This window comes from Amblyomma americanum, chromosome 7 (assembly GCF_052857255.1).
Source record: "Amblyomma americanum isolate KBUSLIRL-KWMA chromosome 7, ASM5285725v1, whole genome shotgun sequence".
NCBI lineage: Eukaryota > Metazoa > Arthropoda > Arachnida > Ixodida > Ixodidae > Amblyomma > Amblyomma americanum.
In genome coordinates this window covers 23,377,080-23,521,258 of record NC_135503.1, presented here as the reverse complement: position 1 = coordinate 23,521,258, position 144,179 = coordinate 23,377,080, and the positions used below count along the sequence as shown (strand labels likewise).

General features: G+C 46.6%; 1 protein-coding gene across 1 annotated transcript; it reads left to right on the top strand.

Annotated features, from left to right (window-relative positions):
- The first annotated feature begins 52,564 nt into the window (after positions 1-52,564).
- On the top strand, positions 52,565-141,625 carry LOC144097618 (CAAX prenyl protease 1 homolog). The gene is made up of 11 exons (XM_077630277.1): positions 52,565-52,619; positions 131,387-131,529; positions 131,615-131,761; positions 133,331-133,414; positions 133,510-133,626; positions 134,547-134,699; positions 135,035-135,176; positions 135,980-136,128; positions 136,858-136,983; positions 139,438-139,581; positions 141,381-141,625. Exons 1-11 carry the CDS (start codon positions 52,565-52,567, stop codon positions 141,597-141,599), a joined length of 1,479 nt encoding a protein of 492 aa, XP_077486403.1. The 3' UTR covers positions 141,600-141,625.
- Positions 141,626-144,179: the final 2,554 nt, after the last annotated feature.

Below are 144,179 nucleotides of genomic sequence, written 5' to 3'. Positions count from 1 at the left end.
TTTATGGAAGCGAAATGCTAGAGGCCCATGTACTGTGCAATGTCAGTGCACGTTAAAGAACCCCGGGTTATCGAAATCATCCAGAGCTCCACTCTACGGCGTTTCTCACAGCCAAAGCCGCTTCAGGACGTTAAACCCCATAAACTAAACCAAACCGAACCCCAATGTTTCATTCTGGTTGACAAATGGCCCAAAAGTCACCGGAACAACTGTTCGTGAAATGCGTGGTCGCTCCCAGTTTGCCTGTCTTTACGTCCTCACATCTTATGCGGCGCAACAAATGCGAGGTCACTCATAGCTTACCAGCCTTTACATCCTCACATTGTTAGCGGCGCAACAAGCTCCTCATCTTGCATCACGCCATGAAAGTTGAATATATCGGTACTGTGTCTCAGTAATTTTTTAACACACTGGAAAGTCTGCAGGCGGCGTCAGCTAATGAAATATAGATATCTGAAAGCCGCCTCGTTGGCGATCTTTATTCAGGGAATCATGGTTGCCCAAGTCACAATAGCGATTGCAGCAGAAAACGTTAATACGTGCGAGAATTTTTTTTGTTCCTTGAGTATTAATCCGCCCAATTTGTAGACGCCAGCGGAACAAGAGGGACGACTCGGCACCGCTCACCTTGTCGACATGTGTGGCGTGCGGAGGTACCAACACTCACACACGCAGCGGCAACAACAACAACAAACAAACAAAAGCACCATTCAAGACGGACAAGCGGCCTCCGGGCCAGCGTCTGTCAACGCGGCGGCGGCGCTGGCCAACACGCCGAGATGGGGCAGCCCTGGTCACTCTTCACCGTCGATTCGGTTTCAGCGCCCCCAGCGCCACTCATGGTGAAACCGACGGCGTGACGGAAAGGCAAGAGAGGAGGGCGAGAGGAGATAGAGAGAGAGAGAGAGAGAGAGAAGCTTTGTCGCTCAATAATTCACCGGACTCTAGCCGCAGAGTGTGCTGCTCGCTATGGTGCGAGGAAGAAGACGTGACATTCCTCGCCACTTGTGTAGTGCTGGCGCGCTGCCTCGGCGGGTGCCGTGTGGCGACATGTATCTGCACTCACTGGGCTCTACGACGGGCGGGCGCCGGTTACATATATGCGTAGAGGAATTCCTGCCAGCGGGACGAAGACGAAATGACGGCCAGGCTGGGCCGATATTGAGCAAGCATTCCTCTCCTGTCTATTCTATTCCGGTTTTTCTTTTTTTATCGTCCTCCAGATCCCGGATCCCTGCTATGCTGAGCATTAAAGTCCCTTAGACGAAGGACGAAGTGAATAAAGACAGAATTGATTATAGATAGACTCGTTAAATATAAAGCTTCCTACTGGCTCGTCCCAGCGGTGCCATACGCGCAATTTCCTTATTGGCTGCTTTCTGATAACTTAGTGATGCAGAGTCGTCTCAATGCGGACGTTTGAAACCGGTTAATGGCTAGCTGTTGTGTAATTTAGTGAGGGGCGAAGCGAAGGCGCAAGGAAAGCCACGGGTGCTTTTGAAATCTGGCGTCGAATTCACGAACAGTAAACTATAGGCTCATGGTCGAGGGATGTTCTTAAAAAAAGGTGACAGTAAATGTGCGAATCGCTAAATGATCAAGCAATGAAATGCCGAAGATACCTAAGGAAATATTCGCGCTTGCACCAACGCCTTCGCTGCCCTGTAGCATGCGTGCACAAGTCGTACCTATTAATAATAATAATAATAATAATAATAATAATAATAATAATAATAATAATAATAATAATAATATAATAATAATAATAATAATAATATTAATAATATTAATAATAATAATAATAATAGTTGGTTTTGGGGGGAAAGGAAATGGCGCAGTATCTGTCTCATATATCGTTGGACACCTGAACCGCGCCGTAAGGGAAGGGATAAAGGAGGGAATGAAAGAAGAAAGGAAGAAAGAGGTGGCGTAGGGGAGGGCTCCGGAATAATTTCGACCACCTGGGGATCTTTAACGTGCACTGACATCGAACAGCACACGGGCGCCTTAGCGTTTCTCTTCCATAAAAACGCAGCCGCCGCGGTCGGGTTCGAACCCGGGAACTCCGGATCAGTAGTCGAGTGCCCTAACCACTGAGCCACCGCGGCGGGTAAGTCGTAGTCGTACCTGCGTCCGCACATTCGATTTTAAGACTGCGTCGTATTGCGGGCTAGCATCTGCAGTTATGTGCTGACATAAATTTAATCGCACACTCGCAAAACCACAGGCGTGCGCAGCTACTTTTGTTTTTACTACAGTTTGTTTAAAACCTCTATCGCGCGTCGTTTACGTTCAAGGTGCTTTTGCGCCCATGTGTTACCATTCTCTTATTGCGATGGTCGGTGCTTTTTCGACGACTGCCATCCGCAGTTGCTTTCCATCGCGGAAACTAAAAGCCACTAAGGCGCCCTGATCCATAATAAAAGGTCGGCTCAACAGTTTGCACCTCTCAGAATCCGCTTAGGAGGCGGAAGACCTGTCGATGGCATTAGCGAGGCTCGGAAGATACACACATATCCCCACTCCGCACTCACTGAAACACCGCTTTCATCCTTGCTGAACACAGCCGAGCACTCGTCGAAAAGTCGGCGCGGCTACAGACACTAAAACATACGGAAACACTTAAGCCCACGCACAGCGAGGGCGTAGGGATGAGAGGATTTACACCGAGCCGGCCGACTTTCTCAACCACTCCGGCGCTCCGTTTTCCAACGTCGCTTGATCGGCTACACAAACTACCGAAAAAAAGGCATTATACGCGGAAAGGAAGCCAAGGTTAGAGAGGAAAAGGAAAGGAGCAGAGGCAGAAGTGTTATTTGCATTTAAATTGGGTGACTGAGCGCGGCCCGGCGATGAAGCGCTTAGCACTCAAACGCGTCTTTTTCCGGCGAGGAATGCCAGGACTGCGGGCGAACACGGGCCGCTCTATATAAACTCTCTCCGAACGCGCGGCTTGACAGTCGCGTTTTAAACCGCCCTCGCTACTCTCCCGTTAGTATGGGTCTGCCATGCCGTAGCCTCCGCCTGCTGTCAATAAATTCATTTACTTAGATTTTTTTTCGTTTAACGGCCGTCATTCGTTTCTCTCTCTCTTTCTCTGGTTTCCTCAATTCTTTCGACGAAGGTTGCGTCGTTCCTGGGGCTCGACGGACGGGCAACGTCGATTCTGCGTCACAAGTCGGATGAGGGCTTCCTCCGAGTGCGTCGTTATGAGCGCGGCGGTGGTCAGAGCCTTGAATTCGAGATGGGCATTTCGAGCACAACGCGCTCCTAATTGTTTTAATTCGTACTCCGCGTTGCGTGGGATTCGCATCACATTGGAGAGGGGCCGAGCCGTTGGCACTAGAGTGAAAGGAAAAGCTCGATGATAAAATAATAACAAAAAGCAGAGCAATTCTTAGACAAGAGGGCGAGAGAAGGGGAGAACCCAGGAACGTTAAGCAGTTCGGGGTGGCTCTCCGGCACTGGGGGGGAAAAAAAGAGGAGATCTAAAAGGAAAAGCGAAAGTTCTCAGAAGAAGGTTGTATTAAATGTCGCGAAGTCGATGGGGGGAAGCATAGACACAGCACACCATCTAAGCACTGATGGGCATTCTTCATGTCACCAAAAGACACAGGTAAGTGCAGGTTTCAATGGCGACAGCACGGTGGCTTGTTCCGTAGGTAGCAAGCCGTTGATAGGCGGCATACGACAGCCCGGTCTTCAAAAACAGTACTCTTGTACAAAGTGCCCAAGCAATCCACGGAAGCTACACAATTGTTTTATTAGACGGAGGTATTTAGAAAGGTACTAATTATTTTGCTTCTAATTCTTTTGCTTACTCCCCAGGTTATAACACGAGACAAAGGCATGCACTAACAATAACCCCTTTGAACGCACGAAATAACTGCTTTAAATATTATTTTTTTCCGGGGACAATTACTGAATGGAATAAACTTAATAGCGAGACTGTTAATCATAATTCTTTAGTGATGTTTGAAAAGTGCCTGCAAATGTTATGAATTTGAGTGTTTATATGCTTGTATTTTGTTTGTTTTTTCCCACCCCGCTATGATGTGTACTAGATCGCAGTATCTATAAATAAATAAATAAATAAATAAATAAATAAATAAATAAATAAATAAATAAATAAATAAATAAATAAATAAATAAATAAATAAAAAGGAACATATTCTTGAAGTCTTGAGTAAACGTCTTGATACGTGGAATCAGTTCACGCGTGAACCTAACACAGCATCGTCGTCGTCATGAGTATTCGCAATTACCGCATCATTTTCTAGCGGCTCACTACTCGCACATAGCAATATGAAGGTGGCGGTACGGCTATTTCCAATACTATTCGCAAGCGCGCCATAATTAATGTCCTCACGGTGCGCTCCCAACTCACGACAAATGGTCAGAGCTAAACGAATTCTGGGATACCGATGAGCTCATTCGACCGATACTGAAGTTCCTGCTCTCAAGCAGTAAAAATGATATGGCTTTATTTTGACAAGGAAGGCCATATTCTGCTCGAGCCATCTATCACTGCAATCAAACGCGTTCGTTAGGCAAGATATATGCCTATGGGACTGCGGTCACAGACACGACACACAAATCTAGGACTCATCCAGGAACGCAAGGAACTGGTGACACACCGTACTAAGCTAAAAAAGAGCTCATGTCTTGTCGCAAGAGCGCATGTCTTGTCATGTCTTGTATAGAGCTGTTTGACGTGGTAGTAGTCTCAGTTCACTCCGGAGAAAGCATGTCAGCCAGTTTACGTGGCAGACAACACCCCCTTCTGCTTCAAGACCACCGGGCGAAATCACTGAATGAGTGCGGATAGGCTAGGTCTAGGATAAACAAATAAGTTATCCGTGGCCAACGGGGCAGTGAAGGTGATAAGCCTGCAACGCATCGAAGATGAGGTCCTGACCTCGGGCTCACGCTAGAACGACTGGTCTTTCTTACATGTGACGTATGTTAGTATATACTGTTGTGGGGCACATAGACGAAGAGAAAGAAAAGGAAAGAAATAAGCTGTCCACCTCCAAAGCATTGGCCGCAAATCGTAACAGGTTTGCCTTAATATATACACAAAACAAAATGCGGACTTTATGCGGTAGAAAAGTTGCTCATCAGGCTAACAAGATTTTCTCGCGTCGTTAGAGAAAACGAAAAACACTAAGATAAAGCACACAGGTTTACAGCATAGTTACGCTCAGAAACATAAATGCAGACGTAAGAGGAAATAGGAGTTAAAGGATATTTGCGTTGTCATCGATTATGACGATTGGTATGCTTTTGACGTCGCCTTGAAAATGCAGAACGGGAAAGCAGCTGGTGGGGATCAGGTGGCAGCAGATCTGTTGAAGTACGGAGGGCGGATTGTACTAGAAAAATTTGCCACCCTGTATACGCATTGCCTTATGACCTGAACAGTACCAGGAGCTTAGAAGAACGTAAACATAATCTTAGTTCATAAGAAAGGAGACACCAAGGACTTGAAAAATTACAGGCCGATCAGCTTACTGTCCGTTGACTACAAGGTACTTACTGAGGTAATCGTCAATAGAGTCATGGCAACCTTAGACTTTAATCAACCAAATGATCAGGCAGGTTCACAGTAGGTGTTCGAGGCCTGTGGATTGGGAACAGTTAGGGATAAGAGTTAATGGAGAATACCTAAATAATCTGCGATTCGCTGATGACATTACCTTGCTGAATCACTCAGTAGGCGAACTGCCAATCATGATCAATGAGTTATGCAGGCAGAGCAGAAAGTTGGGTCTAAAAATAAATATGCAAAAAACAAAATAATGTTCAACAGTCTAGCTAGGGAACAGAAGTTCACAGTTGGCAGCGAGGTTCTGGATGTACTAAAAGAATACGTCTACTTAGGGCAGGTAGTGACCGCTGATCAGGATCATGAGAGAGAAATAACTTGAAGCATAAGAATGGGGTGGAGCGCATATGGCAGGTCAGCGTTAATCCTTCCTTTTTCACATAAGATTTACTACCCAACCAGGCTAGATTTCGCCAAACCTTAGATTTAAAAAACTGCTGCTGGTAGTATAACCTCACTGCATGCCTGCGATTTTTCCTTCATCAATCCGCCAAACCGGAACCCAGTGAACTCCCTGACCCCCTCCACCCCCCACCCCCCCCCCCCCCGCCCCGAAAAAAACGCATTCAAACCGGTTTACTGGGCCTCCAGCGCTTAGAGGAAAGATATCGATTTTGCAGCCCAATTATCCCTACCTACAAACTTTCAACCTGTTTACCTTGCTCTATACATGCCTAGTCACAACTACGCCTAGCTCAGCGACTGAAACTTGGATTGAACAAGCTCCCTCCACGTGCTCGTTAGCGGTGATGCGCGCACCGACGTGTTTTTCCACCCTTGCCTCGGTGAAAGGTTTCGGACCGTGTTTGAGATGAGTAATTTCAACGCTCCGGGTGGTTTGGGGCATCGGGCGCCCTGAATTCCAGTCACCGTGCTTTCTTTTCTACCGGTTATTATCGATCCGTTTACAAACACGTCAGAACTTCTGTGAGATGAAATTGATTCGAAAGACGGGTCAAAGGCGGACAGCAAAGGTGGAGATGCATGCCGGGCATCAGGTCATCAATAGGCACGCGGGTGAACCCGACCAAATATGTCGCCGATCAAATGTAGCCTATACTTCGAAGCGGACAGTATTGTACGAACCGCTTATGGAAGCGAAAAGTCAGGCGCTCACGTGCCGGACAACGATAACGCTATTCGAGGGGCTACGTGATTAATAATGGCGTGCACTACGTGAAGTGTAGAGTGCGCGCTCTTATGAAGCGAAAGGAAGGCAGAACGAGCTGGATTGAAATGAATTGAATTGAATTTTATTCGGAACATATTAAAGAAACAGTCTGGATTTTTTTTCTCCGTGAGAATGCGATCTAGGTGCGGCTGAGCTGTGAAAACGCGCCCTTCCGCCGCACAGGCAACAGGACGCTGCAGTCACCCTCTTTCCTAGGATGCTTCGATAAAGCGATCCTTTGGTAGGGCGGCGAAGCCCGTTGTCCAATCGGGAGACGCCATTTCGAATTACGTGGTTTTCGCCGGCCCCTAAACTGTACTGAAAACATCTAAAATTTAATTTCAAACAAGACTTCGATGTGCGGAGGGAATATTGGACGCTATCATGCGCCAAATACGCGAAAATGCTGCTTTATGCAAAAACAATTTTTGATTTCCCTTTATGAGTCCATGCTCCAAAATGGCGGAGGTGTCACCACCCTCCAAAGGAAGCGGCATGTCCTCCTCCTGCGTGACACAGCGAGCTAGATGCCGACCTACAAACCACACAGCAACATCAGCTCGCACCTCTGTGCAGAGCGCGAGAGCTCGTGCTACTAACAAAAGGTCCATGCTCTGTTCAGCACTTATTTGGTGGTAGTCGGCCAGCATTCTCGCCGCGTTGGCAGCGTACGAGGGTCCCCAGTCTGTGCCGTGCTTCAGGCCATAATCATTGCCTGCCAGAACATAGCCTCACCCTCATAACCCGGATCTCGGAAGACAGTGGGCCGTCCTTTGGGCCCCTTCGCTGGGTTTTTACGACGGGCCGCTCTCGCTGCACAATGGTCGGGAGCGGGATGTAGAAACGACGCGCGGTTTTCTCCGGCGTAGGCCACGCGAAGACAGACGCAGAAATACGGGTCGTCGGACAGAGGCGCCGTCTACTGGGCGCGGGAGTAAGCACAGGTCGTTTCGGCAGGAATATCGGCTGGAGGCCGCTTTATTCGCACGTTTGTCGACGTTTTATTATCGCACCTCTATAACTCCGGTAGATGCCTGCCGGTGCAAATTACGTCCTGATTTTATCAAGTTTGAGTCGCAAAATTCCACCATCAACGTAACATCGCACCACACAGAAGAGCACGGCTGAGATTCCGTATATATGTTCCGTGTTTTTAGGTGTACAGTGCGCACACTTTACCTGCCTAACTTTTCTAATATTTTACGCTGTGCATAATTTCAGGCTATAAACTATTTTTGCTTCGCAAAATGGCTGCCTTACTGGCCGATCTGGCTAATTTGAACACTTTTCTTAAACATGCATAAAAGGCTTTAACCAAGAAAGGGCCGTCGCGAATATAAACTCCATTTAAAATATTTAACAAATTTGTTTCTCGTGACTAAACAACTTAGGATGAGCAGAAAGGCCAGGAATAACTCAACAATATCGAGGCAAACAACGCACGCATGTCACCAGTACACTTTCATTCTACTTAAAAGGAATTGTCCTGCACTCAGAAGAACTTCATTCAGCTTCCTCGATTCCCAATTCAGCAGTTTTACAATGTCCTTAAGCGTTATAAACAATTTTTTTCATTCTCCTGCCAAACAAACTAACCTTTTCGTCACTAGGAAACACAATATTACGATAAAGGCAAGTCACAGCCTTGCGCATTATGATAAATCTCACTGTTTTATCATCACTGAGCTCTCGATTTATCATTACGCGTTCAACATTTAATTCGCAATCTAGATTTGTCATTATGTCGCTGTGAGGTTTTTCAGTGTGTTCACTTCTCTCCATTCATACCAGCATTCTGTCTGCTGCGACTTAACGAAACAATTGTTTCCAAGTTCGCCTGAAGAGGTGAGTCATCTATACCTATGTTCTCTCAAGGCGACTAGTCTGCGAATAATCGCGGCTGCTACAAACGACAGTGAATGTCTGAGAGATGCAGAGGTGTGAAAAAAAAAAGGTTTCCCCACAGGTGTGCAAGTCCGTCGCCTGAAATTTCTGAAGCTATGAGAGGACGTTCGCTCCATCAACAAATAGCAGTCCCCTGCGCTATAATTTTTTTTTCGATAACACTCTTCCAGTATTCATTTTCTGTCGATAGTACGTGTTATTCTGTAATGTTGCAGGCTTTTCTCAACGATAACTACCCCTTATCTCGACAGTGTCGAGTCATGCCTAAACCGGAGCCTGCAGATGCAGGCTGCACTCATCGTAGATTCAAAACTTCTCCAGGGAACCCGGTATTTCCAGAAGTTCCGCTAATTAAGAAGAGCGTAGTAGCAAGGCTACTTATGAAATTCCACGAGGACGCTCGTCTCCTGAAGCAGTGGTAGAAGTCAATTTTCTTAGTGCTCTAGCACTAATACCCCCTTTCACTGATTTCGGCATTGTCTGTCAGTCGACACGGGCAGACTCTTTTTTTTTTTTGCGACGCGGGTTGCTCGGGAAGAGAAACCCGGGGCCTTAAAATCCGCACCGGTGGCAGCACGTCCCTTCGTAGGCCAGTGGTGCTTTTCTTAACCACTGCATTATTGCATGAGTACTCGCAACAATCTATGGATGGGAAGCAGAGAATGACCAGTTCCACATCATCCTCATCATCATGATCATCATCATCAATAACAACAACAGCCTGACTACGCCCACTGCAGCGCAGAAGCCTCTCCCATGTTTCTCCAGTTAACCCTGTCCTTTCTCAGCTGCGGCCACTGTATCCCAAAAACGTTTTGATCTCATCTGCCCACCTAACTTTCTGCCGCCCCCTGCTACGCATGCCTTCTCTTGGAATCCACTAAGTTGCCCTTAAGGACCAGCGGATATCTTGCCTTCGCGTTACATGCCCGGCCCAAGCCCCTTTCTTCCTCTTGATTTCGACTAGGATGTCATTAACCCGCGTTTGTTCCCTCACCCACTCTGCCTGCTTCCGGTATCAACGTTACACCTACCATTTTCCTTTCCATCGCTCGCTGCGCTGCCTTAACTAGAGCTGAACCCTTTTCGTTAGCCTCCACGTTTCGGCCCCGTAGGTGAGTGGTGGTGAGTATCGTGTCGTACCCTTAAGGCGGTGCTTTGATGTCCTCTCTAGTTTTAGTGATTTCGCCGATCTTTGTCTGAAGCCACCTTGACCTCTAAAACCGAGCCCCGAACTGAAACCGAAAGCAAAGTGAAAGCCAAAGTGCTAGAGTGCCCTTGGCTTAGCCTTTGGCATAACCACGCTAAATCGTCTGATTTTGTTCACAACGCAGCTCTAATGCGCCCGTTCCTAGTTACGCGGCAGTCTGCGTAACCGGTTGTCCAAGTAGCAAGGCGAAACGCCACCATGAAGTTGGCTGCCACGCTAGAAAAGATCCCGTAGTGTGGCTAGCAGCGCAATGTGCCACTTTCCAGCAGTGGCAGTGGCATTTGAAGAGTGCGCTCATACCTCGCTTTACCTGTCATCTTAGTCGTCCGTCATAATTTTTTTGCATCAACTCAACCACACTGGTGGAGGAATCGCTGATATCTTCAGCATTGATGGAACACCGAGGAAGAATTTAAGCGCGCTTGTATGGACAGACAACGACATTCTATGGACAGAGACCACTCTCAACAAAATCGGAGCTTTTATAAGCTAGGAAAGAGTAAAAAAAAAACGCAATGCAAGTGGCGCATTGACGGGCGATTTTGCAACTAAAACTGCGTGCGTCAGCACAGAATTTCCGCGCGGATCCCAGAGGCTATGCTACAGTGCCATTCACTTCAAGACGGCGGCAACAAGTTCTACTTGGTGTAGGCGTCGCGAGTGTGACTCGAACGGCGGGTAAATTTGTTTGATTTTTTCAGCCTTAAATCGGTTTTTTTTCTGCGAATGAACAGATGCTAGCATGTTCAGAAAGAGAGCGAATCGAATTTGTCTATGGCCAATAACTGAATGGAGTTCTTATTGGTGTCCCTTTCAGACTAACGCCGTCTTGTCCTTAAGCAACCACCACCAGAGCCGAAGTACCTATATTTGTCTTTTTTACAGGTACAACTTCGACAAGCTGAAATTTGTGTTGAAAGTCTTCGCGTGCCTTTGTGCCTTCCTCCTGGTCGTCACCGCTGCAAAAACAAAAGACAAAAGCAAAAAGAAAGAAAAAGAGCAGCGAGCCTGCCAGTAGCGCTGTGCCTCGCGAGTCACTAAAAGTCTGCCCTTGCGCCGCTGCAAACGTCTGTGATTTATGACAGCGGGAGAGAAAGGTTGTTGCACACCCGAGAGTTGCCGACAGGCGGCACCACTAGTCGTCTTGGCAGGTGGCTGGGGCCCTTGTCGCAGCCATGGCGGCACGGTCTCCTCGTGGGTTATTGGAAACAAATACTTCGCCTCCTGAAAAAACCATTTATCACGGCACTACACCCCGACTCGACGCTTATATTAGCTCTGCTGTTTCTTGAAACATCCTCTCCTTCAACGTTTTCTCTGTTTCTTAAGCTCATTTTACTTACTGTGGGTGTAATCTACACGCGACATGACATGTCTAGCACTCGGTGTTCGGCTTTGCGTTCGCTTACAAACATTTCTTTAGACAGTCTATAGACTGTCCATAGACTTCCGTATATAAAGTCTATAGACTATCTCTGTACGCACCTTAGAGAACATTCTATAGGTAACAGAAATCATATAGACAGTCTATAGACAATCGGTAGATTAATGGCCATGCACATTTAGTAGGTTTTTTTTTCTATAGGCAGTCTATAGACTATGAATGGACAAAAATATCTATAGGAAGCCAATAGAGCCTATAAGAACTCTAAAGACTGTCTATAGACCATTTTTATAACGGTTGTTTTCTGTTGTTCGGTTTCAGTTGTATTTTGCGCTGAGATAATTTCGCTTGTGGAGCATGTTCCTGCGGTGACAAGCGAGACAAAGTTAATGCTGCTAACATTTAATATGCTGTAATTCAACCAAAGGTTTCCTTTTCACCACAGGCAGTAGTTTCTGTGCTTACAAGCAAATATGAGCGTGAAATCACAGCCCATCGTTAGTGGTTGTAGAAATAGTGGCTGTCACAGTTTCCCCAGTCCTTAAATATTGTTGTCAGCGTGAAGCAGCACTCAGATTGTCAAAAAAATTTCACGCGATGGTTTTAACATTAAGTGTTTCTTCTCCTACACCAACAGAAAAAATTTCTTATGATATAATTTGTCTGTAAATTATCTCATATCGTTAGAAAGTTTGCTTTTAAGCCAGCGTAATTTGGTGAAATATTCTATCGTCGGGTCTTGGCGCTCAGAACATATACAGTATAGAATAACCAGGGGCACTGTGTCCAGGCGCTAAGCGAATGAAATATCTCTCGGTTTTCAACGCATCCTGCGAATCATTAGCCATTCTTTCACGAGTTGAGTTCTGGACCACTGCTATTTGCTTAGTGCCAAACATGCTACATCCGTCTACATGCTGAAAGAAGCTCACGAAGCGTAACTTCAGCTCGAAGCGCTTAATAACTTTGGTGCTATCCGCAAAGCTTTTTTTACGACTACTTTATCTGCAGGTGTGCATGTTCGAATGAAAGAACCCAAAAGAAATGAATCTTTAATCTCTTTCGCTGGGGTCTTTCAAACCCTTAAATGGTAGTCATGACTGCTTACTGGCTCTTATCTGCTGCTAAAATTTAGGAAGAATAGTGCTCACAATGGTAGTCGTCGGGTGGGGGGGAATGGATCCAGCAATAACTTCTGTTCGTCGAACGTTTAGGTGAATCCATTAAGCTGGTAATATGGGAGTAATTACTCATTAGCACCCGCTCGAGCGCAGCCATATGGCTACAAAGGAAAGTTGTACAGCTATCCTATGTAGCCATATGGCTGCGCTTGTGTGGATGCTAATAAGTAATTACTCCCTTATTACTCGTTTTCTGTTCTGATACTACGAAGAAAAATAGCAGTTAATCTTACTTTGAAAATAATTAAGCACAATACGCAATGCCGGTTGAAGAAAGTAGAGAGAGATTTGTTCTCACCAACAAAACATCCGTACAAAAGCAGCGTCCGTCTGCCGACTCGAGCACAATGAATTTCTGGCCAGCTGTAAGATTGACCACCGGTTCCACGAAGTGCATGAGTTTCGATCGCAGATTGCACGAACCGTTCTGTAAAAAACTATATCAATAAACCTCGAGACATATTTATCTGTTTCTAATTTCCAACCCACGCCAATAATTTATCATAGGCATGGGTAGCTGCATGGGTAGCGCGGGTGCGGAAACCATCGTGGCAATCTAAGAAGTGATAGGCCATGAGCGAAACCTAAAGCCGATTTTTTTAGAAACTTCACCTTAAAAACGGCGCAGTACACCAGAAAATAAACAGGACAAATACTAAAGTGAAACACGTTTAAGGTTCCAGGCCCATGGAGTCCTTCTGCCAGCATATTGAGCACACTTCTCTGTCAGCCCTACAAATCCTTATGCCTCTCGTAGTATCGAACTAATTAGACGGCCCCAAAAGTTTATAGAGGCCATAGGGGTCTCGAAAAATACATTGTACAACCGAAGAAAAGCTGTCGCACACTTGACTTTAGAGCTGCACTGCTGCACGCCAAGGGATTTCACAGCACGCTCGTATCCTTGAACCCTAACTTTACGCGCTGAGAAGCATGGGTTATTCGTGAAAAAGAAAAGCTAAGGTGCGCATGAAAAACTGCTAAAGGAACGGAAGAACTGATCTCTCCTTACCTGAAACATTTCGATGCGTGTACTTGAATTTGAGCGCAGCTGACAGCAACCCTTGCAGGCGATAAACCCGTTTAAATATTCTGCTTCTTTCTGCAGAGTAACAGGGCCACCCACTATTATTAAAGTGGCTGCAAAGGACAAGCTGTTGAGCTAATGTATAGACAAGGAGGCAATCAAGATAGGCTTAGCCGTCTCGGCTTCGGGAACGATGCGACCCTCTTTTGAGATGACTCCGTACTGCACCTCCTCTCAATTTCTCTTTTATTCTTGCGAAACTAAATTAGAACAAAGCTGGAGACAAGCGCTGGCCAAGAAGTTGAAAGCCGACACTCAAGACACCGTGATAGAAGGCATGAGGGCACAGCCGATCTTGAATGCTTGGAACGGCTTCTCTCATATTGCACATGTAGGAAAAAATAGGAGCCTTGTTCTTATCGCGTATTGTTACTGTTTTTATCACGATCAGTACTACTCTTATTATTCAATAATATTATTGGTGGTGGTGTTGCAGTAGTTTGAGCATTAGCAGTAGCAACAGTAGTCGTAGTGGAACCGAACATAGGACAAAACATACTCAGAAATGCTGGACAAGCACTTTTTTTGGCAGCTGGAGGCTGCTTATAAACGAAATTTTTCGCACATCGTAAGACTGCACCGCAACCAGCAGTATTTCCGCAGATCCCTCCTCGGGATGCTTGTGGTTCTTTCTATTTATTGTAAAAATTTCACCCTTTTGGTTTTCTACGCCAGTACTAATGAGGTGGAATCACGGGGCAAATTTTAGTATGAAGATTTTGCTCATGGGAAGATTAGACCATTCCCATCAATATGTTCATGAAAGTATACTATAATATTCCACACTTTACTCACGATTATTGCCAAAAACGCACCACACTGCTTTAATATGGCAGCCTTAACTACTCTGTGCGAGCGCTGGACACACTTTAAAACCCAGATATTGCTACGCATTGGAAGGTTAGATAACTCCCATCGATATAGTAATAACAGTATCGAACAATATTTTACACCTGCCTCACAATTAAAATTGAACTCCACGAAAGCCGGACTTAATGGGATGTTAAATATGTTTAAGGGAATCTCCCAATCTGAAGAAGGTTTGTAATTAAGGAATAATTACTCATTTTCATCCCTCGGATACAGAGTAATTCAGTGGACGAAAAGAGGGCGCCTGGAGCGACCTTGCCTGGAAGCCATCACCAGGAAATGGTTATGAGAATAGGAAGAAGCCTATATATATATATATATATATATATATATATATATATATATATATATATATATATATATATATATATATATGTGTGTGTGTGTGTGTGTGTGTGTGTGTGTGTGTGTGTGTGTGTGTGTGTGTGTGTGTGTGTGTGTGTGTGTGTGTGTGTGTGTGTGTGTGTGTGTGTGTGTGTGTGTGTGTGTGTGTGTGTGTGTGTGTGTGTGTGTGTGTGTGTGTGTGTGTGTGTGTGTGTGTGTGTGTGTGTGTGTGTGTGTGTGTGTGTGTGTGTGTGTGTGTGTGTGTGTGTGTGTGTGTGTGTGTGTGTGTGTGTGTGTGTGTGTGTGTGTGTGTGTGTGTGTGTGTGTGTGTGTGTGTGTGTGTGTGTGTGTGTGTGTGTGTGTGTGTGTGTGTGTGTGTGTGTGTGTGTGTGTGTGTGTGTGTGTGTGTGTGTGTGTGTGTGTGTGTGTGTGTGTGTGTGTGTGTGTGTGTGTGTGTGTGTGTGTGTGTGTGTGTGTGTGTGTGTGTGTGTGTGTGTGTGTGTGTGTGTGTGTGTGTGTGTGTGTGTGTGTGTGTGTGTGTGTGTGTGTGTGTGTGTGTGTGTGTGTGTGTGTGTGTGTGTGTGTGTGTGTGTGTGTGTGTGTGTGTGTGTGTGTGTGTGTGTGTGTGTGTGTGTGTGTGTGTGTGCGGCGCGCGCGCGTGTGTGTGTGTGTGTGCGTAGCAAGAGAGTAGCAAAGATACAGGTTTTGGACATTCGCACGGCTTTACAGTTTTACAGTTGCTAAGTTTAACATTAGGTGATCTTGAGAGATAGCGAACGACGTGGATTAGAAAAGAAATTCTAATTAATATTATTCGGATTGAAGGTAACAGGCGAGCTGTAGCTCTAGTCTGTTTACGAAGGTGGCATGAATGAATACAAAAATGAGTTCGCATAGCAAAGCAGTCAACGAACATTTTTTTTATTAGTAGGTCGCGAAGAGCGACAACTAGGCGCTATAATTAGTAGTCTGCAAAGGCTGGTGGCAGGTTACTTTACGAAACAAGCGCGGAAAAAACGCTCTGTTGCGCAAATATAACAACTCGCTTACGCCAGTTAGCTTCACATACATCAGAAGGTTTTCCTAGATAAATAATACGAAACCGCCGATTGTAAGAGTTGAAAGCAAACAATAGAATCACTTCGTGTTCTTCTAAACGGCGGGGGGGGGGGGGGGGCAGCTATCAAAAGCAAATGCAAACTTTGATTTACGACATCACACACGAGATTCATTTCGAGTCCGGAGTTTCTCTGTCAAAACCCGTGGTGGAAGTTCAAGGCTCTGGAATGTATACCAATGCATCCACATATTATGTTCCTACATGTTGGTTCTCTCTGCGCCAAAACCAGACTGGTCAGCCTTGCAAAAGCGCCCACCATAGCCACCGGTACGAGGGGAGCACTTTGTCACATCAGCCGGCAGCAACTTCAATACATTTAATATAAAACATTTTTGTAGAAGAAAGGTCGTAGTGGAACAAAGAAGCAATAAATGCTAGCATCGAATTGAAACACGATGCTTTTGTTATAACGCACCGAACTGAGAAAGTTGATGAAGAGTTGTGCCGTCCGCTTAGGCAACTGAACACTCGCCCGCTTGAGCAGAATTTCCGATCATTATAAAGTCGTTCTCTTTTACTTTCCCTCTGTTCGCGGAGTCCTATTTCAAGACGAAAAAAAAAAGAAAACTGCTCTTTTTTCAGCAAAAACAAACGTTTAGTTCTTTTTCTTTCGCCGGATTTAATCTGCAACTCGCCGGCAGAAACGTTATATCTATTCTGACGCTTAAATTTTCGGAGAACTGCCGAAACTCTGCACCGAGGAGGATCACACACGAAAAAAGCACTTTTTACTTCTGGAAATTGTCAACATACGCAGCTATTAATTGCCGGTTATTTTTTCACAGTGGCTTTGAAACAAGTTTTTACAGGACAAAGCTATCATTGAACTTCACTCAAGTGTGTCTACTGCATTTAAGAATTGGTCGTAAAGAAATTCTGCCTCCAATTCACATCGCACCCAGAGCATGTAATATTGAGCGCGAGTCGTGTCGCCTTGGACACGTAACACTAAGAACACACTACCCGCTTACAAACCAATTTTTTGTAATTAAAATGGCGAGCTGAATTATAAACAAGAGAAGACAGGGATTAGACGTAATCGCCACACCAGCAGGACGATCGGATCTCGATACATCCGGGACGTCTTCGTCCCACCCCCCCTTTCCGTGTATGGGTTATAGGCTTTATATACTCGCGGTGCGTTAATGCGGGACAGAAGAAGAATCACACAGGGACTGAAAGACCTGATTATCTTCTGTTTGTTATTAAAGGTTGCTTTCTTCACAAAGGTTACAACAAAGAACAGGTTACTTTTTGATCGATAACCTAATAATGATTAGGTTATATTTCTTAGCAGCTCTGTCCTTTGATCACCCCTTCCAATAACACCGTATTAATTTCTCTTTGCACAGCGACTACGAAAAAGGCGAAAGACGGTCACTTTTGAAATAACGCGTTGATTTTAGGACCTTTTTAGTTCCCGCAACGAGCTGTGTGTCTGTTGCGCACTCAGTTTCTTTTAACTGCTCCAAGAGCGGATCAGACAACTCGCGCTTATTTCGTCGTGTGACGTACGCAGGGTCAGCTAACCCGTCGAATTATCTGAAAGCACAATAAACTTGGCCACTGATAAAATTATGCCACCCCGCGCAATTTTTAGCGCTTCCACACAAAGCTGAGATTTTCAGCCCTTCGGTTCGCAATGCGACATTGTTCCCCAAACGCTGCAAACCGTCGTGCTAACATTTCTTTATTGCTTCGATCAGGTCGCTTATGCGCTGTGAGAGGTCTATTCCGCGTTGTCACAATGCACAGGCTCTAAATCTGCCTCAGACACGGCTTACCGAAGCACCGCATAATCAGCCACTTTCACTGATTTCGACACTGCGGATCGTTAACCTTCGGTGCGATAAAACACAAAGAATCACAAAATGCCGAAAAGTCAGCCCTGCATATCACTGCTCTCCGCTTACCCTTTTCTATGCTTGTCAGATTGTTGACAATTAGGAAATGCCAGATAGTTTTGTATCCGCGTCGTGTCGTCGAATCATCTATTGTTTCCTTATTTCGTCCACTCCGACGATGCTTTGTTGTCGCATGAGCAAAGAAAGGGTAACGTTACACCAGGCAGAATTTCTTCGTTAGCCCTCATTATTCACGCGTAAAACAGCCCAAGGGATTCATTAAGCTCAGCTATCGTAGCCTTCTCGGAAAGAACGCGTCGTTCCGGAAAACTGATTACCCTCTATTGCCTGGTGTTGCAGTCACTGAGCGCGTATTCCGGTTCTTGCTTCCTGGCATTCGTCCTTGTGTTGTTGTGCTAGTGCGGCAGTAGTTGGCGTGGCTGTCGTTCAGAAGAATAAAAAAATTGACAGTGGCTTAACTTGGCTAACCCTGGAATTCACCGAAAAGCAAGGAGGCTTGCTAAGTGTCCGAGGCTCGTCTATGGCAGCTCCGCTACACGCTCGCGACAGCCGTTCTATATATACCCACACGACCACGTGGCTATGACGTGGTATCACATGGTCTTACGACACCCCCATCGGATGTCATCACGTGGCTTCACATCACCCCATCGTATGTTCTCAAGTTCAATTGTCAACACAACGGTCACTCAATGTCAAAGGTCAATTAAATGTCATAGGTCAAGGTCAGGGGTCAAGTGTTCGACACCATAACTGTGCCTCATATGGTCATACACTGCTAACGTGGTTGGGCTGAAGGTCGTTCAAGGTCATTCTCCGGCCTACGCGACGATTGCTTTACCTAGCGTAGTGAAGCTTTTCCCTTCAAGAACACACTGAATGCTTGATTTGTTTCGTCATAAGTTGATAAACATTGCTACGTGGAGGCATAATTGAGTCGAGTCTTTCAGAGCAAACAATTAACGGCAGATTCGAGGCGAACAGTCGTTTAAAGTCAAACAGTTTTGGTTCCCTTATGTTAACTGTACAAAACATACATCGACACCCAGCTTGGTGAGAAATATTTGGGAAGCGATTGTTCCTCGGAATGCTCGCACGTATTTACCGATATGCGTGTATTTACGTGTTCCCCGTCATTAGCGTTCACTTTCAACCATCTGCCTTCCATTTTTTATTTTTTTTATTTTGTGACATATGCAAGTTTCGTTCATGTTGTTGCGTGCCTGATTTTTTCGTTAGTTTTGAGTGCAGTACCCCAATATTAAAGGGCCCGGCAATAAGCCTGCAAGTACCAACACACTTAGCCTCTTTTGGCATGTATTTTCAAACCCGCATCAGCTCGCGGCTACCCGTGGCCTCTTGCCTCTCGCTGAACAGGGCACAGCCCCTACTACGCTTCGCGGCAGACAGCGAACTTTTGCTGCGCGACAGCGCCAGCCAGATTGCCTCCTTTACGCGCCAAAGAACGGGAATCCGCGTTTTGCGTAAAATTTCCGGCATTTCTCGAACGCGATTTCCGGACGACAACGTGCGCGCTACTTCCAGAATCACCGCTGGACCAACCGGCGTCCTTGTCGACGTTTGATGCGGCCGTGAAATAGCCTGTCTGCGACATTTTCGCTCAAGAGACTCAGCCTTCCGACTACAGCAACGCGTTTTTCTGATGCCCTGCATCCGGTTGTCAACTCGGAAAAAAAAAGTTTGAACGCTTGTCAGTCGATTTGACGCCCGGAAGGCTTACTTTTCACAAAGCGGAAATAGAACTACCTTCTTTCTAGTCATGCCCGTCATCGCGGACGTCTACATGACTTTTTCGTTACTGCGCATTTCAAGCATGTTTACGTGCGCGTTGTTGACATTTAGGCGTAAGTGAAATAACGATAATAATAATACTTTATTACGCGAAATGCAAACAAAATGTACCAACATCCGGCCTGCCAAAGCCTCATAAGACTTGAGCAGCCGAGCCCGACAGGCAGCGGAACCGCGCATAGATATACACAGAGCATGATAAGACATATAAACAAGAAAAGGCATCATATTATTAAAGTGAGCAACATAAATGGACCGAATACATTAAAGATAGCCCAGACAATTCATAAAATACTACAGCTCAATGAACCGCTTCCCCACAGTATCTTTATAACTCCTAAAAGGGAGACTATGGCTGCTAGTGCAAAACATTTCAACTTGCCCGCCTGTCACAATACTTACGGGCAAAGATTATTAGGATTCAATGGAGTTTTAATCTGGAATGGCATTCCTAATGAGGTTAAAACAGAAACAAATTTTGTACAATCCCTCAAAATGTTCCTGATGAATATGTGAAGTATATGGTATGAATTTTTACTTTTTGTCTCGAAGAGAAATATGTTTTTTGTGAGCGTTTTGTTTGTATTCCTGTATTTTTTCTCCGCAAATCTTATAACGTTCTAATTTTCATTTTAGGAATATAAATGTTCGTTTCCGCGTGCTGCAAATATGTTGTATTGTATTGTGTTGGACCCGAAACTAGCCCCTGGCTATGGGTCCAGTTATTATTGTACATATTGAATTGTGCTCAGTTTCATTTTCGAATAAAAAAAAACAGGTTTGAGACACGCAAAAAAAAAAATAGTATTGAATACGACTCCACTGAAAGGTCGTGCCGAAGAGGGACTAAAAAACGCGGGAGCTTGGGCGGTGAGGAGTCGGGTCCGTGTAGCGGCCACAACGACAGGCGCCAGGTACAGCATCAAATTGTATCGTACAATTAAGAAGTTCCCCGTAATGTATTTGCTTATTGAACTGAAAATTACCGCTTTCGCGTAAGGGTCGCACCCCGCCTAATCACGAGATGAAAGTGCGGCCATTAGTGGAATGTATGCGGTATTTCCTTCCAGTAACCACCGCGGACTAGGAGTTCAGAGGAAACGCCAATAGCCGCGCTGCAATAATTAACGATATATAGCACGTGCACAAAGAAAATTTGAAGAGAAAATCACAAGAATAAAACCGCAAAAAATTTAGCACTCAGTATTATCGCTGCTATCCACATCACGGTGAAACTTCAAATGGGTCCACCTGGTGCGGTTGTGTCGAGTTAAGTGAAGTTTTAAGCAAACTGTAAAATCAAAGAAAAAAGAGAAGGCGTAAAAAAAACTCAGCAATTGTTTTATTACCTCTCGCTCAGGAGCGGAAATCTTAAAAAATTATAAAAATTTAAAAAAAAAACAAGAAATGGCATAAGTGCATCTGGATTCCGCTGACTTCCTCTTCCAACAGGTTTTGATTCTAATACCCTCTAAAGACAAATATGCCTATATGGGAGTAAAAAAAAAGTAGGTTGTCCTCATATCGGACACCCTTTTATAAGAGGGTGTGCACTAGAGGGCAGCTCATACCCCCTTTTTACTCCTTCCTGTTTAGCATGATAGAGACGTTGTGAAGAATAGAAAGCGTCCCTTCAGTTTCCGGCTATCAGCAATTAATAGTGAAATTAAAATGCACCAGCTATGCTTAGTGAAAATAAACGAGCATTCCACGAAACGAAAGATTTGCGGGAAGACAAGAGATGTAAAAAGAGAGGTAAGCCCTGAGGGACAGCCAGCCCGGTGTGCGACGAGAGGCGAGCGAGGCGAAATGAAGCGCCGCCGCCTCAGCACTTGTGTCAGCCGGAGTTGCGCGATGACGCACGTCAGGCACGTTATTGAGCGTGATAACTCAAGCGCTGGGGCAGGGCTCCGGCCGTGATGGAGTGGCTGGCAAGCCTCTCGCGACACTGCCCCCCCCCCCCCCCCCGCAGAGAGAGATGGGAGAGAGAGCGAGATTGAGAGGGAGGGAGGGAGGGAGGGAGGGAGGGAGGGAGGGAGGGAGGGAGGGAGGGAGGGAGGGAGGGAGGACGGCGGATACGACGACGAGAGGCTGGAAAGAAAGGATGCAAGAGAGCAAGCAGTGAATGGGGACACGAAGGAGGGTGCGAGGGAGGAAAGGGAAGAAGAAGAAGGGCGGCCATTCCCTGCAGAGATGAGAGGACACAAGGGTCCTCCTGACGGAGTCGGTGCTTCGTGCGTCGTTTGTGACGCCTCGTCGAGTGGTGCTTTCTGGGACTGTGCTCGTTCTTGTTCGTTTCTGCATTAAGAGCGGCAGTTGCAGAAACTCCGCGAAGACAAGGATGGCATAAGAACGCCAAAACATGCGACGCTGAGTACCGGAAACGGCCTGGGGTGACTGCGAGTGTGAATGTGTGCTTCATATATGCAGTGGATTCTGAGTTGGGCTTAGCTAATTAAGAATGGGAAGGTTTTGCATTCCAGTTGCTAAGAAGCGACTGTCAAGAAGAGTTTAAGAGGAAGCCTTCCTTTTCTAACCTTGGGGTACTCACAGTCTACCGGACATAGATTGTCAATTTTAAAAGACATAGAACGTGATCCGCATTGCAACATCTCCAACCTTCAGCCTTCTTATAGTAAGCAGAAACAATAAGCGCCGTGTGGTAAAGAGCTTTTCTCTGGCACACGCCGAAGCTCAATCCTATTAACCACACAATCACGAGTAAGCCGCCGTGCACATGTGTACGGTAGGCTGCAAAAGTCGCATTAAAAATACAGCATTTTTGTGCGATACTAGGCAAAGTCCACTCTGGTTTGAACAATAGCGCACACGACCCACTTTTCAGAGGTGATTTGAGGCTTCCAGACGACTCGACAAACATGAAGGCGGTTTCCTGCATGCTGCTCTGTGCATTTTGTTTCGATCTGAGAGAAAACCAACAAAGCCAGTGACTGGGGAAAGTGTGCTACAGTCGTACGCCTTCCACAAATTTGTGTAATACCTTTTCAAAAGACGAGGCATAAAAGAGAAAGATGTATGTCGACTTGTGCAGGCTTTCGTGCTGAGCAGGATTGCCTACTCCCTCCGTTACCTGCAAGTGCAGCTCGCGGAAAGGAACAAGGCCGACGCGGAAAGGTTGCTGGCCCTTGGGGTACACAACACACTCTCAGAGCTGTGCGAGGAGCACCTCGTTTCCCAGCGTGGACGACTCACTCGTACGAGCGCGAGAAGGGCCATCCTATACATACTAAAGAAGTGTATGAGGCCTACTGTATCAAGAAGGATTCCGGCGCGGGTGTCAGCAAAACCTCGGTTAACCTGTCCGATAGAGAGTATTCATATCTAGATTGCATGATGTCTCGTACACGCCTGCGCACAAGTGTTACGTGATGATCGTTTGCCATGTTAACACGTGATTACGATGATTGTATAAATGTGACGCATTGTTTTAATAAACCAGTTGAAGTTCTGCGCTCTGTCCTGTTGGTTTCTTCTCGTCCCTTGTCTTTTTTGCGCGGTTTCAAGATCCACTCTACTACTAGTCATCAACTAGCCCGTCTCTCTCTATTATACTACAACTTCACTTCACTTTATTTACCTTAAAGACCCCCTTCAGGGGGTATTACATAAGGGGTGGGTTAATATGTTGATCAACAAGTACAAGTCATTTCGGGCTCCCGCTCAGTATACGTCCACGGAAAGGTTGCTGGCCCTTGGGGTACACAACACACTCCCGGAGCTATGCGAGGAGCACCTCTTTTCCCAGCGCGGACGACTCACTCGTACGAGCGCGGGAAGGGCCATCCTATACAGACTAAAGATGTGCGAACAGCTCTAAGATCAGGAAAGCTCTTTTTATTAAACCCCTACCCAAGAACATGCACCCCGGGCACCACGAAGGCCGACGCACAGAGAGGGCACGCGTCCTACACACCAAGTACGGTCGGAACGACAATGTGGCGTACGTGGACACAGCGGAATACCGACAAAACTAGAGAAAAGCGTTTGCACTTGTCGCGGTGAACGGGAACGGCGCCCCGTTTGCGGCCGCGTCGATGGAAACCACCTCCTCCGAGACGGCGGAAGAAGCGGCAATATAGCCTTCGCTTTAGCGAACACGCGTGCTGATATTATATTCAGCGACTCCAAAACAGCCATTCGCAATTTCGCGAGGGGCCGTATCACATCTACCTCACTCCGCATCCTTCAAAACACCCCCCTTCCGATTAGAGAAGTAGAATTGATCTGGGTCCCGGCCAACTCGTCTAATCTATGGAACGAGGCGGCTCACGCGCAAGCCCGAGGTTTCGTCGACCGGGCAGTGAGCGCGCCCGCCGACCGGAATTTCACGAGGGACGGGTTGATCTCATTTCATGACATCACTCATCACTTTAGGCTGGAAAGGCGCGCATATCCCCCACCCCACAAATCGTTAACGAAAGCGCAGGAAATTACCTGACGCCGACTGCAAACACGCTCCCTTCTGAATCCGGCAGTGCTTGCCCTCCTGTACCCTGGCCAGTACGACCCAAACTGCCATAAATGTGGTAAAAGGGCCACATACGACCACATTCTGTGGAATTGCGCAAATGATCCGCCTTCGGCGGAGTTGATACAGCTCCCTTCTCCCGAGCGCTGTGAGGCCGTGCTGGTCAGCTCAGACCCTAAGATTCAAGTACGGGCAATCGAGTGGGCCAATGAGGTCGCCACCAGCCATGGGCTAGCGGCCATCTAGTATGTGTCTCCTGGAGCCTGCTCTCGACGCAATAAATGTCTTACCATCCAATTCAAAGCCCAGCTTCGATGTCTGCCTGCTCGTGTAAGTGGAATGCCTAACTGGTTTTCGTTGGATATTCGTCTCTCTTAGCAAGATTCAAAGGCACCAAAATAAAGCAAAGCACCTCCAAAGTACCCGCAGTGGTGGCTCAGTAGTTAAGGCGCTCAGCTACTGAACCGGAGTACCCGAGTTCGAACCCGACCGCGGCGGCCGCGTTTCGATGGAGGCGAAGCGCAAAGGCGCCCGGTGCTGTGCGATGTCAGTGCACGTTAATGATCCCCAGGTGGTCGAAATTATTCCGGAGCCCTCCACTATGGCACCTCTTTCTTCCTTTCTTCTTGCACTCCCTCTTTTATCCCTTTCCGTATGGCGCAGTTCAGGTGTCCAACGATATATGAGACAGATACTGCGCTATTTCCTTTCCCCAAAAAAACAATTTTTATTTTCATTTTTCAAAGTAGACAACAAAATCAACTGCCGGCTACACTTTTGAAAAACAAAATTGGTTTTCTGTGTCGATAAAATTAGCTTCCACAATTAACTGCGATTCCACGACGTTGACCCGGAGAAGGTCAACTAGCTGCTTGGGGAGGCTGTCACAGGTAACGAACCGCACTCTGGATCTTTTGTTAGAAAACAATAGATACTTCTCAGGCAAACAGTGAGCTCTCCACGAAAATAATGCCGCAGCTGAATTGGCTTTAATGAAGTTAGATGTTTTCAATCAAATTATTCAGTGGAAACAGGGCCACAGCCACTCGCGGAAGGCTGCGAATCTGTGTCGTAGAAAATATTCTGCAGTCTGTCTCGTGGTGGACAGTAGGCGTAAGCCTGAAATGTATTGCAGAAAACGCGTAGCACATACTAAGACGACTCACAGTTGGTGGTAGCCACACACTGGTATAGGCCACGGCCTTTGTCTGCTGAACGTACGCTTCTGTTCTTCGAGCTAGGCAGCGCTCATGGTCTCCCTGGCTGCTTTCTCGACTTCAGCCACCTCCGCCATCAGCCGATTACCGTGCTTGACAGTCGGTTGAGCTTCAGCTTCCTACGCTGCTTTTGTTTCTTTATGCGTTTTCGCGTTCAGCCGTTTCTGTGTTTCGTTACGGGCAGCACACTCAGTGCCCCGCTCTGCTCACGCTGTTTGACGCGTCACAGCGCACGCACACTTTTTGTCGACTTTTGAGCCACGTTTCGCTGCCTTGGCCGCCCTCTCACCTTAGTGCGCTGATAGAGAATGACGGCACTCGCAACATAATTGGGTCTTGGTATCTCTTCACTGAACTGCCTTAATTGCACAGCCAAGGCGGAAGAACTACTGGCTCCAACCATTTGCAAGTGAAGAACGAAAAGATGAAAGCTGGTGAAGACGATGATTTACATCATGCAGCTCCAGAGGCGTTGTATTCGAATTTGCACAAAAACTCATTGTCCCGTCTTCGATCTTTCGCTTAACATGACTGCGTCGTCCTATCTGTCAGCATATACCCTATTACTACTCCTTCCCCTCTAAACACTCCTGTTCCCAGTAATTCACCGTCTGTGTCTTGGCCACTCCCCCGTAGTATGTGCCATCTTTTTTTGAGGCCAACCAATCAACTACCAGTGCGCGAGAGGCTGCGGAGAGGGTCGAATGATTTAAATCATTGGAAAACGAAGTTGCTTCATCTGCATAGGCGCAAGTTCGAATGCCGCTCGGGGCTATCAGTAGAGCAAAAGATTTTTTTTTCTTCTGCCTAACATTCTTACAGAGAAGCTCGGAGTGGTTTGGCCATTGTTCATTAATAGGTCCGCGGTGATTTATAGTTGACATTCGCCTTAAATCACCTGAGAATGGGCACTAAAAGTATTTCGGGCTTTAAGTGACCTTTCCCTCTCAAGCACGAGCTAGCTAAAATAAAATAAAGTTCACGTTCTTCTTCCCACCACCCTTCTGACACCACAGTCTCCTCCCGCTCAACGGGGCTTCCGCCTCATAGCGAAGGTTCCATTTAATCCCCGCCAATGATGAACGCTTTGCCCAGACGAAGACAAGTCCTCTAGTCGAAACGTTGGCTAAGCAGACTGAGGATCCCTTCTCAGTCCTTGTCCCTTTCCTTTGTGTTTGAGGGACCGCATCTTCCTCCCTCTCTCTACCACGTGCGCTAACCACCCCGTTCGTTTTGTTTAGACACTTGCAACAGGGGATACAGAGGGCTGACGGCTAAGGACTACTGTAAAACTGGGCTTTTGGACAGCTATATTATGGATACGTACCACGTCTTCACTGCGTCAAGTTTGTGGCGCGTCGAAAGCGATTACAGCAACGTTCTTTCATTTGTTCAAAGGCGCCAATTTTCCACGGCACCTGGAGTTATATATGAATAATGGGCCACATTTCCTCACGCCGACCTTTACTCGTTCTACTATTTTAGTTTTAGCACCCGCTTGTGGTTATCACCTTACGACCATAACTTAGGTCTTCGTGTGCCTAGTTTCCGGGACAGGCACAGAGGGTGAATGAAAAAAAAAATGTGATTTTTAACAAAGGTTCAGAAGCATTGTTTTCTTCTTCGTACTTGCTCTCTCTCCTTGACTCCTTCATGAACATAAATAAAAAAGCGGTGTAATTTTACTTCTCTTGTTTTAAGTGTTCCCGACTTTTATTCGTATCATTTAGCCATTACAACAGCCGAGACAAATATTCAGTTTGCGTCTCTTAGGCTAATTTAAATACGTTAGTTGCAGAATTTTGTCCTTAAATAACAATAAAAAGACTTACAGCTATTGATACCCGCCTTATCGCCTTTCGAACTTGCACAATACCGTACCAAGAGACTGCTGTAGTGTTTTTTATCCAGGTGCTATGACGCCTCCCATAACGACTAAATACATCAGGGGCATAAAACACCGAGCAAGCTGTCTAGATTTCCTTTTGTAATGCACTGTGTACGTTATGTGTCCCACTTACGCTGAAACATGAGTGCTTCCCTGGTGGACAGTGAAAAAACTTCACGTTTTGATAACCAGACATCAGCTTGCTGCGCGTACGTGTTCATTAGTGACGCACATAGCAGGCCATATAAGAGCCGCTTTGTTCGAGAGGGGAGAATGAAGCGTACGCGGAAGCAAGGAAACATTGTTGCGCTCATGCATCGCGTTGTTATAACTGAAAAAGAATGGATTAGGCTATCCATCCTCCATGTAATCGATATCGCCAGACAGGGCACCAGCGCTCTTCAGCATGGGCTATGCAAATTATTAAAGCATAAAGTGAACAAAATTTTTCATTTAACTCACATAACGTTATGAGATACATAAAAGTCAAAATGACGATAAGACCGAGCCGCAACGCTGCTCGAGCGACAGAAATCACCCATTAAATTATAAACAGATAACGACTAAACCAAGTGTGCGCGCCATTGTGTAGGGTGCTTACTTTTTACGCTGAGATCGCTGTACCTATTTTTGTCGCTAGTACAAGCCTTTCATCGAACCCGTGAAAACATCTGTCTTCATGAGTTTAGGAGTTGCTTTCATCAGTACAGCCTTGCAGGTCTTTCATCGAAGGTCATTCAGCGGGCGGCGCAAGCAGGACGGAAGCAAGACGATGGCGCTGGGATCATTGACTGCGCGCAAAGCGCAACAAGCCAAAAGAAGTCGACGGAACAAGAGAGACTTGTAATGGAGCGTGGTTAAAGAACAAGGTCGCAAACGAGAAGCAACGCAGGCTCGATTCAGTCGCTGCGACGAGACATTATCGAACGATTCTAGTTACGCATCGATCTCTGCTCTGGAATTCCGGCACGGCCGAACACACGTTTATAAGTACTCGTACTCGCATCCTTCGTTCGCGTAACGTTATGGCGGAGTAAAAATCACGAATATTGAGCAGCTATACAACTGAACTGCGTCTTTCACCAGGTCGAAAGTTCTTTTTATTTATGCGAAAGCTTTAAAAGCCTCATAGCGGAAAAATCGACCTTAAAATGACCCATTGGATGGAGGAAAATGTCCTCACCAAAACGGATAATTCCCGCTGGCTGGAGGGAAGTGACGTCATCATAATGACAGTGACGTCACATCCGCAAGTAAAGGCATGAGCGCCTTCTCACGCTATCCCACTGCTAACACATTACGTAAATAGGTGTTACTGTAAATTTTGCGGTATGGCAATTGCGACTCATACGACTTGAAATTACAGCCTCTACGCACTCACGAAACTCGATGTCAGGGGTATGGTTTAGCGGGTCGGATGAAATTTTTTTTTTCTGGTGTCCTTAACGCAGGCACCTAAGGCGCATGCATGGTGTCACGGAGAGCGCGACAAGTTCCGCGAATAACGCCGCCTACCAATATCACAATGAATAAATTGTCGCCATTGAAGAACAACGAGCAATACCGCTTAAACGTGAAAGGACCAAATAGGATGAATTTTGAATTTAAATTTGCTGTATGAAATCTTTATCGCTTGGCAAAAACTAAAAAGAAGGGGGTACTTAAAAGCATTTGTTGAGCTCGTTGCTTCACCTCAGCTGAGTACGGTGGCTAAAGCAAAGAGGTCATATAATACTTATCCTGCTGGTTTCTCTACCTTTCAAGGAAGTCGTACTTCTTGCCATCACCAGAAAAGTTCATGACCATAAATTTTATCAAAAATCTTCTCTTTCTCCATACTCACTCACAAAACAAGGTCCGTTCGAAAAGTTCAAGCGTCACTTCCGAGCCGGCAAAAAGGAATACGAAAAAGCAAGTAACTTTGAAAGGTCCAAGGCATTGCGTTTGCAAGAAATAAAAAAATAGTTCCGCTGGTCCCTTTCGAAACGAATGTTTCTTTTGTAACATACACACGCAGAAGCCAATTATATGTAGCTCTTGCGGGCTAAAGGCGAACTTTATCAAAATATTGAAATAAAGGCTTACCGATGGTCCTAGAGAAAAAAAGACAGAGTGAACAGAGTTTGTATTGGCGAACACTTTACCGTTGTTTTCGCTTCAGAGTCGCCATAATAATGAAAAAGACGCAGAAAACAGCAGCCACAAATAACAGACAAGTAAACACCTGCTATGTACAGTCGGGAACAAAGGTCTCTCCACCACGAGATCCACAAACAAAGACGATTGCTCAATTATTTGCCGCTGATTAGGAACCTCATTCGTTGTTGTTGTCATCTGTTGGAGTGGCACATGCTCACAGTGTGGAAGATGACAGTCGAAATCTTCTTCTTTCACCTCTAGAAGTGCGCACAACAACTGCGGCAATCCGTAGTCTGCTTCCTGCAGTTCTGTTCCCCGCAAGTTCTTCTGCCTTTCAATAACCCACCACCCGGCAGCCATGGCGAACAGGATATTGTTTTCGCAAAAAAATGTGAATTAGATCACGACAGAGAAGCTATCCCGAAAGGACATTCCCGGAAGCAAGGACAAAGCGGACGTCAGCGTCCTCCCTGTTTCCCGCACGTTCCCCGCGAACCTGTGGGGAAGAAAGGTTTCCAGGCGCCCGCAACAGTGCAGCGCTGTGTCAGTGGCTATAGGGAGGCAGCATATTCGCGACCCACAATTATGCGCGGCGCTTTGCATGTCCGCGATGCATACGCTGGTGTCTCTTCCGCTCAGGCTAGGCCGCTAGTTATGAAGGGGGCATAAACGTTATCCGATGTTGCCGCGTTTGCAGACACACAATGTTAGCGTACCCAATTAAAAACAGCTGAGCCAAGTGCACGCCGTTATGAGTGGCAATGTAGTTCTTTTCGGGTTCGGATGTTTCCGCACCGAATTTAATTTTCTTCTAAACACGGCACCTCCCCATGCAAAATGTGGTCATTCTCTCTTGGTTCGCAAGTCAGAACACAAAATTATATCGACAGCTAGGCAATAAATTGCATTACATATTTCGATAAACGCGTTTTGCTACACAAGGTGTTTTGCACCAACTACATTTGCTAAGGTACTTCATATAAACGGAGAAATAAACTGCCGCATTAGCCCAGCTTGTTCTTGTCTACGGCTCGCATAAACCTAGCTAAACTGCAGACCTTTTCTTTTTACTTCTTTTTGGCTAAAAGACCCAGCAATCAAAAATCTTCAAGAAAAATGGTACGTTTATTAAAGAACTTTAAAGCCATTTTACATTGCGGGGCAGTGGAAAAAGCTGTAATGTGTATTTTATTTCGTTTATGCAACTGTGACGACCATTGGTAATGCAGGTTTTTTTTTTTTTTTTGTAAGGAATGAGCCTCTCTGACATAAATTCTTTTCGTTTCTTGGCCCAGCATCTTGCCGGAGCACATAGCTCCTTTGCCACTAATGCGAGACGATAAAGACCGAAAAACAAAACGGTACAGACTACGCAATCAACGTCGACAGAGAAAATAAACATAGAAGCTCGCGTTCCCGTTCTCGTAAGTAGCAGGGAAGGATACGAGTGCTATTGAGTTAGTTGAACGAAAAAAAAAATACTAAATCGGCAAGCGTAGGCAAGCGAAATTACCTAGAGCTCTGGAAACGAAGCAGTCTATTAAGGTCCGGACCACCTCTTGTTGCCCGAGTCAAATTACTGCTTCTCATTACGTTCACGCTGCCCGTTTTAGCGAGGCTGGCGCCGCAAAAATCTCAAGCGAGACTGGCCTCTTCAGCAATTTCCTGCCCCGCAACCGGGAAATGATGTGTTCCAGAGGGAATTCCCTTTCCCTTTCTTTTTCTTTGTTGTGTGTTTTTTTACTTTTCATTATTCTTTCACCTGACTGAGGAGCGTCAGCCGGACTGGATATAAAGCGGCATAACCCGTGGAGCGCCAGCTTCGAGAATCAATAGTAGGCGTGTCGGCCGGTCGTTGCTAACAAGGCGCGGACAAGGACATGGTCTAGGCGTCTCGGAGGCTGGTAGGTCGGCTCCCAAAAGACAGCCACCTGACTTAGGAGCCAGTCTTCTTACTCCTGCTCTTGCTGCCGTACAGGCGGGATGGAAATAAACGTAGTGTTCGGGTAAGGGTAGCGCTCTTGTCTGGCAACCTAGCGCTTCATCCTGCAGGGTCTAGACTGTTCTGTGTCACCCTGGGACTCACCAAAGGGATGAGGCTTCGTTACCAGCCCGTGAAGGAGAGATACAAAAAATGCCTGCGGGCCGATATAAGAATCCCAGGTGGTCGAAATTTCCGGAGCTCTTCACTACGGCGTCCCTCATAGCCTGAGTCGCTTTGGGACGTTAAACCCCCATAAACCCATAAACCCAAACCTAATTAAAAGCTTTTCAATGCGATCTGTAACCTTTACATATGCTCAGGCATACAAGAGCCCTGAACTATTGCGCTGTGAAATATTTCAGCCGATCCTGGTAAAGGTAAAGACCGCAAGTTTAAACTCTACATCGAGTAATCGCTTACCACATAAGTATTCCGGGGAAGCTGCTCTGAGGCTATCACTTCAGGTCGCAGGCTGCATTAGCTCCCACGAGCTCAATAAATATGCCCCTGCTTAGGCTTTCTCTAAACAAGAAACTTGTTGTTGTGGCACCCTCCATTTTTTGTTGTTTGAAGCAATGACGTTTCTGCTATCGCCATAATGTACAATCCGTCCACAGTGAAATGCGAACACGTATATGACGTACTTTTCTACTTTGCAGGCAGAAAGTTCTTTAAAACCTGTTTATGAATACGTACTTCTGTAGAGCTTTACCCAGAAGCATGAATCAAGATATTTGCATGCCGTAGTTGAAACTACACACGCAAGATACGTTGTTCTGTTGACATTCGCTGTTAGCGTTTCATTCCGGCATGACTGCACATCTTTTGCCAAAATCGAAGCCCAAAACATTTCATTCCGGGGGGGTATGCAGTGTGGCTTTTAGGCATCGATAGCGTTCGAAATCCCTTGCAGTTGAGATTAAGTCTCGTCATTCCCTCTCCGAAACACATAGTACTCCCACGGATTTGCAACAGCTCCACTGCATGACTTAAAACCAAACACTTTGGCCTCTTTACTTCTGACAAAGGCAGCGGGTTGATTGCCATGAGAATGAGGGATTCCGAGTGCATTCTTAGGCAAAACTCCGTACAACGACTGCTATTAGAAGAGAAGCTAAGGGATATAAAAGTTAAATCAAGTCAAGTTTATTTTCGTTGGTCAAGTAAAGGAGGAGCCAGAGACATTTTAGAGAGGTAATCACTTGTAGTGCATAATCATTCTTAGTTCCAATGTAGAACATTGTTCAGGTAGAAAACATTTCGCGACTATAGTGTGGATAATTGCAGTAGTTGTAAATGTGGTAGAACATCCACAAACCATTACGAAACAATCGTACGCTCTAAATAACCTGTGGTTCCAGCCCTGTATTTCCAGACGTCCTAGCTGACTTCGGCGACACAGCGTGCAATCCTAGCTACAAACAACACGCAATAAGAAAGGATATTTTGGGGTCTGAACTAAATGGTCCAGCCCATTCCAGTAAAAGTGGTTGACAAACCGAATCCTGCGCGCTGTAAGCCTTACTCGTAAACAACTCAGGCATTTTGCTGCTAAGGTTACCTTTTCCATCGATTCAAGGCTGAGCATTTTTTCCAATCTCATTTGCTGATCACGCCACTTGCGATGTAATATCGACCACGTGATTTCTTTTCTTGATAGCAAGTTACGCTGATGGCCCAGGAATTTCATCATTGGACAGCGAGAATCTCGAAAACGCTTCCGATTAGTTTCGTAGCGTTTTAAGAAAGTTTGCTAAGAAGCACGAGAGAACACAATTACCGCTTCTTCCTTCGCAACTTTCAGAGTTGCCACTAGTTCATCATGGCTCAATAAAAGCTGACAATGAAGCATTACTGGTGGGAGTTATCAAGAAGCGAATGTGCCGATTCTGCCAGAAGTTTTTGAAACTTTGGAGTTTCGCAGAACCTGTTTTATTTACGAGAATTCCGACTGCTTTTGAGCCACCACCCGTGCGTCGTTTCTCGGGAAACCAGACAAAAAGCAAACCAAAAAAGCGTGCTCACTGCTAATAACTCATAGCCGCGACTGAATAGTTAAATAATTTAAGAATGGTTTGATGGCGCAACACTGCGGGACGCAAAACATGCTATAGTAAATCACTCCCGATTGTTTTGAGCTAATGATGTTTTTCAACGCACGCCGAAATCCCAGCAGACAGGTGTTTTTGCATTTCACTTCCAATGAAAGCCGGCCGTTTTGGATGAAATTCAACTTGCGAACTTGTATTCACCATGCAAGCACGGTAGCATTTTAGCCATGGCGGCGTTTTTTTTTCTTTACTGCCTTGCTTTGCACAAGCGCAGGTACTTACTTTACCGACACAAGTAACCAAAATTCCGTGACTGCTAGCTGTGTCCCCTGATCACCGTGCACCCTTCCTTGTAGGGTGTTCCAATTTTCTTCATTACTGATTAAATGCCACAAAGCATTTGCACTAACGTATAAATTCGGTCGTCATCACTTGACCCATTATAAATTCATTCTTTATTTCTTAAATTTATATACACTTTCCGAAAGCTAATATATAGTTACTAGATGGCACGCAGAATTGTATTTTGTTTATAGTATTTGGTTATGGTAGAAAGATTTCGCCTCGCCGCCACATTCGTAAGGTTTCGGGCACAGTAGAATTTCATAATTTACCTGGAGAGAGAGACCACGCCATCGTCTATGCGAGTTCCGTAAGAACGGTTCATCCCCTAAGGACATTCCGGCAAAATGAGGTTCCTTCTTTGGAATGGCTAGATTTGGACCGAAAACGTGGATTCTGCCGCGGAATGAAGGCTGCATGCCGAGGCAGTGGCTACATTAGCCAAAACAGAAGTGATGTTGTCCACCCTGTTCAAATTAAATTCTACTGACAGAGCATTTGTTACATATTTAAGAAATTTAGCATCAGTGAGTATTACTGGTATACAGTGATTATCAAGGAAACCATTTGAGGTTAGCTTCGGAAAAACTTCTATTGTTATGATTTAGTCCATGTTTTCGGCTCAACTCTAGCTAAGGCAAATACGAAACCTCATGTTCCTGGCTTGCCCTTGATGAATAAAATGCAGCGATGTCAGTTTTCACTCCAGGTATGTACTCTTATGAACTCTATGCAGTCTTCTGCAAGAGCACGCATGCGCCCTAGCGCGTCACATTTACCAGCTGCTTTGAGGCGCTCCGCTACACTGCTATAGAATTGACAGTGCAGCGGGCGGGCGGAGGAGGAGGAGGAGGAGGAGGAGGAGCGGTCGGACGGTGGTCTCCTTGCGACACCAGCGGCGTAGCCAGTAGCTACCCGCTTTCAAGAGTATCCGATTGCAGCGCTGCCAGAAGCGGGTGAAACACCGCGGAATTAGAGCGGGAGCATTTTTTTTTTTTGCCTAAATCACTGCCGCAGTACTGGCTCCGCTAAAAAAAAAAAGAAATATTTGGTCGTTTTATGCATTAGGCAATGCGGCGCAACGCAAGTTATCAGTTTTTGTTTGCCGCCGAACTCAGCAACACCATACCAACGCGTTCGAGAGTGGACGACTGCAGCGCCGCCGCTTCATTCGCCAGTGGCGAGGACAAGCGCCCAATGCGTAAAGACTGCTGTGCGCAACACTGACGCTTATAACACACTGTAGCACCGCAGACGCGGCGCAATAGTCGCGGAAGTCGTCCTATTGCTCCAACATTCATTATAATTTGGCGACTCAATTTTTTTCTCAAATGTATTTTAAAAAATTACATGACCTGCTCACGGACGTCCTTTTACTGGGGTAGCGCTCTAAAGTGAAATTAGATGAAGAAACCTACACAACGATGTTTGTCATTCAAGCCTCGGAGAACGTGACAGTGAACTGGAAAACTGTTGTTCTCGCTCAGAAGACCTCAAATTATTCACAAGAAGTCCAGGAACAGCGAACTAAACTGCCGTGTTGAGAATCGTGACCCGCTTGCAAGAAGGCTGAGGGATGAACTGGTTCGCGGGGCCGGCGATACCGACAACGGAGGCCACAGATACGCAGAGAGGGAGAGAGAGAGAGAGAGAGCCACAAGAAATCTTGTGCCCAGCTTCCTACACTGAGTAGGAAAAAGTTCTGGACAAACTCTCATTGCAGAACTGTCCGTGGTAAAGCACTACCAATTAGAAGCTCCTCGCACGTAATTTTCAGTGTTCGCCCGGAGCTGATTCGCTCGACAAAATGAGGTGTATGCGTGGCGTCGTATCGTTTCGTCGAGAAAACACTCAAAGCACAGACTGTTAATGTGCAGTCGTTATTAAAAGCTCCCAGGCGCCTTGCTTTATCATCTGAGAAGTCTGTGAAGTATGCCGTTCGCCTTCTTTTCCACTTTTGACACTTATGCACTTTAAAGTTCTTCTGTAATAGCGGTCACGTTGTGTGGATAGCGAATCTCACCTATTTAGGTTCACGCACCCCATCAGTGATTTGCAGCGTCACTATACAATGCTGCTTGAGCACTTTGGTTCTATTCCTGATAACTTTTTGATGGCGTGCACTAAGTTCTGCCGGGAAGAAGACGTATGAAGTAAGCATGTGGGTAGTGTGACTAGTAGTGATTATTAAGGGTGATAACAAGCCGAGTTAAGGGCATACTTATCAAAACGATTGCAGCCACACTGACACCACTCCTTCTTTCTCTCTTTTTTTTTTGCACGGGCATGAAAGGAGCAGTTAGTAAAACAGGCCCCGGCTATATCTTTTTACCTAAAAGAATAAATCGCTGCAACTGACTGCATAATGTTCAAAAGAACTCAAAACGACCACAACCGGAATGTTCAATGCACGACATATATAGAATAATATTCACATGCTATAAATTCTAAGAGTATTAGGGGAAAAAAAACTCAATGACGCTCGCTTGGGCGACAAGACGGAAATGCGTGAGTGGTCGCCGTTACGAACTACGCTCATTAACTACACACTGATTTCTTTTTATTTTCTTTTATTTTTCGTTCTTAGCGTCTTCATTCTTGTCATCTTGTTTTCACGCCGTGACGTCGGTGATTCTCTACTTTATATTCACTGATCTCTGGAAGTCCTCATACCACAGCTGGCGCAGTGGTGCAGCGGTTAAGCGATGCGCCATTGCCGTGGGATGGCAGGTGCTGCTATCGACGAAGAATAGCACTTTATGTAGACTGTGGTACTGTGTTAGTTATTAAAGTAAACAACAACTAAGAGATAACAGGGTTATCTTTCTTCACATTGTTCTCCCTGTCTTCCTCTTTCTGCTTTCTTTCCGCCATTTTTGTGTGGCCAAGTTAGTGCACAGTAAGGCAGTGACTAGCGGATCAAGGTTTTAAGCGCGACGAGCCAGCGGCTAGCATTATTCCTCGCCTCGTGAAGACACAATTATGGCGGACAGCCGGCAGCGGATGTTTCTGCTACCGCATCTTTAGTCCCTCCCATTTCCTTTTGTAGCGATAGCTACACTACGGTAGCATTTCGAGCCTTCAGCGTGGCGGTGGCACGTGACCGTTGCGGCGGCATGTGACGGTGGCGGCGCAGTCACCGCCACGTGGTGTGGAGCAGCTGTTGCTGCCGGCGGCGCGGCGCGCCGGCGAAACCGAGCTGCAACAGCTGTGCGCATGCAGCGTGTCAAGTGGGACGAAGATGAAGAAGGAACGCCCAGCGAGAGAGAAAACTTTTATTTCTTTCCAAGAGGTTCGCGGGGATGAAGACTTCCTGGTCGTCTTGCTTGGGTGCTGGCGACTTGAGTCTTCAAGCAAGAGTGGGCCCTCAGTCCAGGGCTCCACTGAGTTGTGCCGCTTCAGTTGCGTGCTTTACCAAGGCCCTCTGGACCTCAAGCTCGCTGCTGAAGAGACAGCTCTCCCATTGCTCCGCACTCGGTGTTAGTAGCGGCGAAAGACTGACTTTGCAATTCGACTGAGCCAGCAGCTATCGCGTCACTCCAGGTTTAACCAGAGCTAAACCACCGCCAACTTTTTTTTTGCATTTCTTTCGCCTCGTCGTACTATTATTTTCCTTCCTTCAAACTACTTTACGCGGCGCACATTTGACAGCCTGATTGAAGGACCGAGTTTCTTGGACTGTCCTGAATTTTATTTAGATATGTCTGATTTAAATACAGCACGAAGGCGCTGTAGTAACATTTTTGAGCTTTGCAAGACATTGTACCTCTTTTATGTTCTCTCGATACCAAGGTTTCGCCAGCCTCTGCCAGTGTTTCATTTAGACTAGCTCACAAAAAACTAGGAACGGATAATCAGCAAATTATAGCGTAGTGTCTTTTTTCGATTTTTCTGTCTTACGAATAATTTTTCGCAAGTTATTATGAATTCTGTGACCTGTGCGATATTGTGTTTCCTTCTCTTCCATGCTGGCTGTCTCGGTGCCTCAAACACGCCACTATTGCAAAATTCAAAGTGCAAGACATCCAGTGAGTACTGCTCCCAGCACGGCATTCGTTCCACGCAACGACGCAGGCATTAAAATCTAGAAAGATACTTCTGTTTTCAGCTGTAGCAGCCACTATTTTCATAGTACTAATAATGCTGCTGTTTTTTCGTACCTTCATAAATCCTTCGGTGCATCTCGGTTTTCTCGCTTTTTTGCATCGTAATTTCCACAATCTTCCCTAAAGTGTCTTCAATAGCTTTATCTCCTAACTTAGCCTTCCCTCTAAGCTTCTGAATTTCTTCAAGGTATCAGAACCTAGCTGTGAACATATATGCCGCTGACAATAACTGCTAGTAAGAACGCAGGATTGGAATCGGAAATACTCGCAGAAGCAAGAGGGCGACGGGAGCTTTTTGATGTCTATGTTTCGTGAAACACGCACCTGTACTTCCAAAACAAGAAATGGCGGCTTTCTTGACGAAAGTTCTTTCTTCGCCTCTCCTTATTTCTGCATCGAAAGAAATAAATATGACAACCCACTTTACAGCTTCGAAGCAAACCAGCACCTTTTTCGAGTTATGCAGCAAGACAGACCAGCCAGGGTTAATGCATTCCTGCCTGAGTGCAGCGATCTGTCGCGCCTATGGTAAAAAAAAAAAAGGTAGTGCGGGCCCTCTTCGAGAATCCGATATTTGGCGGTTAGTGCCGATAAAGTCATAGTGAGACAGCTTTTCCACATTTATATTGGTTTTCTATAGAGCTCGCAGCAGCTATCCTCAGGACGACAGCCTGGTGACTTTAAAATATCCTGCTTGCTTTCTTCGTCTTTTTGTGACGCCGCCACCGGAGGTCTTGGTTAACTAATAAAAAATCAGTATAGTAAAATAAAACTGAGAAGGCCGTCAAGAGGACAGATCGTAACCGAAGCCTCAAATATAATACTTTCTATAACCAGAAGATTCTTGACTATTCTCATTTTGAGAGTATCGAGTCCCGAGATGCATCCGAAATTGCATGCCTTCAGCATTTATTTCGGATCGCTGGCGAGGTTCGTGTGAAAGGAACAGAGATAGAGCTGAACGATAGGACGATAAAAATACGTTCTCGTGGCCCCTGATAAAAGGCTTATTGTGTCCTATTATTTCCCTTATCTTTTGTTTCTGTTTCATCCTGAGGTATTTGGATGTTAACTCCAGTGTTTGACTCTAACAGAGCTTCAGGAAGAGCGTGCGTCGGAAAGTTGAGCAAATGATTCGCGAACGACTTCAGAAAGCCTAAGAGGTCTCAAAATCCAGCTGTTCATGTTGCGCCGAACAGTCTTTGCAATCTCACCCTACCTTGATCACATTAAAACTAAAGATCTTGGTAAATTATTGCTTTCAAATCAGCTTATAAGCGTCACGGATATGAGCCGTGTTTAGCTAAAGCATGTCCAGACTGGGCTGCACAAACCATTTCAGGTTGGCAGAGCTCCGCAGAACTTCTTCCGCAGTATGATTCCATAAAAGCCAAACAATCTAACAGCAACACAGAACTTAGCGTTCGATAGCCTCGTGTGCATGCTTATAGCAGTGGGAAACAAAATGGCTACGCACTGAGTGGGTCTGCGGGCAAATGGCAACAGTGTGCTAGACTGCCGCACTTCCACTAGTGAATGGGCTACTAGACCTGTCTTCTTGTTCTTCAAATGAATCAAAGAATTTTGTGAATGGTTGCGAAAAATATCTTGGATTTCTCCCTCTCCCTCGAGGTGAAGCAGCCACAACACTAGCTGTAGTCCACGCACCCTGGTCTCTCTTTCTCTCTCTCTTTCCACTTCCGCTCGCGTATACTTCTCCCAAGCCCATCCAAGTCACATCCCAACTGATGGGAAATTAACGAGTGCGGTGTTCATCCACCCACGCATTTCTTATGGCTCAGGCACAGCTGGTTGATAGTCCCGTTGATATCCAGGTGAACGTGAAAATTTCTCTGAAGACAAACTAGGCCGACACCTACGGAGGCGTCATTCAGCTCGGAGAAACCACCTCATGAAACTGTAGTTGTAAAAAAAAAGTGAGAGAGAAATGCTCTGCTAACTCGTTGGCTAAGCAGGGCGGTCAAACAAACAATCCAAGAGCCACCATCCTGTTAACCATCGAACAAGTCGGTTCCGATTAACTCGATCACGTATAGACCGAGTGGAAGCAAACAAAAAAAATTCAAGAGTGGGAAGGAGTTCCGAGTTAACAATCTATCAGGCTCCCAGGCACCTGCGCATCGAACCGGAGAATGTTTGGGGGGCGAACTCATGCCGCCCGTCGTCAGCATTCCCGCCTCCGGGGCGTTTACCGCTTTTATACGCCGTCACTAGGGGGCGCATCTGAGCAAGCAATACGCAGCGGTTGTAGCAACAACAGTAGCGAAACTGCTCGCATGCAGCGAGCTTGGGAAACGGGCGGGCCTGACAAACTCAATTAAGGAGCAATCGGATTTACCTCGCGCCCTCTCTGGCCGCGCGAACTTCGTCACCGGCGGAACCGAGCTAGCAAAAGCTTGACAGGGATAGGATCACCGCAAGCAAGTCTGTTGACTAAATCCATGCAGCGCTGTAAAATGCCAGCGCTCGCCTAAGATAACCGGCATTCCAATTACGATCAGTTTAGCGCCAAGTTAATATCGACGCCTTGACGGTCACGTAAATGAAAACTGATTTTTTTTTCTGCTGTGTTGTATAACTTGCACTGGTCGCTCGCGAGTTTGTACTGCGTGCGAATACTGGAAATTCTATTTTCCTTGACCTGACTACATCTCCAGCTTTTGTAGCACAGCATGGTATTCGTAACACAGGGTTGAAAAAGGATGGAAAGAAAGCTGGATGGCTGGTATTGCACCTGGAAGTCTGACCAAGCGTAATCACATGCTGCAGCAATTCGCGCAACTGTTTATCATGGGCACAAGTGCAACACGCCGACGGACCACGTCTACGTAAAAAGTAAACATATAAAAAAGAAAATAAAAGCAGGAGGTGGGTGCGCTCGACATAATTGCAAGCTCGAGAGCGTGCAAGCATGCGATAAGCGAGTGTTCCCGCGAAAAACGCATGTTTAACTATTCATTATTGAGAGGTGCAGCGGTTTACTTTATAGTCTTGGCGAGAGGCATTTTGTGAACACTCGTAGCTCTTATGCAAGTTTTTGGCAGTGATAAAGAGCAATTGGGCCGAGGCGTCCAATAAGCTGCTGGTGAGGGAAGGCTGAACTTATTGCTGGCTTAGTAGCAAATAAAAAAAATACACAAGCAGTAGAGCTGTTTAAGTTTCATGCCTCCGATAAGCCTTCGAGTGGTTGGTGCCTGCAGAAAGCCAATATTTTTCTACCGCTGGTTTCGTCGCAGTAATAGACAATTGGGTTTGATTTATTACTTTTTTTTTATGGAAGCTTCTATACAAATTTTTCACCGCTCCGGCCGCGGCCTATTGCTGCTGGCACAACGCTGGGGCACCTATTGCCTTTGATCGCATTTATTCGATGATGTGGTTCATTAATATTTTCAACGGAATTGGAAATTATCGCGACATTAAACAGAATTGGAAATTATCGCAACATTTATCTAAAAACTTTTGAATGATGAACATTAGCGAAATAACATAATTCAATACTGTTAATTGTACTCAAAGTATCACCTCTGTTAGCAGATCAGCTGTAGCGGTGGGCAACGGTGGAATAAAACTGCTGGCCAGCAGTCCTTTATTGTTCCCCACATTCATGGTCAATGGCGTTTTTACATTTCATTTCATTGAAACGGCGCCTAGGCTTTCGGACACTGAACGTATGCATTCGTGATCAGTAGCAGAACAGCACTGATTATTGGGGCCTCAGAGCCAAGTAACAAGGAGCAACGAACAAAAGTACTTATTATGACGTTAACACGAACAGATTTCAGCGTTAAAAAGCACAGGTGCGTTCACTACAATTACACGGCTAATATTTCGTACAATTAGTAATTCCTTAAATACAGGATAACCAATCTTCAAAGCAATAACATGCGGAAAAAAATCAGCAGTGACTGAAGTTAACAAACTATAATAATCAATGAGATGCAACAACATTATTTTTAGTGAATGTTCTTAAAGCTCTAAAATCTCACTCCTGCTATCACGATTGAAGAGCTCCAAATTACCGAAACTAATCCGGGGCCCTCCACTACGAGGTTCCTTAGAGCCCATAGATCAGCATTTGCGACTAAATATCTATGAAATGTATTATTCACTCATTGTTAGATTACATAGATGAGCTGTAAAATGACGCTCATTTATGATATCTAAGAGAGACTTCAGCACAGATCTATACAACTTGTAGCTGGGAAAATTTATAACGGAAAGCTAATAATTGCTTCAGTGGAGACAAAGTTACTCTGCAACAAAGATTGCTGCCGCCTCTGTGTGATACTTGTGAATTTAGCTGTTCTAAAAAGAAAGATATTTTACATTTAGCAGTGGTATGAACAATAGTATAAATTTCTAATTTCAGTCATACATGTGCTCAGGTTTTTCGACGGACAAAGCAAACACCTATTTTCTTTTTTGAGGCTACTACAGCTAAGAGTGCAAGCATACTAATCTTTTTTTAGTGCAGTCGGCTGTCGTGTTTTCTTTCAAATGGTCCAAATGACAATTTTAGCAATTCTGTGATCCCAACAACACGAAAGTAAAGATCCCAGCTACTCCGTATTGGACAATACGTGACGGGCTTGACTGTCCAAAGAACATTTGGCTTCGGCTTCTGAGAATGTGGCTGTGGGTTTCGCTTCCCTGTAACGCCAGTTTTACACCACCACCCACCGTACTTCAGTTTTCAGGAGATACGAAAACACTTACAATCTGAGTTCCTCGTTCACACTCAAGCTCAGAATTGATCTCAACAGCTCGTGAGCATTACACGTCAGCGGATACAGCACAATTCAGATGTAGATAAGGCACGTGGAGACTGAAGATTTATTCTTGTAATGGTAGTGCAGGCTTTATACCTTTTGGGTGCTCAGAACCTTGCTTCGACAAATATCCCTTCAACAAAGCACATCGGCTTTAATGAGCTCTTTCATTTTTATTACTTCTTCCTAACTGTGCAACTAATCTGTTTAAAGGGTTCGTCAGGAAGTGGGACACAATAAAACTGATGACGTGACATGAAGATGTAGCAATTGAACGCCGATGACAAAATTCAGAGCGGTATCAAATGAACAAGCGTGGCTGCGCACGATGTCTAATCTTTGTTCTACAGGACGACAAAAATTCAGGCAGCACTGCGGTAATACATAACCAGCAGCTTAAGTCTTGCATTCACCCCGTAGCCCTTCATGTACTACGTTTCATCTTCCTGTGCAAAGGCACTTTTCTGCTTTTTGAAGCGAAAAGCTTCACTGCGCTAGTCAACAGCGCGCTTCGCGCGAGCCGGCGTGTGTCGGAGGACGAGTGACGTCACGCACGGCGCAGGCGGCGGCTGGTGAGTTATACGCATGCGCGAAAAAAAGTGACGTCACGCGCCGCGCAGGTGGTCGCTCCTCGCCGCTGCCGAAGCCGTCGCCGCCGCAGACTCCGATGCCTGACCTCTCGGCGCAGCCACGCGCTACTGCACATGTGCGTCATGTGCATGCGCAAGAAGGCTATATAGTGCGCTTGCCAGAGAACAGGCGTGCGCGCTCGACACGGAAGGGAAGGAGAGTTCGGCTGCTGCTAGACTACGCAGAAAAGCTGAGAAACTAAATTCGTCTGATCCAGAAGTACTCGCTTGGGAGTTGGCTGCACAACAGAGAAACCATAGCGACAGCCGCTTGCTACTACTCGGATCACCGAGCTGTCTTTATGGCTGGAGAGAAACTGCAAGACAATGTGTCCCAAAATAATAATTAAAGAAGTTTAATACTATCGCTTTTGTGTCTAACTCGTAAACATATGCCATTGAGTAACCAAGTCTACGCCTATAGATAAACAATGTATACAATCCCAGCTAAGTATAACCATAACGTCAAACCAAGCATAACTGAAGCTTTTCGCTTGTATATCCAGGCTTAACCAGAGCTAAGCCACTGCCTAATTTTTTAACCTAGCAATAATCTTCGCTGAAGCCCTCAATGAAAGGGCAACTGAAGAGATTTTATGATTCGGTGACTTTAAAAGGTCCGAAAGTGTGAAGCATGCTGTTAAAGCCTGCGAAATTGTTTTGCCCTAGAACTTGAAATGGCGGAGTAATCGCCGAATAAAGTGGCGTTGGCGTTCAGGCTTCTCTGCAGTGCACAGCGATGGCACCGATAATGCGGTCACGTGCGACGACGGTACGTTTCCAGCGAAGAAACAGTTGTTTCGTGCAAGAAAACCAGCGCCAACGAAGGGGAAGCTCATGAAGCATTGTTTGGCGGCACCGTGCGATGCAAGGCAGCATGCCGGCGAAGGCAGCGCACATCTGAAGTTTCGGCGATAATGACGTCACTACAAATTTCCTGGCACTTCCCCGGCGCAGTGAAGAGAAGCCTGATCATCGTCGCTGTTTTAATCGACGCTTACGTCACCATTTTAAATGCCAGTGAAAAAACATTCTGCATGCTCTTCCTAGAAGCTGCGTAGGTTCGAATTCTCGAATAACCTCGAATTCTCAGAAAATCGTTTCAGCTTCCCTTTAATCAGCAGTTTTGTATCTGAGCACAACATTCCACGTGTCCCACAGCCGAATTCTCCACATTTCCACTTTCTCTTATCTTCCTCTAAAGCTATACAATAACTCGAGTTGCATAAATTTCGTGGCGGCCATTTGGGCTTGCCTGCAACCAATGTAAAGTCTGCCGCTTTGCATGCAACGAGAGCATTCTGCGCAACGAGTTCCCCTTCGCTTGCGTTCCCTCTTCTGCTTAGCATCGGGAAGAAATCCAGCCGCTCGGACGCTTAGCATCGTCGGCCCGCGCGAAATCAGGGTTCCCTCAAGGGTTCCATTATTGTTCCCTTTTTCTTTCGACCCCACCGGGCGCTAAAGCTCTGCTTCCGACAGCCACCGAGAATGCTAACAGAGAACGCCGCGAGGAGACTCCTTTGCCTTTGAAATCGAGTGAGGCACCACGCTAGTGCGCTGGGAGTGAGCGAATTCCAGCGGGCTGTTTGCGATGCAGCCCGCTGCGCGAGTTGGCTCTTATTCCTTTTTCAAACAGCACTGGAGCCGGAATGATCTGTTTCTTTCTTTCTCTGCATCGCATAATGAATTCTTGAAGCCAGCAACAAGGAATAAAGCGAGGAGTGTGACGTAATAATGGCCTACAGTGAGGACGCGTGGCTTTCTGAAGCCTGCAGGCCTTCCAGAGCGAAGCGGCGTACTAATGTTTGGCATTCTTGCGTGTGCACCAATTGCTTCCGTTGCTTTCGCAAAGCTGCAGCCAACTTCAGGGATATAGCTGAACATCAAATGAAATCGGTATTTTTCCTGCCCTCGAGCAAATTGCTGAGCAAGAAAAAGAAGAGACGGCAGGAATCCCTTTAACGGCCGTGCCCCGGTCTCGTTGTAAGAGTGGGATGAGTGTGTCGTTAACCCATAGAGCGGCGCCATGAATTACAAGGCTTCACCCGCGCATCGAAAATTTGCGCTGAAATGCTGGGTTTTATTACCCTGGCTCTATTTCGTCAAAAGTCCCAGGCTGGGTGAAATTCCGTCACTGATTCATTCGCCTATGCCGCATTAGCTTGTTCAACGACTCCGTGAAGAGCCAACCTTAGCCCCAAGCAACGCTGCCTCTCGATAACAGTGGCTGAAAGACTGTTCTTGGAAAAAAAAATGCCGCCAGCCAAGTGCTTAAAGGTGCGGATTTGGCATTAGTGAAAAGCGTCTTCAAGTTAATCTGTGGCGCTAAAATGACGACCTCTTCTTTGTAAGCTCACGAAAACAGTACGTTCACGTCAAATGAATAATAAACTCACTCGTGAAAAAATATAGAGAGAAGATTATTTTATACTTCAAAATAAACACTCATAGGTTTAGTGGACACAAAGTAGGCTCATAATGTGTCACTAACAGTGGAATATAACATGTCCTGACGCATAGGAAGTATTTCGTTTTAAAGAATTATGCAAATCTAACTCTTTCATGGTCTAATTAAGCTACAGCGATTGTTGGACTAAAAGATAAATAATCAAACAGCTCCCATGCGACTGAACAGTGCACCCGTTGCTGATATCAACCTGCGATACCGAAGCAATCAAGTCAACCACGGTTACACGCATGGGCGATTAGTCAGCTCATCGATGACTCCTTGAATCATATTCCGAGTGCGCATGCGCGCGCTCTAGGACACGTGTCTTATCGACAGCGACTGAACTGCAGGTACAGAGCTTCACGCTTACCTCCACCCCCCAGCGCCCCTGGCGGATCGAAGCAGACTGAGGCCCTTCCGGGCCTGAAGCACCTTAAACAACAACTCTCGTGTACCCGAGGTGGCCCAGATTAGTCCCGAGCCCTACACTACTGCGTCCTTTGTAGACCATGTGTCAATTCAGGACGTTAAACTCTCCAATTAACCAAGATTCGTCACATCACGTCGTATGGTCGCCTCTGCATTTTCTTTCTTTAATGCGCGTGTCCAATTCCACTGAGCAGCAAAATTAAAAACTCACATCGCAAACACGAGAAACTCAATACACACGGCCCGCGGCATGTCATGCAGTCGCACCGGCAACTCACAGCTCTAGGACGAATCGGATTTGCCTGTAAAGCGTACCTGTTTGCATGTTAAGTAGACAATAACCAATTCTGGCTATATGGATATTAATCCACTACAGCCCTTAAGGTGGAGCTTGAGTATCTCCTACTTTTCGCATGTGTACTCGGTTTAACTACGTTAAACCCGTACCACTCTTTCTTCCTCATTTAGCGTGACTCGCCGGCAATGTGGCCCATGCGATTGGCGAATTTGTGCAGTGTGCGCCTTTGGAACTGCCTCCACCGCTCTTTTTAGCGAGGGACGTGGAACAGCGAGGAAGTGAAGGAATTTGTTGTTGGACTCGTTTTTGCATCGAGCACCTGTAGTTCGGCGCTGGGGCGCATCAGTGATTTTAAACTCAAGAACAAGACTTGAAAACGTGCCCTGATACAGGACCTGCATCTCTAGAGCGAATACAAAAACTCCGATTGCCAGGTAAGTAAAAGATGATGACACGAAAAAAAGACTGCAGCCTCTGTTGGCATTCGTTCCTGAGCATCAGCCCACGTATGATGCATTCTTTATGAGTAACGTGCGAAAGCAAACTCGACAGATCCCGAAGCTGTGACTGCTGTAATGTACATACTACGCCCAAGTGCATTTTGATGTGCTTTTCGGTTCGAAAACATCGTGATATTATTTGTAACCTTGCAATGCGTTACAAATGTGCGTGGTACAAGAGACGTACGCCGTGCTTTTCCGTTCGCCGTAGGTGAGAAAAATATTTAGTTCTCCTGGAGTCGCAAACGGGAATAAATTTCGCCAATGCGGTTAACGTATATTTTATTTGCGTCTATTCTTTTTTTAAAATAGTCACTTTGACAGGGGGCTATTTTTGTTTTATTTTTTTATCGTAATTCTCAACGAATTCATTACACTGTGCATTTCAGTGACAGCGCAATGACGAAAACGTTCTTCCTTGATATGGATTGGCGCTGCCTATAAACATAAATTGGTGGTGAAATGCAGTTATTTTTAAGTTAGTGTAGCAACGGTATTATGTTATTGTGACCCGCCGCGTAATTATTTTTATTTTCATTATTAGTTGTTGTGAATTTGCGCCCTCAAGCTACTGGCTTAAAAAAATATCTTTTTGCTGTGCCGTAACAATTTCCGCAAGACACACAACGCACGTCTAAATTCTCCGAAAGGCAGCAACATGGGACGCGCTTGCTCATCTGCACACCAACGTCATGCATTTAAAAAAATCTACAAGTATAATGTCAATAAGGAGAGAGAGAGAGAGAGAGAGAGAGAGTAATCGTTTAATGGAAAGGCAGAGAATTTAACCTACGTGTAAAAATCGCTGGCATGCTATTCTCTGTGGGGATCAGACTGTGGCAGATAAAGACGGATGGAGAGCGGTGCGGGAAAGGTTAAATTAAAGAGAAAAAAGAGGGAGAACATAAAATGTGGCCACTAAATGTCTACTGAGGTGCATCGATGAAGTGCATAGACTGATATAGGAGCTAACAAATTTCCCTGCAAGAAGAATTCATAAGGGCAACATGCTAGATGGAATTAGAGCTTGTCGAGAGGTACGGTCGGTTCACCGACGGTACGCGCTTGCTGTCGTCGAAATAGCGCTCTACGAGAAAGCAATGAACCAGTCGTGGCCGGCGGAGAACAAATTGCGACCAGGCACAGTTGCAGGAACCCTCAAGTGGTGGCGCCACGTGTACTTAATTTTTACGTGCTTTTATGCAAATTTCAAGCTTATCAATGCTCAGTTCTCGGTAACAATTACATAGTTGCTATCACTCTACGCTGGACTAACAAAGCTGCTTGACTGAGTATTCCTCTTTAGTTTTCCTCTAATATTTTACGACTTGAAAAGGGGCGAACTTTAATGCTGCATTACGCATCGTATGTTGTAGCTTCCCAAATTGTCGGTCACACGTGTCTTTCCTCGTTCTGGACAATTGGAAAGAGTGCGCACGCGAAACAGTGGAGATTTATCTGAAAACTAAGGGAGTTCTTAGAGCTCTGTTACGCGGAACAAGTGTTTTAGGTACAATTAACTCTCGCGCCCAAAGTACGAACATTCTTTAGAAGGAGAGAGGGGGCTCTCTGCTACAAAAAAAAATTACACGCCGTGACCAGCGTGGGACCAACTCTGCGCCGAAACATAAGCGAGAAAACGAAACTGTCGACGCAGTAGGATTGGCAGTGCAGGATTGGCAGTGCAGTGCAGTGTACAGAACGCTGAAAAAAGAAGGCCGTAAGCGTTTTCATCTAAGCCCCCCCCCTCGACCCCCCCCACCCCCCCCCCCCCCAAGTAAAATGCTGCGGAGAATAGTAACAAGGTCCAATATTCGCTGATTTCACCTGGAGCTGACGTACTGCTGATTCCAACTCCAGCGAAAATAATTAGGGGACGGAACTTCGTTTTCAAACACAGCTCATAACTTTGCGTGCAATGGCTTGAGTCATGCTGACGAGCGTAAAACTGGAGTTGTCTTTCTTTAATGCCAAGGAGTTTCGTTTAAGCGTGCTGCAGTTCAGCAACGCATCGACAGAGAAGAACCCTTACCCACGTCTTACAAACGCAACTTCATGCGCAAAAAAAAAGAAGGACAATTTCAGACCGGAACTGCAAACAACGATGTTGTTGCTTACCTAGTAGCTTTGACGAAAGCTGCAAATTAGCATGCTCACCTCAGCCCGTATTAGCGAGGCAATGCAGAGTACTGCCTCATGCTTCCGCTAGCGGCAAACCTTCCGGTACTGAGACCCTGGCGTTGCGGCTCCAGGTTTGTGGCCACCCAGCTCTTGATAACGTTAACTACAAAGGAAAGTTCCGCCTCGCCTCTTCTCGCGACTTCGAGCGTTCATTAGGGAAGCGGATAATGTGCTTTCGTTTTGTTGTTTCTCCTTAGGTACTAATTAAGCCAAAGACCTTGTTAAAGATTTGAAAAGAACTAAAATTGAGTGCAGCGCCGAATGGTCACATAAGCAGTGGCGTGAAATGGTCGCAGCAACCTGGGGTAAGAAAATAGCTGCTGTCACAAAAAGTGAACCTTGTGAAGCTCTCCTTGGGCAGCAGTGGAAAGAGGGCAAACCTGTATTTCGAAGAACAGTGCTGTAAGCGCACACGCTACATTGCTGCTGGTCATCTATGATCTCGCTGCCCATTCTAAACACTTTATTTTTGTTTTTATTCTAGTTGAATTTTTATTCTTTCGTAAGTAACCTCTCTGAAACGGCTCTTTTCCACAATGCAGGCGCGCTGGCAGCTCATAGCGTGAACGACGAAGTGATAATGTTTGACTGTAAAGCGTGCTTTTTTGCACTTATGGTAATGTTGTAACAAAGCCAACTTTTAATCCAAAAGGAGCAATTAGCATATGCAGGCCATTGTTGCGCCTCATAATAAAGTGCATTTGGTAAAAAAAAAAAAGACTGGAAAACAAAAAGGTTCTGGCCCATGCCACTAAGCATAATGGGTTTAATTTAATGAGAAGAAAAAGCAAAGATAACAAAGATTCTTTAAAAGCAGAGCAGAAAAGAAAATGGAGAAAAAAAAACGTAGAAATTGTCACATATTTGCGGCTCTTCTCTTCAGTTTATCGCTTCGCTTCTAATGCTTTCCTTCCTAATTCATTCCACAGGCCGAAGAACCATAGGGAGTCGTCTCTGTCTCCCTTGATTCTTTATTAAACAAGCCCAAGCGCCAGACTTAAACAGAACTCCACGCAACAAGATAGCTTGCGTGCGTGTTTCCAAGGCTTTCATATGAAAACAGCCAACACTAACAATGGGCAAGCATTGGTGTTGTTACATTCTGATGATTTCCGGATAGATCATTTGAACAAACTGCGGAACGCGGCACCCCTGCTCGTCCTTCTGCGAAAAATTCTGCACATAAGCTTAATAAAAATAAAACAAGGTTGTTACTACAAGAAAGCACTCACCGGTCATGTAGGTTACACTTCACGTCTATTTATAGAAATTTTTTCATCTCTCTGTTCACCATTTTCTCCGCCTGCACTGGTGCGTTCCTGTTAAACTGCTTCCTCACGCCGGCGTGTTTATTTCAGGCCATCCCATACGTTATTTTATTCTGTTCTCTGCCACGAAATCCGTACAGGAAGTCAGTAACTCCCAAGACATGGGACAGAGCTCTGATTGATCGTTTTATCGACGGCTAACCATGTCTTGTATCGGCGCCGAGCGGACAACAGGGCAGACGTGTTCGCATAACGCTGCCCCTGAGTCCCCCCGGCCAGCTCGCTTGCTGTCGCGAAGTGCGATGATTTATGGCGACGGGAAGGAAGGGTGTTCGGTTCCTGAGTCGTCAACAGGCTGGGCCATCGAGCCCTGCAGGCAGGTAAGGTAGGGTCTTCGTTGCAGCAGTCGCGGCGCGGTTTCTTTCGCGGTAGTGGTTCGAGGAAAGCATTCTACTTCCCGAAAAAGCCATTCATCAAAGCATGACCACGTGCTTTAACGAGACGCTTCCGCTTAACACTGTCTTTCTGCGTTTCCCCTGTCTCCTAACGTTCCTTTTCTTAACTAGCGAGCACAAACTGTCGTGATACATTCACCTTTGACGTCATTTGTGTACAGAGGTGATGATGAATACTTACTTGTGAATTCCATGCATAGAGCGTACACTAGTTTTCCCCGCGGACGGATGCGAACATCCTGGTCGCGATTCGCAGGTCGCCGGAAGAGCGGCAAGCAAAGGGCTTCAGGGAGGATACGCGCACTACCCCGGTGCCACGACAGCGACGATCGGTAACAGGTGCAGCCAGAGCTAGTCTGCTGGAGACATTTTCTCAAGCACTGAGCAAGCACCAACGAGGCGGCGTGTAATTTGCTGCACAAGCCTTGAGTTTCCACGGATATCCACAAGAAAACCTTATTGTCAGGATAAAAAGACATGAGACGGTGAATCGTGTAACAGAGGTGTTTTCGGTCAGCCTGGATAACTGCTTTGTTGACGAGTGCAAACGAACGACAGTGGCTGATGTGGGAAGAAAATTGCTGATGAGTGGTTTCTGCGAAAAGAACACGTATGAAAGAGAAAGATGCTCCAAGGACGAAGGTGGGCAGCGCCCACAGGCGAGGAAGAATGAACTGTACCTGATTCTGCGCTGAACGGCAGTATTACAAGTAAGAGTCGTAGCTTTTGGCTTGATCAGAAACAAAAACAGTATACGAACGCACCACTCAGTTTTCATTTCAGTTTTAACTTCGGTTTTAACTAATAAAGGTCAGTATCATTCAGGTACCCGCCATAGCTTGCTGGCTTTTAGTACAAGTTACAATCGGTTACAAGAAAGAATAATCAATATACGGAAGCCAACGCTTACTGAACTAATCAGGGCTGTTGTACTTTTTAGGCATTCATTCGCTACTTAAGGCAAAAGCCGGCAGCATACCCGGAAACTTTACTACATCGTCTACTCTTCCTGAAAAAGAGCACACCCTATTCTGACCTTGTGTACGTAGTAGATACAATGGGTGGTTCATATATTGCAACTTTCGGATGTATGGCGAGTCGTGGCGGTTCGTCAACGTTTACGCCTTCGTTGATCGGGCAGGGGGCAGAAAGAGAGAGAGGGGGGGGGGGACAAAAGTGGAAGAGGAAAGGCAGGGAGGTTATCCAGAAGAATGCTCCAGTTGGCTATCCTGCACTGGGGGAGAGGTATGATGAGGGGGGGGGGGGCGCAAAAGAATAAGAAGTAGAGAAATGTGGTCTGTATCTAGCACGACAAACAATGACAAGCGCACTGAAAGTCACAGGCCGCCGCAGCAGTAGCCTGCACACCTTGAGGGCTGCCGAGCACTGCAACTTGAGTAGAACAGATCTATGGTCGTCTATTACTGATACGAGGCATACAGGTAGCGTAGACGATCTAATGTGCAGAAAGGTTGCTTGCCGTTGCTTCTGATAACGTTAATGACAACGTAACACATTCCGACCTCTTCTCGGAACTATGAAGCTCGAGGATGCGTTGTGTCCGCTATTGGACAGTTGTAAGCACTGAATTAAACATATCCAGCATCTGCAGTGCATTCTGTGCTGCTGGCATGTGCAAGCTAGAAAGCAGCACACGCATGGCATTCACGATTGGCTTCAGCATTACAATCACTTGCTCGTCTGCGACTTGGGCCGGTTCCTGACCTACTAGCCGACCAGCGGTAGGCTCAACACACTGGGTTAGCGGTGACTGTTCTATCATTGAGGGTGTGGAGTGCTTTGGGAGCAATGGCCAAGTCACTTCCCGGTCCCGGTCTTGGATCGGAGTTGGGCCTTGTGTTTGGTAAGGAATAGGCTCAGGACTGTGGGTGCGCAATACCTACCTGGTCACTTCGGGTGTGTGCAGCTTAGGCAGAGATGGCCAAGGCAAGTCTGCGACAACCGTCCCTGCCTCGCCAGTCTTATGGCTCCCGTTCCTTAAAGTAGTATGCGGAGGGGGAGGAGAAGCTGTGCAAATTCTTGGACGATCCTTTCCAATGCTCACTACACTTTTGGAAGGCCTGTGACGACGGTGACGACGTCGTCGCACCTTAGCGGCGGCTGCTCTGTGCGTGGAATTGTCTCTTGCCATTTGTTTGAGTATCGCTCGGTCCATTTTCAGGAGAGGACAATCGTTTGAGGCAGCGTTATGAGGGCCGCGGCAGTTGGCACACTTGACTCTTGCCCGGCAGGCATCGCTGCTGTGTGGCTGAGTACACCGTGGGCACACGATGGAGAAATTGCACACTACTCACGTGTCCTATCTTAATCATTTTCGGCACTGAAGAGGCTACGGGACGAAAAGCCTAACTACATGCCGAAAGTGCCCAACCTTCACGTGCGTTGGAATACAGTCCTCTCGGAAGGTCAACTCGATGCACTTTGTCCTTCGAAGACGCTGAGCTTGCAGTATGGCTACGCCGTCGGTGGCTGGTTGAATCAAAATGGGCAGATCAGAGTCGCGGATGGCTACGTCGACGTCGTAAATGACGCCTGCTCTAGTGGCACTGCCTAGCAGGACATGGAAACGAACGCTGATGCCGTCGAGCGTTTTGATGTTGCTCAAACTCTCAAGCGTGTTCCGGTCCATGACATCAATGGCGACGACATTCCTAAAACGATCCACCTTCACATCTTTAAATGCTCCCGGGACGCGAGCCTCCAGGAACGCAGACGTGGCTTGTCTATTGATGTGGTTGAGATTGTCGGCGGGAGTCTCTGGCACAAAATAGGACAGTAGGTGCCGAAGATCCTCACTCCGTAAGGATCGTGGACGTACTCGACGACGACGAGTCCTCACCTTTGCTCAGTCTCCGTTTGGCCTTCTTGCTTACGACTCTGATGAAGCCGTCGTCAGCCGAAGAGTCATCACTGGTGGCCCAATACACTACGCTGGCCTGGCTGCTTGCGTCATTCGGAAGGCCAAGACGTTTCCTCTGGGCGGCGGCGGCTGACCGACCGGTTTGAAGTCCAACCGCATCCACTTCCATCACCGTCATCAAAAAAGAAACAGTGGTTTCATTATAATGTCGTAAATCAGGAAAAAAATGAAGAGGCGAAAGGACGGCGTTCTGGTGTAGAGCCACTTCATTGTCTGCTCCCCGAGCAGAGGTCTGCGTGCTTAAAAAACCTAGGGGCTCTCCCTTAATCTGAGTGTCACATTATTTCTATGACGAACCTAAACTCCGTTTGTAACCGCAATTTTCTTTATGGACCGAGCAGAAGGAGATATAGAAGTTCTGCAGTGCTATCTAGCATCACTGAAAACGCCGGCCTGCTAGGCACTTAGCTATCTAGGCCGACGTTCTGCTTCTATACACGCATCCAAGGAAATTAGCGTGCCCGTCTGGACAGGATCTATGTATCTTCTTCTCTCCTTACCCGACGCATTTCGTGTTGCATAAAGCCAGTGCCTTTCTGTGATCACAACATGGTTACTTTATTTATTGATGATGATGATGATGATGATGATGATGATGGTGGTGGTGGTGGTGGTGGTGGTGGTGGTGGTGGTGGTGGTGGTGAGTTTTTTTTTGCAGCAAGGGAAACTAAGGCCTAAGAGCGCCAACCTCAAGGTTTTTGGTCAGCTCAGGCTAAAATATGTACACATTACATCAACACTGAGTGTATAGGGTCTAAGAGAAGCGAGTATGCGCATGATTTCAGTTTTTACTGTGCGTGCTGGTGAATGCACCCGTCTTAAGTTTCAAACTCGTTGTGCTCTTTGGAAGCTCAATGCTACGCTGATTGGCGATGAGAATTTTAGAGCACGCGTAAATTTACCTTTCCATTCTTGTTTCTCAAGAAGAATGCATTTACATGCAGCTTTGGCGATGTTTAAGAACGAAGTACGAATCATAACCATTAAATCGGCTCCGTAAGGTCCTACCTCAGAGATTCTGAAGAGAAGCAGCAACTGAAAATACTTTATAACATTTATGATCTTGACTGTGACATTCCTGGCCTGTACTCGAAGAAAATCGCTGGTGTGAAGTACCATGTCCAACAGTTCGGCACGGAACGCTGCACGGCTGTCCGCATTCTCTCACGCACCAATTGGGCCTTGCACTCTGAGCAACAGACTCGTTAGGCTTTGCTTGGTGAACGCCATAATGTTCTGACCCTCTTAACAGTGCACTCTAGCCAGCAGGACTTTAGTCAGGCGATTTTTTCTACTCTTATTTTCCTCTTCTCACTCCCTACCTTCCATTCTCTCTCTCTCTCCCTCTTTCAAGCAACAGGATTAAGCACAATACAGGTACTCTCAAATCTGCGACAAAACTGGCCGCGCAGTTCTTTATGTACAATAGAAGGCAAGTTTGAGGCTGCGTAAAATATTAACGACAATAGATACACGGCGGTAAGCTTGTCGAAAAGCTGCGCCAGCTTGTTAGAGTTTCAAAGTTCGATCAAGGACGAAGACGAGACTGGTGGAGAGTCTGTGTATACTCTTGAGGCAAGGATCACTGCACGCTCTCCTCATTACGGCGCGCTCTAACGTCGGCTCACCGTTCAAGCGAACTTGAAAAGGTGCACGACAAAGCTTCGTTAGCTGCCTAGGCGCACTGGGGCTAGTAAAGATTTCCGCTTACTGCACACAAGCATGTATGCTAGACAAAGGATATCATGCATGAAGTACTCGATCCAGGGTTACCTCGATCATAAGGCTGAGCACGTCCTGCTCAGCAGGCTTAGCGGAATATGCGTCTCTTTCGACTCACAGGCAGTAGACAACCTCTACATTTTCCCTCCAGCCCCCTCACCAGCCTTTCCCTAGAAACCATGCACAGGGAGGAGCGGATGAACAAAAAAGCACGAAAAAGGCAACATATGATATCACGATGTGTTGCCTTTTTCGTGCCTTTTTGTTCATCCGCTCCTCCCTGTGATCATGATACCATGATGTGTTGGATACACTGCACATTCAGAGCTGGGAACGATGCGGAATACTGTAATTAATAAGGAGGCCTTTAAGTCAGAGCCTTGGTACGGACCTGGACTTGCGCACTATACTAATCAGCTCCTATACTGCCTCTCAACTACGATCAGGCCACAATCAGATTTTCCAAGCTTAACTCAACGTCCTCGTCTTCAAGGCTTCGGATGCGATGCCCTGCTCAATGGAGAAGTCTGACAGACATTGCGTTTCGCATAGCAGCTCTGAGCTGGTACGAAAAAAAAAACCTAAACGTGTGAAACCAAAATGCAAGGGCGTACAACCAAAGACAAACATCAAAGCAAAAGCAAACAAAGAAGATGAAACACGGTGACTTTCCAGCGGGTGCTCCGGAAGCTTAGCGAACCTACGAGGTCACAAAAAGAACGTTTAGTGAAGTGTACCGCCACCGACCCTGACAAGCGCTTCGAAAATAAGAACAAAAAAAGGAATAAAACGCCACCATCTGAGATAGTGTAGAGCTTATGAAAGATATTAAAAAGCATCTATGGGTAATTTTTCCGGCATAAGAAAATCTCTTTTCAGAAAGTCAAACTTTTTCTCCGGAATCCTGTCGCTTTTTCGTTTCTATCCACATTTTCCTTTCAGATTACTGTTTTTACTTTGAGCCAGGGGAGTAAATTAAAATAAAGTATAAGATTATGCTGAAGATTCGCACTACTAAGGAGAAGAGCGCGTAGAGGCTAGCCGATCAGATCGAGATCAGCTTCTCCTCGGGGGCGCGCCTGCTAGCAGAAATGATGATTGATTTGCCCACAGATTGCGCCTTCACGAACATTCTTGCTACGAGCCAGAGAGTATAATTTGGCTGCATCCAGACCACCTTATTCGGCTTTGATGCAGCACTGCCAGCGTTAACACCATGCTTCTGCTCATCGTATTCCCCATCACTTTGTTTAATCTCACGCCTTTCTTTACCATGCGCAGTAACACATTTTCTGTCACGTTTTTTTTATTCCTTTCGCTCTCTGCGCTGCAGACGATGGCATAAATAGTTTTCGCCTGCGTTTTTCTCTCCGAGTGTGAGCACAAACTGCTTTTTTTTTCTGTCGCCTTGAAAATTGACTCTGTGCAAACTGTTTATTTTTTCATTAATTAGCTACAGCGTCTGCCTTATTCAAACAGCAACCTTTTAGAAGCCTGTAGAAAGCGTTTCGAAAGCGGTGAAAAGCAAACTATAAATCGAGGTGGCGGCACAATGGTAATGCGTGGAAAGGGCTCGTGAACTAATTGCCGGTACTTCAGGCTGCAAAATGAGGCTGAGAAATAATTTTCCCTGGTATTGATTTTTTTTATCTAACAACGTGCGGTTGCTAGACAGGTTTCTTGTTTTTGTTTTTTATGAGGGCCATTTGCGATGACATTGCATTAGCATTAGCTCTTCTCTTGCTTGAAGAGCTACGGTTGCCGGATCAGAGCTGTAATCAGTGAGCGCTGATTCGTATTGACTGATTGACCCTCCACTTTAAATGGTAGCCACCTGCAGGGTTGTTTCCATGGCAACCACCCCCAGGTCGCACATACCTACGCCCGCATTAGAACATCCTCCGTCCACGACAGCCACCCTCTGGGTTCTTCCCGTGTCAGCCACCTTTCGACCCCTCCTGTTCCCTATAAGTGGAAAGGGGAATTTTCCTCTCTCCACTTTGTCACTACCCAACTGTAGCAGGTACTAGGATTTTTATGCTGAAACATTCTTAGTCATTTTCATTTCTGCTCAGTCATTCCTAATCACTTTCATTTTGAGGTTCTTCCCGTGGTAGCCACCATCCGGCCTCTCCCCTTTCTTTCCTATAAGTGGAGAGGGAGGTTTCGTCTTTCTACTTTGCCGCTTACCAACCGTGGAAGGTGCATGTGGTGTAGAAAACATTACGCCGCTGGACGCCGCACGCTTTTTCTTCATGATGGGGCTTCTAATGCCTACTCATTAGTAAACCAAAGCAGCTCTTTCGCTGACTTTCTCCTTCTCCTCTCCTTGCCTTTAGCACATCTTTATGCCAAACTGGTGCACTAATCATACGACATTTGTCACAATATTGGGTTCTTAAATTTTAAGTCATTTTAAGGGTCACCATAACGCGAAACAAATTAGGCAGTCCCTGAAAGTCAATGAACTCTTTCTGAAGGCACATCTGCGTCCATCGTACTTTATACAATCTCATTTGTATAAGGGACGAAAAATAAGAAAAAAGAAAGAAAATTACAATTCCTGGGCAGCTCTTTACAAAGTTCATTCTGGAAAGTTATAAAGGGCGCTGATTAGGTTATGGTTTACACAAGCGGGCTACCGTAAGCTTAGCAACCATTCAATCTAAGAGTGAGCACGACACTAGCCATCGTAAAGTGGGGGCTCAAAAACAAGGGACTTAAATGAATAAAAAAGTTAACTGAGAGCAAATGTAACGCGTCACTTAATGACCCTTAACTCTTTCCTTACCGCTCCTATTTAAATCGTTCAATTAGAATGATGGCGCGAAATGGCCGGACGATTCGACACGATACGGGCTGCTTCTGGACAAGTAGCGCCAATCAGTGTGTTGTAAAGCGACGCTACCTTAGCCTGCTTCAGGCAACAGAGACTTGCAATGAACTTTCTTTTTACATATTTAAAAGACATTGGACATCTCGAAAAGCTCTAAATTCACTTGCAGGTTACCTTCATGCATTCTTCTTGCAGTGAACTTCGTCAGCCCATTCGTCGGACTATGCACTCCATCATTCCATAGGTTACATCAATACTCGCCACTGCATCCTTAGTACCCATTTCATGGCTGCATTTTATCTTCATTTTTTTCCACCTCTTCCACGCTGCTCTCCTTCAGTCTTTATCTCCCAAATTCCCCTCCCTACGCAGAGTAGCATGCCAGCGATATTGAAACGCCGGCTAAATTCTCTGTTTCTTCATTAAAGAGTCTCTCTCTCTCTCTCCCTCTCTCTCTACTTCAGTTTCCGATCCGTTTTTTTTTTCGTCAGCCTTATGGTGGAACATTTTTAAACTTTCCTCGAAATTTGTCAACGTCGAGTATTTATGCGCCTAACACGGCGTCCAAGGTGGCGTCCTCGTCTTGAGCTGACCTTGCTCAGCAAGCGCGGCATTCTCGCGATTACGCAGTACCGACACGGTACTATGTAGAGGCTAGGGAAAGCTTTGTGCCAAAGTAAGGCTTTCTGACAGGCTAGTTGGTACATAATCATTTTTGATAGGCTGTGCTCTAAGTAGACGTTAACAGGAAAAAAGGAATAGAGACGACCGGATAGAAGGATAGAAGAGCAACTTTCAGCTTTTGAAAGTTGAAAGTCTAAAGCTGAAAGTTGCGCTTCTATCCTGTCGTCTCTACCCCCTTTTCTTCGTGCAACGTCTATTTAGCGCATAGCCGATCAAAAATGAATGTGTGCCAAAAGATGTCGTGCATTCGACTCATTTTACTTCCGACAGAGATGACTGCTCCGCCCAGCCCAGTCTATAGGCAGGCTGCACGGAGGTATCCTGCCATTTGCTTGATTTGCACAATGCTCTTTGCTATAATAGAAACGCGCCCACTCGGACAGCAACTAATTCAATTTAACTATATATTTAAGAACAGGAAAAGCAAGCCAGCTTTGCCGACCAGTGAAAATAGGTCTCTAACTCGATTTCCGGTCTGTCTCCGCTCTTGTGTCTGCATCACTTCTCTTTTTTTTTTCGAACAAAAGCGTGATCGCGTCTCACCATAGCTAAGACTGTCACAAACGACGCGGAATCTCAAACTGGTTCCTCTATTCATCCAGGGTTCAGCGTTGACACTGAGAACTGGATATAAAGAGGAAGTATTATATTGGATTGAAGCACGCTTCCGGTGGTTTTCTGCCCCCCCTTCATATTTATTTTTCTGCCAATGTGCGTGTGGCGCACGTGGCAAGAAAAGCAAGCCTTTCTCCCAACTACACGCATAGTTCTAGTAAGACATACCGATAGCGTGCATTCCACCCTTTCATTCAGACGCCTTTTCCTTTCGCTGACAAAGCCTATAGCCAGGCTATTTCCTGATGCAATTCAGTTTGCCAATGTTGGGGCGCTTTTTCTGCCCGCGCGTATTATAAATAAAATACTCGCGCTGTGCTCTACTTACACACCATCTATATCACGGGACTAGCTGAAAAAATTAAAGATAAATTTCAGTAGCCAATTGAAAAACGAGAAGAAGGAGAGAGGAAAACATTGAAAACGAAAGTGGCCAGACATTCCAAAGCAAAGGCCCACAATCCGACGGCCAAGGGACGTTAGACAGAAATAAAGAATGCACGACGAGCGATCAATTATAAGCAATATTTCAGGCACGCGATCACCCCCCCCCCCCCCCCCCCCCCCGCCAACAATTCCGCTTTTTCCGATGGCCTAAACTTTCTTTCAAATCCCCCATTCACTTCTCTCTGATCCGCTTGCGTGCATAGTTGCCCTAGTGGGTCCTCTTAAGACGCGGCGGGCGGATGAATTAATAAACAGGTTTCGGTGTCCAAACTATCTTGTTCTGTCGACTGACGCTTTTGATGTTGTTTGCTTAGTCTGGTTATATATATATATATATATATATATATATATATATATATATATATATATATATATATATATATATATATATATATATATATATATATATATATATATATATATATATATATATATATATATATATATATAGGAATTGGGCACGAAACCTGGAAAGATGCCTCGCCCGCCCGTGCTACAATAATAATAATAATTGTTTTTTTTTTTGGGGAAAGGAAATGGCGCAGTATCTGTCTCATATATCTTTGGACACCTGAACTGCGCCGTAAGGGAAGGAATAGAGGGAGTGAAAGAAGAAATAGAGAGGTACCGTAGTGGAGGGCTCCGGAATAATTTCGACCACCTGGGGATCTTTAACGTGCACTGACATTGCACAGCACGCGGGTGCCTTAGCGTTTTTCCTCCATAAAAACGCAGCCGCCGCGGTAGGCCCGTGCTACAACAGTGGTTCAATCCGCCCCTTTTTTTTCTTAGGTCAAACACGAGCTGTTCGAGAAACAACAGGACGTCCTTTGACTATTCCGCAAACTAGTTCTAAATACTTAGCATTTATGAAACAATCATGCGACTATTAGACGTATAACTGATTCTCAGCATTGAGTACAAGGACAAAAGCAACAAACGTTGTTTCCGGGCATACTATTTCTACAAAAACAGTTTATCAAATATCACGGATCTTTTTTCGTCATCGTTCTCTTGATCTCCTGCTTCTTTTTCTTTTTCTGACCACCAGGGTCCGTATTTTGTGAGCTTCTTTTTTTATATACGCTATATCCAAAGACATGAAGGGGATGTGTAACAATGGGTGAAAGAAAAGAATCGTTAAATGAATGAAAAAAGGCTGGCCGATCTAATTAATTCGAGCAGTCAGCGAAGACAAAGTCCCTGCTTCCAAGAATGTCAGCAGACGAAGGATGGAAGGAAAGAAAACGCCGTGGTAACCTTTTCAATTTGCACCTGCAATGTTTCTACTGCTAATTACCTAATGTTTGTCATAATTTCTGTGTTCCAGAAACTTTTCTTGTTTCCTGTACATGAAATTGATGAGTCACAAAACTGGTTTAGCCTGGCGCATGGAAAATATGTAAAAAAAATGACATTTGAAAAAATGCCTAAAATGCTATTTCTTCCCTGTCCGACGCCTAAGTTTAGTTAGTATAATTCAACATAATCAATGCTTGTCTAGTAGTTACGCCACAGCGTCCTGGAAAAAACAATAATGACTCAAGTATTGAAGATCTGTAGCACCTAAAGAGGGTGTTTTTTCGAGCGGCGCAAGCTCATGTTTATCATACTACTTGCGCCTGCAGTGCTGTTCGGCACATCATCCCCAGAAGTATCCTAATCAGCAACTTAGCCATGAATTAGTAGGGTTTTTTTTTTTCGCTGTTTAACCACGAAACAACATTGCGAATAAAAAATGAACAGAGAAAGCCTCTTGGCAAGGTCAATTTTTTTTCTTAAAGCATCTCCCGATTGCATTATTAAGCAAGTCTTGAGGATCCTCGGTTACCCAAGTTCTTCTTTCATGTTGCTTTTGTTTTGGTAGACGTATTTAAGAATGAAAACGAGCCATTGGTTTTCAAGCTCAAGTTCAATGCTGTCAAGGATAATTTTTTGTGTGCGTCTACAGCGTGGAGAGATGCGTGAGTACTACGCTATTATGCGTGCGCCAAGCACAAAACTACTTTGCAAGGACTGTAGATAAATCTCGCATAGCTTTCAACAGACCACCTGCACCCTTCCTCAGAGTAGTGTGAGGGTCCGTCAAATCAAATCAAACTCGCACCGCGCCACCAGGACAATAAAAAAAACAATTCCAAGCAAGCTTTCGGTTCCTTTTGTTTTGCTTTCTTTTGGTTACTTTTTTTCTTGTCTCACTTTGTTTCCTTTTCTGCTATAATTCTTTCCCGTTATTGTTTATTACAAAATAGGCGGCAGCGTAACTTCAGTGTTATGCAGTATATTTTAAAGAGTTTGAACAAGGTGAAGGCACTAAATATATTTTCTCTGTCATCTTAACCGGTTCTACGTTTACGTCGCTGAAATTTTTCGCCGCTGTGGAAGCTAGCACTAGCGTTGGCGCATCAGTTTTATTTCATGAACGAAGATAAGCGCGCGAAAGGACATCTCATTAACACACACAATAAGGTTCTATTTGGCCGCCGTGCCGGCGTTACGGCTATGGTCACGTGATTTAGCCGCCATCTTGAAATCTGAGAGCGGACGGAGAAATGGACGCGAAACGAGCAAACGTAAGTAGTAAGAGCTAACGCTCTTTAAAAAAATGTCACGTTTTGCGCCACTCTCCAGTAAGGTAGCTTATGTGCGACGATACTTCTACCAATTCAAAAACAAAGATTTGAGGTAGGCAACCTAGATAACATTACTTTTAACATAGATGCAAAGGAGGTGAGCTTCGGGCTCCTTCAACATGCTGAAAAAGAGTAACTGCCACTACAGGAGGCTACACAGCGAATTATTGGTCCCACAAAAAATTATTCGTGATACAACAGAGCCCGTTTCGACTCGCCATCTAGACATAATGTATGCTCAAAATAGAGAAACCTGCACGATGATGATGAAATAACTCTATTGGCACCCGTCAAGGAATCAGAGGGCGATGAAGACTTGAGTCCTCACCGCCGTCATCTTCCCCCCCTTTCAGCAGGCTGGGATCCCTTGGGATTCAGCGGTGTCCAGGACCAGACAGATAACTTTTGAGACGTAAGGCGCGTAACGCCCCTCACAGTCCGTACACAGCTTCAAGCCTCCACGAATGCTGCGCTACCTTGGATGTAAAATGACAGTCGCTTTTCGAGCACTGTACCCGGAAATTGAGCTCGATATCTCAGGAATCTCAGTAGCGTGCCTTGATCTAATCCTGTCCAAAATTGGCGTGCTCCTTCAACAAATGAGTAGAGAAGAATGTTTTACTGCATTTTTTTTTTCAAATGAAATCCGCTTCAGCCGTCATATGCTATACTGTGAACATGTTCTTTTCCAAAAAAAAAAAGATGCAGGCCCCAAACGTCCGTTCATTAGTGTAAAACACCCTCGGGATCTGCTGAATTATCAATGCCAGGCAGATTTAGCGACACGCCTTGCGAATCCACACTCATCACTGCCTCGGCTCCTTCATTTGGACAACTTTACCCTCCTTTCATCAAGAAAGGAACTCCTCCGGCGCCGCACACGTGCTCTCATCCCTCCGTGTGCGGTAACCCTCCGCCGCGGTCTTACCCGTGCAGAGGAGGTTGCGCTTAGGAGGATCCGGGTCGGGGTTGCCCTCACACCTGCCGTCACTCGGAAGTGGCCTCAGTACCGAGATTTGTTTTCTCGGCCAGGGTGTCCGATATGTAAACACGACGGCATTGACGCCGACGTACATCACTTACTGTGGGACTGCCCAGCTCTCAAGCCTACAAGGATCCGGCACCTGATGGTAGCAGGTATTTCACCAAGCAACCCTGCTTCATACATTGCCTGGACGCAGGGACCGTACCATCGTTCTCTACTGAACTTCATCAAATCTGCTAGCCTTTTTCCATTCATTTAATCTCTACTACATCATTCATCGCACGTTCACCCATCATTGATGCCCTGGGGCAATAAATTTCGCTTAAAAAAAAACAACTACCATTGTCATCGGACAGCTGAGTAGTTTTCATACGGTATTCACTTGTGCTCGACGGCAATATTTAAAGCAGAGTACTTTTTTTTCCTTTGTCGAACACCAATAAAAGCACGTGCTTGAATTGCGCTAGAAAAAAGAAACCCTGCCGCTATGAAGACGGTTCTGGCCTCCTCCTCCCTCGAACCTCCGCTTATAGAAGCACGCAGTCGCCTCGGATTACCTAAGGCGAAACAAGCACGGGCGCACAAGGGAAGAGCAGAAGACAAGAAAAGCGATGCTGTTGTTGGGCACAAGAGTATTACGCTGCGGTATCCTAGCAACTAAAATTAATGTGTTGCTCGTAATGGCGGCTGCGCCATTTTTGGAGCCGTTTCAAAGCGAAACAGGAAAGATTCCATCTGAAGCAGTGAAGGGTTTTTAAGGAAATGGACTCCACAAATTATACGTTGCATGCCTTGGCGTATACTCGTGTGCGCTCACGCAAGAGCTGTGTCTACGATTCGTATAATCACTTCATCCCTCTCGCCCCTCGCAACGTTCCACCTAGACTCTGCGGTTTCATACTTGAAACCTCAACTTTTCGTGTTTTTGTATTAGCAACGGTTGTTTCTTTGTTTTACGTCAGTATACATGAAACTCACGTCTGACGAGAAATAGTACGCCTTCTTGGACGATGGAGGCTGCCGCCTGCGTTCGTCTTTCACGGTGCCATGCTACAGCAGAGAGCAGTCGCCGCTGCAGAAAAAAAAAATTAAAGAAATCCACTATCAGCAGGAATAGTAAAATAGCGTGGTGGCAACAAACGCTTAAAAGCTCGAACGATGTTTCTTCGTGGAACTTGAGTCACTCCGGCTGTTTGATCAAAGTGCTAGCAGTGTCGTCAAAGAGCTTCGATTTGTTCTACGCAGCCGCAGCCATTCATCCTTCAGCTGGGAACCATAGGACGCACGCGTGCTAATTTGAACGTGTATTCTCTCTACACAGAACATGCAGTGGCATGATTTCTTAGAGCATTGTAGCAGCTTTGACTGAAGCACCGAAATGGTACTGCTTACTACATCCGAATAAAAATGGCGTGGCGCTATTCTCTGCACGAATGACTTCCGCGCCGCACACTTCCTCTGAATATATGGTTACCGGCATGAGCAGCGGTTTTTTTCCGAGTTCTTAAGTACTACCAATCACTAACCCCAATTTTCAAATGTTGCCTGTAATCACCTTCTTTAGGCTTGCAGACGGAGGTACTACCTATAATCTGGGAGATCAATCATCAGTGGTTCCCGCCTATGTGTGCTTTTATACTATAAATGTGTTTTCAGCAGCGCTCAATAATTCACATGATTGTTGTGGATGGCCAGACAGCCTCTTAATTACTTAGTTCCGGACCGCTTAAGAGTGCGGGAATTTTAAACGCGAATTCTGTAAGGCGTTACGCAACTGGCATGATCAGGAGCTTACGGAACATTAATTGTTTACTTTTTAAGCGTGACATGGGTAGTGCACTCTTCCACACACGAGTGAATCCCCGTTAACCCACGTGTGCATGGGAATCATCACGGGGATCATCAACTTCGGCAGGGTCAAATACATCAGCGGACGCATTCCTTTCGTTTGGAGGTGCAGCGTTATAACAAGCCGTAGTTCTGAAGGTGCGCTGGTGAAACAAGTTCTTTAACTATACCTCGAGGATCCCCGAGACGAAGTGGCTGTGCTGCACTCTCACCTGTTGAAAAAAATTCAGGAGGCACTTACGCTTCACCTTAAGGGTATGACGCGACAGCGTCAATGGGTCCCTTTGGTCGCCTGGGGTCATCTTTGCATATCACATCGCAGACACGGACACTGTTTTTTATTCATTTATTTCATATTGCGTTATTTTGTTCTCTTTAAATTAATTTTATTTCTAACTGGCCTTACATTACCCAAGTCAAAAGAATGTACAAGTATGTATAATGTAAAGAAAGACAGAGACTGCGGTGATGAAATTGTGTTGCTGTTTCCATATCTTAACACAACTGAAAAAGTTGTAATGGTCGCTCCCAGCTAAGAGTGCTGAAGTTTTGTAAATAACCACGTGACTTGTATCGCATTGCATTTCCATGCCTTTGAAGGCAATAAACAAACTGGAATCTCGAGTGGTCGAGAGGTAGCGCTCTCGGCTCAAAGGAGATCGGTTCGAATCCCTGCTCAACCGTTTTTTTCCTTTCAGCGCAATTGCCTTTTGTTTCTTCAGAGGCACAATGCCATGGTAGTGAAGTGACGTCACAACCATGTATACCAATAAAATATTGTGTAGTGACGTCATCACTCTTGCACTGTATAATCGTTTCGGGGCGTTTTAAATACCCACGTGATGTAATCTGGTTGTGACGTCATGACCCCCTCGACCAACCCCGATTTTCTAAACACGCCAACTACGGCGGTTTCTCCACTGAACTGGCCCCTATAGCGATGTCACGCTGAAAGGCACCATCATACTTATGAATACAACACAGCAAAGTTCTCGTGCGATCCTTTATATAGAGACTTTTTTCATTTGCTCCGCTTAAAGCGCGGCCGCATCGCGGGGCTCTAACGCAGCTTGTAAAGATTTTCAGAAGGAAAATCTAAGAGAATAGCCACAGAGACAGCAAGAAGCGAAATAAAACTTCCAGAGGAATCTGTTCACAATTAGGGAACAGCTATCCGCCCGCACACACCAGTTACAGTCGCATATTCGTTAACAGCCCCGGTTAGACGTCACAATCACTGAAATGTCATACCTTTCAAAGACCGCTTGTTCGGGCTTTCAATCATGCGTGCATAACTCAGCCTTGTACAGCACGAACTTCCGTTTTACAGCGAGTATAAAGTAATAAGCAGAAGTAAAATTGCGATTGGGGCACGATAGATTTCTTTAGCCTCACTGTCAAATAACCTGAGGAAGCACCTCCTATTATGATTGCTTTCATCATCATCATCATCATCAGCCTTACTGCACCCACTGCAGGGCAAAGGCCTCTCCCATGTCTCTCCAAGTAACCCTATCCTTTGCCAGCTGCATCTACCCTTTGCCTGCAAACTTCTTAATCTCATCCGCCCACCTAACCTTCTGCAGCCCCCTGCTACGCTTACTTTCTCTTGGAATCCACTCCGTCACCCTTAAGGACCAGCGGTTATCTTGCCTTCGCATTACATGCCCTGCCCAAGCCCATTTCTTTCTCTTGATTTCGACTAGGATGTCATTAGCCCGTGTTTGTTCCCTCACCCACTCTGCCCGCTTCCGATCTCTTAACGTTACACTTATCATTGGTTTGATCATAGAAGGTTGTGGCCAAGTACTACACCAGGGTGGCCAAATCCTGCTCTGGTGAGAGAGTGCGTTATCGGTTCTGGTCACCGAGATCAGGCCGCACTCCAGGCCTGAGTATGCAATTCCATCGACACGCGGATTTTTTTTTTTTAACCCGGTGGAGAATTGCGCGGCACCAGGATTTACACCCCGGTCCTCTTGCACGCGAGGCGGATGTTCTACCTCTACGCCACCGCTGCTTACTTTACCAGACGCTAAAGAATGGCCATTAGCTCTGCGCATATTAGAAATAACAATTTGGTTGAATGCAATTTTTAAAAGCTAGCTAATGTTTTAAATTTAAATCGAAGCCAATTCGCCAAATCAATAGTGAAGAGAAAAACTCCAAAAGCAGTAAAACATTCGATAGAATCGCCTAAGGCAGAATCATAAAAAAAGACGGCTTAGAGAAAGAATAATCTTATTGTATGTCAGATTAGGCGCCGAAGAACACCGGTTCAACAAAACTCATAATTTCATACTCGCGCCTGCATGCTTGTATGCTAAGGCACAGACGTGAAATTTCTTCGCTCGACTTAAAGGCATCTTAAAGCGTTCTCTTCTCTTGTCAGCACTTAAGCGCTGATGCCTCGCCGTTCCACTGCCCTTAGATATCCGCTTCCGTGAAATACCTTGCGATGGATGCTTCGCTTCCACGCCGCATCCGCTCGGTTTATAGACAACCGTATTAATGCTTACGGCGGAGTCTGGAAAAAAGGGCTGACTATAGACCGTCATGCAAACATGCTTATCTCACAGGCCTAGAAACTAAAAATATATTCGCCGTGAAAGGAAATCGTCCATTGTGTATTCGAGCTTTTTTAGAAAAAACAACCATCGAAAGCGCGGATCGGTATAGCCGAACAAATAAATATTTTCGTACTGAAAATTGCCACTAGTTATACATACTTCGGCAAGTACAAAACTGTAAATTTTAAAAAAAAATTATATTTATTTTTTCGGCATGCAAAAAAGGCGTCCGTTAAGCAGACGCCGTTTGAGGTAAAAAATTCTTTACGGACTGTGAACACAATGACAGTAAAGACAAACTCACAGAGCGAAGCGCCTGGACGAGTAAGCGACTCGCAAAGAGAGTGGAAGAGCCCCGGTGTCAGACGGAGGCGTGGCGTCATCGTCGGCCCAGAATGGAAGCTAATGAATGCTGATCAGCTGTTAATTAATGAACGCTTCAGGTTCAAGATGGAAGCGCCGGACTGTGGGCGTTGGCAATTAGCCAGCAGTGGAGCGAGTAAGAAGGAAGGCTTCCTCTGAGCGCAGCAGAGAGGAGAAGGGGGAATAAAAGGTGTGGGAGAGGGGGAAGAGAGAGGAGGAGAGGGAACAGATGCAGCCTTCTGTTCGACGGTGCGGAGCAGTGAGGCGCGCGCGTTCGGGCGAACTGCGCACTGTGGCATTTGGGGACGCCGAAGACGCTCGACTGATCTCACGGCAAACGCACAGAGTGCATACGCGGATAGCTGCTTCCCTGAAAGAAGCTACCGAGAGCTCGGGGCCGGACGATGCGTTGACTGATCGCGAACGATGATTACGTTGTGCCGCCCCCACCCCCTTTCCATACGTAGTGCCTGTGGAGTGGCCGGGGCGCTGCGAATTGTCCGCTGTTTTGTGCCTGAACCTCGTTCCTCAAACTGCAGTCAATTTCTTTTAAGAATAAGTAGCTTACCTAACCATACCTTCTTTTACCTATCTCACAAATATGTGGTACGCCTTTGGGAGAGAATAATGAGAGACCCCGAACCGCAATCAGGAATTTTTGAAAGAAACAGATCCATTCTGCCACCTACAAAATTCTTCAATCAAGACCCCGCGACCCTGGACCAATTCAACTGTTTTGGGTGCCAGCCCACGCAGGCAACCCATGAAACGAGGAGGCGCACTCTACTGCTCGAGCGTACGTCAACCGAGCAGGCCAAACAGTCGAGAGGGATTGCGCGCTGGACAGACTAATCACCTACAATGAAATCACGCTACACTATAGAAAGGAAAGGCTCAAATATCCGCCACCACACCACACCATCACAAAGAAACAACAGATTATATGGAGGCAACTCAAGTTCAGAACGCTTCCTTCAACGGCCTATCTGGCACTAATAATACACCCGGGTCAATTCAAGCCAGAATGCTCTCTTTGTGGGGCTCCGAGAGCAAACTTCGAACACATACTCTTCATATGCTGAGAACGCCAACCACCATCTCGCTGGAATCTCACAGACCTTGAAGGTTGGGAGATCGCGGTCTCTAGCTCAGAGCCGGACTCACAGAAGAGGCTGGTGGAATGGGCGGAGAAGGTCGCCAGAAGTCATGGACTGATGGCCGCCAACCGGAATTGAGAACCAAGCCAACCAAACCTCCCCTAACGCCTTCCCTTACTTGGTCCATCAATAAAGTTTTTACCACCTTGGGAGGGAAAAAATGGGGGGTCAGCGAACGCTGCTTGTTTCTCCATGCAGCCTGCGGTAATTACGAAATGTATCAACAACCTTCACCAGTGCTGTTTTTCAGACACAACTGCCTGAATATTATCTGCTTTAATCAGGGCGATAAAGCGCCGGATACATGCATGAGCTTTCCGAAGGCCACCGTTTTGTTTGAACTCAAAACAACTACCTAAAGACGCATCAGAAGCTGAGGGGGGATTTTGTTGACTAAACATCGGAGGCATCCAGATTAACCTAACATATCTCACGAGCTATCTACACCACACTATACGGCTCTATCTCGCCTACAATTGATGCATTTCCCACTCGGGAACGGCTCATGAGTCGGGAATTATAGAGAGCAATATATTCACGAAATGTTTGCATGAGCATGCGCCTTATTTGGTCTGCGCTAAGTACGGTCCAAAAATATACGGCGAAGCAGTTCAGAAATTGCAAGCCTTCAGTAGAAGAATGAAGATAGTAAAGAGAACACAAGGGAGGAAATGGGAAGGTGATAAGCAATAAAAAATATATGTTTCGCATGACACCTCTGCATTGTTATTTAGGAGAATGCGAAGACCATGACAAAGGACCTCAGTGCTCTTTACGTTCTGTTGGTAAACTCTGTCATGCTTTCCCACTTCCACCGTGGAACGTGCGAACGCCAGAGTGCGCGGCGACCGATTTGCTGCCTAGGAATGTCAGTTGCTTTCGTGAGACGGAACGCCAGGGGAGACATTCCGAAGCTGTAACCACAGCCGTTGTGTGATTGCGCGAAGAACTTCATTAGGGACTCGACCAAATAAGAGTCAGTAGCCATGGCGGCACACGCGCATTAAGACCGTCCTTTGGGCAGGTATGTGGACACCAATGGTTCGATTTGTTCCGGTGCTTCGTTCTTCTGCTGTTGCGACTGCGGATACATGCATGCCACGATCAGCCGATAACGATTTAATCGCAATCGTAACAACCAGTGTTGCGAGAGGTGCTACGTCTAACTGGGTTTGACTCTATCTTTTGGGTCACGCAAAGCGTTTCTATCTTCTCACTAGAGTACTCGTATATTTGATCTTGTTGGGAACCCGCTATGACGCTGATATACGAAGGCAGTGCTTATGATAACTCCATGCAGTGTATGTAGTGCCTATCCTACCCTATTTAAAAATGTGTAAAGGTTTGAATAGGTGGTGGTGGTGGTAGTGGTTTTATTAAAAATAATAGTAAAAAGGAAGGAAAAGATTTTTGCTAGCCCCGGCATCTGCCATCGATGCTGAAACAAATAGGATTATGGCACATTTCGTTTAACATTATAGGATGAAGCTTTAAAGCAATTCAGCCTTTGAGTGACTCCTTAGTGGAGGGCTCCGTAAAACTACCATTACCCGTGGTTAATTACAGTGCACTTACATCACACAGTGCATGCAAGTCGTGGGTTCGAACCCGCCCACTACGGTAGCAGTTCGGTGGAGGAAAAATGTGAAAATTCCGTGTACTGCTAGTGCCCGTTGACAACCCCAGGGGGTCGAAATTATTCGGAGCTCTCCACTACGGCGTCCCTCATAGACTAAGCCGCTTTGGACGTCCATTCTATAAAGCCAAACCAAATATGCCATAATCCTCTTTGCTGACACGTTCAAACCTATATACATTTTTCAGTAGGGTAACTACAAGTGATGCTTATCGCTGGAGCGAGAGCCTCTCCCGTAGTGTGCATGGAGCGGAAATAAAAACTTCCGATGCAAAACGGCTTTGAACCAGACAATAAATGAAGATAATGAAGTAGCAGCAGAAATGACGACTAGAGGAAATTCCCGAGAACCGCGAGCAAGATTTCAGAACTTGCAACTATCGTCGACAGTTTGACGCTTGTGGCGTACACCTTTGGTAGGATATTCGTCCTACTCAAGAGAAACCTTTTAGTTTCGGCTTCAAAACTGCTCTGCACAAATCATCGTAATTAACTGCCACCCGCTTATCAGGTGGGCTTTCTTCTTGGCAAAGCGCAACATAAAAAAAATCTTCTAGTCTCTGCTTCTGTTTTGTTATTCAAGGAAGAGGGGCACAGAAATCAGATATTGGTTTACGTGGTACACGCTTCATGGAACGTGCGCAAAGCAGACAAATAAGTAGGCATGCACATAAGCCTTTCGTGACTTAAAGAACAAACAATATCGCTCGCTTTATACCAAACAGGGTGGAGTGCGCTATACCAGATCGGCAGCAATATAGGAATTTTGTTCGTGATTCAGGGTGCTTGCATAACGCGCTTAGATCAATGCATTCTCTTTGTGGGGCTGTCTCTGTTGTTTTGTTCGCGAGGACATCGAAGCTCGCATGCGGGGTGGGGCAGAAGAGCATTCCGAGTCGAGGGCCATCGAGTGGATGGCGCAAGCAGGCGGGACAACATCGCTCAGATTATTGACGCCGGCGGGAAGGAAATGAGCGAAAAAGTGGGCACGTGGAAGGAGCCGGCAATAAAACCACAATGAAAAAAAAATTACAAGGTTGGGAATGACAAAGTCCAGTGTCGGGGCAGTCAGCGTGGTGCCGCCTTATCGAACGACGCTCGACGTACGATCGATCTGACCTGGAGGTTTGGACAGCCATTGTCGGCAGGGCGTGAAGTCTACATTTTCCTTTAATTTTCTTTCCTTCTATCTTTCTTTCTTCTTTTCTTTATTTCGGCCTACCATTGTAAATGTTTCGCACGCATTAAAAGTACGCATAAAGCAGCCGACGTACGTCTTCGTTGAAGTTTGCAGGTCATTAGCTGCAGCTATTCCTTACACGCGATCTCGCACTGGACCCTCTCTCTTATGAGTGAGCGACAAGTAATATGAATCCACAGGAAATAGTCCTAAGTCATTTTATAGGCTTAAAATGTGACCCTGTGAGAAGTTTAAATGCAGCAACTTGATGAATATTTTGCTTTTTGTGTCTAGATCAACTGTAGTGACTTCTAAGTTGCGAAGGAGGCAACTCCTTGCATCACGCAACGCGTGCACAGCAATCAATAGCAGCAAGGTAAGCGCGGCACTCTGCACAGCACTTCAATTACTACGGCCGCCAAAAGCTACGCAACGGTAATTTACATTTCCCAGTTTCAACGCCCTCAGGGCCTCTATATGGGATCTATTTAACAGCCAGTACGTGTGCCTATTGCAATTCATAAGTTGCGGATGCGTGACTGCTTCCTCAGACGCCCAAACATTCACGTTTCGATCTTCTCAGCACTCTAAATTTATAATAGACAAAACAAAAAAAATCGAGGCGTTCCTCACACTTTCACTCACAAGGTGCAGTTGCCCGATTTCTAAAGTTGACCTTTTTCTACTTTCTTGTAGCCTTCTTCATTAATTAATTTCTGGCATCAGCCTTAAGCAGTCCTACTTCTCTTCTCCTGTTGCACGTGAGAGCTCACATTCTTTCTTAACCTGACGAGTAAGGTAAAAGGCTTCAACGGATAAATAAGTGAGAAAGATTGGGGGGAAGAGAGACAAGTACGCAGAAGGGGGGGCGGGGGGGGGGGTGGAGTTAACCAACCAAGAAGAGGGAGCAAGCAGTTGCTTGTTGAGGCTTCGCATCTATTGGTTGATGTTCGCAGCTGCAGCGGTCTAGGCAGGGATGCACGCCCAGCAGCCGTGCTGCGCAGTTGGCTGCCTCCCGTTTGTTGTGCAAAGATGGCCGCGGATAAGGGGAGAAAGCGAGGTAGCAGGCAGTCGCAGAACGAGACACAGCACCAACCCGGAAGTCGGCGTCCTGGGACACTTCCTCCCTCCGACACTTCTTTTCGCCATTTCCTCCGGAGACGAAAAGCCACCAAAGTTTTGGCGCTGGCTTTCACTCATCCGAGCTTACGAGGTGGGTGCGCGTAGAAGATCAGATAATGCCAGCAATGGTCGCATGGCATGCGGGAGTTTTGCTTTGCTCAGAACCGCCGTCGTCTCTGAGGACGCAAAGGAATTCGTCCCTCTCACCCTTGAGCTCGCGCAAGGTACGAATATTTATTTACTTGTTTGTTTATTTATTTTTAACAGCGCCACCTGCTAAACTTCCATGCGCGGAGACCGCGTCTTTTGTACGAAATGGCGTCCGACGGTGAATAGTAATAATAATAATTGGTTTTGGGGGAAAGAAAATGGCGCAGTATCTGTGATATATCGTTGGACACCTGAACCGCGCCGTAAGGGAAGGGATAAAGGAGGGAGTGAAACAAGAAAAGAAGAGAGAGGTGCCGTAGTGGAGGGCTCCGGAATAATTTCGACCACCTGGCGATCTTTAACGTGCACTGACATCGCACAGCACACGGGCGCCTTAGCGTTTTTCCTCCATAAAAACGCAGCCGCCGTGGTCGGGTTCGAACCCCGGAATTCCGGATCAGTAGTCGAGCGCCCTAACCACTGAGCCACCGCGGCGGGTGCGTACGACGGTGAAATATTGATTTAATTTACTTGACAGAAAGAGAAGCCGAAGAGGTGGGCGAAATTGTAAATTGTTTTTTGAGGAAACGAAATTGCGCAGTAATTGTCGCACATATCTCGGTAGACACCCTCACCCCGCCGGAAGGGAAGGGGGCGGGAGTGAAAGAAGAAGGAGCGAAAGAGGTGCCGTAGTGGAGGGCTCCGGAATAATTTCGACCACCTCGGTATCTTTAACAAGCCGCCGCGGTGGCTCAGTGGTTAGGGCGCTCGGCTACGAATCCGGAGCAGCCGGGTTCGAACCCGACCGCGGCGGCCGTGTTTCGATGGAGGCGAAACGCAGAGGCGCCCGTGTGCTGTGCGATGTCAGTGTGAAGTAAAAGCGAAATCATATCCAGCGCCCGTATGTGACTTCACTGCTGTTTCTTCATTGCACCTGAAGGGAAAGTAAATGGCTGCTGACGCAGCTCCCTACTCAGGTAGCAAACTACCAACACGAAAAGCACAAATGCCTGTGGAGTGTATCAGGAAGGACCTTCTTGCAGACACAGCTACTCTTCATTCCCTGAGGGTAATTGCGCTTCGCAATTACAGTCCGCGTTTTTCTGAACATGCACACGAAACGTAAAGGCAACTCTGAAGACGGGATCCGAAGCGCTGACAGAAGAAGAAATGAAGGCTTGGATTATCCTAACAACATGCTTGAATGAAATTTTCGCTTAAGCTCTAACTGATCACTTATTCTTTTACTGTGTGCCTTTGTCTTGCTCCTTCGTTTTCTTTTTCTTTTTGACATGCACAATTTGCAGTCTCTTTCGCCGACCACACTGAATGAAAAAGCGCGCCCATGGCGTTTTTACGAAGATAAAGATATGAACGGTAAAAGCGCTGCTTTATGCATGCTCGCTCTCTAAACATGAAAGTACATACAGCATCGAACCAACTCCAATGAGTTAATCAGGGTAGACTCACCGCAAGGTAGTCTCGGGTATTGTGCACTGCACGATGCAAGGGGAAAAAAACTTGTTTCACGGAATTCTTGCCTCCGTAATGCATAACGATAAACGAATACTTTGGCCTACACTTCGTCATCGGCTCGTAGAAGAAATCTAACCAACAACCAACTGACCTTCGACAATCTTGATTACTAGCTTCCAAATTAACGGTACGCTATCACGAAAAGAAAAAAAAACATGGGGAGCATTCTACTTAGGCGTGACATGCAGAAAGCTGAATTGCAAGTGCATTTTCTCTACATACAAGGTGACCAAGGGAGAGGAAAGCCTCGTTCACTTTGTGATTGTCAAGAACCATCTGCCCAATCTTTCTACCATGGGCTTTTATCTACACGATGTTTTCTATGTACCGCGCATTTGTCGTTTCGAGATTTTTTTTTGTATAGCCAACCTCGCAACCAATACCTCACTCGTGAAGCCCTTCAAGTCCAAAAGAATACACAAAGTTTACAATTGAGCATAAGTCTGCAGGTACCTGCAAAAGTTCTCGTAATGCCGAAGCGACAAAAAAAGCTTACTTCCATGGCTAGCACTACACGAAACCGCGAGCTGAATGGTAAATTGGACACTGGCCACAGTTGCTTTGTAAGTGGCGCTTTCGGTCGCTAAGTTTATGGTCACGAGATCGAAATCCGGTCACGGCAGCCCATTTTGATGGATGCGAAATGCAAACGATCACGTGTGCTGTTCAATGTCAATGCATGTTGTAGAACCACATGTGGTCGAAATTATTTCTCCTTTCACTCCCTCCTCTATTCCTTCCCTTAAGACGCGGTTGAGGTGCCCACCGAAAAGTGAGACAGTTACTCCGCCTTTAGTGTTCTCAAAATCTAAGTCGGTGCACGTCAATTAAGATCCCCAGGAAGTCGAAATTATTCCGAAATCCTCCACTACGACGCCTCCCTCTCGCGGCCTCCGTCAGGGCAGAGAGCCCAGATGCGGCTGAAACCATATCCGCAGCGTTAGTCATCAAGCACGACAACAGGGTGGGCAGGAAATTTCATGTCACCGACTCGCAACAGGTCTGCCGGAACTTTACCAACGGGCAAACACCGCTGTTGGAAACTCCGATCCTGTGCCCTAAGCAGGAAGAATGCCATCAGATCACGTGGGCGCCGGTCTATGCGAGACTGGAGGGTAAAGAAAGGGCGAGCGCCTTAGCTCTAGCGTTAACCAACCGAGTGAGGCAGAACAAAACCAACAGTCCGATCAATCCCTACTATTTACCTTCATGCCCCTGCCACTCGATTTTCGCCTCGAGATCCAGCGGCTTATCTCCAGGATATATCCTCTATCTAATCTCTCCCGCAAGGTAGACTGAAGCTTGATTAGCATTTGTAATCAATATGCAACGAGAAATCGTACGACACCACCCGGAACGCTGTACGACAAACGATTGCGTCACATTAGGTGCGAATGTCACCACATGAATGGCGCCACATGGAGGTCGGCCAGTGGCAAGTATATATATAGACCAACGAATGAATAGGATTGTCTGGAGTGGCGGTGCTGGGCTTGCTGTGTGCGTAATACGGCCGCTTGGTGATGTCCCCTTAATTAATCATCTTGGCTTCGCTGGGATTTTCTTAGCATCTGCGAGTGTACACAAACACACACACTAACGCGCATACACCAGCTTATCTCGTAATTAAACTAACAATGCTTTCGCATTAAAGCCTGCCCGCGTGCTGTGCGATGTCAGTGCATGTTAACAATCCGCAAGTGGTCGAAATCATTCCGGAGACCTCCACTACGTTACTTCCTTCTCTTCCTTCTCTCCTTCTTTCCCATCTCCTTCCGTTTTCTTGCGGCGCAGTTGAGGTGTCCACTGAGATGTGAGACAATTACTGCGTCTTTGCTTTCCTCAAAACCAATTTTCCTTGCCTGAGTATCAGAACTGGCGCTTGCAATAGAAAACAATTTTCGAGGCCACCATTATTCTGCGCAGCATTCACTCGCTCCTGCTTTTTTTTTTCCTCTGTGCCGTAAAGACGTGGACAGAGAAGCATAAGAGGCTATTTTCCCTTTGAAATTGAGTGGGGCTGCAGTCGGCTATTCGGACCGTCTGTTTCTAATGCGCCACGCCGGATCACCGAAAGCACGACCTCAATTTTAGTTACACTTTTTTGAAGTTCTGAAGACGGTTGAAGTTTTTTTTTTCATTTCATTTTCATTTGCTCACGCAATATAAATCGACGGAACAGGATCCAAATACGAGATAGGAGAGAGACAGCTATGTTGTGCAGTCGCAAAGTGCTTGCTTCAATATTCTGAACAGGGTGCTTCCCTTTTCTTTTTCGTCTTTCTTTCGTTCCATAAAAAAGCGGCCATATACATTCCTATTTAATTACTTATCTCTGTTACATACCTTCCTGTTTTGCTTTGATGTTGATTTTTATTTATATGTTTGCTTACTTAATCGTTTGCCTAGCTATTCGCTCAATGATTTTTCCTTTAGTTATTTGCTTGTGCTTGTTTGTGTATGCGCCTGTATGTTTATGCATTTCTTCATTTCTCGAGTAATCGTCTTGTAATTAAGTTTGTATATTTCGGTATGTGTTTAACCTTTAGGTATTTCTTTACCTACGTTTAAGTATCTTCATTACAGTAAAATTAGGCATGGCACGTGCGTGTTTCCATGTGCCGTGGCACACTGTAGATGGCTGGGCCCTGTCGGGACCGAATTCCTTCCTTAACGAGCGATGAAGCCCTGTTAACGATTACTCGCGCTCAATTTTCATGTTTTGCAAAACTCATTAGCCTGGGCGCACGTACTTCCGATTCTAAACCACCAACCTAATCTGCGGACAATAACCTATGCGCTCTCAGGGTGATCGAATACCGTGAAAACTCTCTGCATACTCGCGTATGCAACTTGAAAATTGCGACCCGGACTTCTTATTGTTCTTACCTTGTGTATATTCTGTTCACCAATTTGTGTTTCTTCACTACAGGGTCAAAGTTTTCAGAGTGAATAATCAAGCAGCTTAGCCACCTTTCTTAAGCATCCAGAGCAGAATCCTACGACGCTAGGCACAGCCGAATACACGTGCAACATAATATGTCTGCAGCAAACAATGCCCAAACAGCGCAAACTTCCGGAAGCAGTACGAGCCTGGAAGTAATTAACAGTTATTCTTTCACCAGTCAATCAAAGACATATGGCTTTCTGCAGCCTTTATAGCAATTTCTCCATGGGCTAGCTAACGGGTGGCCAACTACTGAGTAGATATTTCTCTGTCAAACTGAGGCTGTTTGCACCCAAAGCGCAATATAATCTAACCATGCACGGCGCATCATCCTGTTGCGGACCTAAATGAACCAAAGTGTTGTAATGCGTCTTAGGTATATGATGTGCAACTGTAATGTGCTGATGATACAGAGGCAATACTTCAGAAACAGAGGTATTCGGTGACATGTTAGTCGAGGCTTAAAGAGTACAAAAAAACATGCTTGACAGGGAGCTGGACGTGAAAAGGCAGAACGGATGAAAGCATTCGATACGGACGAGCAAGAAACAAGCGACTGAATGCTTTTTCTTCCGCGTTTTAACGGAAACGATATCGGACATAAACAGGAAGCAGGCGTAATGCAAGTGAAAATCAAATGCTTGAAATTCGGGTCATAAGCGATGCTTTATAGTAAAGAGGCATAAAAAAGAATAAAATGTAGAGGCCACAAAGGCAAAGGCCATGTAATAAAGTACAAACAAGTTTGAAAAAACGGGAAGAAAGGTAAGAAAAGCGTAGTAAAACAGGGCGTCAAGTAGGGCCTCTCGCGCAATGTGCGCAAATTGAAGCATCTTGAACCACCAGTTTTTAAAAAAGCCTAGCGATATCGAAACACAGAGCACTCCGCCCTCCGGTTTCTGACCTCTTTCCGTAGCTTCTAGCTCATCAGAAGAATTTTCTCTACATCTCTCTCGTAGTGGAGAGTCTAAATGATCTTTCTGCCGCGATCTTATTCTTCCTTCTTCCTATCTTCCTGTATCATAATAAAAAAAAGAACACAAAGCCGTTCAAGATTTTAAAAGCTGGATTTTCCCAGATTGCATCAGACGTTGAGCAATCTGGAACGCAAAAAAGTGCGTGGATTTTCTCTCTTCCTGTAATATACATAACGCCTACAAAGGTGAAGAGAACAAAAAACCGCAAGAACTTCATCAAAGGCGCACTTTTCTCGCTCTGGCGTTTCCGCTTCGTGCGGTTAAAATAACCAGGCATAGCTTTCTTAAGTTCAATTTTGTCATCGCTCGATCATTCCCCTGATGAACGTTCTCTTTTTCTTCACGATGACTTGCGGGAACCTGTGACACTTTTCTTGAACACCCAATTTGGCACCGTATTGAAACTGAAAGCAGGGAACCGCGGCTGTGAAACCCAAAACAGGGCCCTTTCCTCGAACACACGGGCTTGACGTCCCGTCTGTTCTCCGTCAGGTAGTTACACGCAGTGACCGAACGCTCCGCGAGTTCTACCTTGAACGATTAATAACTGGACGCCCCACTCCAGTTGTAACCTACGCAGTGCTGTGCGCGTGTGTGATTTAATTCCTCTAAACTGAACTAATCACGCGCACAACCTGGACACATTACTTATTGTGTAAATAGTTTGTACATATTACTTCTCCCCCTGTCCTCTATTCCTGTCCCCTCACCTCTTTCATTTCATTTCTCCATTCTGCCTGCTGTCCTTTATTTCCGCTGCCCCAGCTCAGGTGCTTCAGTATCGATGGCAGATGCCGGGGCTAGCAAAAATCTTTTCCTTCCTTTTTACTATTATTTTCAATAAAACCACTACCACCACCACCTGGGGCAGTAAATGCATGTACTTGAAACACTTAAGAGCTTCGCTAGCTGATTCAAGATCTTTTCAAGGAAACAGCGTGGAGACAGGGCATAGGAAGACATTCACTCTAGCATCCTTTCGCTGTGGAATTCTCTCAACCTTAATTACCTACATCTCTAGGTAACTAAGCATCAGGTGAAGTAGCAATCACGGCCTGCAGCAGCGACCCTGTAACAGAGACAGCAGAACTCGATCTGAGCCGTCACATTTATACCAGTGGGTAGTAATGTTTTCCAGGAAGACAGTTTGCCCGGCTGTCCAGGTTCATTAAAACAGGACATAAAGACGTTGCATAGAAACAATATTTTGGTATATCCGAGCTAATGTGGAAACGAATAGGCGATAAAGTGTTGCAAACAGATAAGATATCCACCCGTCTCTAGCTGGTTACGTGTGTTGAAGATGGAAGTGGGAAGCGCCAGAAAACATGAAACAGGGAACGACAAATGCGGGACATTGATATTCCGAGGAGGTCCTGGAACGCCCGCTTTGGTTGCACATTTGCGCATTGTCAAGGTACATTCTTAGTCACGGCTCGAGAGCCACGTCTTTTTTGTTTTGTTTTTACTTTCTAATGCATATACGCTCAGTTGAAATAAGCGGCATCAAGAATAGTACAAAACAATTCAGACCCGGTGACAGCTGTGCTCGCCGTGACAAATGTCATCTCGCTTTACACTCACCCTTGACAAATAATTAAACGTCCTGCCCTCCAGCTTCTACACTAAAGCAACCTGGGAGAAAGTTATCGCGTAATTCGCTCCCTAAGACACATAAATTTCGTTCTTGAAACTTCGTAAAGTTGAGCCGTTGCGTGATGTTCCTGTAAAGGCCCAACTGACATCGCTTCATCATCATTGTACGTGCGTAGCACATGACCCGTTCTTTTCTTTAATCGTTTCAAACGTCGGCACCTTCAAGCACGTGGCACCAACAGAAAGTTGGCTTGGACCGCGGCGGCTGCGAAAAACGGTAAGGCGCCCGTGTGCTGCGCGATGTCAGTGCACGTTAAAGATCCCCAGGTGGTCGAAAGTATTCCGGAGCCCTCCACCGCGGCACCTCTTTTTTCCTTTCTTCTTTCACTCCCTCCTTTATCCCTTCCCTTACGGCGCGGCTCAGGTGTCCAACGATATATGAGACAGATACCGCGCCATTTCCTTTCCCCAAAAACCAATTGTTATTATTATTATTATTATCAAGCGCTTGGTCAAACTGGACATCTTATGCAAATATATTGGAAAATACCACAAATTATTAGAAAGAATTGTAAAGCACGCCAAGCAGCCTTTCTCCTCGCGTGTTCAAAAGCCATCCTCTTGCCCTCTGCCACTAATCTGCGCAGACGTGCTGAGAGCACACCGAATTTCTGTGGCGCACACGCTAGTTTACGTCACTGCGTAAAGAGGAAGCCACGAGTCACTGCGCCCATAGAATCGGAGCCCACATGGTAACACATTTCCTCTGCATCAACCGCATTGATCGCCCGTGAATTTTTGTGGACACATATTGCAGCTGTATCCGTGCCTGTGCTTAGAACGTAACTGCATATATTACCCGCGAAAACAACGTAGCCATCTCACTAGAATCAACTCCCGAAACGCGCAGCAAAGAAGGGGACAAAACAGGAAATGAAAGCAGAAAGAGATATTGAGAGTCGCGTCAGTGGAGGGCTCCGGATGAATTTGGACCACGTGGGGCTCCAACGTCCGCGGACCGCTGACGTCGCACTGCTCATGGGTGACTGGTGCACTTCGCTTAGAGAGTAATGCGGCTGCAGAGGCACGGATTCAATCACACGGCCTTGTGCTTTACAGCGACTTGCTTTAACAAACCAGCCCGTCTCGAGAATGAACGCTAGATTAGGCGAGTTAAAAATATGGCAGTGGCTTAACGTGGCTAACCCTGGAATTGAGCGAAAAGCAAGCACGTACCCACACGACCACGTGGCTATGACGTGGTATCACATGGTCTTACGACACCCCCATCGGATGTCGTCACGCGCCTTCACATCACCCCATCGGATGCCCTTAAGGTCAAAGGTCAACCCAAAAGTCGCCCAATATCAAAGGTCAGAGGCCAACTAAAGGTCATGGGTCAAGGTCAGGGGTCAAGGGTTCGACACCGTAACTGTGCAACGCATGGTCATACACGGCTAACATGGTTGGGCTGAAGGTCGTTCAAGGTCATTCTGCGGCCTACGCGACGACTGCTTTACCTAGCGTAATGAATCTTTTCGCTTCAAAACGAAGAGGGAAATCGCAGCTAGCGTACCGTGCAAATGACCGCAGGCGCCCCAACTACCTTGAGCAGCATCCTCTGTTGCGGCGGCTGGTACGTGATTACCATGTAATCTTCTCCGCTGCTAGCCGAGCTTTCACGCTGACAGCAGCTCGCTTGCAAATAGCCTACTGCCGCGCCGCGTGCTACGAAGCTTACCTCTGCGACGCGTGCCCATAAATCGCCGCGCGGCCACTCGTAATGAACCTGGGGTCGCCGCTGGCCGTTTCTTTACCGGGACATTAATGATGTCGCGCCGTGGCCTGACGTCATCGCTCAGCTCTGTTCCCTGCTGCCTCTCATTCTCGCATAACCGAGCACGAGACGAGGGTGGAATGCAATGCATTCGATGCACCCGGATATCGGTTAATAATAATAATAATAATTGGTTTTTTTGGGGGGGAAAGGAAATGGCGCAGTATCTGTCTCATATATCGTTGGACACCTGAACCGCACCGTAAGGGAAGGGATAAAGGAGAGAGTGAAAGAAGAAAGGAAGTAATAGGTGCCGTAGTGGAGGGCTCCGGAATAATTTCGACCACCTGGGGATCTTTAACGTGCACTGACATCGCACAGCACACGGGCGCCTTAGCGTTTTTCCTCCATAAAAACGCAGCCGCCGCGGTCGGGTTCGAACCCGGGAACTCCGGATCAGTAGTCGAGCGCCCTAACCACTGAGCCACCGCGGCGGGTGATATCGGTTGGCGCATCCTCGCATTTTAGTGCTTTTTTTCATGCACGGAGCAATGCCTGCAGAGAAACGAAAATATGAGACAACCATCTCTATCCCAATGCTTCTGTGGTAGTAGGGACTAGAGTTGCAAGTAGTCCTAGTGTAGCATGCTTTTTCTCACACTCAACTGGAGACTGCACCACATATTAGTGATGCAGGAATGTATTTAAAAAAAACATCTATATTAGAGGGGTCTCAGGTGTGAAAAAAAGTATCCAGGTTCGCAAAAAGTGTAGTTATTCGTAAAAACGTGGACGAAAAAAATCGGCAGAGACACTTAAATAGGCTCACGTGTAAGAATGCGAAAGCATCATGGGCGCAAGATGTAGAGATTTGGTTTAGTTTGCGAACTTAGTTTATTTCAGCCTTAAGAAAAGAATTAATGGGTCTGGGAAGCCATACAATCGAAGGCGCATATGTCGTCGGTTCGAATCCCTGCCGCAAGCTAGCCTCCAGCTTGACCAGCGCATGTAAGCTATATGTAACTAGAAATCGTATGACACCACCCGGAGTGATGTACTATGAACGGTTTCATTACGAAGTCATCTGAAGCTTCCACGTTAATAATTTCTACCACCTGGGTTTAAAACATGCACTGACATGCGCAGCACACGGATATATTGTAATTAGACTTCATCGAACTGCCACCTCCACGAGCACAATTGAACCCGCGCTGTATAACTACTCCTGGAGAAGAAAATGAGGAGGAAAGGGGGAAAAAAGTTATTATGACGGTCACCAGAGACAACTGAACTACACTCGTAGCCCACGTTGTAAAAGCTTTACGCGTCTTTGGCCGGTTTTGTTATTTCTTACAAATTAATCTCGGCCAAATTATGCAAATGTGCGTTGAGGGCACAAAGTTTTTTATACTCGATCCTGTTTCTGCAACTGTTAATAATAATAATAATTGGTTTTGGGGGGAAAGGAAATGGCGCAGTATCTGTCTCATATATCGTTGGACACCTGAACCGCGCCGTAAGGGAAGGGTAAAGGAGGGAGTGAAAGAAGAAAGGAAGAATTAAGTGCCGTAGTGGAGGGCTCCGGAATAATTTCGACCACCTGGGGATCTTTAACGTGCACTGACATCGCACAGCACACGGGCGCCTTAGCGTTTTTCCTCCATAAAAACGCAGCCGCCGCGGTCGGGTTCGAACCCGGGAACTCCGGATCAGTATTCGAGCGCCCTAACCACTGAGCCACCGCGGCGGGGCTTTCTGCAACTGTTTCTTGCGCATTTTGTTGACAAGGATCCTCATTTTGGCGTTTTGGATGTTAAGCAGTGTTTCTTACGCAGTACATGTCAGAGCGCGATTGTGATACAGGTAGTAGAATCTCTTCCTTACATTTAACAAAAAAAAAGCAGTCAATACCAACCGTTAAAACTCGGATTGAAAACTGCGTGGAGAGGAGATATACCCTGCGTCGCAAACGAAGAAGCGTGCGTGACTCGGACTCTGCCCGTTTTACAGGGTATTCGAACACGCCTCCGAGAAATCTAGCTAGAAAAACAGTCCGAACTTTCTGGTGGAGGCAGACTGCAAAACGACCGACCCGTGCCCACAGGGGGCGTTCTGCGTTAATGCCTAAAGGACTCCTTTAGAGCACATTAATTTTGAACTGGTGCTTAAACGATCTGCTTGCTTTGTTGTTTTGCAATAGAGGCATTCGGTAAAAATACTAAGTGAATCTCAAGCCTATTTACAGAGGCGACCTAAACGCAATATACTTCGCGCATACTTACATAAGTTCAAGCACATTCTTCAGCGCTCTCATGAATCGGTGTTTATTTTCGCCATCATGCGTGTGTACGGTTATTGTTATTCTCCTTTACCCTTACAAAAATAATCTATAGGCAGTCTATAGACTTCTTATAGGGTCTATTGCCATCCTATAGGTATTTATTTTTGTCTATTCATAGTCTATAGATTGTGTCGATAGGCATAGTCTATTCATAGTCTATAGTCTATAGACAAAAGTCTACTAGAAGTATATGTTCATAAATCTATAGATTGTCTATAGACTGTCTCTAGGATTTGTATTGCATATAGACTGTTCTCTAGGGTTTGTCTAAGACTTTACAGGCAGAAGTCTATGGACTGGCTATAGGCTGTTTAAATAAATTTTTTGTAAGGGATACACAGAGACCAATGAAGAAGAACGTTCGTTTCGCGCAGTATATTCACTAGATTCAGCTATGGTTGTGAACTTAACAACTGTTGAAGCTTCAGCTTAGACGGTGCCGGCATGCCTGTGTGGTTTTTGTGCTACGTTTCGCGTTCGGGACTTATCTTCCGTCGCCTATTTACTGGTGTTAAGCAAGAGGCAGCTGCTTCAAGTCTGCTGTGCCGGAGAAAGAAGATTGGTGCTGTATAACATTCATCAGATGGAAAAACGCTGGAAACGGAGCTCTTGGTGCGAGTAAAATTGTGGTACATACGCACTGTTTTCTAAGAGCGCTATTATGGGACTTCCGCACTTACATAAGTACTTACATTTACTGCTACGCCTCCTGTCTTGGGGAGGTTTCTATATTTGAAAATATATATTCTGTCATTTCTACCTTGATTGTGACTGGAGGTACTACGCGTTTTTTTTTCTTTTTCATCTGCGATTGTTTTAGATGCAAAAACGTTTGTATGCCTTCATGAATCCTGCATTTCGACATAACATTTTATTTTAAACGTAAAGCAACATACCCGTTACCCCAAGTTACAAGCTTCAGAAGGTAACTATCCTGTTTCAAATCTAGCTTGACTGATTTGTACTCTTTTTCTCCTCAAAAACCGTTTCCTGCAAGCAAATGGTTTTTCTTGACTGCATTTGAGTTGTTTGTTTATTTATTTGCGTTCAATACTTCACTATTCCTATACTCCGCTTTACTTTATTGCACATTAGTCTGTGCTGTCATCACATGTCTGTTTCTTCGGAGGCTTGACAACCAAGGGGTTAAATAAACTTACAGTAATGTGATAGCAGATGTGCTAACAGTAGGCTTTTTTTCTTACAAGCACCTTCAAGCAGACCGCTCCTTGATGTCATAGCGCCACAATCGTTTCCTGGAACGAGCTCTGTCTACAGCACCGCTGGTGTAAAAAAAAACAGGAAAAAATCAAGGAATTTTGCTAACGGGCCATTGTCTGAAACCGCTAGAGAAAAGAAAGAACGACAGAGATAAAGAAAGAGAGTAAGAAAAAGAAAGTGATAAAGACAGGGAATGAAAGAAATCAGCGACGAAAGCAAAATACAAATGCTAGAACTGAAGCGCACCACCCGCGACAGATGCTTCGGACGCATCAGGATAGCAACTCCTTCCCCTCGTTTGCATTGATCTGGGCACTAAACCACGGGTACCGTTCCAAAGTACCGACAACTTTTTAGGCTTCACCTCTTTTTTCGATTGATACCGTATATTTACGATTTCTTACTCGCCAAGAGGGAGAGTTTTCCGCCGATAACGGCGCCGTGGAACAAATGCTAATCTGCGCTAATGGTCGTTGATGGAAGATGCCTAGGCAGCACACCACCTAATGGTGCCATATGCACCAGCTTGAGCGTGCACTGAGTTGTTTGGTTCCTTTTGTAACATTTGCCCTCAGCGAGTTTGTGTGTAGCGAAGGAACAACTAAAAGATGCACCTACTTATGGCCCAGCCTCCTCGCTGAATGAGAGCTTGTTCACAGTCAGAATACTTCAGCTGTGCATCTGCTTCTTTTTGGAATTTGGCGGAATTTTGCGTCGCTTTTGAAACTGTTTCCATGCATAGATTCCAGCACAAACGCTTTCGCACGCTACTCTAAGACATGCACCCCGACGGGCTCGTTTCGTGGCTTGAATTTGGTATGCGTGAGGAGAAAACAACCTTACAGTGCGTGAACGACCGGACGCACTGTGGAAGATCTGGAGGAATAAAAAAAAAGGCACTGAAGCCTTAGGAGCTCAAACAAACACCTCCCGCGATCTTTTTCCACTTTTTTTTTGTTCTTCGTACGGCGTTCTCGGTTGACTTTTCTTGACACACATGCACTGGAAGAAAGTGGCAAGTGTCTCCCAACCCGTTTCGCATAAAACAATTTCATCATAATAAACTATGAAAAATCGCACTAAAAATATGCAGTTTACATAGAGCGTTCCCTTAATTCAACTTCCACCTTCTTTTTTTTCATGTTCGTTTCATGTTCTCCAGCATGTTAGTCTTAGTTTTTTTTTTCCTTCGTTTGCATGCTTTCATAAGCACGTAAGTTAGTATCATTCTGCTGTCCATTTTTTTTTAAGAACATGTTCACCGTACTAAGAGAATAGAGACCAGTTTGTGGGTACATTGTGAAATGCAGTCAGATGTCCTAGCATTAAGCACAGCTGTTTCGAGAGTGAAGCCACGAATGCATATCCTCAGCTTGCTGATTACAGCGGTGGCATCATCACGAGCAACACAAAGGAAAAGAATGGTTGGAGTTTCTCTGATATTCGCTCAGATATAAAAGCGAAAATTTTGAGAATGCATTGAAAACACAAATGACAACTAAATGCTATAGAGTGCGATAGATTCACTCTGGCTGATGATGACGAAGGCTTGTGGCTGTTTCCTTTGTATCGGGCAGACACGACGTACGCTACGTTACACATTGACGTTACACAGATACGTTACACATTGGCGTTATTGTACAGGTATCTTCCTTTATCTGCATAAAGCGGGCGAAATCAGCAAATTCGCGCGAAAGCGATGCCAGTTTTGACTATCCCGCTTTAACGAGCCAACACCTCTGTACCTGCCGGTGACAGACGCACTTAAGTTTGCGGAAAAGTTGTGTGATCACATGAGTCTAGTAACTAACCATAGACTCACACATCAAAATCCGGGACCCTGATTGGCGAAAACCTTCCAGCTTTACAAAGTGTCCCGCCACCTGCAGAATTCACATCAACTCTGCAATGCGATCCCATACTACATGGCTGCGGTTGGGGAACGATTCAGAAGGCGCTCCTCAAAGCTGCTTGCCTGTCTTATCGGCGCCGCCTACGTATGATAACCTGTCGAACCTAACCACAGGTCATGCCCGGATTCAAATATCTCTGAGAATGTGTCAACCGCTGCAATTTAAGAAACTTTGGTTGGCCTCGCGTTCTTGCTGTGTGTCGCGCACCTGCTTCAGATCGTAGGGAAAAAAAAAACTATTCACGATAACGCTCACTGTCTCGAAATCGCGTGATTCTTGCTTTCCTTCGACTCTGTGCGAGTTTTGCATAAAATGATTTTAGCTGAATATTTAGGGTCGTAGTCTAATTATACGCATACTCCTGCTCGATTCACAAGTGATGAGTTATCATCCAGCTGCGTGAGGCTACATTTTTATTTGAAAGCTTGACGCACAACACGTTATGACACACTGAATATCTGCATTATTTGTCAGCAAACACGAAGCTGTCCACGCATACAGCCTGCAACATACGAGCCATGGATCAAGGCGAGGATCAAGAGAGGCGAGAGAAAAGAAGAGGGAGGCAGAAAAGAAAGGAATGGCAGGAAAGTAAAAAAAAATCGAAAAAAACGCGTCGCCGGCTCCATGAAATCAAATTTTCTCTAACCTGTCGACAGGCCGCGGAGGCATCTCACACGCTCTCGCGAGAGGGCGCAGCGGAGGTGAAGCGCGTTTAGAAACGCGAGGGGACAAACACGCCGTCGCGAAGGGCAGACAGTTGAGTTGAGCCGCGAGGGAGGATATGAGCGGCGTCGCGAAGACCTTATTGATTCTCCGCCAGGGGGCGTCGCCTTCGCTCGGCGCTCGAAGAAGCAGGTGGACAAAGCGCGTTTGACGTTGTCGCGCTGCTCCATATCCTCTTGCGACACGCTTCCCGCGCGCGGCTTGTCGTTCCACAACGGCGACATTTCCTCTCTCTGCTGCACCGGCGTCACAGGACGCAGACAGGCGGCAAAAACGAGCAAAGGACCCGTGCTATAGCGAGTTCTTTTTATTACTGCTGCACTAGCAGTGTAGGAGAAGGTGGGCCCGTATCTCGATGTTCGGCGCCCAATTTTTCGCAAGGTCACGGGCGTGCGCGGTACCGCGGTCACGAGTGTGTCATCGCACAGTCGTTCGCTACCAGTGCATAGAAGGTGGGCCGGCTGAAGCAGTGTTCAGAAGGTTTAGTTTACGGGGGTTTAACGTCCCAAACACTCAGGCAGAATAAGATGAACAATGTTGCCGTGGACGCTATAGCTCAAGCGAAGACTGCGTCAAGGTTTAGAGTTGTTAAAGCGTTTATTTCCTCAAAAAGAAAAGGGAAAGGCAGTAGAAGGGTTGTCAAAGCATGTCAGGGTGGCATTCTTAGTTTTAAAGTTGCGCTCAAGTGAACTCCGGATCAGTATCGGAGCGCTCTGGTTAGGGCGCTTGACTCCTGATTCGGAGTTCCCAGGTTCGAACCAGACCGCGGCGGCCACATTTCGATGGAGGCGAAACGCTAAGGCGCCCGTGTGCTGTGCGATGTCAGTGCACGTTAAAGATCCCCAGGTGATCGAAATTATTCCGGAGCCCTCCACTACGGCACTTCTTTCTGATTTTACTCCCTTCTTTATATCTTCCCTTGCGGCGCGGTTCAGGTGTTGGCCGATATGTGAAACAGACACTGCGCCATTTCCTTTATATATAATTATAATTGGTTTTTGGGGAAAGGAAATGGCGCAGTATCTGTCTCATATATCTTTGGACACCTGAACCGCGCCGTAAGGGAAGGGATAAAGGAGGGAGTGAAAGAAGAAAGGAAGAATAGGTGCCGTAGTGGAGGGCTCCGGAACAATTTCGACCACCTGGGGATCTTTAACGTGCACTGACATCGCACAGCACACGGGCGCCTTAGCGTTTTTCCTCCATAAAAACGCAGCCGCCGCGGTCGGGTTCGAACCCGGGAACTCCGGATCAGTAGTCGAGCGCCCTAACCACTGAGCCACCGCGGCGGGGCCCATTTCCTTTCCCAAAAACCAATTTTCAGCTGTTCAGGTGGGGTGGGCGTTCGAAGCGAGCGGACGTGTTTTTTAGCTCTCTGCTCCTTCGGACGCTGGGCCTAAGGCTTCGCGGCGTTGCGGGGTCTCCCCATGGAGGCCACAGACACCGTGAACGAGCGAAGGCCTGTGTTTGGCGGTGACAATCAGCAACGCAGGGCAGGCCGCTCTCGCTCACGATCACGGAGACGAACGCCGTCCAGAGGAAGGTCGTCCAGCACCATTCGGCGAATGCAGGCCGAGATCGCTGATCTGCGGGACACGGTGAGGTGCCTGACGGCGGCGCTCATCACCACCTCGGAGAACCTTGAGTCTGTCATCGGGACCTTGGACGTGTCGCCGGCAGACCCACGCGTTCTAGCCTTGCGGGACGCCATGGCGCTCGCTCACCAGACGCAGAACTCCATGGGGGCTCCCTCCCCGCCATTTCTGGCCACTCCTGCGCTTCCTGCCGCCATTGCTGCTCCTGGGGAACCGGCTGTGATGCCCTCTCCCCCTGATGCTGCTGCTGCGGGCTCACCGCGGACACCTGCAGCCGAGGAGAGCATGTGCACCCCAATGGACGAGTCTGCTCTCCGGAAACGGCGACGCTCAACGGGGTCAGAGGAGGAGAGGGACTCAGAAACCAAAAGGGACATCGCGGTGGCCAAGCGGGAAGCTCGAAGGCCCCCCACCGTCACTGCTCCCTCTCCCTCCACACTCGAAGGAGCAGGGCCTTCCCAGCAGGAGCCCCATGGAGCCCACCTCCAGCCTGCTGTTGATGCTGCTGCTGTTCCTGGTGGGGCGACGGCGTCCGGAAGAAAAACGGGTGCGACCTCACCAAATCCCGCCGCACGAGACCAGGCAGCGGCTGGGGCTTCGTCTGCTGGCACCGAGCGCGCCCAACTCCGCGGCGCGCCGCAGCAATGCCCCGCAGGCAGCGGCGACGCTGATGCTGGGGCCAGCCTGGTCCCGTGGCGCATTATCACTACCAAGGCGCAGCGGCGTCGGAGAGCTGCCCTGGAGCGAGCCGCGGCTGCCGTGGAGGTCCCGTCCAGCCTGGTGGGGACGGTGCTGTTTCGGCCGGCGAACCGGGGCACTGCCTTCACCAGGGAACAGGGCTGGGAGTTGGCCGAGGAGATCGGATCCCGCCCGGGCGTCCTCGCCGTCCGGGTAAACATGCGGCGGAATGTGGTGGCAGTGGACGCGGGGAGCAGCGATGCTCTCCAGGCCCTGCTAGCCACGGCCGTCATCCGCGGCGTGCCGGTCTGCGCCAAGGAGCCTCCTCCTCGGAATCAAAGCTCCGGCCTGGTCTTCGGTGTGGACGGGCGCAGGACGGCGGAGGAGCTGCTAGCGGCAGCGGAGTCAACGGTACCGATGGTGTCGGCGTCTCTGTCGGGCAGCACACTCGCTCTCCGTTTTGCGGCGCCGACACCCCCGGCGTTCATCACCATATTCAAGCGCAGGCTCGCGGTCCGCCCCTGCCGTCCCCGGCCACTCCAGTGTGCCAAGTGCGCCAGCCTGGGGCATGCCACTGAGGTGTGTCGTGCTGCTGCCCGATGCACGCGCTGCGGCGGGCCACACGAGCCTGGTACCTGCGCGAGCAAGCCCCGCTGCATTAACTGCGGGGGCCGGCACGCAGCCATTGACCCAGCGTGCCCGCATTGGCAGCGAGAGCGTCACGTGGCCACTTTAATGGCCACATCCATGGCCCCGATGTCCAGGCGGGTTGTCCGAGCCGTCGTCCAGGCTGAGACAGCGGCCCCAGCCCAGCAACATCAGCAGACGCCGCGCGCTCTTTCTTATGCGCAGGTCGTCAGGGGAACACCCCAGCAGCAGCAGCAGCAGTCACAGAAGCAACGGCAGCGCCGGCAGCGGCAGCGGCGATCCGGTTGCCCGGCGTCCCGTACAGCGCGGCCCGAGCCTGCGGCCGCTTCTCACGGCCAGCCCCCTGACGCACGGGACGCGGAGATCGCGCGCCTAAAGCTGGCGTTGCGCGCCCTCAGCGCACTTTTCCCGGAGGGCACCGATGGACACCGGGCCTGCTTAGAAGCAGCGGGTGCTCCCGCACAGATAAGCCAGCATGATGGCTAGCCGCCGGACTCCCTCCCGCATACCATCCATCCTGCAGTGGAACGTGCGCTCACTTGCGGCGCGGTACGCCGAAATGCGAGTTCGCATCGCACAGGATTCGCCGGAAGTTATCGCGCTGCAGGAGACGTACGTACGTTCACATGACGGGGAGCCCCAGATGCGGCTACCTGGCTACATTGGCTACCACTCAGCCACCACGTGCGAGGAACCCACCTGTGCTGCAGTGCCCTGTTGTGTCACATCTCATCGCCCCGGGAAATCAAGGTGCGCGATATACGTGCGGCAGGACGTCCAGCACACCCTCGTCGGCTCGGCGGCGGCGACATCTGATGCCCAGGAGTGCGTGGTGGTGACAGTGCGCGTCGGTGGTGTTGACACGTCGGTGGCCAGTGTTTATGTGCGTCCAGCTGTCGCGTGGAACGCGCTGTGTTTTCGTGCTGTGTCTTCGTGCTGTGCCCCGCGCCAAATCATCTGTGGTGATTTTAACGCCCACCATAGTGCGTGGGGCAGTGCGCGCCACTCCGCGCGGGGAGACGACCTGCACGACGCAGCAACGCAGCTGGGACTCACCCCCTTGAACACCGGCGAGCCCACCTTCCGACGACGCGGAACAAACGGCTCCTGCATCGACGTTGCCTTCGCATCCAGAGGCATCGAGGCGACATGGCGCCGATCACCATCTCTCTGGGGCTCGGATCATTACTCCATCCTAATTGAACCCACTGCGATGGAGGCGCGCCCCAAACGTGCCTACTCCATTACCAACTGGAGTGCGTTCAGGCGGGCGGTCGACGAGGCGGCGGCCACTGGCGCAGATTTCTTTTCAAGTCTAGTCCGAAGCGCTCTCGCAGCCACCCAACGAGCAGAGGTAAGGGCAGGGCAGCCCACACCTGATATGAAGCTGCTCAATATGCGCGAGAAGAGAGATCGCGCAGAGCGACGGGCGCGACGGACTGACAGAGCCGCCGACTGGACTGTCTACAACCGCTTGGACGCAGCAGCGCGCCGCCACGCCAACAAGCTATACCGCCGGCAGTGGGCTTCACTATGCCAAAGGATGGAGGAAGATGTCAGCTCGCGGAGGCTGTTTGACACCCTGCGGCGCATCACCGAACCACAGGAAAACCGTCAACCGCTGGCCGCCCTCGCAATCTCCAGCGGGCTCAGCTTTGTAGAATTGGCAGAGCGGTTTGCCGATCGGTTCGCGCCGCCCAGCCCCGCAAACGCCGCTAACATAGCTGCTCCTGAGAGCCCCAGAAGCGACGCCAGTCCCTCGCCCGTCGCCTCGGAAGGTCCATGTGATGCGCCGTTCACCGCGGCGGAATTGAACAATGCGCTGCAGCGCTGCCGCCGCCGCTCGGCGCCCGGACCGGACGGGGTGACATACCAAATGCTGCGAAACCTGGATGCGCAGCAACGACAGATCCTCCTGCAGCAGATCAACCTGGTGTGGGAACGCGGGGAGCTTCCGGAGGATTGGCGAACCGCGGTCGTTTGTCCCATCCGAAAGGCAGGGCGCCCACCTACGGAGCTGAGCGGATACCGGCCAGTGGCATTAACATCGGCGGCAGGTAAGCTCATGGAGCATATGGCGTTGCAGCGTCTGAACGAGCGGGCTGCGGAGGCTGATTTGTTTGACGAGCGGCAGACGGGTTTCCGTGGGATGCGGTGCACGGCTGATTCTATATCGGACGTTGTTACAGCGCTGGAGCATGCCAGGGCAGCAGGCCAGGTAGCGCTGCTGCTGCTGCTGGACGTCTCGGGCGCTTTTGACAACGTTCACCGCGCACCAATTCTCGCGGTGCTTGAGGGGGCCGGTGTGAGCGGGCGCCTTTTGCGATACGTTCAGGGCTTCCTCAGCGGGCGCACCATGCGCGTACGAGTAGGGGGTAAGCTCTCCAAGCCTCGCCCGGTCGACATGGGCGTGCCGCAGGGCTCTGTCCTATCACCATTTCTGTTTAATGTGGCCATGTCGGTGGTGCCGGCCTCCCTCCCCACGAGCGGGCGACACCATGTGTACATGTCCATATATGCAGACGACATAGCTCTGTGGTGCCGGGGACCACCGGGCGAGGCGTTCCGCGTGCGGGGGTGCCTTCAGGGAGCCCTGACCGCAATCGATGCCAGATTGCGCGGCCTTGGTCTGTCACTGAGCGCGGGCAAATCGGTGGCCATGGCCTGCGTTTCGCGCTCGCGCGCGCACCTTGCGCCACTGTCACTGGACGGGACTCCGATTCCTTGGCGTAAATCGGTGCGGTACCTTGGCCTGGACATCGACTGGCGCCTTTCCTTCCGCCCCGCGGCGACCAAGGCCTGTCTGCAGATGAAGAGGATCACCGCCGCCGTGCACAAGCTCACCGCTCGAGGCCAGGGCATCTCCCAGCAAGCCGCGCTGCGTCTATACAATGCCGCAGCTTTGGGGGCGGTGCTCTATGCGCTGCCGCTCGTCACGGTGCGCAAGCCGTGCTGGAAGAAGCTCGAGCTTCAGCACCGCAAGTCCCTGCGCGTGTGCCTAGGCCTGCCCAAAAACTCGCAGTGCGCCGCAACGTTGGCCGAGGCAGGAGCATGGCCCCTTGAGCTCCAAGCAGCGCGCAGGGCACTGAATCACATCGACCGGCTTCACCGCGCACCGGACGGCGGCTCGCTGCTGCAGCGTATGCGCTCGCATCCGCGCTCACGAATGGGCGCGGCGCTGCTCGAGTATGAGCAATTGACCCAAGGCCCACCCCCCTACGGCTCCTGCGCGCCCTGGCCTGCTGCCTCGGAGGTACAGCGAGAGATCGTCGGCATCGCGGGAAAGCGGAGCACACCCCTCTGCGCTGTGCAGCAGCTGGCCAGAGCCGTCATACACGAGGAGCTCCAGGACCATCTCCTCGTGTACACCGACGGCTCAGTGGTCCGCGACAGCTGCTCCCTTGCTGCGGCGGCCACCATCCCCGCCCTGCGACTGCACAGCCAGCAACACGCAACCTTCCTGGGCTCCTCCACCACGGCGGAGTTGATGGGGATCCGGCTCGGGCTGGACCTGCTGCTCACCCTCGGCCCTCCGCCGCCCAGGAGTGCTCTGCTGTGCGACTCCCGCGCCGCCCTCAGCCGCCTGCAATCTAACGGCCGCGGTACCCCACTAGTGCGGGAAATTCGCTCGCGCATCGAGCGCCTCGCGCAGAGAGGTTGTGCCGTGCGTGCACAGTGGGTGCCCGGTCACTGCGGCATCGCCGGCAACGAAGAAGCTGACGACCTCGCGACCGCTGCACACCAACTACCTGCCAGCGATCTGCCCCTTGCGCTGGAGGACGTGCGTGCGGCCATTCACGACCATCTCCGAAAGCAGCACCCCGACCCACGCATCGCGGGAGGTGAGCGCATCGACAGTGTCACCGGCTGTCGCGCACTTACACGGTCGCAACGTGCAATGATCCTCCGCGCGCGCATTGGCTGCGTGTGGCCCGGGGAACGACGGGTGCGGCACGGAATCGCGATGAGTGATGTGTGTGACGGATGCGGTGCAGTGGAAACACTAGAACATCTGCTCCTTCGCTGCTCCGCGTTCGCCGATGCTCGTCGCGATATGCTCGCGGCCTATAGGGCGCAGGGCATACTACCAGACTCCATCAAGACGCTATTGTGGCCGCAGGGCAGTGCGCGTACTCGTGAGCGAACTTTGGTGAGCCTCTGTGCATTCCTCGAACACACGGGCTTGACGTCCCGTCTGTTCTCCGTCAGGTAGTTACACGTAGTGACCGAACGCTCCGCGAGTTCTACCTTGAATGATTAATAACTGGACGCCCCACTCCAGTTGTAACCTACACAGTGCTGTGCGCGTGTGTGATTTAATACCTCTAAACTGAACTAATCACGCGCACAACCTGGACACATTACTTATTGTGTAAATAGTTTGTACATATTACTTCTCCCCCTATCCTCTATTCCTGTCCCCTCACCTCTTTCATTTCATTTCTCCATTCTGCCTGCTGTCCTTTATTTCCGCTGCCCCAGCTCAGGTGCTTCAGTATCGATGGCAGATGCCGGGGCTAGCAAAAATCTTTTCCTTCCTTTTTACTATTATTTTCAATAAAACCACTACCACCACCACCTGTTCAGGTGTCCAAAGATATATGAGACAGATACTGCGTCATTTCCTTTCCCCAAAAACCAATTACTATTATTAAGTGAAACGAAGAGAAAGCGTCAATGGCGACAACATAGTAGCATGCAAGCTCGCGATGTTGTGAAGATGAGAGAACGGTGCCAGGAACAGAAAGTTCGCGCCCGCATCTCCGCAACCGCCGGACGCAAAAGGCAGGTGGACCACAGTCGTGCCAATGAGACAGTAGGGCGTCAATTCAAAGCCAGCCCGACCGGCTTTAAGTGTTTGAGTTTGAGCCATTCAGCAGTAGCATTATAATCAGGTGTAGTTAAGCGACCAGCCAGTGCTGAACTTCACAGCACCCTTGCTGACCGCCAAATATTTTTTATGTGCACTTGTATCACATTACGTGGGACATCTTGAATGCATTCGTTGATGGACGCCTGATATTTTTTTTTACGCGTCGTTCACATAACCAAGGCGTTTGAATGTATTTCGAAAGAAGGTTTGGTTATCAGGAAATTGAAGGCGCAATAATTGTCTCACTTCTCGGGGTACACCTCAACGCGCCGTGAAAGAAACGAGGAAGGTGAGAGCTAAAGAAGAAAGAGAGAACCTGTACCTTGGCCAATCCCCCAGCGTGGGTATGTGCCATATTTACTGAGGTGAAGAAGAAGGAGGAGGAGGAGAAGAAGAAGAGGAAGAAGAAGAAGAAGAGAACGACGTGCATTAGTGGAGGGCTCCGGATAATATTGACCACTTAGCAGGCACGTAGCCAGAAAATTTTTTCTGGAGGGGCCCAAGGCAATTTATTGTACCTGAAAAAGAGGGGGGAAGGGGGACTTCTTCTAGGAAAACTTCTAGGAAGCCTGGGGGAGGGGAGGGGTGAGCTCGATTTCAGGGGAAGAAAGAGGGCGGGCCCACTCCGTCCCCGCAACCCCCCCCCCTCATCCTGGATACGTGCCTGCCACCTAGTGTTGTTTAAAATCAACTTACATTGTAAAGTACACAATTGTCTAGCATTTCGCCTCCATCGAAACGCGACCGCCGCGGCCAGATTCGAACCCGGGTGCCCGGGCGTGCATGCGTGTGCCTATGTGTTTGCGGAGAAGGGGAACACACACACGCACGAGCGGAAGTCTACTCCGAGGTAACGACACTACAAACAGAACAGGTAACAATGTATTCACTGAAGAATGTTATGACGAAATTTGAGAACCCGAGGCACATTTTTAGGATTGACTACTTTCTTCTCTACTAAAAAAAAGCTCCCCTAATCTCACAGAAGATTACGAAAAACAGTATGAAAAGTAAGTGTTTGGAAACAAAACACTTCAGCAAGATGAGGAATGAAGCAGGGAGTGAACTCGGCGAAAGCGCGCTTAATCAATAATCGTGCGTGCCGCGGCCGGTATTAGAGAATTAAAATTTTCTATCCGGATCCAGGGGGCGCCTCGTTATCGGCGAACGAGCTCGGCGACTCGTTTCGATCGTCGGCCAGCCGAGTTAAACGTCATGCACGCATAGCAGGGCCCGAATTGCGGCCCGGGGCTTGTTATGAACTCTGGCTCCACACTCCGCTTAATTACTCGGTTCGGAAGCGGCGATAAGCCGTAATGAGGGTCTTAGCAATGCCCACCTTGATTTTTACTTCCCACGAGCTCCTGCCCTTTAGCAGGCAAGAAAATGTTCAAGCTTTTGTTACATAGCGAGTGTCTCGTCTAAGGGGTCTTTTTTTCTTTTTGTATAACGACTCCCGTAGGCTTTTCCTGCGTCGCTTTCCGAGTCGCCATTTGTTCTTCAGTCCGTGTCGCTACGTTCCCAGCTTGTATAATAAAAGTGCAGGTATTTCGGTGTTCGCTTTGTTTTTATACCATCTGAAAGAAGTCGTAGCTTCAAAGAGGGCCGATAATTGGGCTCTCAGAGTCGCTGTGCGCATACTGTTTGCTGTCAAGAACACAATAAGCTTCCAACTGTGACAGAGCTGCAAAAACTCATCCATTGCCGCTTGCAGTTTCTGCCACCTTTTTTTTTTCAGTCAACGGCTAAGGGGATTCTTCCAAAGATTACGCACATCTGGCGTTCTGATGCTGTCATTTGAAAATTAGAAACATCGTTTAGCTAAGCAGAACTCTTTGCTTGGTAGTAGGCTTAGTAACCAGGTAGAAGAAAATGCAGCAACTGCTTGGTAGCAACTATTAGCTGTAACCGGAGAGCATATGAATAAACTAAAGAGAATCTGGGAGCTCAAGAATGCGGAATTGGTCGCGAAAAATAGTGAGAGGTTAAATTTTACCGACGCAAACTGTTCAACACGCTTCGAGCGAGACAGCACCTTATAAATGCCGCTCTTAATACAAGTGTTAAAACGTTTAACGGATTCCATCTGTGGAGATAGGTAAACCTGTTCAAAATACCTTTTTTTTTCAGACACGAACCGCCTTCTCTGCCTTCCAAACGCAATGGGAGATGTTCCTCATCTCGTAAATGAATCACGCATCTCCGAGTCTATCTCTGCTGTTTAGTGGCATATACCGTGCAAATGTCGTCATTGTGCGGTTTCTTTGTGAAACCACATCATACTTTGCCACCATGCGGAGTTGTTACTACCAAACAAGGGGTGTTAAAGGCAGCTTAAAATTAACAAATTAACGGCTAGACAGATGACCGGTGATGAATGATGTACAGCTGCATGCGCAAAGTATACAAGAGACATTGCGCGTACGCATTTAAATTTATTCGTACGATACGCGTACTGACCAATGAGAAACACAGATATGCACCCCTAGGTAAAGAAAAAATGCTTCACACTGAAAAATCTGAAAACTTACCTGAAGCGGTGGCTCAGTGGTTAGGGCGCTTGCGTGCTGAGCCGGAGTATCCGGGTTCAAACCCGACCAAGGTGGCCGCGTTTCGATGGAGGCGAAACGCTAATGCGCCCGTATGCTGTGCGATGTAAGTGCACGTTAAAGATCCCCAGGTGGTCGAAATTATTCTCGACGGTAAATGTAGTCGCCATCCTTACATATTCTTCTAAGGCGCGTTGCTTGTCTTACAATTATTCTTTGCTTACAGTGTGCTGGATGGTGGCTAGTGAAACGTAAGTAATGTTCTCGGTCTGTCGGCTTCTTGTAGAGCGAGGTTTTAAGCTGCCGATTTTCTAAACGAACTGTAATGTCAAAAAAAAAAACAGCGCAGCAGACGGGACCAAGAAAAAAAGACACAAACACGGGCGCTAAGCTATTTTTATGCAAAGAATGTACCCACTAGACCGGCTTACTCATTTGTAATTTCAAGCAAATTAACACATTCTAGGCTAGTGGAACGTAAATTTAATGCTATGGTAGAATGAATTAAGTTGCAAGACGAAAGCTTTTGGGGTCTCAGATCCGTGCTCTTATATCATGAAAATGTCGTCTTTGTAGCGCAGCCATATGAGCGGTTTTTCTAGGAATGAATTCACAGGTTTACACTTCCCACCGATTATGAGCTTTTTGCCCAGACGAAGACAATTCCTCTTGTCGAAACGCCGAATAAGCACCTTAGCTGAGGCTTCCTCATCATTCCTTGTTCACTTTCTGTGTGTTGTCATGAAACGCATCTTCATGCCCTCTCTCTATCTATGTCTACTGATAGTTATATAGGACCGAAATTTACGTAGATATCATTCGCAGCACACTATACAAATATCTTCTATTTATTGTAAGCGTACAAATTGCGACCACGTTTAGAAATTCGCGTTCTTGAACTGCGGACGATGAACCTTGGTGGGAAGCTCTTAAATGGCATTGCGCATTTAAAAAAGGAGTTGCATTACGGCTACAGTAAAGGAACTAACACTCCGCTTCACTTGTATTCGCTGACGTCAAATTGATGCTCGCACAATTTTCGATAAGGGTTCGGTTGCTTACGCCGGTGTCTGACAATGCTGGGCGCAATGCCGTGCTTAGGGACCCCCATAATCCGCTGACATCGCCGCGCGACTTTCAGAGCGCTGGGAAAAGTGCTGGCCTCTCTACAAAAGCGGGTCGAGTGACTCCCCTTACACGAATATTCCCAACAACTTGTTTTTTTTTCTCTTTCATGACTCACTAAGCTTTGAAGTTGCGTTATGCGTGATGCTGTAGGGGACGCGTCTGACGATCGCCGAAATCACGAGCAGCACTCCCTAGAGCACGCTCTACGTTTTCAACCACTTTGGCACAGGGATGATGGTGTTGAGGGCAGTGGGAGCTGGGTAATGATAGTCCTCAAGTGTCTCGCTCGCGACGTAAGATGAGCGAGTAACTTCAACAGCTGCAACGAGGGTGGCGGAAGAAGAGGTTCAGTTATTGTTTCCTTCGGTGAAAAAGGCAAGCATAAAAGGCGAGAAATGACCCCACGCCCGTCAAACCACTCCATCGTATCCGTACGTTCCGCGATTGGCGCTTACTGATTAATGGCCTCCTGATGGAGGAAAGATGACGCCAAATGAACCCGCGCCACTACTAGCGCGGCCGGTTTTCGATCAGAGTGCAGAGAAGCGCCGATTCTGCACCCTTGGACGACTTCCAGGAGGAAGTGGAGAAGGTTCAAAAGAAAAATCGCAGGAGCAGCGCAGACTCACGGACTGTCGTGAGTCGGCAACTGCAGAGTGCATGCGCAGAGATTTAACGCTGGTTTGTTTCTGATGTCCGTCACTTAAACCGGGGTCCCTTCTTTCCGTTTTCACATTTTTTTCGTTTTCACAGTTTTCACAAAAATAAAACCTCGACCTCAAACATGACAAGAAGGACAATTTTGCCTGTCGAGCGCCTTTATGCGAGAATTTGACGGACAGCTGAAATCACAGAGCACGTAGGAATGAGCCTTTCTTTTTTTTTTCCTTCTTGGATATTCCTGTTTGATTCTTTCTCCTACATCTACAAGTTCGTTCCGTTTTTATGTTTTTGCACTTTTCGCCAGAAATCGCCTCCTCCCCCTTTTTTTTTAATCTAATCTAGGAATTTGAGAATTTCGAGGTTATCACCCAGCACGCGTTATATATTTATTTTTTTGCACTTCGCCGAAACAGATTGGCAGCACCCCTATACTGGCATTCCTTCTCCTATGACTTAGTGCCGATCTGTCACGGTTAGGTACTACGTTGTCTGCCGTTTTTTCCACGTTTTTTTATCTGGTGTACGTGTCGCCCCCTTCCAAAATCCGGGCTTCGTACCCGCTTTGCATGCTTAGTACTGGAACTACTGCCTGAATTCGCTCTCTTAGTTCATACCGATAACTGAGTTGTGGTTCTTTTATCAGGTTCTTCCTTCTTAAGATGGCAAGCCGTTAGCAGACGAATGCTAAGTCCTCTTCTACTTTCCTCTCATTCTTGCCATCCACACTTAGGCTTATCGTGAGAAGCGATAAAAGAAATCGACTGTTAATTATACCCGCATTGTACCTGGAACCCTAGTTGATCTGCAACGATGCTTCTGCAGACAGGTGAGTGTCTCCACAACTTCATCCGCCGCGTTTGCCGCTGAAATACTCGTACTATCGACAACTTCTCAAAAATATCTCTCTAATTTTATCTTCTGCCTTCTCAGACAGAAACCGCAGAAGCTTTGCTCACAGTATCAGTGGGGAGTGCGAGGGAGATTGACAGTCTGATGAAGTTGTACCGTGCACATACGAAGATGAGCAAGCGACCTTAGATCCGTCTTACAGACACAGGCAAATCAGGCTGCAGCTTTATCTTCTCCACAGAAACCTATTCTTTCGCATTAGTTTTGTGCGAATATTACCTTTTTTTTCGAAACCGATTCGAGTGAGAATAACGCAGTTAAAACCGAATCGAATACAAACCGAATAATGGTATCATTCACTACTTGTGTGAATATTCCGACAAAACCAGTACTCATGCCAGACAGCGGATCTGTAGCTGCTGAGCTAAAACTAATGTAGTTAAAGCTGTAGCTGCCGTAAGACGCAACACTCATCTCCAAAAGGAGTCACGCAGCACAAGTTAGTGCATTAAGTCTGTGACTGTCATATCATGGCCTTATGAAAATTACACTTTGCTATTGATGACGACGGTGAACAAACCAGCGCCAGACCTCAGTTGATGAAAAAGTCGAAAATTATAAGCCATGGTCTCAAATAACAAGCGTGACGTCAGTCCTCTGATCACGCATCTCAACGCTGCCGCGTCGGCCAGTCTTGGAGGCTATATCCTAGTGAGACCCCACGTACGGTACATTATAATGCACATTTGTCTATTACGTAATTCTAAAAAAAACGCATCACTTCTGCAGGCTAAGTGGAATTGGTAGTCAGAAAGTGTTCACTGTGCTCCCATGCAGTCAGAATTTTAAGGACTGTGCAACAATATGGGCGCTCTCAGTGGTCTTCCAAGTGGGTTGATTTGTCTAAGCCAGGCTTCCACTCCCAGCTTTAAGGAGCTTTCAGTTCTCTCGTTGTTTTTTTTCATGAGATTTTTCGTTCATTTTGATTTAAATAGGCATTTTTTCTTTCATGTATTTAACTAAATATATGCCATAAAACGTTGTAGCATGTTTATGTAGACAAAGAGGCTCGTAACAGAAAGCCTGGAGAAAACTCATAGATGAAAAGCTGTTGGACCTACGGCAGGAAACGTTGGGTACATTCACGGGGCCACCGATGCTTGAAATACGTATTCGGATTAACGTTGGGAGGTCGAAATTTTTCTCAGGCCTGACGAGGATACGCGCGAGCATCACGAATGCTGCCATAGGAACGCACCGCGTTGCGGAGCTGAAACCGCGGACTGATCGCAACAGCATGCTACACGGCGTAGGAATGGGCCCTGCTTTTTTTAACAGCCTTCGAAGGAAACTACGCTGTGCCAGCAAGTGACAGCGATTGACTGACAGGAACTGACAGCTTGTGAGAGCAATTGACCGATCGGAGAGCACCGAGAAATTTGAAGTTCATCGCGAGACTCTCTGATTGGTCGACGGAGGTCACGTGACGTTATGACGTCATCACAGCCTGCCCACCGGCTTGTGAAAAAACAAGCCCCACCGGTGGCCGTGTTTGAAACAGCCCCCTGTCGGGGCAATGGCGCATCGCTTAACCGCTGCACCACTGCTCCAAGTGGTATGAGGACTCCCAGCTATCTATGAACGTAGAGTAGGAAATGAGCAATTCTGCATATATGTGTGCAATAACCCAGTACACCTTTAAGGCGGAACTGAAGTGTCCCCTCGATTACATGGTCTTATCACTGCCGCTGGTCGAGTGGCAGTCGTGTGCTGTGATGACTATGCTTCGTAAATAGGCTACGCTGGCTGTGACTTGTAAAAAGAGAGATTTAATTATTTCATGGTTATCAGAAAATAAGGCCTGCCTTCCCTGCAGACTCTCACCAGCCTGAAAATGCCGTCACATGCGACTACTACGACATCTCGTTAACGCTAAAGCCAGCTTATGCCTTCTATGCCATTAAACCTCTCTCGCCCTCCAGAATCCGGCTTCCGCAACTCCCAAGGCCCGTCCTTTTCTCTTCACAAAGTTCTCAGCACGGAAAACAATCCGACTCACAAATCTCGTCGTTGCCATCGATGTGAAATCTGGTCTTTTTGTCCATACTTTCTTTCCGGAATGGTTTGTTCTTTTTCATCATTCATCCTTTTCAATTGGGTCTCTTCTGGCTACCCTTAGTCTATACTTTCTTTACGACTCCCTTTCATGATATGTTGCGTGTTAAGCAACGTGCCATTTTTGTTGGCGGTTTCTTTCAGGGGATAGATGCGAAAAACGGCGCCTGAAATGAGCGCATGTCCACGGAGGGCGATTTTGGGGCAAACGGCGTGCGCCGGGTTCCCTCCTGTGCACCATAGACAGCAGCGTTCGAGCTGTACGTGCGTGACGCCCATTGTGTGCGTTGTGGTAAAGACGGATCGAACGCTTAAAGATCACTACGGAGGAAGAAAGAAATGAAGGATGCAAGGAAGGAACAATTGCACAAGCGGTGTTGATGCTGTTGATGCGCTGTGTGGGATGGGCGATTGCCCGATTTGTAAGTTTTTATCGCCGTCAGCTTTGATGCGAGTGAATTGAAAAACCTTTGAAATTGTTCTTCTGCTTCGTGTTTCTTGTTCTCCTTTATTTTTCCTCTTCCTCTAGCTGTTATTATCATCAGCATTTCTTATTTTTAGTCTGGAAATATAAAAAAGAGCTCACCCAAATGCAAACGGAACAGGCCGAAAACTTACAGCTGAACAAGCGCAACGCCTTGCCTGACCAAGAAAGAAAAGCGAAGGAAAAGAATGGAGGGAGGAGTCTCATATTATGATATAAAACATAATAGTGCGTGCAGAAAAGCAAAATAATTGCGTTCGATTCCTTTCTTGGAATGTAACTGTTTTTTGTTTTACCACTACAGAAAGTAACCTCTAGTTTTGGAAGGCCATAAACAAGCGTAAAGCAAATGTCAGGCCAATTCAGTGTCCAATACGTGACAGAGCGCGAACTTTAAAAGGCAACTCTACGGGTTTTTGGAACATTTTGAGTTTATAAGTGACATCACATTTCTTAAAGTACACTCTCTATGCCATGTGAAATATTTTTTTGAAAATACAAAATGTAACCGTTTTAAAACACTGAAAACCGCAAACGGAAAGTGAAACTCGGTCCGCGGCTGGCACGCTTTGGGTATCGCAGTGCTAATGTCAAAAACATGGCGTTACTAGAAAAATACTCGTGCGTGCGTTCAATAGCGGAATTAGCGACTGAAAACTATGATTTCTTTCATGAGGCAGCTGAGATGACCTATTTCAAGCATCAAAATTTTGCTAGTGAAGCATAGAGGGGGGGCTGACTTTTGAGGAACGCTTATGACGATGAAATGCAGTGCTGCGCTTAGAAATCTTCTGAAAGGAGGCCACGGAGACGACATACTTTAAAATCAATTTGCGCCGGAGTCTAATGTGGCATGGTACCGAACTTGTTGGAAGTAATCGGGAACACGATAACAACCTACAGTATAAATTTTATTAGAACATGATGACCTCGAAAAACACGCGGAGCTGCCCTTTAAGGCTGCTGTTAATACCTCATATTTTTACAGGCTTACATAAAATAGGCGGCCTACTTTCGTATTTTTTCCTCCAAGTTGGTGAAACGGACGCAAACTCACAACAGAGAAAGGATAGTTCGATTTTCTATTGCAACTCTGCAATTGTTGGCTTTCGGGTTTCATTAGATAAGTATTCAGAGAGGCTCTCATTTTTGTGCAAAAAGGTCAATTTTCTGCCCCGCTTACTTCTTCTCAGGCAGCTTCGCGCAAGATGTTACAATTTTTGCTCCGGCGACCGCACTGATTTTCGTTCTCCTAAGCAGCCTTCTTCACTTCGCTTTTATTTTCTTCACGTTTATTCTCCTACCAACAGCCTTAGCGGCCCGCGTGTTATAGCTGTAGTTCATATTTCTTCCTCTTCTAGTAATTTTCTGTCTCTATAGATCACCTTTTGATTTATGGTAATGGTTATGCTAATATATTATAACTCACTGTTAAGAACAGTTTTCTTACTGGTATTTCAAGACCATATAGACATTTTACTACAACTACGCCCTAAGTGCATGCAGACGATAAGGTAGTTTCCCAGCGCAGAGCACCGTCCGAATGGAAGCATGCTTTTCTACTTAAGCCTAACACACGGTTTTCTGCTTAAGCCTAACGTAGACAAGTCAGCGAACTTAATTTTGCTCTTGCTTTTAAGAAATCGAATAATGTAGCCTGGAAAATTTAATAAAGCGCTTAAAATCCCAATTTCAATTCATGCAAAGTGGTCTTTCGGCGAGGAGGGTAAATGGAGAAAAGAATTTTGTTTATGGAAAGGAGTGACGCAAGGTGGTTTAGGTTCGCATATGCCTGAACACTCGACACTTCTGCTAGCACACAATTTCCGCTCGCTTCGCAGGCATACTGATCTTGTTTTCGCGCGATTCGAGAGCGCTCACAGTTACTTCTCTGCAGCGCATTTCCGTTTACCGGTAAGCCTGCGTTTCATAACCTTATATGCAGGATAAATTTCGTAACTCAAATGTCGCATGCGCAGAGTCCGCTTGCGCCGTGTGGGTGATTTCGGGGGCTGAGCGAATAACGCTGACGCGCGTTTTGAAATATAAAACAAAAAAGCAAATAATTGTAGCTGAATTTTTGTCTGAACATTGAAAAATGAATGCTCTCACATTTTCACATGTTTTGTGATCATAAGAACATGCGAACTGGTTCTCTCCGTCTGCAAGTATAACTAGTCGTTTTAAATTGTAGGCCGGTTTAAAAATAATGATATCCGTTTCGGCCAATCCAAGCCTTTTAAACCATCGTATTATCGTATTAAATTATAGTATTATGTACCGCAATAAGGTAAATTTGAGTACCCGCAATTTCAAGTCGCAAAGTTGCAGGTGGGGTACTAGAGTATGCATAGTGTCGCGCACTTGGCAATGAGATGCGTACACTGAAAATACACTGACATCAATTTTTTCCTATCTTTTTTTTTCTGCTGGGTACGGTCTTCAGAAAAATGATGGGATAAGTCATGCGGGAGAAAAGGGGGAGTGGGAGGTGAAGAGGATACTTACAATAGCAAATTGCCTATAATCGACTTCATCTGATACGCTGAGGCAACAAACGCACCTACCAGCCCTACACCCTAAACGGAAAGGAGAAAAAAGGGGGTAAGCTGTCCTTTAGGATACTCCCTTTTATAAAATATAGTGCGCTAGAGGACTGTTTACTCCCTATTCACTCCCATATAGACGTATTTGTGTTTAGAGTGTATGCTACGCAGAGTGCAATGCTTCCGTACGCACCGCTTCCAGCGCTCGAATTCGCTTTCCCGCGCTTAAATTGTTCTCGGTAAATTCATTTTGCTCTACGTCAACATCCATCCAATGCAAACTTTTCTACTTTGTGTCTTTCTTCAATCGTTTATTTATTTTTTTATTTCTCGAGCCCAGCACATTGTGTTCGTGACCCCGTTATATTTTCCCGAACAACCCTTTAGTTTCGTTTTCACCGCCCTTGAGATGACTTCATTCCTATCGCTTCCGGCTTCCGCGCTGGTCCTAGCGTAATTCCGTGCCGTTCTCGCGTCAGTCCGCTTCGGTTTCGGGGAACGAGCCGGGCGTAACGGATAATGGAGCGTGGAACGGCGTTTCATTTAACGACTCGCGCCGAGGGTGTCGATGCGAGAGGTATTCGACCAGCTCGGCCGCATTCCGGGAACTCTTTGAGGCAGCGCACACGTTGGAGTCGCTCTGCGATACGCCTCGCATAGCGGTAGAGCAGGAATAAGGGGACATGTGCACGTAAATAAAAGAAAAAAAACGCGTTGGAAATGAGTTTCAAACAGAATTACTTGAAGTAGACACAGTCGGCGCGAGCACCGCGGCTTGTTGGCCGTCCGCAATCACAATTAAAGTCGCAGCTCTGTCGTAAAAAGAAAAAAATTGAAGACCTGTTTTCAAATGAGTGCTATTGCCGCCAAATTACGCGTCATCAACCCGTTCAAGGGTTTAATTTTCTGGGGTATTAAAGACATTTATAATAAAGGGGTCTTATTGGTTAGGATGATCGGTGAATAGCGGGGATCCAATGCGCATGCGAATAATAGTAACTCGAGGGGTGCGATTGTCCTGCGCCTGCATACTGGCGCCCTGCTAATCCCCTATCCGCCTAACCAATACGGTGCCCCTGTTCAAAATGTTTCTAATATTTACAGACATACTGCGTTCAACAGTTTTAGTATGATCTGAACAATCCAGCAATGATGCATTTCGGAGTCGATGACCGCTTAACTTTTAAAGCGCACATTCGTTTGTGTAACCTTGTAGTTGACGTCATCTGCATCGCTGTAGTCAGAGTCCTCACTGGTTATTTTTGCTGATAACAGTGAAAGCCCATATAGTGCAGCTCGTATTTTACCTTGTCGCGGGGATGTGACCAATGCTTTTCGAGCCACAGCTCAACTCATCGAGGTACAACTTCCGATTTCGATGTAAGTTAGACAACGACCTTCAATGCCTAAGAAGGTCGAACCGAACTTAACCGCGTGGTGGTATGGCCCAGGTTATGGTAGTATGGCCACGTGATCATATAACTATGACTATTGGGTACCTGACCTTGTCCTTTAACCTTGACATCTGATCTGAGACAGTGGAGACCACATCAAAAATGACCTTCAATGCCTCACAAGGTCAAACCGAACTTAACCGCGTGGTGGTAGGGCCCAAGCTATGGTAGTATGACCAAGTTATCATATTACTATGACCGTTGGGCACCTGACCTTGACATTTGACGTTGACCTTGACATTTGAATTTCGACAGTGGAGACCATGCTTAACTGAGCTTTCGCTCGTATAACTAGGTTCAAGCTACGTTTGTCCCCAGCCATTTTTTAAATTTTATTTGTCTTTCCTCGAAATGCATAAGAAAGTCTGTCATTCGTCTGAGATTTACCTCACTCGTTTGCCTCAAGTAGCGCACCGTTTTCTCCTTTCCTATAACCTCGGCGTAGACTCGAAATGCGTGCATTCTCGAAAAAAAGCACCCCACGGAACAAAATAGATCCGCTGCGAGAGACACAGACTATCTAGCAATACGACGGCCGATAGTTGACACTGCCTCGTGGGGGTAAAGCAGACGAGAGAAACGCTAATCTCCCCCAACGGGGACAGGAGGAGTGACAGATCGGATCGGCGGCCTTCCCCAGAAGCCGCAGAAGGAAACTAAGAATCAAAAGAGCTCAGAATGTGAGAAGCAGAAGAACAAGGCACAAACGTTGAGTGACTGGAGATTCCCTCGGCGGCATTCCTGGGAAAAACGTCTTGGCCGGGGTTTCTTCGCCTTGCTCTTTCCAGCTGTTGGCAGCCGTGAGAAACGTGTTCATTTCAGAACCGCCAGGGATAGCGCACATCGAAAAATGGCCAGGCTTAGCTTGGTTAAGCCAAGAATGCGTTGCATATCTCGATGGAGTTCCGTGCTGTTCCTTTGATTCGATAGGCTATTGACTCGATCGCCATTGAAACTGCCCGTGTAGCAGCGCTCGATCGCCTTTGAGTCGATAGACTATCGGTTCGAGGGCCCTCGAAATTCCCGTGTGACAGGGGTATAAGACTGTCCCGGCGAAGGAGCGCAGCTCTTTTATACATATGCCGTGACGTCAATCATAGCGCAGCGCCCCTAGCGGGAGGAGCGGGAGTCAGGTGGTGGCTGCGGCCGCGCGCGACCGCGCCAGTTGGGGCTTAGCTTTTCCTCCGTGACGTCACGCGCCGGCGCAGCGCCCCTAGCGGGAGGAGCGGAAGTCAGGTGGTGGCTGCGGCGGCGCGCGACCGCGCGATTTGGGGCCCAGCTTTTCCTCCGGCTGTCGTGACGTCACGTCACGTGGTTTGGTGGCTGCCCGGCCGCGCCCAAGGGCTGAACTGAGTGATTGCAATATGCAACGCATAAAAGAGGCGCTGCTTGGATCGCAGAGCGACTGCTCGTGAACTTCCGTGATGATCATCTCAAGCTTAATGGCACATACCCACGGCAGAGTGCATTGCGGATGCAAACGCACTCATGGACAAGGAGTGGAGCATTTGGATAACTCTTCTGGTTAATATCCCTCCCTTCTCTTCCCCATTTCTTTTTATGTTTCTGTCTCTAGATTAAAAGTAATATTAAAGAAAATTAGTTCGCACATCAGAGCAGAGCAATGCGAATTTATCTGCCACTCCTACTTTCACTATCCTAGTGCGGCTAAACAACAAACCAAAGTTCGCAGCCGGGTGTCCATAGCCAGGTCAAGCGGTCCAAGAGGCCGCTTTCACTATGGACACCCTGTCACCAGGTATATTGTGGTGGTAAATAAATAAATGAAATGAAATGAAATAAAATGCGCCGTTTTCAAGGGCACAACATTATTATCATCATCATCGTATGTCGACCCCAGGTACGTCCAACGGTAGTCAAAACCATGTTTTGCGGAAGAGGACAAAGTCCTCTTCACGTAGCAAATAACTAGACCTATCAAATACGAATTCGCACCTTGATCTACCGCTTGGACACAGTCGTTCTGCATACCACAGAAATAAACCGGCAAAGCGCGTACCCTAAAACGAACCAATTGAATAGAAATACATCCGCATTACCATCTGACCTGAAGCCTCGTGGATTTGCGGTGTGCATTGCAGCGGAAACGTTTCGGAGGTTGGTGCGTGCATATAGCTGCGAACCAAGGTGTGGCGTGCTTGATTTCAGGGCGAACGGCGTTTCCGCTCTGTTTGTCTGCACGGATCCCCAAGTGAGATACTCTGGACGGCTGCCTCGGATGCGTTCGCATGCATTGGTTGCGCCAGCATAAAGGAAGGGCGTCTTCCACTGACAACCCTGAGCTGTCGAAGACGGATCGCTGACCCTGCCGGGCTTTGGGATCCGCTCTTTCAGGGACGCTAAGCGCTCTATCTGCGCGGACGACGGCAGCTGCCTTGCCGGCCAGGATGGTGTGGTCTGAAAGGGCGCCTGTTTCTCCGATTGGTCGTAATCAGCAGAACGGATGGTAGGCGCTATTGTGGAAAAAAACGAAAAAAAAAATACTGAGATACTGCAGTAACGCAGGAATGCAAGGAATGGAAGGAATAAAGAGCTGTGGGGGCATTGCCCCATTTCAAACGGCTCACATGATGGCGAATCATGTATCGATGGTTCTTCTGCGTCTTTGCAAGAAGGAGTGATTACTATGTTGCGAGGGCTTCTACGCACGCAGACGCAAAACAAAAATACGTCAATCTATTTAAGCTTCGTTGCTTCAAAGGTGGTACTGAGGTGTTCAAAGGCCACCAGTTACGCGATGCTGCTCTTATCAACGATATTTCAAGTTGCCTTTTCTACTCGTGTTCTTCATGCACCTTCTCTTCTCACGCATATCCTATCCCAGCATATAATAACTGCCGGGTTATGTCCTACACAATGCACCATGAACTTCAACCGGTTATATTCATTATTACGCTTGTGGTTACAGACTTTGCAATTCGTCTAGATCCGCATTCGCACTCAAAGTGCTGAACAACCATGCAAACAGATGTGGCACTAAGAACGATGATCTTCGCGTTGCTCAATCGGCAACACGGTTCGAGAATTCGATCCAAGACGTGCAGTAATAGGTGGCGCTCTCCGACTTACGAGCTCTTAACTCGCTAGCATATCACGGCAAAATAATCTCAACAGCACTGAACACAGCGTTATAGTATAAGATGCGTAAGAAGTTTACCAAGGCTACCGGTGCCGCAATTACTGGTCAGCAAGCCTCAGCCCGCTTTTAGAAATATTCTAGGTATACTGATAATCAAAAGTTACGATCCTACGGGTTAGTCTCGCAAACTTAATTTCTTTTTTAATACAATCTTCGACCTGACGCAGACCTCCTTTTAGCTGGAATAGTAAGCTACAATTTCGTTGGCTAGCACGGCTAGTCAACTGCGATTAGCCAACTATGTTAGAAAACTTTTTTCCGAATCGAAGATTTTAACAGCATGGCGTCGATCTGCTGCTGTTGAGAGCGCATAAGGCCAATAGATTTTGAAAGAAGAATAATGCTACTTTTCCTGACACTTGTACTTTGTTTTATATGTTGTGTAATGTTTGCGTTATGTTAAACAGTACATCGTCCGACGAAGTGTTTGCTATGAATTAGTGAAAAGGAGTAGCCGGAGCCGCTGTGCAGCACCCACCTCTCCTTTATTGTTTATGTAAATAAAAACAAATAAGGCTGCAGTAGCCTTGGGGCCGGCTAAATGAGCATCTGTACTGACTCCGGTAGCAGAAACATCGGCGAAACGTTGTATCTTGGAATTGTTCTCGCAAACGCAGGGGCCAAAGGAAGGCGGGCCGCCCTGCGGCCCTTAATTGCATCCGGCACGGCTCTAATCAGCAGTTAACGAGTTCCATTCCGGATTGTCGCTCGGCGTCACGATCTCATTTGGGGCGCAATGCCTGCAAAGAGTGCGTCGTTCACAGGGCCCCGACTGCACGTCTAACACTCGCGTCGCGTACGGAAGAGCGACGAGTGGAAGGGCGATATGTTACGGGCGCCCGAAGGGGGAAGGGGGGGGGGGGGGGGGGTGTTCATGGCTAGGAGAAAGCGATCTCTAATTTGTAAGGCGCTTCGTCGCTTGCTCTGCGTGCGATATCACCAATTAAGGAGGCCTTCTGCTCTGCTTTAGCTACTATCTGCATGTCTGATTCAGCTATGGTGAAGGCGAAGGGATTATGGACTGATACGCTTGACCCAAATACGCTTGGCTAGGTGATACTTGGTGTGGTATGTATGAAGAAACCGAACAGTCACTTTAACCAACGAAAGTGTGGCAGTGTGTTTCTATTTTTTCCTATTTGTGATGTTGATCAATGGTAAATTATTAGTGTAACCATCAGCAGTGCAATAAAAAGTAGCGTATCCGGCGCTGTGGTCGAGGGCGGCGCTGGTGAACACTCTCATGGTTATGGTTAGGTAACATGCAATATAAGTACCCCCGAAGGTGCAAGATAGAAGAAAAGCCCTCTTAGCATATAATTGCTTTTTCTTCTATTTTCTAATCAATTATGTTTCAGGTAAGGTACGGTTACACTACTAATTTCCCATGGATCAACACTACAAATGAAGAAAATAGAAACATTCAGCTATGTTATTGGCTCAGTAACTGTTTCCTTTAGGCATATATGTAGTCGCGAACCGATCAGTTGCCTATCCTTGCCTGCTAATGATACGGTAGGGTACTGTACGGTACAGTACTGTACGGTGCCATACGGTACGGTATCAGCATGACGTGGCCTTTGAGAGGCGCCGTAGTTTAGCGCTCCGCATAAAACTCGACGTCTTAGGTTATCTGACGACCACTGAAATTGCCCAACGCACTGGAGTTTCATTTCCATCAAAATTGGGCCGCCATGCCCGGAATTAAGTCCCCAGCCTCGTGGTCTACCGAAGAACGCTCTATCCGCTGCGCCACCGTGCGGGTGGCTTGGTGATACACGCCATGTTTTAGATACGCATGTTCCGAAAACTAAACGCCGCCATTTAGGAGAAACGTCATTGGGATAGCCCGTGCATGGCACAGACATCAGGGTACTTAAGATCCGTGAGCCGCAGAATTCAAAATGATTTACAGCATTCGCTCCGTTATCAGCCGCAATCTTGCGCAATTTGGCACAGTCGGGTGTAATCATTTGTAATCTGTCGTAACCAAAACTCCGTGGTGGCATTCCTGACGAAATAATGTGGTCCAACTCTGCGGTTTCTCCATGGCACAAACCGTGCTCGATAAAAAAAAATTACGGAGGGCACTTGAGACTACTTACGTGCTGTGAAAGCGAAAGCATGCACGCGGGGTGTTCGGCAGCGCGATGGCGTACTACTCTAATGCAGTCTGGCCAGCGAAGCTGATCTGTTCGCGCCGCCCGAATGGTACTTGATGAAGACGACGATACCTAAACCCAGGGCGAGACACTGGCATTGAGCGCGCGGGGTGTTGTGCTACGGTTGTGTAGTGGTGTGTTTCCATTTAACTTGCCTGGCTACTGGCTAATTGCTTTGTAAATAATGTATGTAGCTTTCTCCTGCATATAAATGCGTGTAATACTATGCTGAAAAAAAATACTCTGGTGGCGTATTGCTCTATGAAGCAGTCAGCGAAGCTTATCTGTTCGTGCCGGCCCGGTTTCAAAACCCACGTCGGAAGAAATTTTTCTTTAATCTTGATGATTTATGCACTGTCGATGACGTGATGAGGTGACGTAGGGTTTTCGGTCCGTTTCTCGTGGTCGAACGGTCAAAGCCACATTTCCTGATGAATGAGCCGTATAATGCTTTCGCATTTATATGTCATCAAAAATAACAAGGTCTAGGTGTTTCGGGGTCATGTGAGCTATGTGGACCGCCAGATTCCGGAATTCTGTAGTTCTCTTTAGCTTTCCTATGAAAAACTTTGGAAACAGTCGCACTTGAGCAGACTTCCAGACAGTAGCCTCACATTTTGATAGAACCCTTTGGCCCTCTTCTACCAGGTCAACAAAATAAAAGTGAAGAGTTCGCGTTTTCGGAAACTTACTTTCGAAGTTATGAAGAGCAAGACACAAATATGCAGCAATACAGGAAAAGAGGCGCCACTCAAGCCAATCTTGCTTCTCGGGTGTCGGGGCCCTACGCTCCTGCGGCATAGAGACGGCTTGCTTCGGTCACCTGAAAGCGGTTTGGAGCTGAGCCAAACACGGGCGCAGAGAGGCCAGGTCGCTGGATCTGCTGGACGGCGCTTCGCTCAACGACAATGCATGCTACGCGAGGCTCATCAAAGCGGAAAGCCGACCGTGAAAGAAAAATGGCCACCACATCGGGACACAATGGGCACCAAGCAAACAAACAAAGCAAGCGACTTGCCAAGTTTCTCCGGTTGCCTTGCGCTTCCGTTGTTTGAACGGCGTTCCATGTTGGCGAAAGGAGGATTTCACTCGCACGGAGCGAAGCACTGGTGTGGCTTGTGAGCTGAGTATTACGCGATATGACGTCATGGATTTGCGGCATGCGATTCCCGTCAGTGATGTAAGCGGGCGGATTTGTAATTAAAAAAACAAAGCCGTGATTGCCGTAATGAAGTAGTAGTAAGTGGTTATTTATTAAAATTATAATAAAAAGGAAGGAAAAGATCTTTGCTAGCCCCAGCACCTGCCATCGGTACTGAAGCACCTGAGCTGGGGATCCCTACACCGATAGTTCGTCAGCGCTCCAGCCTTTTGTGTTCTTTGGTCGTGTGAAAACTTTCACCGGGCGAAAGGCTTGCTGAGCTGACGTGACGTCATGAATTCGTTCTATAGAGTTCGCTAGTTAAATGAATTTCGTTTTCGGCGTTGTGCGATATTGAACTTCAACGGTATTGAACGATATTGAACACGGAAGCAAATACAGGCAAATTGTTATAAAAGAAGACGTGTGCACTTATGTTTCCTCAAGGCAGCAATTATCACCATCCTTCCTGATTAGCAGTTAGCAAGTTAGCAGTTAATGCAGGAAGATGTGAACACTAATCACGTCCTGCCTTGCGGAACACGTAATAAATTAGCGGTTACGACTAATTTTTGTGATTATTTGAGTTATCGTTTGTGTTCTGTTTAGTGTTTTTCAGTCTACTTCGCTTCTACACAGGGTACCAGTCTAGTACATGTTCTTGTTTCAAGATAACCTTTGATGAAAATAATCTTCAGGGAGCTTGGTGAGCATTAACTTGAAGAAAAAACAAATATATCGGGGGTAAAAAATGCGAAGACAAAAATAGAGAAACAAGAGGTGAGCTAAACATCCTACTGACCTTTTTTTGTGACTTCTTCTGAAGAAAAAACTCTTCTCATCTATACATGACAGAGTCGCCTACTTCACTAAGCACGTAATCCGCGTGAAAAAAAAAAAAAAAACCTGAAGATCTTGCGGTAAGACGCACCTGTGATGTCCTGACGTCCTGGTTTCGTTACGGGACACCAGGCCGTAATAAAACACGACAGTAACGAACGTGGTGAGGTATAAAAGTAAGCTGTAAAAACTTCTCCGCTCGGCGGAGGTGGAAGAAGACGAGAACAACCCGTGTCATTGCAACAGCTGTTGCTGTTGTTGTCGCTTCGGAGGCAACAAGGACTGCACCTGTTTCACCTCTTTCGACATCGTCTTCAATGACAGGACGTAACATTATTACACGTTGCGAAGCGCGTTCTATGCTGGCGCTCCGTTTGCTGGCGCTCCGCCCCCTTCTATTCAGCGTGAGTTGCGAAAAAGTGATACGACAGGGCCAGTTGTTGTCGTTGCCCCTGAAGCAATCCCTCACGCTTTTGCCGCTGCATCAATGCCTTTTTCTTCCTCGCTGTCTCAAGTGTCGACTCTATTTTCTTTTTAACCTGGAAAGCGCAAGTTAGCAGCAACGCTGCGAAAAGTCAGGATTTCTTGCGATTGTTTCATCACGAGCAGTGTTCGTCTCCTTAAGCTACTCTATCAAAAGAGTGGATCGTCCAAATAGCTTTTCATTTTAAAGGGGCACTGAGAACAAATAAAGTTGGCCTGGGTGTTATCTGTTCATACAGGCCAGCTTCTATTCTACTTCCGAACTTCTATACCGCCCCTTTAAAATAAAAGCCAATTGGGACAACGCACGGAGTACAAATAGAAGTCTGCCTATATCGATAGGTTACCTCGTTCTAATCCTAAAGAGAACGCTCTGATTGAAAATGCAGCTTTTATCACGTGCCCCGCCGCGGTGGCTCAGTGGTTAGGGCGCTCGACTACTGATCCGGAGTTCCCGGGTTCGAACCCGACCGCGGCGGCTGCGTTTTTATGGAGGAAAAAGGCTAAGGCGCCCGTGTGCTGTGCGATGTCAGTGCACGTTAAAGATCCCCAGGTGGTCGAAATTATTCCGGAGCCCTCGACTACGGCACCTATTCCTTTCTTCTTTCGCTCCCTCCCTTATCCCTTCCCTAACGGCGCGGTTCGGGTGTCCAACGATATATGAGACAGATACTGCGCCATTTCCTTTCCCCAAAAAACCAATTATTATTATATCACGTACAAAAGAAAAAAAGAAAAAATACAAGTGTCGCCATCACTGGTGGATTTCGTAAGTAAGATGCATGCGCCGACACAGATTTACGACGCGGATCTCAGAGGCTACGTTACAACGCCATTCTCGTCAAAATGGGCCTGACTCGATTTCTTCTAAGTAAGGCCATCACGAGCTGGGATCGACTCTCGGGAATGTTTTTAAACGCAATTTTCTCGCCGATAAACACGTCTTTTGTCACCGGACAAATGTCAATGTATCTAAACGTACCAAGAGAAACAATTTTTACGGAGAAAATAATTGAATGCCGTTGCTTTGAAGCGGCAAATTAAGATCTCTTAGAAACGCTACCAAATATAATGCAGCCAGTCCCAGAGTCTGCAAAAAAGCGTTGTTCTCACTGCGCCACCGCTACCCTGTAATGCAAAATACAAAACGCGTCGCACGGTCCTGAACACGAGGAGGCACTTTCAAGCGCTCAACAAAGGATATAGAAGTGTTTTGCGTTTCGCAATCCGCATGGATCCAGGGAATTCACGCATTTATATGAAAGGACTGAGAAAGAAGAATGAGTCCGCGCATTGCGACCTCATTTCACCAGGCGACAAAGGCCGCACGTGGCAAACACGTGCCGACGCGATATCAAATGTGAGGCACGCTGTTCAGCGGCGCCTTGCCTAAATAGGCTCCCTACACGTCGTCACCAACACAGGGCCCACCACGTGACCAGCGACGATAACTTCAATCATGCAGGCTGCTTATATAACGCGCTACAACATGCGCACTCTTTTTCTTTCGTGCTTTATTTTCTAGCCCTTAGAAATGCCCATATCGTCAGCGCTCAGTGCTAGCCGGGAGTTGTTCATTTCGAGTTCGTGGCATGATCAGACATATTCTTGTTTGTTTTGATTGTAGAGTCATACGAAGGAAAAATGGCCACTATCGTCGACGCTGACATGCAAAGCTATCCACGCCAATGATGTCATTAGTGGAATGTGATAATTAAAGGCTGAAAGCTGCACGTGCACTTCGAGAGACGCCGTAGTTGATGGTTCGTGATCAGTCTGAAACACCTGAGTTTCTTTCGTGTGCACTGACATGGCAAAGTGCGCTCGTTTGTACATTTCGCTCTCATCAAAATGCAACCCCCTTGTTGCCGAACACCCATTTGGACATAACCTTGCTTTCACCAAGGAAAAAGAATTGAGAGAACAATAATGAAATTTGACGCAGTTGGATTTACCCTCGGTGATTACTTTGGTCCTATTGCTGCAATGAACGCATTTACTCTAAACAGAGGCTTCACACACGCGACATTATTTTTCAGTGAGGGGTGGAAGGGGATGAAGGTGGGTGGGTTGATGGATGGGTGGTGTTAGTGGAGGGTGGAAGCTTCAGTCTCCGAGGCTTCACACAGACAACGATGGCATTTTCGCAAAGTGCTACTGGTACTGCTATCGCAATAAAACTTAGAGAGCACTGTAGAGACTGAATTAAAGAAATGCGAAAGCATTGGTGTTTGACGCACCGTTGGTGGCTCCTAGTTGGCTTTGGTAGCACTTGTCCATATGACGTCATATGGAATGTTCGAGAATTATCTGAAAACCTGCATATCATCCTACTTCTCAAACACCAACATGGCTGTAGGCGTGACATCATCAGACGTAAGGAATGACGTCACACCCTATGACGTCTCATAGTGTCACTAATCGGCACCATTAATTACCCTTAAGTGATCGTAAACAATTACTTCAGTTAATTACTCTACTTGGATGACATACTCTATCACAAATTAATTAACGGTATTAACTAGTTCCCTTAATTGTGATTAATTAGTATTACTACTTACTAATTTTAATGACCAATGACTAATAACTGACTCCATATTGTTTAATGACTGACTTTATATACTTCACCACAACACTCATGCTTCCACGTTTTTCGGACAGATTTTGCGAACACTTTTTGTGGAGACTTCCGGTGCCGACATAGCCTAGTAATGCTTTCGCTTTCAAAATAAATGAACATTGAATATGCGACAACGCTGTCACTTCCCGTAACGCGTGATAAACGTTAGAGGTAAAAATCACTATGCCTCTAATAACAGAGCGTAGCGTTTTGTATCACACGAAAGCTAGTTTAGTTACCACCTTCCACACCAACTGTTAGCATCCAATGCTTCGTACATAAAAATCGGAGCTCCAAATCAATCGGCGTCAGCAAGCAGTGGCAACGTGATAAAAGAAAATAGGGACTTATTGTGAATTAACGAAAAAGGAACAAATAATGTATAACCAAATTTCAAATTTTTTTACGGTTGGCAGTTATTGGTAAACAGAAGGCGCAATTGAGTAACCAGGACAGTCCTGAGCATTAAAACCTTGCAAGCAAACATACCTTTACAATATTTGTCTAATGTGCTGCAACTGTTGTCATATACAAGTTCGGAATCTGGAATAATTTTATGCAATTTTTTTCGCGAAAATGTTTCTTGATGAACACGACACTCGACACAAAATCAGTTCTCAACTGGCACTTCTCTCAGCTTCCAAGTACGAGAATTTTCTTCAGATGGTAAGCGCTCGCAGTGACGTGTAGGCAACTACCGACTTGAACTCTTGGCAGAGATTTGGCACCATTCCTGAGATAACACGAAATTCAGCCACGAGTCTGTTTCCCTGAGCTGGAAACCGGTATTGTTTCCCATCATAAGAATTATCAGATCAAGGTTATCATTATCACCGAGAATTACACGCACCCATCAAAATTCCCGGAAGTAGCACGTCCTTAATCACGACTGACTTGCAGGAACACAGCGCTAGTGGCGCGGCGCCGCATCCTTTTTGCTTTTATCTCTTTTTTTAAGTATAGTAATCACCATATTTTTGGCACATTTAGTAGATTGTGGCGTAATACTGAAAACCAAATGCATATTTGCTAGAACACCTATGTATCTGCATTACAACTGGATGGGCTGAAAGAATGACGGCTCTAGATATTGAAACCAGCTTTCTGCAACTGCGACCTCAGACAAGCTCAAAGGAAAAAGAACCGTTCCTTTCCGAATAACAAGAAACGAACAGCGTCCCTCCATTTTCTCCCTTACTTCTTACCTCCTTTTTCCCATCGTGGCCCCTTCTTTCGTTATCTCATCTTTATCATCTGGCTGCTTCAATCGCTGACCTTGGACGGGCTTCATCCACGCGTCGGCTCCAACAGGCTCAATATAACAGATCACGCCGTAAAAAGGGAAACTTGAGTACCATCGTTGCACGTAGCCTGCAATAGTATATTCAGCGCTTAACTCTGGACGGGCGAATTACGGGACTCACCATTATATCTCAAAGAAAGGAATTTACCATATTTGCCAAAGTCGTGTTCTATGAACTTATGAACTGCTGATCCAGCCGATGAGAATAGTGTCCAAATGGGCCTTGAGAATGGGAGCGCTAATGGCGTGGGAAGAGTAGGGTGTGGTAGCACAACTTTCACTGTCACCCCTTTGCCACCGACATGAACGAAAGGACTTGAGAGTTGCACACAGTGTGAAATGCCAAGATCGACGAGCACATGAAGAGCATCTAGGAACTTGTCCAACAAGCACTTTTCTCTCAGGAAGCGATACAGAGCCAGGCAATCCTCGGGGCTACTGATCTATGCTAACACCACGCGAAGATTTTGCTCTCTGCTTTGCAGCACACATTTAACTGACCTTCTTGGACGTCTACTTCAACCCTCTAGTCGCCTTTTATACTTTATATACCCATCCCCCCCCCCCTTTCTCACTGCGGAGTGGTCATTCGGAACACTGTTCTGGCTAACCTCCCTGGCAAGCAAAGGGGTAGACTCGTTGATTGCCGCCGTATTGTCCGTGTCATCTTCCCTTGATGCCAAATGATATACCACCTATCTCATATACCGCCCTTCTTCCGCATATAAAGGCTTAACCTGACACCCGTGCATCACTGAAGTCAACGCTTAGGAGCTTTATGTCGACCTCATGTTCACATCCTACTTTCGCTGCACCAAGATACGCAAAGAAAGAGAAACAACTAAACATCTGGTTTAAAACTAATATATGCGGGCATTAAGAAACATTCGTGCAAGTTTTAGCTGTCCCGTTGCGCTCACTTAACTCGGAAGCAGATCCTTTGTACGAAATAAGCAACAAAGTATAAATAGGCAATTGCAGAGCACCAGGACATGAGAAAAAAAAAACAAATGCCTGTCAGCGGAGGGCATATCGGCTTAATTGCAAAAGCGGACAGAACAGGATGCCGCTAGCGCGTGTCTGCAGGACAGGTGTTGTCAGTTCTCTTATTTCCTTTTGCCTTCCATGTCAACTCACTCGCGTTCGTGCTTTCGTCACTCCTGCATACTTTTTTGAAGGAGGTGCGACGTGCGTGGAACTCAATTTCCTCTAAGTCACTGTGCGGAGATAAGCTTGAAATGAACCTCTCACCTGCCGTCATCGCACTGGGTTCGTTCAAGGCCTTACTTATAACGAAAGTTTTGCCTTTCTTAAAGGGATCGAAGAAAGCACGTTCCTCTCAGCGATGACTCTCTTAGGAGCATCGAAATTAACCTAAATTAACAGAGCTAGCTAGTTTCTTACATGATGTAGTTGCCTACTTGAAGAGGCATGAAATATGCAGTCATTGCCATGTTCACGAAGTTCTCTCCATTCCTCTAATCTCTTACTTTAACTCGATCCCTTCATCCCATCACAACGTGTAAGTTACCAAACCGGGCATTGCGAAGTTAACCTCCCTGCTTTCCCATTATGCTGTCGCTCTCTCTCTCTCTCTCTCTCTCTCTCTCTCTCTCTCTCTCTCTCTCTCTCTCTCTCTCTCTCTCTCTCTCTCTCTCTCTCTCTCTCTCTCTCTCTCTCTCGACCCGTACGCATCAACGTCGAAGGTGTTAATTACTGTGCTTGAGAAAAGAATATTAAGCTTAACTTACCAGCCGTTTTAAATTTGTTTTAAGGTTGAAGCTTCAGCTTAGATGACGAAATTATTTTTTTAGAATGGTTAACCTCCATGGAAGGAAGCGCCACGTGCTTCGAATGAAATCGAAGATAAACGATTAAAAGCAAGAAAATAATTGCAGCAAACGATGCGAAATACAGCGTACCCGAAAATAATTTCTGCGTAAGCCGGCGTATTTTAAATATATTTTAATCTACAGGGTCGTCCACTCCTGAGGTGAACACCGTGGCTGCGCTGTGCGGCGCGCCAGAGCGTCCTGTGCATCCGCTCATCGAAGCGAAGTGGAGCTGGCGCAGAGGGAGCTCGGAGAAGGGGGGGGGGGGGGGGGGGGGTGCTCCGCGTCATCTGCTACAGCGCTCTCTGCAGCTCACTCGCTGCAGCGCTCGAGCCCTATATCAGACGACGCGAAGCACCCTCCCCTCCCTCCCAGCTCCCTCTGCGCCAGCTCCACTTCGCTTCGATGAGCGGATGCACCGGACGCTCTGGCGCGCCGCAGAGCGCAGCCACGGGTTTCACCCCAGGGGTGGACGACCCTGTACAGCGCCGCTTTCAGGGGCTGCAGACAAACCGAACAATGAAAAGATAAGGTCGGACTGTAAACTGCATCCAGCTCACAGCCATACATTTCAATTATCAATAGTGTAGAGATAGCTCGGAAACCTGCGTATCAATTTTATTTGCACACCTGTCAGGTTCGTAGTTTCTGCGTGCAGTGAGCTAATAATTACAGCCATGACATGAGGTGCCTCCTTGCCAAAAACCAATACTCCGCTGCACGTCCAAAACAAGAGAGATCGATTGAGTGAAACCGTTAATGGAATCTATTTGTCATCCGTCCATAATCATGCCCTGGCAAAATAATATCCAAACACATGCGCCACGGTATGAGCATACTCTACGTACAGCCGATGGCCGATAGGTATGACAGTGGCGCGCAACTATCAGCTGCGCTTTTTCTAAGGCTTCGAGTAGCATGAGTAGCCGCCGTTGAAAGCAGCAGTCCGGGTAGGCAAACAAACGCATGACCCTTTAACTACCAACAGGTGCTCGTGTACACGACCCGTGCAGAGGTCACGAAGAAGTCACACGCCTCCCATCTCCGCTGCCTTGTGCACCGCAGTTGGTACAATTTCTGACTCCTGCTACAAGGCACGAAGTTTAGCAACAGTTCTCAAAGCTCTTCCTTGCAACCGCCAACCCGCCCCTGTGGCTGCCCCGCTGTCAAGTGCTGAAGCCATTAGCCCCGCTCTTGCGGCACCTTGAAGTGATGTTATGTTATGTTGAAGTTATGTTGAAGGTATGTTCTCTTCCCGTTCCCCAGTGCGGAGTAGCAGGCCAGATATCTTGCAGGCATTACTCTCTGCCTTTCAAGTCAATAAATTCTCTCTTTTTTGAAGCTATGTTGAAGCCGTAGCTATCGAGCAGCTCTTGCTGCGACGTACGCCTCGCAGTTAAGCCGGAGCCGGGGTCAGTACACCTCCTCCGGAAGGCTTCGTATGCACCGTATGTTGTGTACACCAGATGTGAGGCCAATGTGTTTTGCTTGCGACATTCCGGGGGTTCGTTGCATGTCTCTGCCAACGTCTCATGCCATCGCAGGAAAAGGAGGAAAATGAACTAGAATCGGCTGTCTTTTGCGAAAACAGGAAGTTCTAACAGTATTTCGCGGTTGCTGATTTTTATTGCATTCAAACGGCCAACACAAATCTTCCTTGTCTTTGCTGTTTGTGTCTTCCTTTAGTCCGCAGGAAAGTAACTAAGTACTTGAAAAAAACAGAAGAAAAAAACGTGCTTTCTAGTTCGAAAAGTTTTAAGGGACCGTTTGGCGAAATAGAGAGCTTCAGGGCCACACGCCCGCCATCCTCCACTGTGAAGGCGCAGAATCATTTCAGGCTAGCGTCCGCCATTTCTACTTCCTTCTCTGGTGTAGAATAGTCAAATGGTTTGTAAGCTGTGGCCTTCCTTCAAACCTCATTTCATTTCCTTCTCCTCACTTCCGGTATCTCTAATAAACAAAATGGAGCTTGCAATCTTCACGCTGTCCCGTTCCCATCAGCTGTCCATATTTCAGCCACCCTCAAAAGCCTCTGCATACGGGCAGCCATATTCGCACTACCCTCCTGCAGCAACTAGGCTGATGGAAAGGACGTGCCCGTCTCCGATTGCCGGCATAGTAGTGCGCGTGTCGGAAGCTTGAAAAATATTACAGCCTTTTTCAAACAAGCCACGACGTGGCATTGGAGCGAATCCATTTTGTGGGCGTGGTCGAGCCCTCGGGTTATGCCAAGATGCGTCCGCATTCTCCAAGGACTGGTCCGCCAGCGATGACTATTTCGGGCTCTCTAAAGGTGCACAAAAAGTAAATAATAAACATTCTACCACGAAAGGCGACGGACAGGAACTTTCGCGCCAAAAACGGAGCGTACGCGGATTACGTTCAGAAGCAGCTGACATCACGTGCCCCGATGCCTGAATCGGATGAGTGGAGTCCAGTTATTGCGCGCAGTAAAGTAGAAAAAGGCAGGAGAAGTCTCGTGGAGGAATGGGAACCAACATTCGATCAAAGCCTCCCAAACGCAGAAGGCGGTGCACGGGGCGATCCGAGAGATGATATCGGCTCTTGTAAATCAGCATTCGATCACTTGCATTTGCATTCGTTGCAGCGGCTCATGAATAGATTCCAAGGCTGTAGAACAAGCGAATCCCTACAGGCTGGTCAGTGAATCGTACGACGTGAGGGAATAAAACGTCAAACTTGGAAGGCACCTCAGATTAGGTGAAAACAGCATCGGGTCGAGCCTTCCGGTAGGATTAAAATAACAAGGCTTCTATTGGTGGAATCCAAGACACGGGTATGTGTCGCTTTTAGAGTGTGAAAAGGTAAGGTGAAATTTATAACTTGTCGAACGAAAGATGGCGCCATCTTTGCCGACTCTCTCTTTTCTATTTTTATTTATCTCAGATGGCGCAATACCGTCCGACAAGCTGGCACGAATTAAACGAAGGCTTACAGTGGTAGCTTGTTAAAGAGAACCCTTAAGCCACTAGTTTTAGCAACCGACCGAAGTTTGCAAAGCGCTGCTCCTTCGCATTATTAGATAGTATTAGCACACCGCTACCGTATACCGCTACCATTCCCGTTCCCGTCGGGAACTGAGTGCGCATGCGCATAATGCAGTTTCTTGAAGTCTCAATAATGGCAGTTGCGTAGCACGGTAGCGATGATGTGAAATGGTCAACTAGGCGCTCATACAGATTCTATACCTGCGTAGCTGGCACACACCCATGGAAGCAAAACTGCAAGAGTATTCGGGAACGATGTGATAAAACTCTCTTTTTTGAGTGCGTGTGCGGTAAAAATTGAATCCCACCAGATATTCTTCAAAAGCGCGAACCTGCTCGCCTACCTTTAGGATTTTCTTCAATGAACTAAACAGCAGCTCACAGAAAAGTGCAAAAGTGTAATGCATCATTTATTTGTTTGTTTGTCTGTTTTTTGTTCATAACATAGGTTCACCCTGGAACGATAGTATGATAGGAATGGGTACATGTATCAAATTGTGGTATACGCAGCCAGCACGATAAAACAGAGTCAGTACTGTGAATATAGCCAATGAAATATGTCATCTATTTGCACTACTGTCTTAAATCTTGAAAAGAGGGTAGAAAACTGCTGTCGGGATTGTAAGTTTCGAACCTGATTTGGAAAAGTATTCTATTCGAATGTTGTGACATCGTGTCTTTGCTGTGAAAAGGCCCTTAAAATACTTGTCCGCATGGACGAGTTTATTTTGTTGACGACGACTTATGCGCGTCCTTGCTTTATATATGTATTGTTCTTTCATCGACTCAACGCCACTATTTATGACACAATAAAACAGGGTTAGTCTTTTTTCGTCTGTTAAAAAAAGACAGGCAAATATGCTTTGCCATACAGAAGGGTCGTATAATTAAAACCATCGGTATCCGAAGAAAAGAAGCGTAACGCACGTCTCTGTACCTGCTCAAGCTTATAGGGAGAGACTCTTTGCGGTATGGGTCCCATATTTCACACGCGTACTCAAGTAAGGGTCGTACAAGCATCTTATACGCTGTCATTTTTGTGTTCGGCGAAGAATGTTTCACGAAGCGTCAGATGTTGCCTAATCTTTTGCTTCCCTTCTCGACCGTGCTACCCAAGTCCAGTTTTCTCGGGCAAAAATTTTGAAAATTGAGAAATTGTACGATACTGTTATGGAAATATTGAAGGCAATGGTCCATTAATCTTATATGCAGCAAAATGTTTTTTACGTGTTTCCAGCGATCGCATCGGACAGGTAACGCTGTCATAGGAAACCAATGACGAACGTTTTTGACGATAGAAAAAACGTGATTAGAAAAAAATTGCAAGACTGCCAACAGGGTGATCTGCGGATAAATTGAAATTTTTTGTGAAATCTTAAATTATATGAAAAAATTCTGTTCATAAACGTTTTCCAACTCAAAAATACTATTGTCCAAAATTGCTGAATATATATGTTTTGACCAGCTAAAGTTTTATGTTGCGGTCACGCCGAGATACTTATATTCAGATGCATGTGAAAGCGGGCTACCTTGCAAAGGATGTATATAGTTCAGCGGCTCAGACACGTAATTGTCACACAAAGTGTCCTGTGAGGGTCGAGCACATCTGCCATCGAGTACGCCAATTCTCTACCTGGAATGATTAATCATTTAGCTGAACTTGTTCACTAGCACATCTGATTTCATTATAAATGATATAGTGCTCAACGAATAATCTCACTTTTACTGGTGAACACCGGATCATGTCATTGACGTATACCAGGAATAAAAGGGGACCAAGGCCTGACGCTTGTGGCACACCAGTCCTCACATCTGAAGTCCCCGAAGTTCATGGCGCAATGGTTGTATAACAACCAGTTTTGCGCACTACCTTGATGCGTCTGTCATTACAACTTTACTATTTCAATCTTATTGTTTTGCTTATGTTTATCATTCGCTCATTGTTATTGTTTGTCTTCCATTCACTATGATTGCGATTCCTCGCTGCTGATAGTATTTGTGGCGTGTCGACTTTCTGCTCTATGCTACGTACTGTGTATAGTGCGTTGAAGATGTTGAAGATATGTTTTGTACATTGCCAGTTCTAGTGTTACATTTACCCCTATGCGAAAAGGAATAGCCGGTATCAACGTCTCCTTACTTGCCTATGTGAATAAAAAATAATAATTTAGTGTACACTCGCTTTGACGCCTGTCTTGCGCAGCAACGATTAAGGCGGTAGAAACCAAAGCGATGACCATAGCCTGTTGGTTCCCCTGCTTAAGCTGGTATACACTCTAACCAAAAAGGAACGAGAAGGAAGTAGGCTGTCTTCCAACGCACTCCATTTACTCCCTTTTTCACTCCTTTCTGTTTAGAGCGTAACCAGCGTGTTCTCTGACATGGCCACATAGGCGTATTCGTGTTTAGAGTTATAATGGTTAAGTCTCCCGGGCATATACAGGGTGTCTCACCGAAGGCGTTGCATAATTTTTAAAAATAGGCTTTTTTGAGTTAGAAGAGCACTTTTTTCAACATGGCGTTCTCAGCGGTGTAGTACATCATAATACAGCTAAGACGTGCTAACTAGCAGGCTGGTTAACTAATATTGAATAGTGAACTTCTTAATGCAAAATTTTTACAACGTGGTTACCCTCGGCGCCATGGCCAAACAAATTTTGGCTATTTCGACGAGTTACGTGCAGTGGAGCGGTTGCTTTGCCTGCGAGCTTCTCGAAAGCTCGTGTATTTTGGCGCGATGTAGCCAAAATTTGTTGGGCCACAGCGGCGAGGGTAACAGCGTTTTTGCAATTGTAAAAGCTGACATGGATATTACTTGCGGTGACCTACACGCCTCTAAATAAATAATGACCCTAACACTAACAGTTAAAAAATTAACTACTCATTATTAGTAAAACATTCCGCAAGTTAGTACGTCTTAACTGCATTTTGATGTGCTGCACCGCTCACAATGCTATGCCGCAAAAGGCGTCCTTCTAGATCAAGAAGCCTGTTCTTAAATATTGCGTAAAGTCTTAGGTGAAACATCCTGTATGACGAGCTGTGGCAACCACACGCCTCTAGGCTTTCCGTTTATGGTAAGAGAAAGCGTCTTTCTTCACGGCGGTACAACATCTGCGTTTATTATTTTACCAGAAATAATGACGATGGCCCTGTCTCCACATTTTCAGTTTTCGACTCTTCGGCTGCGTATTCCAACAGCATCGGTGACCGTTCCAGTGTTGACACTGGCACCCCACGCTTCGACGCGGACCACAGGGACCACACGGCCTGTTTATTTGCTTAAACAGTCCTCTAGCCACGTAAACTCTCTGTAGGCGAAGGAAAGTTCAGGAAAAACACAAAATTACTAGCAGTAGAGTACTATCTAAGAAGCAGTGTGTCTCATAAACGAACAAAAAAAAACGGAAGGAAAGCATGGGATAATAAAATAACTAAAGTAACTCCAACACGGAAAGGCGCCACGAAGGAGCAGACTTCCAATGTGCCGATAAAGTCCACACCAAGCTTATTTATCTACGGATCCTGCTGGACCTTAACGCAGCAAAATGTAGTTCGCTCTGAATTTAAACGAGCATGCCAAATGTTTTCCGAGTTGGTAGACGCCTCGAGCGCAGTCGTAGTGCCTATAGGAGACGCCCTATAGTCGTTCCGTTAATGTGGCAAGGTCTGCTCACTCTACAGATGACATATATTTCTCGCATTATATTATAAACCACGATGGATAAAATCAGAGGATTTCTTTTTTCATACGAGCACTTCTCTTCGAAACATGTCAGTTTATTTTAGCTGTGTTTAAATGTGCGACAAAATTAACTGGGATTTCTTCAATCCTTAAAAAATGACACTTAAGCGGACAATACGAAGCAGACGCGATCTTGCGGCTCTAAAACACGAGTATTAGAACGCACTCGCTAATCTGAAAGAAGCAATTCAATTTTAACTACAGAGACATTATCAAGATTATACAAGGGGTTCTAGAAAAGACCCGAGCTGGCGTCAGTTGCAAAAGATAAAAAAGATATTTAGTGTTAATTGTTGTCCCACTTACCCAGCAATACAGCCAATGGCAAAGAGGGGCACAGTTCTCCGCCTTTGATCTCCCGCCTTCACTTTCTTTTCATCCATAACTCAAGCACTGCTTCAAGCCGAAGCATTCCAAGGTCTCCCGGCATCAAAGGGAACCCCTGCTTTAGAAAAAAAAAAATTTCCCCAGTTTCCTAGGATGTAAAAGCTTCTCAGATTCCTGGAACTATTCCTCCGTCCTGAATAATGGGTCAGCCTCAAGAATGAAAAATGAAACGCGTTGCGGAGATGAAGGGTAAAGGGGATTTCAAGAGGGAGGTAGTGCATCCCGGACGCGGAACTGAAAGCACGGTAAAGAAATACGAGGGCTATAACACACACAAATTAATTACACAGATTGGTCGTACTCCGACGAGGATCCTGCGAGTGCAAACCGCTCTCGCTTTCAGAGCCCGCGGAAGCCTCTTTGCTTGTTAAGCGACGGCGACCACCCCTCACCAGCCAAGCTATATAGCACTCGCTTTCTCTGGAAAGTCAACGCTCGAGAACAAAGCCCTAATAACCTTTATTTCTTATCTCCCTTCGCATTCATTTTTCTTCTGACGACGACAGCGCCACTCTCGAGGCATGAGCCGAGCAGCCAGAACTATGCAGCAGGAAACGAGTGAAAAAAATATATTTACTCGGCGCCCGTTTGTTTTGCTTGGATGTACGACGCCTGTGCGCTATTCGCTGTGTTTTGCTTTCGCGCAGGCATCGCGAGCTGTGCATTGTTATTGGATTAAACGCGCTTGCTCTCCCCACTTGTTGTCGTTGTTTTTCGGTTGGCGCAGCTCCAAAACTGCTTTCAGATGTCCGCTACTGCCCCGTGAGGTCTTCTGCGCCGTGGAGGCAGCGTGTGCCCAGGATGAAGATGTGTGAGACTGAAAGTGCGAACGGAATTCTTCTTCTTCTTCTTCTTCTTCTTCTTCTTCTTCTTCTTCTTCTTCTTCTTCTTCTTCTTCTTCTTCTTCTTCTTCTTCTTCTTCTTCTTCTTCTTCTTCTTCCTATTCTTCTTCTTCTTTCTCCTTTTCTTCTTCTTCTTCTTCTTCTTATTCTTCTTCTTCTTTCTCCTTTTCTTCTTCTTCTTCTTCTCCTCCTCCTCCTCCTCCTCCTCCTCCTTCTTCTTCTTCTTTTCTCCGAATGGAGTTGTCGGCAGCGCTTCTTCGTTTTTTACGGATTTTTGTTTGTCTTTGAGACGATAGTGGGGAAAAAAACATTCGGGTCGAAGAAACGAAGTCTTCCACATCTTGACAATCACACACGGGCGGCCACAAACGAAAAATAATAGGCGTGCAAACGAAGAGAAATCATAAACAATGGTTTTAATTAGGCCTAGAATGTAAACCAAACTTGGCCCCAAGAAAATTTCCTGCCGAAACAGGAATTAAAAACTGAGAAATTCGTTCGCCTCAAGGTTTTTACTACTTAGCACTGAACCTGAAATTTGCTCTTTTCTCCGTTTTTTGTCCGTCGCACTGATCCGTGGGGAAGTCTGCAGTGAGGACGCGTATATTTAGTTGCCAAACTATGGTCCAGAGCCCACGCTGCTCAAAGCCTACCTGCGCGCGTTCTATATTTTTACATCTTGCTTGGTATGCATTTGCACTTCTACCGCATCTCCTTCACCCCCTCCAAGTTTTTCTGGGAGCCTAGACCTCCTCTCTGTCAGTGGCCTCGTGCATGACTGGTGTGTGTCAGCGGAAAAGGGCTGAAGAGTAAACAATTGCGGCGTAAACAGCAATAAAACCAAGGTCTTGTGGACAATAATAGCTAGGAATTAGTCTAAAAGAATTACGTTATTCATTTCCTCCAATCGCAGTCTTAGCTTCGTTTTACCACTCAATCATGGTTCTCATCCCTAAAACTACATCGTTTTTGGCTGCGTCTTTTTATGCATTTCTGCTGCAGCGTTGACGGAATACCTAAAAAGGACAAAAAGGGCAAAAATAAGCTATGAAACGCCTTTCAACCGCTGTGCGCTGTGCATTGAAAACGACGTTTTTGTTCACTGGCTGACACCTCGCGCGCCACCTTCAGGGCAAAAAAAAAAAAAAACGCAACTTCATTTTCTACATTTCTGTCGCGCGCATATCATAACCTGAAATTGGTAAGATATGTTATTTAGTAGTTCAGGAACCTTGTATTGCCAAATTCAGAAGCGCTTATTTATTTTTTTTTATCAAAAACAATTTCTTTCTGCGCGTCGCTCTTTGAGCCAATTACCTTCCAATAGGCTCAAGCGCATTCGCCGCGTCATGAGAATGAAGAGAAGAAAGGCATTCGCTCCTCCGCTGGTCGGCAGAGCAGGAGGGGCCGGTGGTTCCCGTGGGTGCCTGCGGGCTGCAAAGGCATGCATGGCCATCTAAAATCCTCTATGTTATAAGTAACCGCCGACACCCCGTCTACGTCTTTCTTCGTGTCGTGTAGGTCCCAGTAATGTTGATCGAAGTAACGAGGAAAGATTCCATTCGCTCCCCCCTTCTAAATTTCTGAGCAACGTGCTTGAAAGCCACCATGAATCGGTTAACCAGGTGCCCCTTGTTCGTCGGTTTTTCGATTAAGCCCCAGTGGACTGAACAAAACATTTTTGCCTTCGCGCTGATCATGTCGTGGGTGAAATACATGTGGTACAGGTACCTATTCTACAGACAGGTAAGAAGGCCTCCATGTCAAAGCGCGTCATAACGTCCGTCATACTTCAATTTCCTGCTCTGCAGATGTATCGTCTGTCTTCCAGCGCAAGGTGTGCAATGCTGCTCATCAAGTCCCTCCGGAACTAAGGGATATTACAGATCAAGAGACTTTCTCGAAGGCAAGGCTCTACCAGCTGGACAAGATGGATTTTGGTTTCTACCGCGGTATCTGGGATCTGCTGACGACAACGGTGAGTCGCTCACTTCAGCTGCTCATCGAATGCCAATTTCATGTCAATTTGGCACGCCTGAAGCACTGTCTAGTTTTTTTTTGTAGCAACCATTAACATCTTGCTATGATTATTCCCTCTGAAAATTGTAAGACCTTCTATGCAACCCCGAAGAGACGACTTTCAATTCAACTGGTTTCTCTAGAGCCCCCGCATTCTTACAGGTTTTGTCTCGGCACTCACCATCCGCTTTTTCTTCCCTGTCCTCCTTAGTTTCACATTCCCCTGTCTCGTGAAATTCGTGTTTCTCGGTGCTCTCCCTAGTCCGGCACTTGGGACTGGGCCGTGAGTGTGGCGCCCTCTCTATTTTGAGCTAGACACCACACTAGCGCCCTCTTTATTTGAAACTATGTACTACAGCGGCGCCAGCTTTTGATTGCAGTAACGCGGAGAAAAGCTTCCAGTTCGCGTAAACGGTGCCTGCGGCTGTACTGGTCTCATTACCATGCACAGGAGCAAGCATAAGGAACCTAATATCATTACGCATGAAGTTGTTGCGAGCCTCAGAGTAAACACACACCACAAAAACACTTCCCGGCGACCTCTTGTGCGTCTTTGGCACTTTTCTCATCTTAGTAACTGCAATCCAACGATCTTCAGTGCGTAAATTCTCTTATACCATACAATTGCATCCACGGGGTAGTCAATGGAAGGGAGCGCTGCCCGAAATAATACTGAAGGTATTGGACCCGTTAATAGCTGTCGGATAACATAGCTGTCCGTGTTAGAGCAGAAAAGGGCCTCTTAAGAAAATTGGTTTTTCAGAGAAAGGAAATAGCGCAGTATCTGTCTCACATATCGGCGGACACCTGAACCGCGCCGAGACGGAAGGGATAAAGGAGGGACTGAGAGAAGAAAGGAAGAAATAGGTGCCGTAGTGGAGGGCTCCGGAATAATTTCGACCACCTGGGGATCTTAACGTGCACTGAAATCGCACAGCACACGGGCGCCTTAGCGTTTCGCCTGCCCTTATAAACATTTTATGCCCGCGACAAGCCAAGCAGACGCACTAGGCAGACACGTATAAAACACCTTCGTGCGCGACTCATGCGATCAGTTTCGGCTTCGTGAAGAAAAAGGCGCCGACATTTCTCATGTTGCTGAACTCTAAATAATGATTTTTTCTTCGTTTGTAGAATATTTTGACACCGTCGGGCATATGACTTCGATCTCCGCATTGACACGAACACCACAATGTGCTAATCTAAAAGTTAATTACTGAACTTTCGTTAATTAGCTATCTAATCGAGATTATTTTGAATGGGTGACGCCCGCTACAGCTGACAATTAATTAGTGAAAAGATTTCCTTTTTATTTCGAACTGCACATATTTAAGCTATTTGTAAAGTGTTCGCTCAACAACCGGTATACAGCACAGGTGAAACAAGTCTATTTCTGAGGACAATGTCTTGATAGTATTTCAGCCTGTATTTTGCTCTTGAAAATTGTATTACAATACTAAGTGGCATGAATCTACAGCCCAGAATGTGACCACTGATTCGCTATAATCTTGTCTCTTACTATGTGCAGGTGATACTTTGGTCCGGTGGGATCTGCTTTCTCTGGAAATTTTGTGAGAGAGTGGCAGTGAGATTTGGCGCACCAAACAATGAGGTGCTTTCAAGGTTACTACTTCGCTTCCTCTCTTTTTCTTGCGACATTACATGATTAGAACTTATAAAGATACATGTTGGTCTCCTTTTTTCCAGCTGGTGAACACATGTCTGTTCCTATTTGTGGGATCGCTGATGTCAACACTGTTCGGTTTGCCCTGGTCAACATACTACACTTTTGTTATTGAACAGCGCCATGGGTTTAACAAACAGGTGACAGAACTCATACTTTTGTCCAATCATTTGTCCGGGAAACACGGAGACAGTAACCTGCTTATCAGAATACCATGTTTACCAATATCCCTCAAGAGAAATCTACACAACAGCTGTATCTTACCGGTGCTCACCTATGGGGCAGAAACGTGGACACTAACGAAACGGCTCAGTAAGGCATGTTGCTGGGCTAGTTGGTTTAGAATTTTTTGAAGCTTGGAAAAAATCCACCTTGGCGCAAAAAAATCCACCTTGGCGCCTGTTCGTTGTCTCCTTGTCTTTTTGTTTTGTTTGTGTGAATTTGTGCCAAGGTGAATTTTTTCCAAGCTTCAAAAAATGCTAACGAAACGGGTTCAACTGAAATTGAGGAGAACGCAGCGATCTACGGAAGTGTAAATGATAGGTGTAATGTCAAGAGACAGGAAGAGGGCAGAGTAGACCAGAGATCAAACGTGGGTTAATGACGTCTTAGTCGAAATCAGACGAAATGGGCTTGGGCAGGGCATGTAAATCAAAGGCAAGATAACCGCTGGTCCTCAATGGTAACGGAGTGGGTTCCAAGAGAAGGCAAGCGTAGCAGGGGGCGCCAGAAAGTTAGGTGGGCGGATAAGATTAAGAAGTTTGCCGGGATACGGTGGCCACAGCTGGCAAAGCACACGGTTAATGGGAGAGATATGGGAGACGCCTTTGCCCTGCAGTGGTCGTAGTCAGGCTGATAATGATGACTATGATTTATTTGGAAACAACAGCCCGCTGTATCTCTACAAGTTAATGTAGCCACGTCCAGCTGTGTGAAGAGTTTTTTAGTAATACTGTTGCACTCTCAACATAGCTGTAATAATTTAACAATCACGCACTAAAAAAGTTGAGCGTGCGTACATAGCGGTGAGCTTTCTTTTCATTGCTTCCTTTCTTTCCAGACCCCAACATTTTTCGCGAAGGACACAGTGAAAAGGTTTATCCTGGGACAAGTCATAATGCTCCCATTCACGTGTGGCATTGTCCAGATTGTCAAGATGGGTGGTGAATACTTCTTTGTATACCTGTGGCTGTTCACCTTGGCTGTCGCTACTGTGAGTTTTCTTTTGTCTTCCTTCAAAGAGTGGCAGTAAAATCGTCTCACAGCGGAACTCGTTTTTCTGCGCCATGTTCAGAGATCAGTCTGATTCCAGCATCAGAGAACTCCCTTTCTTACAAAAAGCCGGCTATATGCTTCTCGCACGGGTGAATTCACAGCATAAACCATTTTTATGCGATTATATTACCTCCATGAGTCTCACTGCAGAAAACCAGACCAAACCATTGCAATAAAGAAAATGAGAAAAACAAACAGCTCTGTGTCTAGATTGGTACGCCTGGTCTACGCTGTGTATTGTGTTTTATGGCCTGCTTTTCTGGCGCTTTCCAGTTTATTTCATTCATCTACATGGAGTTCATTGCTCCACTCTTTGACAAGTTCACACCGCTGCCTGAAGGGGAGCTGAAGACCGAAATCGAAAAGCTGGCGGGCAGCGTCGGTTTTCCACTGAAGGAAATTTTAATAGTCGAGGGTAAGCATTGATGGCGGAGTAAGTATGGGACCAAAATAAGCTCGACAGTTTCATTCGTTGGCCTTGCATCCGCCAAATGACAGTGACAGTCCTCCGAACCATTCTTTTCATCGCTGCCAAGCGTCCTAATATTTCTACAGTTAATAGCCGTATGCTTCATATTTTCTCTAGGGCAACATTTTATTGCTTGAAGGAATGAGCGCAAGAGTATGAAACAAAGTAGTTATTTTTAATAGACCAGAAGTCCTCAATATCTTTTGCCTCATTGATCCCAAACGGCTCGAAAGCTCGCGTGTCTTATCTTCGTTGCCTTTCTTCCTGACAGGAAATTTGCAGAGTTGATAATAAATGGATGTGCACAGAAACTGGCTATGGTGAGAAATTACAGCATTATCTGCCCCAGTATAAAGTAGGCAATATAGACTGGCAATTTTGGCTAATTGGTTCATTTATTAACAAGAGACAAAGCAGCGCAAAAAAACAAGGCCGGCAGATGGAAAGACAACGCTCGCGCTGAATCAGCGTGTGCGATGCGCTACTTTCCCTTTGGATTGATGCCTTCATGGGTTTATGTGGCCAGAGAACAAAAGCAACACTCTAAGGAGCGCAAGGGTTCCACAGATCCACTGTGAAAGACCCTGTGGTAGACCAAAGAAACATTTTTCGATAATGTGGCTTATTTAAGGCTTACTGTACAACGTGCTCAAAAATTTAAGGACCATAGTATGATAGGCTTCAGTTTTGAGCGCAGGAAGAACAGGTGGTACTAAGCTAGCTTGTCCACAACTTTTTTTATATTTCAGGCTCAAAGAGGTCGTCGCACAGCAACGCCTACTTTTCTGGCGTGTTTAAAAAGAAGATCGTCTTATTTGACACCCTGTTTGAAAAAGATCGGCCAGCCGAGAATGAAAGCTCGACTGTGACCAGGGGGAACGATACGGCTCAAGATAAGGTATCTGAAATATTGAGGAACTTGCATTTAGTTAGCGTATTCATGTACAGCTGTGGTCGACTAATGATCTGAGCATTCATTCTGTATGCGGGATGTGTGAGGTTCGATCCCCAGTGCCGCCGAGTGCCCACCGGTGATGGAATAGGTACAAGCTGTCCCATTGCCTAGAGCAGTTCCTACCTAAGGAGAAAAGATTGAAAATTGGGTCCCTGATTCACTCTTGAGTAGAGCGTAACATCTTGCCATAAAGATTCATCATTCTCATCATCATCAATTACCCTCCCCCGGTGCGATGAAATAACTACGATGCTTAAATCTTTATCAACAGAGGCTGTGTAGCTTTCCTTTGTAGCCGTAAGGCTGCGCTCGAGTGGATGCCAATGAGTAATAACTCCCTTAATATACTTAAATGTACTTACTACCCCAACTCACCACCCATATCCGCCTAGCGTGCATGACCTTCAAAAGGCCAAATTCTCAAGGTCGCTAAGCTCCTCGCCCTCGTGAGTAACATATACACTGGCGAGCAGGTATATATAAGCACCACAGTTCTCGGTTACAACGTATTGTGGCGGTTCAGTTATTCTAAGACAAAAGTCATGCAACTATAGCTGTATAGCCTAGCCTTGTTGATTCACTTAGGTGAAATTTCCATCTGCTGTGGTACATAAGGAAGGTTTTCCTCTTAGTCCTTGCATTTATTTCTTCACTCTGCACTTCTCTCTTCAGGCACTGGTCATAAAGAAGCCACACAACAGGGTTGGCTGCAATGATGATGAAATTCTGGGTATCCTCGCCCACGAACTGGGGCACTGGAAGCATGCCCACGTGACAAAAATGTTCGTCATACGCCAGGTACATCACTGAAATGCATGTGCGTAGAATACAACTGCTTGTATCATCCATTAAGAATAGCGCCGGCCTTTAGAATAGAAATGGAGGAGAGTGGAGCGACGTATTCGGAGTATATACTCTAGCAGGGCATGGGACCACGGTAGGGTACGGGAGAGAGTCAGGCGATTAGCTCTGTCCCGCAGTGCACATAAAGAGGCTGGTGATGATAATGGTTAGCGTAGAATTCCAGATGGTGCCCCTGGTTTCCATCAACAGCTTTCCTTTACCGAGTGACTTTTTTTTTGTTCCTGGATTCAGATGTTTAACTAAACATCATAATAGAAGTTGGATAGCCCGTGTGAGCTGGTGGCATCACAGTTAAACTAGACGCATGATGTGATAAACCACTGTCCCATTGTACATATGCGCGTGGTTTTCGAGTTGCGCTGATTGTAAATTTATCTGCTGTCCAAAGCCGTGCAGTATTATCGACGTCGTGTAGCAATCGTAAACCACGCCAAGATTCAGGTGGCTCAAACTATAGGTTCACTTTATTCCTTGTTTTATTTTTCCCTCACTATACCGTAAAAAAGGAGTCTATGCAGTAAACTTGGCCGCCGCAGCGGCGGCCAAGTCGTTTGAGCACCCGCCTCGTATGCGGGAGGAGCAGGGTAAGATCCCCAGTGCCACCAGGTACCCACCGGTGATACAATGGGTACAAGCTTTCCCCTGGTCTGGTGCTCGAATTCTTTAGGGTTAAATGCTTAGGAAATGGGTATTTGACCCCACCTCGAGTATAAGAACAAAAACCTTGTGTCATGGCGCTCTTTTCCCGCAAATGCCCTTGCGCCATAAAAAGTCATCATCATCATTATCAAAGGCCGTTCAAGTACTGCTCTGAGGTGTCCTTGGCCCTTTTTAGCAGGCCCTGACCGCAGCGACGAACAGCACAACAGAACAACGTGCTGACACAGCGGCGGCTCTGTGGTTATGGCGCTCGGTTGCTTACCCGAAAGTCGCGGGTTCGATCCCGGCCGCGGCGGTGGAATTTCGATCGAGGCGAAATTCTAAACGGGCCCATTTATAGTGCCATGTCAGTGCACGTTGAAGAACCCCAAGTGGACGAAATTTCCAGAGCCCTTCACTACGGCGTCCCTCACAGCCTGAGTCGTTTTGGGACGTTAAACCTCATAAACCATAAACCATAGAACAACGTACTAAGACGCAACTTGCTTAGTCACGTTTGAAACAAAATACATCCCAACAAACTTGAAAACGTATCAGCAGATGATTATCAATAAATAAATTAATTAATGAAAATGTTGCCTTTCAAGCTGTGGTGTCTGCTGTCATAGAAGTTTGCTTGTTTAACAGTTATATGCTATTTAGGTAGCCTTGCCTTGTGTTAGATATTTGGGACGTGACAGCCTTGGACGTGCGTCTTCGGACGTGCTTAGGGAACGAAAGCTAGAAAGGTGGCACTAACTACACGTGGAAGCTATGTATTTAGTGCAACTAGGTGTTTGTTAAACACAGTCCGTGTTCTTTCAGACCATATATGAGTTTGCATGTATTCACTTTGCGTTTGTACATTTTCCAGTCAGCAGCAACCTCACTACAAACTAGAAGTGATGATTTAATGGCATCTCCAGAAGTTTCTCCAGATTGCCATATTCTGCAGAAAGTTACTTGCGCCAAGTTTGACAGCCATTCGGCATTTCATTCCGGCCCAGATCGATTTTAAATCGATGTTGCAGTATCGAGTACTCATATCACATAAGATCAAAGCCGTGGTTTCAAACAGACAGTGGAGTAGCAAGATGCACCCATCATCTGCGGCTACGCCGGTTTTGAGTGCAATGTTATTTTCAGTAACATATGACGGCAAAATAGCATGGTACAAAAAAGCCTGCTAGCAATTAATACACGCACATAAAAATTAGTAAGGGATCAGCTAGCCGCGCAATTTCTGAAATGCTGAAGTTCTGCGAAATGTGCACGTGGTGGGCTGACCACGTGATTGGCTTCTGAAGTGTAGGTGGCTGTGGCGCTTGAATCGCACAGTGCAACTTAGGCAGATTTTTTTTTCAGCCTCATCGAAATGCTTGTCAAGCAAGCTCTAGAGCACATGCACCGAGCTAGGGCTACGCAGAACAGTTAAGGTATAATTATTCGACGCTTTATGTGAACACCCAGTTAAAAACAAATTCAGGATATTTTTATCACATTCTCAGTGCATATTCAATAAATACATTACAGACGATTTAAATAAAGAAGCCTTCTGTCATGAGTGTTTCTGCTTTTTTTTTAACTGCACATTGCCAAGCAAGAAACAACATCTTTCTACAAAACATTAAGACATTTAAAATTTAGTCTTAATCAAGCGCAGTCCAAAGAGTCAGTTCCTTCCCTGTCTAGTCATGTAGGAAAATCACATCTTTCTGGTGATATTAAATGTTTGCCTTCCTCTTTCAGATCTACCACTTTTGCTGTTTCATGGCACTCTCCAAGCTTTTTAAAGACGACAAAGTATATAAAGCTTTTGGGTTCTACGACTCCAAGCCCGTTTGCATTGGATTTAATCTGATTCTAGGATTGATACTTTCGCCATGCAACACTGTAAGCAGGCCTTTTACAAACCAGCGGCATTTTAAACTTTCACTTGAATCTTCCCCGATTTTGCCAAGTGGTGGAAGTTCTATCTGGCATGCGCTGCTTTTATATTTTTTTTAACATGCTTGCGCATTTAAGTTTTGGGCATTTTATTTTTCAACAAGCCACTCTCTTTTCTTTACAAGCACACATCTACAGGATTCCTTATTAACAAGCGGACTCGCACTACATTTTTTATGCGTCTTCTGTCATTATTCTATGGGCAGAACATGGAAATTAAACTAGCTTGGCTATTGTTACTTGAAATTTCAACATGTGATACTAACAGACGTGCCTGAAATGCTATAAACTTACAGAATCCCGTATCCAATATGAATCGATAAGATAAATTCAATAACTGTTTCTTTACACTTTCAGGAAATACACGACTTGTAAAATCGAACATATTCAGAGCTCTCCGGTTTTAACGCCAGTTTCCTCAGTTCTTGTGGAAATGAAGGAATTGCTTAATATCAAAAAAAAGAATATAAATAAGTAAATTTATAGACAACTGTTTTTAAACTGATTCCTGTCCACGTGTTACATGATATATCCTATATTTTACATATTACATTTTAAAAGTTTAACAACTTCTTCAGCTGCAGTGAAAAACGCCAGATTCACAAAAAATTGCCCCTAAATTTATCTCAAACCTCATCAGTTATAGCCAAATGGCTAGTCTCCCAGTTTCCTTCAGTGGCTCATAAAAACTACGATTCGAAAACTTTCCATCTTTTTTGGTGAATATAACATCATAACCAACCGCAGTATTGCTTTCTGCTAAATTGTGTGCCGAAATTGCCATTTAAAGAAAAACAAATTGATGACCCTCTACATAACATGTAAAAGATTCATCTTTGAATTACATTTCTGAAATAAAAAAAAACCTATGGTGTTTAATGAAAAATATCAGAAACTCTTGAAGGAAACTGCATCAATGAGAGATGTGGTAAAAGAACTAGGCCATTTCTACAAAAAGTTATAATATAATGCAATGATAAAAAAAACTTACGCTTTCTTGCGCTCCCTAATGTTTCAAGGCCAACCTGCAAAAGGTAAAGGATTTATTTATTTATTCTGGCATACTAGACGTTTGAGCTACACTGAGTGCTCCAAATCCTGGAACCACGTAAACGTGACGCCTTGTGCCAGTTAATTGTTGCATATTGTAGGAACTCGGCAGCTTTTCTGTGACACCACAGAACTGCCCAGTTGGATCAACAAAAACCATTTTATGTCTTTTTATGTTACGCGTGCCCCTTAATCAGCCAGCTGGCTTGACCGTTTTTCGTGCCACCGTAATGAAATTTGCATGGACATGCCAGCTGCATTTTAGAGAGTGCTGTGTTGAGTATACTAACATACAGTAATTTTGCCGCAAGCGGCTTCAAATGTCTGAAGTGTCATTGTATCTAACTCTCTTCAAGCGCAGCATCTCGAAATTTCTAGTTTTAGCCCCCCTTTTTTTTCATTAGCAATTTGTGGCCACCAAAGAGGAAAGTCTTTGTCAAAAATATACAGACCAATCGACTTGTTTCCAAGCCCTGTAGCGGGGCTCTTAAGCATATTTGACAGTCCTAAGCTTGAGAGGATTGAGGGCTTAAGTTCCACAGATTAATGTCGTGCTGCAAGACTTACAAGCAGATTCCTTGGGCTGTACACTATTTACAAAGACTGCAGACTTTCTGCCTTATTCCTAAAAAGCATTTTCGTTTTTTCCCCTAAAAATGCGCGGCAATTTTCATCTGTGCCCCGGTGTGTTGCAGTTGGTCTCCGCCCTGGTCACGGCACTGTGCAGGCACTTCGAGTTCCAGGCAGACTTCTTTGCATGCCGCTTGCACCACTCTTCGTCGCTCCGAGGGGGACTCATCAAGCTAAACCGGGACAACCTCGGCTTTCCTGTTAATGACTGGCTCTACTCTGCCTGGCGCAACTCACACCCACCAGTGCTGGAACGTATTCAATCGCTCGACAAAACCGACTAACTTATGCCGACGACCGAGTTATAAAAAGTTATGATTTACTCACAGTGATCTATCTGGTGAACACAAAATTCATGTATACATTATAAGCTACGGGGTAAATATGGATGTCTGTAACCTGTTCCCTGAACTCGGATGAAACGATTGATTGTATATATGGTTTATTGATTGATTGATTGATTGATTGATTGATTGATTGATTGATTGATTGATTGATTGATTGATTGATTGATTGATTGATTGATTGATTGATTGATTGATTGATTGATTGATTGATTGATTTTGCAATAAGAAACGTCTTGCAAAGCACAGCGTCACGAACAACCATCGGTACAGTCCAGGCACAGACCAAAGACAGCGTTCAGTCCAGAGCACGCACCAGGGACCGAGCGTTCGGCGCTCTAGCTTCGGAGCGTTCGGCGCTTCTCGTCGTCTTCTTCGTTGAGCGCCAACCTCTGAAGATTCTAAAGCCGAAGGCCAGACTTACAATTTATTTATTTATTTATTTATTTATTTATTTATTTATTTATTTATTTATTTATTTATTTATTTTGATTATTTTTATGGTTCCACGGGATTAAACATCATACTATCCGAAAAGAATGCAGACGAAGGAAGAGAGACGTACACGTGCAGCCAGATTAATACGGAGCACGCGAAAGGCTGTTGAAATTGCGTTCCTGTATATGCTTACGCAGGATATACAAATATTAGGTTGGGGCAACCTAAAAAGAATGAAAAATAAGCCCCTGCATGCACCACTGACGTGTAACAGGCTTAATCCGCTCTTAAAATAAATGAAAAGGCCTGAAGGCAATTGTATACTTTTGCCACCCGTAGGTGCGGAAAATGGAAACAAATAAAGGGGGGGGGGGGGGTAAAAAGCTGTATAGCGACCCACAGCAGGAGGAGCGGGCCCGGGGAGACTTCCCTGATCTCCCACCCTGGGACGTAGCGGAAGGGGTTCGATGATGAATTATTGGAATTGGGATGGGAATGGGGACAGCGAGTTTTGGCTCTGATCCTTCATTTGTCCCGACTCCATTGCTGGCCTGTCTGGCCAGAACACGGAGAGCGTCGAGATTGCCCAATGGTGCGGCTCCACTCAGGGATGCCCGACCACCCACAAACGCAACAGGCTCCGACCGCCAGAGACAGGACAACCTAACCCGGGGTCAGCTACCTCGGGCTCCTCCACGACTTTCAGGGTTCGTTTCGGACCTGCCAGCTACTCGCCGCCGAGTGCTTTTCGCGGTTTTTCAGGCTCCGGATAAGGATATACAGGCACCCTAGGAGAAACTGCATCGAAGCGCCACCTATCAACGCAAGAAAGAAGCACCTGGCACTCCGCGCGCAACGAGTGTACTCTCCGCCGAGCCTACAGTGACTCTCGCCGAGCCCCTCCCTTTTGCTGCTGTTCATATATATAATTATAATTGGTTTTTTGGGGAAAGTAAATGGCGCAGTATCGGTCTCATATGTCGTTGGACACCTGAACCGCGCCGTACGGGAAGGGATAAAGGAGGGAGCGAGAGAAGAAAGGAAAAAAAGAGGTGCCGTAGTGGGGGGCTCCGGAATAATTTCGACCACCTGGGGATCTTTAACGTGCACTGACATCGCACAGCACACGGGCGCCTTAGCGTTTTGCCTCCATAAAAACACAGCCGCCGCGGTCGGGTTCGAACCCGGGAACTCCGGATCAGTAGCCGAGCGCCTAACCACTGAGCCACCGCGGCGGGTACGCTGCAGTTCTGGCGTTATCAGTTCTGGAAAGATGCTGAACTGTTTCGGACAACATCGCCGGGTATCGCCTTCCTCCAAGCGGATTATACCTGCGGGTACAATTCCGGGGCATTATGACTCGCTAATAGGTGTAAAAAGGGTGTTCGCTTGTACTCGTGTTAGCACCCTTCAAAAATGAAAGAGGGAAAGAGGAAAAGCGGGGAGGTTAAGCAGTAGGGTGCTCCGTTTGGGTACCGTGAGCTCATGAAAAAAGAAGGGGGGGCGTAAAATAAAAAGAGAAAAAGAGATATGTGGTGTGAAAGTCGCAGGCCACTACGCCAGTGGCCTCCGCACTGCGAGAGCCACAGTGCGCTGCGGCCTCAAGAAAAAACAGCACTCGTCGCCAAACACAGGGAATCCCCACAGCCTGGAAGTTCCATTGTGAAGCAAGACTACTTACCTCCCCAGGGTGTTAGTCCTGGGAAAGCGTTACAGCTTTAAGGATGTACAAATTTTTAGAGTTAAAAATAAGAAACGAGGAAATCTTAGCGCTCTGAAGAAAGAAATTTATCGCCAGGGTGGAAGGGGCAGATTTAAAAAAAAAAGACGGCTAACCTACCCTCCCAACAAACATTTTTTTAGAAAAATTCCCGGAAATGCATGGTGCAAATATTACAGCCACCCACTACGAACCTACCGCTCTTTACAAGGTTTCTCCTTAAACCCGACCATGAGATTCAATTAGCATGAGGTGACACAGGATTACGGTGAAATGCTCAAGAGCGCGAGAGGTCGAACACTGATAGAACACGGAATATAGTAAGCGCAGAATAAACGAATGCTGCGTCTTCCCCGCCACCA

Excerpts from the sequence above, each read along its gene's own strand:
- LOC144097618 (XM_077630277.1), top strand. The coding sequence starts at position 52,565 with ATGGCCAAGTCACTTCCCGGTCCCGGTCTTGGATCGGAGTTGGGCCTT. Across the intron at positions 133,415-133,509 it reads TTGGCGCACCAAACAATGAG|CTGGTGAACACATGTCTGTT; the intron begins GTGCTTTCAAGG and ends CCTTTTTTCCAG. Across the intron at positions 134,700-135,034 it reads TCACCTTGGCTGTCGCTACT|TTTATTTCATTCATCTACAT; the intron begins GTGAGTTTTCTT and ends GGCGCTTTCCAG.